This window comes from Chiroxiphia lanceolata, chromosome 2 (genome assembly GCF_009829145.1).
Source record: "Chiroxiphia lanceolata isolate bChiLan1 chromosome 2, bChiLan1.pri, whole genome shotgun sequence".
NCBI lineage: Eukaryota > Metazoa > Chordata > Aves > Passeriformes > Pipridae > Chiroxiphia > Chiroxiphia lanceolata.
The window spans coordinates 49,765,238-49,909,416 of record NC_045638.1 but is presented as its reverse complement, the minus strand read 5'-3'; the positions used below and the strand labels follow the sequence as shown (position 1 = coordinate 49,909,416).

The 144,179-nt window shown below is 37.1% G+C and overlaps 1 protein-coding gene across 3 annotated transcripts; it reads right to left on the bottom strand.

Annotated features, from left to right (window-relative positions):
• Positions 1–87,667: 87,667 nt before the first annotated feature.
• RBM26 (RNA binding motif protein 26) lies at positions 87,668–143,782 on the bottom strand. 3 transcript variants are annotated; one of them, XM_032678059.1, is made up of 22 exons: positions 143,350–143,782; positions 130,802–130,920; positions 129,959–130,095; positions 129,011–129,099; positions 128,225–128,436; positions 126,672–126,932; positions 124,254–124,493; positions 122,670–122,837; positions 122,182–122,322; positions 121,041–121,152; positions 120,093–120,252; positions 118,588–118,752; positions 115,159–115,290; positions 114,067–114,138; positions 110,783–110,911; positions 108,549–108,623; positions 107,738–107,908; positions 101,095–101,199; positions 98,361–98,570; positions 95,945–96,031; positions 92,722–92,835; positions 87,668–88,443 (listed from the first exon to the last, which is right to left on the bottom strand). In XM_032678059.1, exons 1-22 carry the CDS (start codon positions 143,418–143,420, stop codon positions 88,354–88,356), a joined length of 3,060 nt encoding a protein of 1,019 aa, XP_032533950.1. In that variant the 5' UTR covers positions 143,421–143,782; the 3' UTR covers positions 87,668–88,353. The 3 variants fall into 3 exon arrangements, with proteins under 3 accessions (XP_032533950.1, XP_032533951.1, XP_032533952.1); XM_032678060.1 differs by having other exon boundaries at positions 122,697–122,837; XM_032678061.1 differs by lacking the exon at positions 110,783–110,911 and having other exon boundaries at positions 143,350–143,781.
• Positions 143,783–144,179: the final 397 nt, after the last annotated feature.

Genomic DNA, 144,179 nt, shown 5'->3' with positions numbered 1-144,179 from the left:
CCTGCTTTGCAGACGCTGCTGAGCTCTTTGGGCTGGAAGTCAGCTTAAAGAAGACAGAAGTTCTCTATCAACCAGCACCTCAGGAAGTCTTCCATCATCCCCATATCACCATTGGCAAATCAGAGCTCAAATCAGTTCAGCAGCTTAATTACCTAGGTAGCCTCATCTCCTCAGATGGTAAGATTGACAGAGAGAGAGACAACAGGTTAGCAAAGGCATATAGTGCCTTTGGAAAGCTTCATAAAAGAGTTTGGTGAAACAAATACCTGAAGAAAAGTACAAAGATCAGTGTTTACAGAGCCATAGTGCTGTCTACTCTCTTGTGTGGATCTGAATCATGGGTCATCTACCGCCACCACCTGCGTCTCCTAGAACGCTTCCATCAACACTGTCTCCGCACAATCCTAAACATCCACTGGTCAGATTATGTGACCAATACATCTGTTCTAGAACAAGCAGCAATCATAAGTATTGAGACCATGTTGCTGAGAACACAGCTGCATTGGGCAGGGCACGTCTCAAGGATGAAAGATCACCGCCTCCCTAAGATCTTGCTTTATGGCAAACTTGCCACTGGCTGCCGCAAGAGAGAAGCCCCAAAAAGAAGATACAAGGACTCCCTGAAACAACATCTCAGCCTTGGCCATATTGATCAACATAACTGGTCTAGTCTGGCCTCCAACCAGGAGGTCTGGAGACACACTATCTTCAACGCTGTTGATGCTTTCGAGAAAGCACACAGGATCACTCTTGAGGAGAAAAGACAACACAGAAAGAATCCTAAGGAGTCTTTCTGTTGTGCCTTTTGCAAACGGACATGTCTATCTTGTATTGGCCTTTTTAGCCACCAGTGCGCTTGTAACAAACATGGGTAGTGCCCTTCCCAAATCTTCGTTCATGAAGCCTAGTCATGATCTGATGATGATGATGATACCTCTAGTAAAGACAATTATGTAAGGTGCTGCACCTAGATTGGGACAATTCCAAGCAAAAATATGGACTGGACAGAGAATGGATCAAGACTAGTTTTGAGGGGGAAGACTTATAGGTGTCTGGGGATGAAAAGCTCAGTGTGACTTGGTGATGCACGTTTGCAGCCCAGAAGGCCAACCACATCCTGGGCTGCATGAGAAATGTGGCCAGTAGGTCAAGGGAGGTGATTCTGCCCCTTTACTCTGCTCTTGTGAGACTCCAGTTGGAGCATTGTATCCAGCTGTGGGGCCTCCACCATAAGAAGGAAACGGACCTGTTGGTGCAGGTCCAGAGGAAGGTGACAAAGGTGATCAGAGGGCTGGAGTGCCTCTGCTGAGAAAACAGGCTGAGGGTGTTGCGTTTGTTCAGTCTGGAGAAGAGAAGGCTCCAGGTAGATCTTAGAGCAGCCTTCAGTATCTAAAGGGAGCCTACAGAGAACCTGGAGAGGGACTTTTTACAAGGGCATTTAGTGATAGGACAAGGGGGAATGGCTTTAAAATAAAATAGAGTAAGTTTAGATTGGATATTAGGGAGAAATTCTTTACTGTGAGGCTGATGAGGCACTGAAACAGGTTGCCCAGAGAAGATGTGGATGCCCCATCCCTAGTGTTCAAGGCCAGGTTGGATGCAACTCTGAGCAGCCTGGTCTATGGAAAGTGTCCCTGCCCATGACAGGGAGGCTGAAACTACATGATCTTTAAGGTCCCTTCCAATCCAAACCATTCTATGATTCTATGATCGTGAAGTATGGCAACTCAAGTAAATAATAAACTGAAATAACAGAGCATGAGGCTTTTAGCTCAAAAAAACCCCCAACCTCACAACACATTTGCATTCAGTGTGTTTCTCAAATGTGTCATGTGTCTCAAATGTGTCATGTCCTATTATATCTTCTCAGAGTAATCTAATGTGACCAACAGACTCTAAACAGAATGGAGAAAAAGCCTGATCTTAAGTCAGATGCAAAATAAAATGATGATACATGAAGAAGGTGGCATGCCACACTGTTAACTGCTGGAGTTCTAGAAAAGAAATAATTTTCACTCACAGAAATAAGATACATACTGCACAAAAATAAGTGTTCATAGTAAACCCAAGGATTTTGCCTAACACATATGTAAACCCATATATCGGAGCACCTTGGAATTGTGCAAATCTGATTTACATAGAAATATTACATCTTAAAAAATTAGTACTCTTCAAAATAAATTCCATTTCTAAAAAGCATGAAGAAACAAGAACATGTGTGTGCTCAAAAGCAGATGTGCACAAAGATTACTGAGGTAATGCACTGGAGGTAGGAATAACTACACCTATTGTGAAGGTTTTTCTACTTCCCTGTAGTATAGGATTCATCTCACTATTTAAAATCTATTTATTGACTTCTAAGCCAATCATATAAGATCCTGTCCACGAAGGAAAGTTAGCAGCTCTGGGGTTTAGCTCATACTACACATGTTGGAAACCTTAAGTTATCTGCTGTTAATTTCACCTTACAGATTAGTCCTATGCCATTACATCTAATATCTTTTTTTACTAAATGTAGATTCAGCTCTATTTGAGCTGACAGCAAAACTCAAAACTGGGATGTATGTCCACCGCTGTACCTCATAATACTCTTTTCTTTTTGCCATTTCCCACAGAAAAGTGAAAGTTAAAAATCCTGTGAATATGGAGAACCCTTACTCTTATTCTAAGAACTTGGTCTTCAGTTTGGTAATAAATAAATGGATAAAATACCACTTTTAAAACATTATTCAGACATTGGTTTTTCTGTGAAAATATTACCAAGTTGTAAAACAACTAACACCTTTGTTCTTTAAAAAGATTACATGGTATGTGGTTAATAATATTTTCATTCAAAGTTTTGAATTTGAAGAATTTCATGGTAATATTTAGCAAAAGCATCTATTAACAGGTTTCATTGGCTGTGTTACTGCTTTAGTTTAGATCAGGAATGTACTGTTGAAGTGAACTCCCTGGTCATCCTCACCTGCTGTCTTGATTCACACTGTGGTGTGGCCACAGGGAGCCACGTCATTTTCAGAAGGAGTAAACCCTAAGCTGTTCTTCAGGAACCATCTAACATCTTTGGACAGCTGCAGTAGGCCACCCTCAGGATGAGAACAGAACCAGAAAGTCAACTCCAATGCCAAAATGGTCAGTGTGGATGTCATTGCAGGTTGGCCACTTGCAACTGTTTTCCCCATGGGTCTGCTCCTATTGCTCCATCTTCTAATGCAGATATAGTCCCAAAGAACCCAAAAAGACAAAGTACTGTTCTTATAAATGTAAATTAAGATGACTGATTTATAGAGGAATGCAGAAACTTGCAAGTATGATTCTGTGATTCTAGGTTTTCAGCAGACTTGATCAGTGTTTCTCCACAACAGAAATTAGAATGACATGTTGCCCATTTTCACTGTTTTGGCTATGGATTAGGGCAAATTTTAGTTGCTTTCTTCCATTTGACTAGGGGGTTCATTATAAACCCCTAAAGGAGAGAAGATTCAATGCCCACAACAGCAGAATTGTGTATGTCTGCTCTGGTGAACATGCTCTGTATGTCTGAGCTCCTGACAGCTGTAAGTAAATGGGATCATTTAAAAGATCACACGTACTCTGTGCATCTCTGCTCTTTGTCATTCGTATCTCACCATGAACAAAGATAGTTCATGGTGAGATACCATGACACCACCATGGTGAGATACCACCATGGTTGGTGGCACAGTACCACAGACTGACATCTCACAGAAGTAAAAACAAATCAATAATCCTTCTGTAGGAACTAAAGACTACTGCCCACAATAAAATTTACTCCAAGTTTACAGATAGCTTATTAACTACCCAAATCAAGTGCATATTTTAAATAATGCATAGCAATGTGATCAAGATGAGAAGGTTGGTGAAATGATGCCATTTGTTTGCTTCATACAAAAATTGGGTTCCATCAACTTAATGCCTTTTTTCCTCCATCTAAATTTAATATGTTTAATTTTAGAGTGAGTTTTGATCAATGTGTCCAAATGACTTTTAAATGCTTAGATAAGGTTTTATCAGACTTCACTTTTCTCATTGGAGCCTGGGTAATGTGTTCAGTGATATATAAAATCTGTAGCTCATTCCTGCTTTTAAAAGAAAGAAAAAAAATAAGAGAGAATGAATAGAACAAAAAGAAAGGTTTTGTTTAAATTATCTACTCTTTAGAGATTTAAAAAGTGCCCAAAATGAAATACAGCATCAACATTCTTTTCTTATTTCACTTATGACTAGTTTCTAGATTAACCTTCTTACCATCAGTGTAGTGTTTTCTAGTTTATTATGCATTTTTCTTATTGAATAGTCCTTTGTTTCTCAACAGATTTTTTAGGTTTTTAATATTGTTAGTGTTGAGAGATAAACGTTTTGGTACATATTGGAGAATAATAAATTGTGTTGAACATTGATAAACTAACGCAATTACTAGCAAGGTCACCGAGTCAGCTAATTTAGAAATATCAGTACTCAGATTTTGAGTTGTCCCCTGGAGAACTGCAGTCACTTTATTAAAGCAGGAGGGTGAGGAGAAAATGGTACATTAGGATTGATCTTTTGATCTAATTGTGGACCTCTGCCATTCCTTGTTTGACCAAAAGTGCTTACCAAGCAAGAGGAAACACAGTTCAGCTAATTGAGGAACATCCCTTAAAAGCCAATGGGATTGTGGGAAAAAGAAACAAATTGCAATTTGAACAGTTTTATGGTTTTAGTTATCAATGAAAAGGTGTAAATACTATACAATTAATCTTTTCTTTTCACATGGGAATTTTTGAGGCTTGCAGATATACCACGATCATACTTCCGACACATTCAAGCAACTAAATGTCTTATACTGTTGAAGTCCCAATTAAGCGGTATTGAAAATTAGTAATATTTTTCATGTTGTGACTTATTTTTAAAGAAACAACATAAGACACTACAATAGCACTCAGTCACTAGACAAAAACCTCTACTGTTGGACCAGAAATACCATGGAATTCTCCCATTGCACAAGAAAAGCAGAAAAAGTCCATCTGCTTCAGAGAACTAAACTAAGGCACAAATTCAAACATAAATGCATTTTCCTAAATGAAAGATGCTTTCATTTGCCTTTTTTTTCTGTCTCTCTACCTGATGTGTATCTGTTTATTTTACATACTGAAATCACTGGTTTATACTGTAGTGGTGCATCTTCCCCTCCCCTCAGGCCACACTATGGTCTGAGAAGAGGCCTTAAAACACTCATTTGTGACAAATACAACTTTAAAAGGTATGTATTAATTAGTGGGCTGGCATGGTAGAACTGAGGATAATGATAATGGGAGATGTGCTGCTATCTCTATAGAACTGTTTCAATTTGATTCTAGGTAGTAACAACTGGGAATCATACCCTTCTGAAAGTTGGTTGCCTATCTCTAGTAAACTAAGAAAATTATTTATTAAAGGACACATAGCAACTACACCAAAACAGTATTTTCCTAATAGATTGTGCATAACCATCATAAAAATTTGAAAAAAATTGTTGGTATTGTCTCTCTCTTTGTTTCTTTTATTGTTTTCTTCCCTCTCTCACTCCTCATTCCCTCCCCCTCTCTTCCCCTTACATTTTTCCCTAAGCTGTTTCAGCATAAACAGATGTGGGAACAAAGCACTCAATGCTAAAAACTGCAGGAGGAAAAGATTTCAGATGTATTTCAGTTTGGAGATTTTGGGCTTTATATCTTTTTAATGTTGACATTATTTCATGGACAGTCAGAGACATTGGAACACAGCTGCAGATCTTGACATTCTACATTTAGACACATCTAGCTATCTACAACACATGTACTCAAGGAGAGATGGATATCTGAGCTCTTATTATGGTCAGTTGGGAACAAGTCATAGTCAGAGGACTCTGGAAAGCTATTCAACTGACCATATGTAGCAGATGAGCATAGACTGTTGACTAATCCATTGCCTGTATGTGGATGCCTAGTGTAGTCTGAAAGTAACTAACACCATGTCACATCATTTACCTTAATTCTCAGCCATGCAGTGTATACCTTGACAGCCTGCAGGTTCAATTCTCCTGTCTGTGCTGGAATGGTACGGGGTAACCACTGACACAGTATTTATGAAATACCATGAAAGTATTTAAATATAATTGAATAGAAAAAGAAATAAAATTATATTAAACTCCAAGTAGAATTTCAGGGTTCTGTCATGCACTAAGTACCAAAATCATTTCAGATTTGTTAGATTTTGTTCTTCGTATGAACCCAATGTGAAATGAAATCAGATTTTAAAAGTTTAAATTTCCTGAATATTTTTTTCTTTACTTCCATAATCAATCACTGGCTTCAGTAGAGAAGTGGTGGTCAGTCATAGTTTCTGATCAGAATTCAGTTTTTCATCTTTGACAAACATAACCCTTGGTTTAAAACATCCCTATTTAAAAAACAAGCATTTGTGTCACAGGTCTTGAGAAAATCTCGGTGACTTGGGTGTTATATGACCCTCTCACAGACAGTCCCTCTTAGCCACAGGTTTGTGCAGAGGTGTGAACCATCAGGGTTTAGTATGCATTCTCATGCAAACAGATCTCCCTTCAGCTCGCACTAGAAACACTTTTGTCCTTATGAAATCTACAAAAAATTCCCAATTTACATTTATTAATTAGAAATCTTTATTCTAACAGACTAATTAATGAGAGCCACATTTACATTTTAAATTTAAGTGATTATTTTAGAGGATTTTGTAGACTCCTAATTACAAGGGTTGCTATTCTCATTAGGATTTAAAGTGCTGTCCCAAATGAAAATGGCAATTGATCTACTAAGCCCCGCAGAGTCATCCAGTTTAACTAGTTTTGTGTACTGCCTACTGCAGACACTGTTCTGAGATCCAGCGTATGCCAGAGCCAAATAACTGTGGAAAAATACCTCTTCCTCATAGCATGCAAAATGATTACCCAAACTCCTGCAAAAATGTTGCCCAGGAGGAAATAAAATTTGATGGTCTTGTTGCTCATCTTGATCAGGAATAAAGAGATCACAATAAAAATAGGACTTTTGATGAGAGATCAGACATATGAAAAGTATATCAGGCTATTCAGAGACTTCTACAGAAATTATGCCTTAAGTAAGCAAGCTGCCAACAGGAGCACAGCAAATACTGATAGTTCTTCTTACGTAAAGAATTGGAAAAAGCAGGTCACAAAATAGGGAAAAATTATACAGAAGGATTAAAGTTCATTGGAAAGCTTTTGGCCTCACACTATTCTTCAGGTGCCTATTCTTGAAATGGAATTTAGTTATTCTGTTGGCATAAATATAAACAATAGTAATGATTATAACAGTAGTAGTAGTGTACAAATCATCATCATCATTATCTACAAAGGAAGTGAAATGGAATTTAAAATCACTTTTTATAATCTAAGGAATCTGTCACCCATGTACGAGTTGAGGAATGTAAAAATATCATTCATATCTTTTTAAAAGAATGAGTCAAAACTCAGCAAGAAAAGTTTTGCAGAGGGAGTATGTACTTTTCCTGTTATCCAACAGTTTGACTGAGGGATCTGAAAAAATAAGAATGAACCTGTCAGACTAATTCTTGGGGTGCCTGTGCAGAAGGTTGGGTGCCTCAGCTCCTTCCTGGTGAATGACTAATTAGCAATCAGAACAGAACTGCCTCTGAAGGAGAGACTCTGTTCCCTCTATCACAGTATTACAACTTGGCTAATGAGGCCAGGTCACCAGGAACCTGTTGGGAATCTCATCTCCTGCTGGCAGTACTGTTTCTGTCCAAGAAGCATTTGAGAGTGAAGATTTTCCTTAAAATTACCTAATCCCTTTATTTAGAGATGCATGGACTATTTCAGTTTGAGGAAAACAACACAGCAAAGGGCCACAAAAAATGCAGTATATATAAACTTGATACAATACAGAACCAAAATTATATTTTAAATTCCCCATTTTTTTCTGTCCAACTCAAGAAACAAAGTTTCATACAGCTCTAACAGCACTGCGACTGCTCCAGATACTGTGCTTTCCTGCAGCCTTCTGCCTGCTGCTGTGCCTTTGAACACTTTGGTTTGTAGCAAGGAGAGACATTCATAAAATAAAGCTGAAAATGCAGAAATATCTTACTTTCCTTGAGTCAGAGGGAGAGACAAAGAACAGATGAAGATATTTGACCCTGGATTCAAGGACGTGGGAATGCATAGTCTTTGCTTTCCTAAATCTTCATTGTGTGTCTGCCTGAAAAGGACACAACACTGGCCAGTTGTGGACGTGCTTTCACAGTAGAATTAATTCCAGTCTACCTTTCTCTTGGTGTCCATTCACAATTAACTTGTACAATTTGGCTATCAACTAATATTGCAACTGAACTCACATGGTTCTGGCCAGCTGAGGTGGAGTTTGAAATGTAGCTATAGCTAGAGGCTCTCCTCTTTGAATCCATACGTGTGAGGGAGCAGATTTCACTGTCCAGAATGGCTCCTTTTGTTCCACGTTGGCTGGAGCTTTGTACATAGCATTGCATTGGAGATGAATTTTTACATAGGACCTATGTGTGTGGAGAACACAAAAGACATCTTGTGTACATAGTATGTCATTGAACATTTATATTTAGGCAACCAAAACACATTTTTATAGTCATAAATCCCTGTCATGATCAGGACTTTATTTGTATTGTGCATAAAGACACACTGTGAATGTGTTGCAAAGGTGCAGTAGCAAAAACAAACAAAAAACCCCAACAACACCACAATATTATTATTTGAAATACTGTCCAAAGATGCAGAATAGAAGTTCTAATAACCTCAAACACCATCAGCATTCACATCCAGAAAAATATTAGAGAGAAAGCGGAGGAAAAATACCCAACCCAAAACATAACCATTAAACCATTCCTTCAAAACATTAATTTGTAACAAGAAACTAATTATCAGCATCCATGCTAGATATTTTGTCTTCATTCTGAGTTTTATTTATTGTTTAATGAAGTCGGATTTCTGTTTTCTTTCATCGGGCAAATGATGAGATACAGCAAATGACACCAGAAAATTACAAAATAATCCCTGCAAGTTATACAAGGAGACAGAGAATCCATTCTGCATGATCTGAAAGTAAAAAGTTATAATAATAGCAGGTTTGGTGGAGGTTATGTTTTACAGCTCTTTAGGTCAGATAATAATGTGCTATGTTATTAAGCTGCAGTATCACCTTCCTGACTATTGTAATTGATGGTTCATGATATGGATATACTATAAAGCAAGTAGTATATTTTGCAATCCTCATCTATAAAATTGAGATGTGTTTTCCGTAAGCTCTGCATTTCTCTTTGCTCTTCCTTAGGCTATTTCTTTGCCCTTCCGAGTCATAAATAATAAACACAAGCACCTTTATTTGACAGTTCAAAGTAATCTAGCAAATTACACACATATGCATGCATATACATCAACAGATACACACATAATAGCATGCACATATATGATGTTACTTACAAATAGCATTCAAAATAATTATATATATGTACACTCTACCATGTCTGTATATTCAAAGAGAATAAGAAAGTGAAAGAAAGTGAGGAGAATTGTTTAAATTGTTTTGGAAATCTTGACTACTGTGCTGATAAGCTTTGCAAATAAAAGAGGTCCCAGGAACAGAGGGACAGGGACAATCTGCTCTAGCTGCTCACACTGTTTAAGTGTCACCTCCCGGTAATCATCTAGTCTAATTATCTGCCTCCCAGATACATTTTTAACTACTCAAACTACTTCTCTTACAACCACAATTTGGGAAATAGTTTATCTAGAAATCAAGACACACAAAAAATTCTGGTTTATGTCCCAAGGGGCATCATGTGAAGCTGAGGGAAAACACAAGAAGATATAATGTGGACATGGCCAGTCTGCTCTAGAAGGTGCTATCTCTGAGCCCTATTAGCGACATTCAGTTCTGACATCTGACTCTCAGCACTGAGTGATACCCAGTGATACACTTTGCTCTAGGGCCACAAGGTGGTCCTCTTTTTTTTTTTTTTTAGCAGCACAGACAAAGTACAGAAAGAGCTTTATCTATTCATGACACTGCACAAGCAGTATACTCAGCGAAAATGTAATAGATTTGACATATTCAGATCTGACTTTCTGTAAATTTGTTGTGTATGCATAAGAACCATTTTTGCTAGCTTCCACCTCCCTGAGGAGACAGGCATCGCAAAAGTATGTCTACCACAAGTGTGGGAAGAGGTGAGTGCCATACATTTTCACACAAGGCCACAGGATTTCACCCTAGATGGACCATACAGCTTTAGGAGTGGATACATGTTTTGGATCCTTTTCGTATCTTAGCTCTGGATACATCTTTTGCAATGGCTCTATCTATGACCTGTTTGACCTCAGAAATACAGAATAAGTGGAGAGTTTCTGTGGTGGATTTCAGTAACAGATGGCTTGATGTATTACTTAGTTTGGTACCTTAGGCCGAATCTGCATTATGAGCCCTTTAGCAGCGTGCAATACCAGGATACCTGGGCTGTGAATATTATTTATGCTAGTGAAACCAGCTTAACAGCACTTTACAGACTTGCATTAAGTGAAGTACATTAAACTGGAATAAGTGTGATTGTGCTCCTACTACTATTTTAGAGGTCTTTGCAGCAGAGCTGTGCCAGTCATAGAGCACAATACCCCAAGGCTGCATCATTCATGTGTTCTGGAAAGATATTCCTCCACTTCTTCAAGAGTAACGAATTTTCCACTTCTCAGCCATTCCTTGGTTTACCAGTTAAAGACTATTGTGAGTGTATTAGGAAGGGAAGGTTAAAAAGAAAAACACCTGTTTTTTCAAGTAAAGTTGGAACTTCAACCTATAGACTATCCTGATCAACATACCTGAATTATTTTCTTAAGTATTTTGAAGGTATTTCTCAACTCACAGGATCTCAAGCTAGGATTCTTACCTGGATGGAGAAGCTGGAACTTTCAAATTTTCACAGAGTGTTACTAAAATTCACAAAAGGCCAACACCTCTTCTGTATATTTATGCACAACTTCAAAAAAACTAACCTTTTAATAATGACTGATCTAGATAAATGTTATAGACTGTCATATATTCACAAATATGTGTGTTTACGTATATGTTAAGTATTATTTAGTCAGTGTTAAGTATTACGTTTCTAATGGTATTTATAAGCCAGTTATCAAACATTTAAAAGTAAAAATCCAACTTTCAAAATTATTCACTTTAATAATTAGGGTGACTATAAGAGGCTACAGCAATTGCATAGAACTCTTGCATTTCAAAGAGAAGAAATTATAAGTGACAGTAACCCTTTATCAATTCATTCCAAGTCAGTTAATTAAACCTGGAATTATTTAAATAAGGTGACAGTCAAAGGAAAAGGTCAATGTTCCCAACATTTCAATAGGTCTTCCTCATCTCTGGAGTTTAATTAACTCATTTTGAACAGAATGGTCAAAAGTATGCTAAAACTTGTAATTCCTTCCCTGTTTTTCAAATGCAAAATGCCTATTCTCCTTAGGCCTGCACAGTGGCTTATCAAACCACCAGGAAGTGAAGGAAATTTTGTCCTCCCTCACTAATCCACAGACTTACACACCTGTAATCCAAAATAGCTGAAGTGGTGCCTCACTAGTGCATGGTTAATACATAGCACGGCTAAAGAGACCCCATGGTAGTGGATGTGTCTGCCTGTAAGTCAGGAAAACATTTGCATAGCATTTTAGTCAAGCACTGGGGCTAAAACAGCTGCTGGCCTCTACTGAACTGCTCTCACTACAGCATTCCGGGGTCATGAAGGCCCATCTTCCTTAAAAATAGCTGCTAGAGAAAAATTCATGTCACTGATTATTTCCCTCTCTCTCTCACCTGCCCACACTCCATTTCATCAGGTCTGCTCAAGAATTCAATCTCTCGATGTGTGAAATTGCGCTGGGATACACACATTGAAACATACATGAAGGGGTTGATTCAGACTCTGGAAGTAGCATATTGCAACAGGGCATGGGTCCAGAGAGAGTGGGGGGAAACTCTAGGAGAAAAAGTCTACACAGAAGAATTTTTGGAGGTTGTTAACCAAATTAAGTTTAAAGACAGCTGTGGTTTGCTGTTTCTTTCCACTTAAAAGATCAAATGAATAGAATTGCACTGAAGAAAAGCAAGACTCTTAAGATTAATCACCTTCTTACAAGAACAACCTGAAAGATAAAGATCCTGCAGTGACATAAACACTCCTAGTATATGTCTGTACATGTAACAAACCAATGAGAAATGGTAGGATGAAAATGCTTGTCAATGCACCAGTTACTTCATTGTAACACTTTGTGGTTGTACCTTTTCTCAAGAGTATGCACAACTTAGTGAGCTAAAGGTATAACACCTCACCACGTATTTATACAAGTGAAAGAATGTACATAACCTATGCACCATGGAAAAGTGCAGGTGCCATAATCACTGTGATAATTTGCTACAGTCTCAAAACTGTAGCAAGGGTAAAGTAAGAACATTAAATGTAAAAAAAAGAGTCCCTGAATCCTTCTGTATACTGCTGCTTTCTCCGAGGAAAATCTGTTGGTCTAGAAAAACAGGACTTGGAGAGTTCAGGTAAGACACAAAGGGTATTCAGGAGGACATGATGAAGAATCAGTATTCGAGGTACCTCATTCTCTCATAATTGCTGTGATTTTCAGAGAATATTTTATACCAATATTTTTTCCCAATTTCCATTACAAGGACAATTAATAACAACAGATCTTAAGCATTTAATATAAAATTGAAAGGAGCTGCAAAATTAAAAACCAAAAATCAAAAAAAATCAGACTGACTCTTTTAATCATTCTGTTGTGAAATACAGTGCAAAATTGTACAATTGTAGTGACCACAGAATTTGGAGTAATTTTTTTAACTGAAAAGCAAATTTATAGATGGGAGGCTTATTTAATTATATTTGTGTAGCTTTGCATAAAATCCTCTTCCTGTTGTACCCTGGGATCCAATAGCATCATGAGAGGTAACCACGATATGGAACACTCTCTCTTTTGGTTTAAGGAAATATATCCTCTGTTCTGAGAAAAATTTTGTGTGGTGAAAGCTGATTCTGCTGTATAAAGGGTTTATATGTTTGAAAAAGTGACCTTGAGCCCTTTCTTTGCTTTCGTCTGATAACTTACACTTTACTTTTGCTTTGAATTTTTATGCTTTTTTCTTTGTTTTCTCTTTAAAACATGCTCTTACTCTTTTATTACTCTTTCAATTAACCCAGGCACAGAGCTTGTCTTCAGAAAACTTTGCATTTCCCTGTGTTTCCTGCTCTTTATGTCTTAGCAGACTGTGAGCAGTTTCATTAGTAAGCCAAACCTTATGCCTCACTGCAGTTTACAATAAAAATTGCAGCTGCAGTTTTCTATAGCCTCTCAGAAAAATGCAGCCACATGTATGAAGCAATGAAGCACTATCTGCCAGAGAGTACTTTAAGTGAAAAAATAGAAGCTAAAAATAAGGCTGGTGGAAATAAACCACTTTTAATTTCTAGAAACACGGAAGAAATTACTCAGTTGCTTATTCATTGCCATTTTCATATTGTGACCCGTACAACACTTAACCATGACCTGAGGGAAACAAAACCAGTTGGCTGATTCTTTTTCATCACAGAGTTAAACAACAAAAACTGTTTATGATTTCTAGTAAACGTGTTAAAATTCGTTATGTCCTTCTGTGTTCACTGTTGTTGCAAATGTAATTTGAAAAACCAAATTGCCTTCAGAGGATATATGAAGAAAAATATAAATAAACTTCTCAGTTTATTATCTCTTACCTTGTCTTATCTGGAAAATTTCAAAAACCTTGGTAACTACTAAACACCCAATCCAGAATTATGATCAGAGTGATCTGGACACACACACTGGTAAGACACTGTGCCATCCTGGTGATAAGGACAATGTAAACGATTACATGGAAAGCATGAACAGTTGTAAGATTTAAGAGCACCTGATACACTTTCAGCTTATTTGGGAATCAAGCAGCATTCAAATTTCCTACATTGCGCAGGACCAGCAGAAATGAAATATTAGAAGCACAGTTCTACAAAATGTATTCACTAACGAAATCCTAATCACCATAAATTCCTATACAGAGAATATAAACTCATGCTGTAATGTGTCAAGTTTACTTATAGAAATGTTATAGTAGTACAGATACCAAAGGGCTAAAGGGCGTGAGAAACAGAGGTGTCCTTGTAGACTGACAATATGTGCCCACAGAAAAAGCACAGCTCAGTGAAGAGCTCTGAGCAAACAGACTCTCAGCTGGTAACTTGGCTATTGCATGCTAATTCATCTGTCCCCAACAGCCCAAAGAGAGCTGAAACAGGAAAACTGAAAACTTTACTCTTTATTCCTTTTCTTAAAAAAACCAGAGCCCATGACTTCACATTGATCTAGTTATGCTACAGAAAACAAAGTTAACAATCATGGCTTTATCCTAGCTTTTCTCTGCCCATAAGAGTGCCAAGAACCCAGGTGTGCATTACATAGCCTTGGTTAAGACACTTATTAATGTGGGTTAGAGATAAGTTTGGGAACACATCTGAGTCTGGATCCAAGCTCAAAATATAAATTTTTGGCCTCATTGTCTGCTTCTCCTCAAAACAACTTTCTGCTGTATTTTCTAGTAAATGGGGATTACACTGTGAAAATACAGATATGAGAAAAGACAGCATGGGAGAAATGTAACATTTACTGTATACCAGCTACCTTCCTTCAAATCCAAAAGCCTCATAAAAAGAAAAGAGAGTTTCTCCTGCTAGGTTTTGTATGAGCTGGCATGTCCTTGTCTTACTGTGTATTTTATCTCATAGGAGACAACGCTTAGATCTGAGCAGAAATAAAAAGCCTGGATAGAGCTGAGCTCTGGGTTACTTTGATATGTATTATTCTAGTTTAATACACTTATATTTGCAAGTAACAGAAAAAAAAACTAGTTGCAACAATAATCTGTATGCAATCATTTGATCATTTCCTTCATGTTACTCTTCTTTCCACCCATTGTTTGAGAAGGACTTAAAATTGCTAAACCAGAATCAATTGTTTTAAGAAAAAATATTAGATTTACATTAGGGAAGAATTTCTTCAAATCATTTATTACATTGAAAATGCAAGGTCTACCATTTCATAAAGGTTAAAAGGTAAACAGATTAAATGTTCAAATTCTATTACATTTGTTGTATTTTTTCATTTGTATAAAATTAATGGTAAACTAGATCCTCCTGAGACTCTTGCAAGAGTTGTCTCTGAGTACTTCTGCTGAAATCAATCTAAAAATATTTAGCATTGTATAAATCCTTTAATAGGAGCATGCATCTTTGTTAGATCTTGCCAATATGAAAGAGATTTATAAAAATCTAATGTGTTTGGTATAGCATATTCCTCCCATTATTATGATCATTATTAAATTATGTGCAGCTCAGAAAATTAATCTATTCAACAAATGAGATAGTTTTTAGCAAATTTCTCTGATTGCAGGTAGATTTCTACAGATGCATTAAAAATATCAGTGTTTAGAAGGCTGTGCATTTGTTCGTGTGTGTTTATATTTATATTTAAATGTATATAAATATATTTAAAAACTGAAACTAAATTGCTGCCTTCCCCTCAAAAAAGCTCTCTTTTTAGATATTTCAGAAATGGTTGCTTTAACACATTTCCAATGCATTTTCATTAATATTTTATTCCACCATCTTATGAACCCACTTCAAGTCACAAACAATAACAAGCACAGTTAGAATGCCTACAAATGTAGCCTCTTTTCAGTGACTTCCAAATACATGGGGATTTAGTTCAATAAGGCAATGCACCTGAATGACAAAGGAACTCAAGTGAACCAAACTGAAAAGCACAACAGCTGTAGGCTTCTGAGCAGACAACGTGCCTATGTATTCTGGCACCAGGCTGTACTAAACCAAAAGCAACACTTTGCATTCAACTTTTCTTTTGCAAAAGTAGGACGCTGAACTTTTCTTGATTGCATATTTTATTTGAGATTTAACAAGGATTAGTTCTAACTGGCCTAACTGTCTCTCTGACTCATTTTCACTCCTTACTATTTTATGGTGCATGCACCTTTTCATCTCTTGCAACTTTTTCTCCTACCAGTGCTACTCCCCAGCTAATTTGGACTCCACATATGAGGATATTTCCAGGTCTTATTCAGGAATGTCAGGTATCTTTGGCTTCTAACAGAATATCCTATCATTTTTCAAAGAGATAGTTTTTACTACAACACATTACATACTTGACTTTGGCTCGTGAATTGGTGAAAAGGGCATCAAGCACCCTGAGTTGCAATAAAAGAAAACTTAGGGATTCTTTTGCAAACAAGTAGTCTTTTAATTTTGGTCTATAGTTTTAGTCAAAGTTGTGTGATGCTTATCAGATTTAAGACAGTCATAAAAAAGAAACAGGATAACATGAAAAAAACCGTATCAGATGATTTTCCACACTCTTCTTGCTGTTTGTTGTGTTATCTAGTATCACACTAAATAACAATATAATGTAGGATGTGACAGTGAGACAAGTGAAATTCTAAAAGATGAATCAGTTCAGACGAGAGTTATAGACCACTCCCCAGTTGATAATCTCTTTATTCCCTTTGCTGATAGAGCTATTACTTAGACTGGTAAGTCCTTACATTACTATTGATACATTGCACCTACATGCCTATAGCAATCAATGTTTTCTAGCCAAACCAGATAAAGGAATAAACTGTCAGGACAACCAGTGTTGAGTAGTAAAGATTTAGTATTAGGAATAATTTTGCTTATATATAGTTCATCACATGGACTTTTTCAGTACTTCCAGTAACAATTTGTTTTTATGTGTGAAAATATATAATTTTGTTACAACAAATATTTTCCCCAACATTTAGAGAAGTCTCCCCTCTCACCAATTGCTCAACACATTTCCCCCTGAATTATTTTTAATTGAAATATGGCTCTTTACAGCTACATATATTAATAAAACCATAACCGGTCTAAAAAGATTCTAATCAGTTGCCTGCTTTTAAATCTCACTGTAAATTAGTCTGCATTAGAAACCTAACTGTAAAAATAACAAAGCATCTCTGCACCTCGTGGTGTATATGAAAGGTAGAAGGTTATTTTCATTTCTTTATTCCATTGTGCTTACCTTTATCCTGTTTAGAACTGCATGGTAACGAAAATGCCATAGGTGGATGTTGTTGCTGTTTGCTATAAGCTAGAAACACTTTTCCAGGAATGCTGGTGCTCTTGAGTTTTACAGCTATTGTACCCACAATTGCAAGGTGACATGAGGATTGGAAAGATTTGTAGGAAGGAAGTAACTGCAGCCTGTGGAGAGCCCAAGATGGAATAGAAGTGTTGGAAGGAAGAATTGGTAGAGAGAAGCTACTATATACTTACCACAACCTCTTTGCACTTCCCAGGCTGCTAGACCATGCATGGAGGTGGTCAGAAGAGTCAGGAGTGAAGGAGTGAAGTTGAGTCTGGGAAAGGGGAAGGGTGGGTGTTTTAGTATTTGTCTCATTTCCCACTACTCGAGCACTTTATTTTGCAATACCTAATTATCGCCTGGTTGAGTCTCTTTTGCCCACAACAGTACCCGGGAAGCAATCTCCCATTTTTCAACTCAACCCACAAGGTTTCTCATCCTCTGTCCCACAAAAGAGGCAGAGTGAGAAAGCAGCTGGGTGGCTCTTACCCAAGGTTAACTCGCAACAATCATCTCTAAAAATAAAGGCAGGTGGTTTCTGTAGAGCAAATGGGATGCTAAGAAGGAAGAAAAGAGCCATCTCTTTTGTTCACAGGTGGTATTGAGCACTGAAGTCTTTCAGACCTGATGGAGAGCTTCTGTGATGAAGTTTGTAATTTTGTTCCTGCTGCTGCAGACAAAACAGTAGTATTTGAGTTATTTTGACTGTTATCTCAGTTTACCTTTTCCAATTTGCCACAGCATAAACAAACTCTAAGGCAAAGTATATTTCAAAGTGTACGTGCATAACTATGTAAGTGTATATCAATGTATATTAGCAAGTACATATATATATGTATGTATATATATATATGTATGCCAAGAGGATATTTTTCTTTCTTTAGCAATGTTAAAACTTAAGTTTACACAGATAGCCATGAATCCTTGTGTATTAATGTGTCTCTGGACACACTGCCTAGAATGGGGTTCAGAGCAGCAGGGCTCATGATGACTGGTATGCCAAGGGAAGCCAATTTGACACCAGAGAAAAATATTACATTTCAAAATCTGCGTAGGTGATAGCTATGTTGCAGATTTGGTGAGGGTTTTTTGGTTGTGAAGCTGAGCTCCAAACTCCAATATCCTCCACACTGACAACTAGATAGTCTTTTCTTGTAACAGCCCAAAGTTTAAGCAGCCACGCAGAGCAGGGTGACCAAAGTCCTTCCACTTCTGAGGTCTTTAGTCCCATAAATCACCGCACTTCCAGAAATATACTCTAGTCACAAGCCTAGAGAGGAGGAGAAGAGAAGGTAAAATGCAGTTGTTTTTCAGGAATGTAATATTCATAGACCCAGAATGGAAGTGAGCAAGAAACTACGATGCAATACTTTTTGATTACAGCACCAATTGTTTGAGAATCTATGAAGGAGTGCAAACCTAAAAGAGAATGAAGATGCTTCATTTGTAAGAAATAGGGAAACACCAATGCTTTTTTTCTATAATATTGCACAGCAACTTGAAAAGTGAACATCAATGAAATTAAAAGGTCACCAAACTCTTGGCAATTGTTTTACTTCAGGTTCCAGCCAGTTCCAAGGTACTCTACACGAGTCACTTCAATTTTCCAGATCTTTTTTCTTGGTATGAAGATCAAGAATGGTTATTCTTTTACTTAATTAGAAATACAGTTTGCATTACTAAAGTAGAAGTTGGTATGGCAGAGCAGTACTGAGAAGCTCCAGACTTATCCCCAGACTGAGGAATTCATTAAAGAGGGTATCTACTAATTTCTTCAAGAGTCACCTACTTCCCTCTAATCAAAGGCTTAACAAATGCAGTCTAGTATTTAGAAATAAAGATGGAAAAGGTAGATAGCAGATATACTGTCTTATGGCCAAGGTAATTAACTTTTACTTTCCACAACCTAGCAGGTGCAGTCTGAAAGAGTCTGGGGATCTAACCTGAAGTCAGCAGTTTTCAATATGGGTAGGAGCTGGACTCAACCAATAGCCTAGAACAAGTTAAAAGGAAACTCCATCAGTCTGTTTATGCACTTCAAAGTTAGGACACATTTATTTCTTGATTTATGTAAAATGAGACAAGGCAATGTGAGAGACTTTGGGAGGGGATCTAATGAGAAAAACCTTTCCAGTCTGTAGGACTGCAAATAAATAGCAATAAAAAGCACCAACTTTATGAATTGAAAATTTTTTGAAGGTAGGAGGGATTTGCATTCATGCTGACAGCTTCTGTATCAAGTTTAGCCCAGTGGGAATTGAAACCGCTGAGATATTAAACCTTGAAAAGAGGGATTTATAATGGAAAGGCTGACAGAACTTTAATTATAGCCAGTAGCACTTTAAGCATACTTAAATGTACTATGTTTTTATAAGGACATTATAAAAACCAAAGGGATAGAGGTCACAGATTAGATTGTGCTGGAGTAACCACTGGAACATCTAAGCCTCTAGGCCACTTTTGGCTCATGTTGACTGACTGAGAGATAAAAAGTCAAGTACCTAAGAACCTAGGCGATATTAAACAACAAGATCTCTTGTTTTTAAAATTATTTCACTAACAATATTCACATATATTTTTTTTCCTCGGAAATGTATAATTGATAGTCTTTTGCCTTATACAAATAGATAAAAAAAATCAAAATAAGGATAAAGAATCCTTTCCTTATACAGACAGTTTTATGCCCAACCTGCCTACTACATTATAACAATAGAAGGAATATACGATGTCACTAAGAATTTGCTATACTGTGCCTTTGTGATTTGTTCATTCTTATAGCTCACATATTTTGAGGATCTCAGTGTTAAATAACATACTTTATTAAAAACCCCCCCACATATAAATATCTGATTTTTAAAGCAAAAATCCAACACTAGAGAAATGAGTGAGACTGACATGCTGGCAAATGAACTTGACTGGTTTTGTACAGAGCAACATTGTGGCAAACATCTCAATCATGGCAGTGAGTTTAGGACATAGACTTAAAATTTGAAGCCAGCAAATTTTTCTCCTGAAGAAATCACAGTGATCAAAGTCTCATTGGAAATTATTAGTTTCAAATATCAAATAGACTGATCATGGTTGTGAAGGAACTAAAGGACTGTAAAAATTAGTTTGAATTAATCAGTATATGTCAACAGTTCCAAATTCCCCAAGTAAGCATCAACAAGAGGTCTTATAATTACACATTTATATTATGTAAGTTTAAAATAATGTAAAGCAAGCAGTGAGTGTTGATAGGTTCAGCTCCTCCACTTTAGCAAAGAATACCACTGGACAGCTGTCATCTGTGCTCATATAGCCTTTAAGCAATTAGTTTATGGGAAGCTACTGTGAGACAGAAGAATATATGCAGGCTTCACTTCTGGGCTTTCTGAAGTCCAATGGTTAAAGAAATGGCTAACAATAGTATCAAGATTTAACATGCCCATTTTAAGGCAACATAGCTCACTATGAAACACTGGTCAACTCTTTCACAGTCTCAGCTTTGTTTTATGAAAGAGAGGATGTTCAAGCTGTCTGATACTCTAATATCCAGTTATAAATATCTTCAATAAGTCAAAAGGCATATGAGGGAGAATGAGAATATACTACATTTATTTAGAGTCTATAATGACTCTTTATTGAGACACTTTACAGATAAAGCTAACAGAAAAACATAGGCTGAATTTTGTGAAGTATTTCTAGAATTAATTGTTTAAAAAATTTATACAGAAGGAAAACTAGATCTGTTCACAAACATTTGTGAAAGGCACACGAGACAGAGTCCTCTGTAATCCAAAGACCTTACACCAATACATGTAAAACCACCATGTATGTATGTACTTGTTTAGACAAATGCAGATTGAGGATCTCCTGTGATCTAGATAAACAATTTACCACTGTCATGAATAGTGATTGATAGTTAGTAGTGACTTATAGCTCATATCACTAATATTAGCTAGCCTACAAGTGCTTAGCTACCTTGCAGTCTCAAACTCCATCTTGGTACTTTTCCAACCAAAGTCATGTAACAATCACTGTTCCTAAAAATAGTTTTGATTTCAGAAAAAAAATCATATAAAATCCATACTTGTAAATAGAAAATATTCCACGCTAAACAGTTTTATTGTCTCAGCTTCAAAAGGTAGGAATGTTAATTAACAACACCAAGGTAGTCATCATTTCAGTTTGTACTTAGATTGTGTCTAATGTTACTAACTATTTAAAGATGCCAACTAGATAACATAAAAAGCATAGAAATAGAGTCCAGAGGTGAGGGATCTAATCAATGATGCATCAGAGACAAACTTATTTCTTTATTCATTTGCTTATCCATTATTATTACCTTGGGATGGTTAAAAGACTTTATCAACTTTTCCTTATTGTCAGTCAAATTTGAGGTCTTCACAGTTTATTCACTGTTAGAAGCATGGAGAATAGGAAACAGATCTTTGCTTTTGACTGCAATAACATTTCCAATACTTCCTAACCTCTCTCTTTTTCTGAGCACTGTGATTCTGGCTGATACACACTCCTGCTGTCTCTAGACCATACCAGGAAAATGCATGCCTAAATTTATTGCATTTTGGAAAAGGCGTGAGCTGAAACATGTAGGATTTGATCCAGGACTGTGTTGCAAGGCTAGGGGAAATGCAAGCATGCTAATCATTTGTGAAAGATTGCAAAGTGGAAGAGGTGGAGTACAGTCAAGGACCAGCTCTATCAGTGGGACAAGAGATCAGTAGGAGCATACCACGCACAAAAAGCTTCAAAGGAAAATGTAGATGTGTCCTTTCAAGTGTACCTAAAGGAATCACACAGTTTAACCTTCACCGAGAGGTGAAGTCGGCCCTGTCCCTTAGGATAGCAGCCAGTAACTGACCATATCTATATGACCATGATAGTGCAGAGATTTACTCCGTGCTCCACCTGCACTAGTACAGCCAGTTCATGTTCTCCACCCAAACATCCTCTGAAAACAGTAGTGCATTTAAAATAGCAAAAATAGTCTCTCTCTTATCTTTTTTTCCTTTGGAAAATACCCATTGACTCACTTTGCATATATCAAATAACTATGGCACAGTGTTGTACTGATGTAGATACAGGAAAAGCAGCAAGCATAATGTATAGACCATGCAGAGTGATTTATTGAACTGGCTGTTCGTTGAAAAACTAAGCAAAGGGCTAATCTGATTTATGGTTCTAATTTTGTTTGGTCACAGTATTACTTGCCTTTTTTGTAGCATGAAAAGATTACTATGAATGATAAACTTCAAAGAATCATTACCTCTGGCATTTGTAAGTGTGCTCAGATTGAGTACTTAATTACGAAATCTCAACTGCACGTTTTCTACAACTTTTACCTTATTAGGGAAGAGCTGTTATAATATCTGCCCCATAGAAATGAGCACAATATTCTAAAGTAGCAAGCAAAAATGCAAAATCCACTTGTCCTTTAAAAAATAATTAAAATTATTTGTTAAGTACTTTTCAGCCTTGTAAAATATGATGATTCTAGAATACAAACAAATGTGTATTCTGATCACTACAGATATAACTCATTGAGAGCTCACTTAAATGAAGTAAAAATTAATTTATTTTTCTGCAAAATTCAATTATATCTATGGACGCCATTAAATATTTTTTAAGATTTTCTCGTTTCAAAACATTTATAGTACCGGTACTCTGACAGAGGGACTGAGAGAAAAAACACAATACTATTCCAAACATAGATATTGGAATTAGATTATATGAGTCACTGAACTTGCAAGGAAGAAGCAAGGGTTTTCATATTTCAACTGGTAGTCATTTTGTATTTAAAATATATTGGGTATATCTATGTTTGCATGTGTAATTCTCAGTAAATAGGATTAGACCTGCTATACTTAGCTTCCTGCAGCAAATAGTTCCTAAGAAAACTTCTCTCTCTAAGTAACTCATTATTGCAGAATAAAAATCAACTTAATTTTTCATTTCTTTTAAATTTTCATAATTTCGTACCACAATAAACAGCATTACCTGCTATGAGATTAATATTTTTCACCCACAGATTTAAAATACCTGTGTTTGCAATGAGCAATCAAACACTGTAGGGCTACTCTACTGCATCTGAAACTGTATTTATACATAGAGCAGATAGAGCAAGTGGATCAAGGTTTTGTCCTCTGCCATAATTGATCTTACACCTATTAAAAGATTCCACCTTCTTCCAGTGGACTTAGAGCTAGGCACAAAGTGATCTTCATAGAAACCTCGTGTTCCTGCCCACAGACCTCTGTGGAGGTCTGTCTGTCTTAAACCAATGGGATATTTCACTAATTTATATCCTTATAAATTGCTCTACATATAACAATAAATGCCACTATTAAAAAATTGTGCCATATGCAAGATATGAGGAGCGCTGTCAGCTATCAAGGATCCATATCCTGATGGAAGAAGTAGTTTCAGACTCCTTTGCAAGTTCAGCCTTGCCTACAGGAAAACATTTTGCTTGCTTTTTCCTTGTACCAGCTTTGCATAATTGGCTAGAGAGAAGATCAGGGCCCAAAAAGTTCCTGTCGCTCCCCCTAGAAAGTGGAGGACCTGAAATTCAAGAAGAAGGAGAGGCAGTATGTGTGTTAAAAGCAGATGAGAGGATAAGGGGAAGGGCAGATAAGGGAGGAAGCTGAAGGATCAAATATCAAGCTAATATGCTAGTCACCACTGCTGAGAAATCAGCTTTGGCATTTTCTCACTTGCTTTTGAAAAGCTTGTAAAATGTGGCATCATACAGTGACCAATTTTAGGTCATGACTGAACAAGCAGCTGAACAACGACTGCTTCGTAGTCAATAACTCATGGCAAGTGGGGAAGAAGAGCAAGTAGATTGGCTCTGGAAACCCTATGCCTACCAGAGAAATCAGGAAGCAAAACTGCACCTTCAGTGATTTCCTGGTGAGAGGCTGAGATTTTTAGGAAATGTATTGACTGAGAACAAGAATTATCAATCTTATCTGCAAGTCATCACATGGATTACACTGAAAATGAGGGAGAAGCCCTAGTGCTATTTCTAGAGAGAAAAAGAGGTGAAGTTGCCCTCTAGACGTTACATTTCTAGTTCCCCAGGTTGATGCACTTCAAAACAACCTTTAGTAGTTGCTGCACTACAAGGATGGCAGCTTGCCTTCAGATACAGCCTATATGACTTTTGATGCAATATTCTACTTGTTGCTGGTCACCCTGGAGAGAGCTAGTGTGGGAGGCTTACAGGGCCATCTGCTTTTGGAAAGGAATTGGATCTTGCAGACATCATCAAGTCCCCCTCCAACACAGAACTCATCAATGAGTAATCCCATGTCTCAGGAATCACAGAGAGTTCTCCATTCTCAGTGTTGATGGGAAGCAAGCCAGTTTAATATGTTGCAGGCCTACCCCACAGCATTTGTGTTGTTTCAGATGTGTCGATGAGGAACTGACTTATCACAGAACCACAGAATGGTTCAGGTTGAAAGGGAACACAGTGGGTCATCTGGTCCAACCTCCTGTTCAAGCAGAGTCATCCTAGAGCACATTGAACAGGATTGTGTCCAGGTGGTTCTTGAATATCTCCAATGAGGGAAACTCCACAACCTCTCTGGGTAATCTGTTCCGGTATGTAGTCACTCACACAGTAAAGTTCTTCCTTATATTCAAGTGGAACTCCCTGTTCATCAGTTTCTACCCATTGCCTCTAGTCCAATTGTTGCCACCACTGAGAAGGGCCTGGCTCCATCTTCTTGACACCCTCCCTTCAGATATTTATGGACATTGATGAAGTTCTCTCCTAGTCATCTCTTCTCGAGGCTGCACAAGCCCAGTTTCCTCAGCCTTTCCTCACAAGTTAGTTTTAAAGACTAACTACAAGTCTTGCAATAAATAATAAGTGAGTTGTAGGTTTGCATGACCACGCAGCAGATAAATTCAAACACAGCTTTTCATGTGCTATTGATCATTCTTCCTCAGTATTTTGAGGAAGATGAAAGCAGTCTATACAGTGGACTGAAACAGTTGGGCTACTTTTTTTGTTTTCATAGAATCATAGACTCATTAAATTTAGAAAAGACCTTTAAGATCATAGAGTCCAACCATTAATCTAACACTGCCAGGTCCACCGCTGAACCATGTCTCTAAGTGGCACATCCACACACCTTTTGAACAGGTGACTCCACTGCTTCTCTGTGCAGTCTGTTCCAATGCCTGATCACCCTTTCAGTGAAGAATTTCTTCTTAATATCCAATTTGAACATCCTCTGGTGCAATTCGAGGCCATTTCCTCTCACTTGTTACGTGGGAGAAAAGATTGATTCTCACCTCACTACAGCCTCCTTTCAGGTAGTTCTAGAGGTCCCCCCCTGCGCTTCCTTTTCTCCAGGCTAAACAACCTCAGCTGCTCCTCATAGAACTTGTGCTCCATCACAAGACCTGTGATCTGTTTTTACAAGAAAAACCTAGGAAAGATGGTCACAAACTCCATTTTGTTAAAATTTATGGCGTCTGGGCTGCCCTTGGAAAAGATGTCTCCCATTTTAGCCAGCAAGAGAGAAAGCAATGAGTGGGAAGACAAGCAGTGAAAAGACAAAGGTTGAAGGGAATCAAAAAGCCAGAGGAACAGAATGGTATATAGGATCAACAGTGGCAAAGTAGATCGAGGACATCAAGAGAGATGCCAGAATCTTTTCTGAAAAGAGGGTGCACAGAGACTGAAAAGGAAACTGAAGGATGCAGCAAACTTTGCCATTAAAAACCAAACTCCTTATAATTCTTGCTCATACCATCAGCAATCCTCTCCTGATGCTGTATGAACTAACATCCTCCTTTACAACTGCTCATTAAAATGGAAAGTACTTTCTCATTCTTCAAGGCAGGGCACTACAATAAATGATAAGTATCTCAACTGATATTTTACTCATGTGCTGTGAGTCACCTGGGCAAAAAAACCCTTACCTAATAAATTGTGCCTTTTTTCCCCTGAAGAGTAGCCTATTGTTTGACTTGGTAGATTGCTCTCTGGAAACTTGTGAGCAAGTAGGCTATATTCAGAGCCAGTGTCCTTCCTCTTTAGAAGTCCTCTATGGAGCTCAAATGCTAAAGGTTTCTTTAACATGATGTACATTTTCTCATTTTTTAAAATTTAAATACGCAATTTAAAATTCTGTTTTTATGTTCCAATATATATCATAAAATTAATTATTCCACAATCCTTTTTGAATTCTTCTAGTTTGCATATCAAGTGTTTCTCCTATTGAAAAAAAAAATCCTTGAATTTTGTTCCAATAAAAACAAAGGAATCCTTAATATTGACTGCTCATACCTTTGCACATTTCAAAGTTCCACCTTCCTTTGCAGTGCCTGAACAGCCTTCCTTCAGGATTTTGTTTTTTAAAATGTTAATGACTTCCTTCTCCTAGGAAATGACTGTTTCTGGGTGAGTTTGTCAATCAGCATTATATTTGTATAGATACAGTATTAAACATTATACATTTACATGACAAATATAAACCATATCAATCAGTCAGTCTAGAGACTTCTCAGTAATCTATGTCTGTACTTTTCATGGCCCAAGGGAATAATATGAAAAAGATCTGCGAATATTCATTCAAATGCAAATCTGAATTCCATATCACCCTTACTCATGACCCATTTGTTTTTGCTTTCCTTGAACGTTAAAGCACTCAAGCAAATACATGAGAAATTGCATCTGCCAAAAAACTAGGCAGAGTAATGTCTGACCCATTGCCCACAGTCCCGTTTCAAGCAGGAATTTGGCCTAGATGATCTTCCAACCAACATTTTTATGATTTCATGATTCTGTGGTTCAGGAGCTGATTTCCACACAAACGGGCATACAATTTCACATCCACAAAACCCAGCACTGATCTCTGTGTTACATTCTAGTCAATGATCAAAGCCAACAGCAAGGCAACGTGCATAACTAAGCTAGAGTTTCTCAGAACTACACACTCAGTTTGACCACTAGCAAGTCACACTGAGCTGACAAGCTACCCAAATAAGCTGTGCCATCAAAACAATTTTTTTCATTAATTTGTCAACAGACAAAGTTACCATGCTTGAGAGAAGAGCAAAATAAATTCTTGCATCTTAAGAGGGGAATATATTGTTGGGTAGCTATTGATTTTTGTACTAGGTCCATTACTGGGGAAAAAATTGATGAAAGAGTAAGTTTTCGCAGACAACAAAAAAATATGTATTTGATAAAATACAGACAACTCAAGTGTTTTGTTACAAGGACTTTTATTAGAATAGAAGGAGGTTCTTACTAAGCTTTCGCAAAAGTCTGAGACTGAACTTATTTAACATTTTAATGTCTGAGTTAGGCAAGAAATACAGCTGTGTTGAAAAGACATTTGTTGGTGATATGAAGTTGCATTACACATCAATAAAAAGAAATGTTGCAATATTTTATACGAACAGGTAAATTACGCTGGAGATTGTAATAAAGAAAATAGCTTAAAAATTAATTTCACAAAGTGCAAAGTGATGCCCTGAGAGATGAATACCTAGAACTGCTCTAACATCTATAAGTTTGCTAGTTAGAAATGGCAGAAGAGAGAGACCTCTGAGTAGCAGTAGCACACATTGTGACTATGTCACTCTGCTACGTGCAAATATCTAATTAATCTCAGTTTGGGTTTTCTTTTAATGAAGTTTTAGAGCTTCAGTTCACCTGACAAAGTAATGACTGCATGAGATTAGGTAAGCAGCCAAGAGTATAATTTAGAAACAACAGATATTCATAATAATACAGTTTCTTCTGACAATAAGTGTATTTATCATAAACTGCAATATCCCACCATGAAAAATGAATAAAATAAAAATTGAAATTAAATAAATAGATGAATATACACTGTATTGGACATGTTCTAACATAAATCTCTGGTTTAATCTTCCTCAAGAAGTTGATCTCATCTCCCTGAAGAAACAATGTGCCTGATCTATGGACAAAATACAACCAGGAGATGATATTCATATTCTAGGCTAGGGAGTATGTGATGTGCCTAGCTTTCCCTTGCACAGAAAAGTTCTGAAGCTACACAATACTGAGCAGCATACTTTTTCTTAACATGCATTTGGGTCTTGATGGAAATACATCTGTTGGAAAAGACACAGAGAGAAGGACCTCAAGGCAGAAGTTTGATATTATTTGTGAATACTTTCTCCAAAATATTTCACTTTCACACTTTTTCCATCTGGCAATGCATATGCACTACCTTTCCCAAAGATAAGGAAAAGATTGGATGATATGGAGGAGGGAAGTGACAGAAAAAATAACAAAATATATTATCCTTGCTTCCACCTTGTGTTGCTCTATCTGAGGCCATTCCTAAACACAGGCATCTTGCCTCATTTCAGGCCCTTTAGGGTATCTCACCTTGGTGTACAGCTACCAGCCCTGTGCAGGTGTTTTTACACCTTGAGATGTCTCCTACAGTACCACATACCTATGTCTAGACAACCAAACTCTGTTCATATATCTACTTTCAGGCGAACTGAATGGCCCTCTAAGCTCCACTGACTCCACTGACTGTATTGACTCAAGGTGGGATTCAGCATCAGCTATGTGTGATATTTACACCATAATAGCTGATAGGACAGGTGGTGCAGAGGCCAGGTAAGTGCCCAAGACATCAAAAAAATGGCACTGTATTTAGGTCATCTATTTCCATTGACTTTAATGGGATATAAACAACAAGTTTATTTACAGATGTCTATTTTTATATCTGAAGATTGGGTGCCTACGGTCTGGAGATGAACTCCTATATAGTGAGCAGGACTACAGCAACTAAACACAAGCACTTACTATCCTTTCAGGCACTCTGAAGTATCTCACTTAGCCTTCCCCATACCACACAGAGTAGATTTTCTTTAAGATCTAGGTCCAAGGAGTGAGTACAGTGCTGGCATTCCTCCAAATCCGTAGGGAAAGTCAAACTGCAGTATTGTCTGTGTGGTTATGAATCACACCAGAAGTTCTCTGTAAAGTGACACATGCTGTATATGCATCAGCAAGCAGTGAAGCCCAAAAAGAAGAGATAGATAGAGCAAAACAGTGATGAAATCCCAGCATTATTATTAAAGCTTTTTATTTTGGACTAGCTCTAGACCGATCTAGGACCTGCATGTTCACTAGCAACTGGAGCAGAGAAGGTTCATGCCTGGAGTACATCTTTCACATATGTTTCAGTCTGAAAAGAAATCTAATTCATGTGCATTCATTTCTGTCATCACATTTACATTTTTGGTTTGGAAATGAAAGTATGGAAAATGGGAGACAGCAGCAAGCTTTGTTTCGGTAGGATGCTGCTGCTACCAACTAAAATGCTATTGTAGACACTCGTATGATCTAGCTCAAGCTCCAAAAAAAATATAGGTGCTGTAGCCAAAGCCTTTCTGTCTGCTAATTTGTCCCTTCCTTCCAGAAGGTGAAAATTAAGAGAAAGAACTTGTCCTTACTGTGTTGAATTAATAAAAAGTAGAGTTTTCATTAAAAGAATGCATTGTCAGTGCAACCTTATTTTTCTAGGGGGAAAAACGTTATCTTCAACCAGTTTTAGCTATTTGCTATATTGCCCTTCTCTGCAGCATTGGAACCGAATCATTCCTGGTAGCACAGCACTGAACTTCCATAGGGCAATAGTCCAATACTCCCTGATAAATGCTGTTCTCCACCGTGGTATATAGCTAAATTCTCCCTGCTCTTAATTAGCTGCACATATCTCATTAATGAGCTTTAAATCAAAGCCAGTCAGAAAGTGGCTACTATCTCCACTTGCAGGAGGGAATATTTCCTCCCTGTTACCCTTAGAGAATCACTAAACAATCAGCAAAGGAGATTTCAGAATAATGTGTCTCCTTGTCCCCTAAAGCTATGCAAATGATCTTTTTTATAACACTTTTCAATCTAATTGACACTTGTAATAAAATTCTGCCTGTACTGATCAATCTTACCTTAGAGTCATCCCACACCATTCCTTTAAGTAGTGCCCTTCAATTAAAACTTCCATAAGGCTGTGAAGACTGTAATAATCCACTTGTAGGGAGTATGAGTTACTTGTTGCTCTCAGGATTTCATTAAAGATGTTTAAGACTACACATTTTAGAGCAATGGCTTCATGAAGGGAGCTTTGTGAGCTTATGAATTCCACATATTGTCTAATTATGTCCAGGAGTCCATTGCATGAACTCAGTGAAAACCATTCCATGGTTTCAAATAGAATATAGCTCTTTTTGCTGTTGTCTGTAACAGGCAGCTTCAGCTATATTTTTTTGCAGCATTCTGCCACTACAAATCAAAATAATGACAGAAACCACACACTGCCAATAAGTGAAATACTGTTTTAAGCAAATAATTTCAATCACATCATTTGAGATTGATCATCACTTGAAAATGCCAATTAATTATTCTGTGCAAGATAAATCACCACCAGTCATATATGTTTTCAAGAAAACTGATGAAGTACTTGATGGAGCATTAGAAAGTCCTTCAGATTGCCAAAATAAACTTCGCAAGAGAGATAAATCATTTGTTTTTAGCAAAAACCTATAGTGGTTCTCCAGAATAGTGGTACAGTTGTCTATATCAGAAAATATTTTATATATCAAATGAACAGTCCTGCACACTGCCAGCCTTGACCTATGTGGTCTCTTGCTACAGGGAAACTAGGGGAGTTTAAAACTGTTGCCATTTTTACCAGTACTGATGGTAGAACTGAAAGAAAAATGAACAATGTTGTTTACCTTCTATTTAAGATAATTTTAAAACTATTTACATGTTGTTGAAAAAGTTTGTTTTGCATGCTCAGTAATTTCTGCAGTTGGGAACAGAGGAACTTCACCTTACAGAAGGGTTTGATTTATTCAGTGTAATCAGATTCTGTGTAAATTAGTGAAATAGCACTGTGTTGATTTCAAAAAGCATAATCAATGTTATTGTCCAATTTTTATTCCTATCCAGGGTATTTTTTTCAGATCTGTTTTTAAACCTTGTCTCTTCATACCGGGAACATACCTCACTCACCAGCTTGCATACAACTGCAGGACAAGAAGAATATCACCTTATATGGATATGTCTTTATTGTTCCCCCTGATTCTGATGTGTAGAAAGGCATATAGGATTTACAAAGGTAGATGAGGAGACCAAAAACAGAGAGACTGTAACTTGACAAGTGACTTCTCCAAAGAGCACTGAGTTGGTAATTTCTTCTATAATCAACAACTGAAGCAGGAGACATAAGTCTATTTTCTGGGAATAAACTTTGTGTGGAGAAAGGAACCTCTTCTTTCCACACTGAGAGGCATCTTCCCTCAGCTTTCTGCATCCAAGAAGGTGAGAATGCCTTTATGAGATGTGTTCAGGCTGTCCTTGGATCTGCTCATGCCTGAAAATTACCTCCAGCTTGTTCCAGACAGAATCTTCTGATTCTCTGAGTCCCCCTACAGAGATGCTTTACATCCCTTTGCAGTCAATGCAGAGGAGTTTTGCAGTCCCTTAGCTGGTTTTCAGATGCAGTAGCGCCCTCTTTTAACCAACTTCCTAGACTTTCACTTGTGAAGATCTTAATCACTACAAAGACCAGAAATCCACTTGCTTGAGTTGCTTAACTTCTTTTAAAACCCAGTTGACATGAGTAGTCAACAAATTAGAATGATCACAGCTTGTTGCTATTTACAGATAACATAAGACAGCAGAAAATGAAGCTCCAAATTTTTACATTTCTATAGACATCAACTTTGGTGAGCCTCTGTATTTTAAAACAAAAGTTGCCTATGGAAGTAAACTGCCCCCCTAGAAGTTCCTATTCTTCAATTCCTAATGAGCAGACAGCAGAGTCAGGAAATTTCAATGGCTGAATATCCCAGAGAAGACACTTAATATTGTACTCATTTATTTCAGCCTAAGTTCGGCTCAGAACTAGCTGAGATGTTGCAGTCCTGAACAGTTCTTTGCCATTTTCGCCACTTACATTAGTGACATTTCCTAAAAGGATCTCCTTGCTAGATAACACCAATTCAGGTCCCCTGAGGCTAGCAATAATTTAAAATATATTTATCTGCTTAGGAAGAGACAGATCAAAGAGCAGCTGGGTTGGGGGGGAGGGGAGAAGCAACAGCCAAGACTTGAGGGGATTCTTATGCTTCAAAATAGAAAAGGTTACTTTTATACCTTTTTTGGTTTTATATTATACATTTTTCTAGCATCTCTACAAATATGCTGATAGAACAAATGAATGCATTCTGTATGAAAAAAAATAAATCTGTGACAGTTTGAAGGGCACAGGATTCTTCTGTTTCAAGATCTCTCTGTGGACACTGCCCAGAAGTGATGGGAATTCCTAGACTCCAAGTGCATACCACTTACATTAATTATTGAAATAAACTTCATATCAGGTTCAGCATTTTAAAATATATTTATTTGCACAGAAGAAGAAAGAAGTAGAATGCCTCCGATGCTTCTGCCATCTGCTCCTTTGCAAAGAAGAGTTGTCTTCCTGTCTCTTGGCATAGATAATTTCTTATTTACAGAGCTTAAAAGGCAAGTCCAAAAGCCTGTGTTAAGCTGAGGACTTTGGTATTTTAAACAATGTCTCTCAGCTTTATTTTCCTTTTTACAGTTCAGAAGTCCTCATCATGTATGTTCATTCTTGAAGATCAGGGTCGCAAACAAGTTAATGTAAAGCTGACATTAAAAACATACCCTCCTGGTTTGCCTTCTATGCTCACCTAACATTCTGTCTAAGGCAGCTGATATCCCGAAGTGTTGTATTTAAAGCATAGTTATTAAATTAAAATCAAGCTAAGAGTTTAAAACCCACTTATTCTGGTGTTCCAGCTCCTCCCCATCTCTCACACAAAGCTTTCAAATTCCTTATTTTTTCACAGTGTTCTTTAGTAGGTAGCTGTTATACTAGTTCAATTCTAAAGACAGTTCTTATGTATATCTGGGATTCTGGTATCATTCCCACAAGTAGGAAATTGATTCATTCTCCACCTACAGATTTTTCTACCATGTTTAAATCACAGGCTGACATCTTGAAAACCAAAAGGAATCAAGGTTCAAAAATAGTCTTCCCATATGCTTGTGCTCAAAATCAATTTGAAAGAAAGTATTGGGAATTTCATTCAGTATTCAGCAGGAAATCATTGTCAGTGAGCTACCCACCCATGCAGCCCTCAAAATCAGAACACAGTAGCAGCTGGCCTTTCTCTCAGTAGCTAACTGATTTTCCTTTAAAAACTCTCATTTATGAGAGATATCACATCACCAGGGATATTTTCACAGTGGAGCTCCTAGCAACCTCCCCAGAACCCAAAAGGAAGAATGGAATTTGCACAATGGGGGTTTGGAGGAGGTGCCAGGAACTCTGTGAGGACCCTCACATTGACTGCAAATGCCTACAAGCTAGTCACTTTGTATGCCCTTTGTATACAGACAGGCTCTTTTTGTTTGTCCTTTGATTGCCAAGGTTCAATCTTTCCAGGGTCTTCCACAACACTGCCTGTCCTTTCAAAGCAGATTCGGGACGTACATACTACAGCCTATGATCATATCCATCCTTGATTTCAAAATTCCTTTCAATTTCCTTGCTTCTCACAGACCATTCAAACTAATTTCCTCTCTCAGCTAAAATGTCCACACTATATCAGAGAGGTATCAATGAAGCAGGATGTTCCCCTCACTGCAATTTAATCAGTGTCATTTGTTCCACCTGTTCTTGCTCTCTTTAGTCATTATGTGATTAGTATTTTGCCTCAACATTTACAGCATCCTGGTAATAACTTAGTCAGTTCAAAATACTATAGTTTCTTTATTTGTTGTGTACTACTCACCTAAAAACATCAGCAATGTTTGTGAAGAACGTGAATTGATTGTGAATCAACTGTGAACTAATTAGCACAGGGTATTTTAACATAAATTGGATGGATGAAAAAACCTATTCAATTAAACACCTGTTTGTTGAATGAGGTTTGTCCTACTTGATTAATGAGCCTGCAAAGTTAAATAACCATCCAGGTAAATGCTCTTTTATCTACTGAACTCTTCATCTCTGTCTATTGAGACTTAAACCTGACGTAGAAATTCAGAGTTTTTAAGAAGTGGTTTTGCATTAAACAGAGGAAATAGCCATATGCTAAGTGTTTGGCAACATCTTTCTGTGGTCACTTTTATTTCTGACTGAGTAATGGACAGAGAGCTAAAGAGAAAAAGATATGGTCTGGACCCACCTCCTGAAATAGAGTGCATTGCAGGAGTTATTTTGGTGAAACTGGGGCAAAATCAGCTTGAGAGTAAAGACTAAAGATCTTTCTTTGCTACTGAAAATTAAACTGCACACCTTTAAAACTGAAAAAGATTATTACAATCATGTAATGGAATCTGGATTCATACAGGCTTAAGTGCGTTACTCATTAAACTCTGCATATTATCTATGTCTTGTAGGAGATAGCACATCCTTTATGAAGACATCCAGCTCTGAATTTTAAGAGGCAGAATGATGCTGGAAGAAAATTCTGTTTTGCTACTGACCTCTGCTTGGAAAGTAACCTTTTAAAATCTAGAGTAATAGTACGTTTAATCAGAAGACAGATAAAAAAAGGACCTTGGGAGTTCCTCGTGACAGGTATTCATGAACCAAAATAAGTGAAAAGACAACTGAAATCAAGTACTTATTGTCAATGCAAGAGCAATATTGATAAAAGCAAACTGAACATTTAATTTGAAATCAATTCTGCTGAACCAGAACTAACAATGGCTCCAAAGCTAGGATTCTCTAGAACAATGAGTTTTAAGACTTGTATATATTATATTTGTTGAATTGACTTCTGAGGAATCCAAAAGTTATCTTCGAAAGCCACCTGGTCGTTGGTGATATTTTCTTCCCCAAAAATAGCCTAAGGCGGTGTAATTCTCTTCCCCTGCAAAGCAGTATACTCTTCCCCTGCAAAACAGTATTCTGAAAGATACTTGATCAATAAAATATTTCTAGGATATAGTAAAAACATTTTTTGAAATAATTCTGCCTTGGTTATTGCAGTGGGATCTCACATGCTAGGGTAAAATTATGACCACTGGTAACACACTTCACAGATAGCAAAAATGGAGGAAAGGCTGTAAAACTGTGAAGAATTTCTTTAAGAATTTAAAGATAAATAGACAAGAAGTCTGTGGGGGATCACTCTGAAGTAAAAATTATAGCAGACTTAATCTGCTCGCTAAGCAGCTATTTCTGACACTATATAACATGGTTATAAAGTAGTTTGGCAGGTTTTTACTTTTAAAATCATAATTTGCTTAGCTCTCTTTTGTTTTCAGCCCTGAGTATTGTAAATTGAGGACAGATTTTTTTTAAAGACTAAAATTATTGCCATATATAGAAGGCTATATCTTAATCTTATTCATACCTAAAGTAAATTTAGTCATACAGATAAAAATGCACAAAAAATTACAAGATATTTCCTGTAACATCCAGAGTTTTCTAAATGTTTCCAGAAATTAGGATCTAGTCTAAAAATGTGCTAGCAAGAGTACAAACATTAGCTTTCAGGAAAAGAATTGAGAATGATCAGTATCTCTTCTGAATGAAGCCACACAAAAGTCCTCTCCAGTACTGCAACAGCAGCAAAGCAAATTACTCTGTCCTCCGTTTAATCTAACTAAGAAGTATCATGAGAAATGACCAATGAAACTGTGCTGGCAATCCAAGTATTTCAAGCGAGTAAATAAAACTGTAACACAGTCATACAGATCATGAAGGTTTTCTTACCAAAAAAAAAAAAAAGTCTTTTTTAAATCTCTTTCTAAGAAAAAAATTATGTCTTCTCTTGGGACTTCTTAAAAAGAAAGCAAGGCTTACTACAAAATGAGGTAATGTGTTTGAATTATTTTGTTAAATATAACCCCATTGAAGGTCTTCATACTGTTAGGTGTTCAGGACATCTCTCCTGTGGAGGGGGCTGTGGGTATTCAATAAGTCATAGGGTTAAGCTTGACTCTCCCTCTCAGGGTTACTTTGGTTTGGGGAACTTTTGCTATGCACAAAGCAAAATTGAGTTTGTCCTTGTGGAATAAGGCTGTAAAGCCAATAGTTGCTCAGTGTACATGATACAGTTAAGCAGCACAAGTGATGGAAAAGTGGGTATAAAGGTGCTAAACATTGGCAGCTGTGGTGTTGGAAGAGGTACGGTCTAATCAAAGTTGTGTCACTCTTTTGGTGAGATGTGTTAGACAACTGATCCATCCAACTGAATCACCTGACTCAAGGAATGATGATTAGCTACCTCAAAAGTTTAACATGGTGCTTAAGTGGTGTTTGAATAGTGTTTTAATTGGCTTGTAAAGGTAAGAAAGGAAAAAAAAATTAATTTAGCTAGAGTGCTAGACTGGAATTTCTACTTAACTGGAGAAACAAACCTTGGAAGGATGTCCTCAAATCAGAAGGAGAATCAGCAGGTTGCCAGCACAGGTTGCCACATTTGGGTTGAGTGAGGTGGGACAGTCAGTCATGGTAATATCCCCTGCTTTTTACTGTACCTGGCAATGAGAGGTCCCAAACAGTTGCACACATGCTGCAAGAGGCAAAGAATGAAATCTGGTCTCCCTGGATGAACTGGGATGCTGATTTGCATCTCAGTTGTCCATACTCAGAGAAGCAGGACTTCAGACATGCAGAAACTCCCTGTCTATTTCATGCAAAAATGCAGGTGAAAGTTCCACAAGGAGAACTCACCTTTAGTGCCCAAGTTAAATGTGCATTTATCTAGAAGGCCCCAAATCACCTGCTTTTCTCTAATGACTGTATTAGACTTGAGGTACTGTCTTTTGGAGGACAGCATCTATCAACACCTCATGTACAAATCATAGAATCATAGAATAATATAATGGTTTGTGTTGGAAGGAATCTTAAAGATCTTCTAGTTCCAACCCCCTACCATGGGCAGGGACACCTTCCATTAGGCCAGGTTTCTCAGAGCTCCATCCAGCCTGGCCTTGAATACCTCCAGGGATGGGGCATCCACAACTTCTCTGAGCAACCTGTTCCAGTGCCTCACCATATTCACAGCAAAGAACTTCCTCCTAATATCTAATCGAAACCTACTCTCTTTTAGTTTGAATCCATTCTCTCTTGTCTTGTTGCTACACACTACTGCAAAAAGTTCCTCTCTGTCATTCTTGTAGGTTCCCTTCAGGTACTGGAAGGCTGCAATTAGGTCATCCCAAAACCTTCTCTTTTCCAGACTGAACAAATCCAGTTCTCTCAGCCTTACAAGAGGTGCTCCATCCCTCTAATCATCTTGCTAGCCTTCTTCTGGACTTGCTCTAAAAGGTCCATGTCTTTCTTGTGCTGGAGACTCCAGAGCTGGAAGCAGTAGGTGCAGTTTAAGGGGCCACTACTTCACTATAGTAATGAGGAAAATCTTTCTACATCTGTCCCCTCAGTCTAACAGTACTTGCTATTTCTTCCTGTGGAGAGATTGACTTTAAACAATCTTATCAAATTCCTGTACAGTTAAAGCTTAGAGCTTTCATGTTTAGAACATGAGTTTTTGAGAACCCAGAGCCAGCTAAAACAAGATGATTTGAACTTCTCAGGCTGAAAGAAGGCATCAACTGTATAAGAGTTCATAAATTATTTCCTTTTGTGATTGCATTTATAATACAAATATGCTGTCATGTTTTCATTCTGTTCAAAGTTTGGGGGAGAAATGCATTTCTGAATAATTCCTTATTTTAAGAGGCCAAACTTATTTTGGGAATTCACAATTTCAGTTTTAATGAAACCAGTAGCTTTTAATCTGTTCACGCTATGGGCAAGGTGGGATTAGATGGTGGTGCAACATGCTTCCTTTTGCTGCACAGCCTTTAGGAAGTGATACAAAGCAGATTCTGTTTGGCCAGACCTTGTCAGAGGAGAACAACTTTGCAAAGCTGGTTGCTCACAGACAAGTCTACTTTTTTCTCTGCATAAATCAATCATCTTGTCACAGACCATTTCAAACAAATAATAAAATCCCTTTGTATTATCACATCAGTCACTACACAGCACCTTCAACTGCAAAAACTTTTATTAAGCAAATTAAATGCTGCATATTAACTTTCACTGCAATAACCCCCCCCATGTGCCACACGCAGTTTTACATCTGATCATATCTGTATTGAAAGTACCATTCAAAGTCTGCTCTTACTGAAATGGCTTTCTTTGCATCATAGTGAGACAGGTTTCTTTTTCTCTTAAAAAGACTTATAACTATGCAAAATTAAATATTATGCTTCATCAAACATTAACTCTTATAGAAAGTACCTTGTAGTGTCAGTTTTAAATGATGAGGATATACTTATTTCTCTTGATTTCTTTCCTAAAACTTTTTCAGGATATGCTCATATAAAAACTGTCAAGTTTAATATAGTGTGGTTTTATTGGCCATCACTACAACTTCATAGGGAGCACTACTGAATGCTCATCCTGTGCTGCCAACTGACCTAAATATCACATATGTATTTCTGTACTTTTCTTGCACATTGAAAAAATTCCATCAGCATTTTCAGTTACATCACCTCAAGCTTCTGGAGTTTCTTTCTGGGTTGCCTACAGAGAAATGCCTGTTTGCTGCTGTGGGTTTGTGACAAGCTCTAGTTTTGTCATCATTACAAATTGTAGCTTTCTGTCTCACACATCTGTTGCATTGTCATTAGCCTGAACAGTAAACTTTTTATAGCACCAATTATTTTTGTGAGATTTTGCATAGGATTTGTTAGATATTGCCATCACAACAGGTCCTGTAACAGAGCTGAAGACTTCTGAGCCGTAGAATGTCAAGTAGCTGGTGACTTATGAGAGGAGTTCACCTGGGAACAAGATGGTTGCTACTCTAGCACATGCTTCTCACAAGGACCCTCAGCCAAAATCCTGAAACTCTCACCCACAACCTCTGCGAGAGGATGACAAGGCACAGGCTATTTCTGCAGCACAAGATAGTGTGAAGAAGTCCTTAAAGCCAATCCATACTTAGTGTTTTGCTGCTTGGAGTAAAACCAGCTTTCAGAGCCTGCTGCAAAGATAATGGACCCGTGCTGAGAGAGAGGAAACCCTCTCTGGCACAGCGCCTACAGTTTGTGGTTTTAGTTTCTTCTGTCTATTTAGCAAGAGACCCTGCATTTTCTCCAGCAGCAAGTTGAGAGCTATTACACACAGGCTCATTTTTAAAATATGAGCCGAGCAAAATCATCTCTGTGTAGTATATTCCTGTTGCTCAGACTGCGTAATGGTGCCTTGTGTGAGAGTTGCAGTCCCTATGATTGAAATTCAACCAACAAAGTCTTCCTCTGACACTTTGTCATGCTAGACACACGCTGAGACCTGATGTGGCTCTGCTTTAATACTTCTGCTGCCTACTCTGAGCCTGAAAATGCTGGATGCTTTTGCTGCTGCGAGAATGGGGAAAGAGGCCAAAATCTGTGGACCCTTTCATCCCCCATTGCAAGCAAAAGATGTGCTGACAGAAAGAACTCGGGAAATAACACACACTTGAGCTTGGGAAACAACTCACGCCTTGCTGCACTAGTTATGTGAACCACCCCTGAAGGAAAAACCTTAGGAAAGTATATGATTCCATGAGGCGAAAAGCTAAAAGGTGTCACGGTCTTCCCAAGTGATCCTCTGCTCTGTGCAGAATATTACACTTAACCAAGTGTAATAACGCCTCTCCACACACCCTGTAGTGGTAAGACTTCCTTCAAACCATGTGTTTGTGTTGTCCTTTTGTCTGTGCCTGTATCACCCAAAAAAACCCCACGATTCTGGAAATTTAGAAAGTTCCAACAGTTTTCACTGAGCTACAGGACATTATGTTGCAACAGCCCTATGTAGGAAAAGATTAGAACTGTGAAAGCAGTGGCACCCTACTTTTTTGCAGACAGTGAAGAATTTCTTCACAGATTTAAGTGAAGGGTGGGGAAGTGGCACAGGCCTTTCTCTTTCAAGCAATCCATTTGGTGCCCAATAATTTAAATTATAGGCTTTGGGTGCAAACTCCAAGAGCCTGAAAGCATCACTTAGCATGAAACAGTCATTTAATCTTGGGACAAAGATGATTCTTTGGTTGCCTCCAGCCATTAATCTGAAGTTTGGAAATTTTGCTTCTTACGCATCTCTATCCCAAGAGCAAAATTAACTGACACCTCTTTCTCACAGAGATAAAACAGCAGAAAATGTAAAATGCTAGTGATGTCGTACTAGGGGAATAAGGCAATGGATATGTTAAAAAACTGATAGCTTATTCCCAAAGAAATAATATGAGCTCAGCCAAGCACAAAAATGTGCAAATACTACTCTTAATTCACTCTAGACAATTTGCAATTTATAATATTTTCTTTAGAGTTTGTGAAATCACAAACTCAGTGGGTAAACTGCTGCTATTTCTCTTGTTTAGTTGTTTACCTGGGAAGAAGAATGGGAACATGGGCAGGGGGTTGTAGAGAGCTATTTAAAAATGATCTGGCACCCTAGAAGTTTACACTGAGGTGCTTGTGGTAGAAGTTTCCTCTCATTTGTGTATTTCATTCCTTTTGAAGCTCAGATATATGATAGGCAAGGTGCACAATTTCCTTTTCTTTTTTCTTTTTCATAATGCTGCTTTAATACCAATTCATTTATAAAAAATTCAGTATAGAGAAATCTGTACACACACATATGTATAGGAGTAGGAGGTTGGAGGGCAATTTACTAAAATGATGAAGTGACATAGACTCTTTAAGTCTTATTGACTTTCAGGGGAGCTATATTTAAAGCTACTTTTTCCAAGGAAATTGATGGATAAAGTTGGTTCTTTTGGGAGGTAGTGAAAGCTGTGCACATTAGTGTTAAAAAACATATGGCCAGAAATTCAAGAATAAGTTACCTTAATTTGTGGCTTTGCAAAACATGAGCAAAAAATGTAGTTCAATAGACAGCATAGCTCCTTGTGAATTTGACAAACAGCTGTGACGCAACTAAATAGAAAAATGAAGCAGTCTGTAAATAAATTAATGAGTGAGAAGGTTTTGTTTCAGTGTTTTTAGGATGAAATATTTTTTTTTCTTAATTTGAATCTTTTCAGTGAAAAATCTTTTCAAGTCTACCTGAAAGGAAATGTATTGGTTTTACTTTTTAACCTGAAGAAAAATAAAAGGGTTTGTTATTTCATTGAACATCTTTTTTCCCCCTCCCCACTTATTTAGCAGACTAAAAATTTGTCATTCACACTTATCCCATTAATTTTGTTATGATTATTTTTAAATCCCTTCTCTTTTTCCCCAAGAGTTACATATTCAGTGTTGAAACTATAGTCACTGCAGTAACATAGTTATTCTAAGTAATTATACATGTCTGTTTCCTCATGAAAAATGACCCCTCAGGCATGTAAAAGTTAACTGTGGGCCCTTTAAGTTTCATTATGTACTTCTTGTCTTACTGCCAATATGGAGGTAAAATTAAGAACTGAAACAGATCTCCTATATCCTAACTACAATACCAAATTTCTTTCCATAGGCAAAACACTTGATCACCCTTCTGAGTCTTAATCAAGCAGATATAAAGTATGGCCTGATAAGCTAATAAGAAGCTGAGACTATTTTTTTAAATTATTGCTTCACTGCATTTGAAGATGAGATTTTGGCTCCTAAATCATGTTGGCATCTTGGCAAAATGGTCCAATTATTAAAAAAACAATCCCATATATTTTTGTGGATAATTTTTAATAGAAGAAAAAAGTCCATTAAAAAAAGCTAGAGTTCCCAATCACACTTTTAATGAAATTACTTCAATGAAAGCTCTGATGTTCTGTTTCTTTCAGTGGTTTCAGTCTTCTACCATGATATTATCTGCCAAAAAGGAATTGTCTTTTAGGGAATTCCCAAAGGTTAATAGTTAAAATTTTAGATTTTTTCAAAATGTTCTCCTGTCATATATTTTGATTCCTGTGTATTCCCAATATACTGAAGTTGTCACAGAGATCAACATGAGTTGTACATCTCTTGTTCATACCTACTCAATGCAAGGTTTTAGCCCTAGTAATTCTGGATAGAGTTGTCTTTCCTTTATGTCTAGGTCTGGAAGATATCCACGCTTGGACTTCAGCAGAAGCCAAGTGGCAGTGCAGGGATGGGCATCTTCCAGAAGAACACCTTACCAGAACAGGGTTTTTAGTCTCTTTGTTGCCTCAAGCTACCTGCATGTTTTGTTCAAAGCTTTCTTTATTTTTCTGAAAAAATGGGGGCCTTTGTTACTGGTCTGTACTCCTTTGCATGTGTTACCTAATGTCTAACAGTTCTAATACACGGGAAAAAACTTCTTTTCTTGGGGAAGTTGTTTTTTTTTTTTTTTGGATAATGGTTTTATCCACTAGAGACCAGGACATAATCTGATGTGCATTTTAGAACAGAGTGCAAAAGAATCTCATCCAAAATACCATTATAAGCTTTCTGTCAGCAGACTTTTCCCAGTCACTTTGATCTGTTCATGCACCCATTGGAAGAGGCATTATATAATATTAGAACTTAAAATCTAATTTTCACATGGACTCATTGACTGGTGTTATGATAATAAAAAGTAGATAGGAAAAGGTCCTGGAGGCTTTATCTTGTCCATTGCACTGTTGCATTACAGTATCAGTTCTGTTCACATCACTCCTGATCACTTTTTCTCTAATACACTCTGCAATGGGAAATAATCCATAACTGATGCACACAGACTATCCCAGTGCTTCAAAATCCCTTACCATTAAAACATTCTCCTGTTATGAATGAATTTATTTTTTCCTGATTTCAGTGCATTCCTTCTTTTCCCAGTCATGTGAATACAAAAAAAGAGTTTTTTCATTTCCTCTTTGAAAATAAATTTATGAGAATAAAATACGTACTTGTAAATTCATACCATGTTTCCACTTGATTCTTTAGACTAAACAATCCCAATTATAAAATTCAAAAAAGCTCTCTAAATCTCTTATCATTCTTGTAACTCACCAGATTTCTTGCTTCAGCTCATATCTGCCTTAAAATACGGTGCCCAGAAGTGGACAGTCCTTGTCAAGGCTGTCAAGACCAGAAGCATGCATTGATCTGTCTTGAAAGTTGTGCTCCTATTGATATATCACATTATGAAATTTGTCTCTCTAAAAGAGTAATATTTTCAGTCATGTTTAGTTTATGATTTATTACAAATCCTAGTTTACAACTGGTTTTCTAGATCTTATATGGAGTGTTGCTCTTATTCATCAATATACTTCTGACTCCTTACTCTTTCCTGAATGACCTTTTCTGCAATAGAGTCACACACAGAGTCTCATATGATAGGATACAATTTTTAATGTCCCTTGACAAGTGCAATTGCAGCGTGGGGAGTCCACGCAGTTATGTTAAGCCTTCACAACACTGTCTTCTTGCTGTTCTAACAGCTCCCTTTGATGCATGTATTGTGAGGAGCTCAGCTTGATGGCACATGTTTTCAAACATGTTTTCAAAGGGCCTGTTTTTGCTGTATCTGTCCTGGAAGAGACACACTTCAGAGCTGTTGTGAAGGTTTCTTGTGAGTATGGTCACTGTGAGAAAAGTCAGACTATTGCCTAATGTTAGTTGCATTGAAATGGAATGCTGGATGAGCGAGGCTGCTGCTGAGCTCATCCCTGTTCTCTCTGTCTTTGATCTGATTAAGAAGCATCAACTAAGCCTCACTGGTAGTCGGGAAAACAGTGAACATATAGTTCACCCCACTTCAGAGAGCAATAAACAAGGAATGGCAGAACCTGCCTGTGCTGCACTTTATACCAGCTGGAACAGTCATCATAGGTTTGGGAAGCAGCTTCAGCACAGAAAACATATTAATTTCCCCATTTCTCTCTTCCAGTTTCATCTCTGCAGAGAGGTGAAAAGTGGTTTCTGGAAATACCAGGGAGAGAAAAAGAAAATAAATCAGAATAAATGCAGATTTGGGGTTTGCTATAGTTTAAAAAACTACAACACAGAACTTGCTTTAGATCAAGATAAGAGAGAATTACTGTATTCCCAGACAGTCAAAAAGTTGGGAAAAATGTAAAGTTTAGTTAAAAAACCAATGTTTCAATTCTGAACATTTTACAAGTTTTAATGTTAAGATAAAAGTCAAAATTGTTTCAAGTGCATGGAACTGAACAATTTTAAACTTTTAGAAACCAAGGAGGATTCCTCTCAATTAAATAATTTGTTGAAAATGAGACACATTGCAAGCAATGTTAGTGTCTTCAAATTGTCCTTCATTTCCCTCACCCAAATTGCCCATCATAGAACTTCACTCAACTTTACTCACATCTTACAAAGAAGATAGCAAGTAAAAGGAGTTAAACACAATAAGAAACAAAAATCTTTAGCAAATGGAAAGGAGACTGATGTTTCAACTTTTACTCCCCAAATAAGGAAGAATGTAGAGTCCTTTGGGAAAATGACTAATGTAGAAGGAGCAAAAGACTCTCTATCCTGGAATAACAAAAATACACATATATTTTAATCTCTGTTCTGGCTTTCATAATGCAACTACATGCTTTTGACTCTGCGGTGCTGTCAGCAAAAATTAATTTTAAAAGTAGTACACATGAGTGACTTCAGCCTTTGCCTTAATTTAGTTTTTCACTAAGAGCCGAGATAAGACATAGCCAGCTGAAGCAGGATGGATGTCTGTACACTATATTGTAGGAGAGGACAGTGCTAAATTAATCATGTTCTATCTGGAATTTGCAATTCTTTCTGAGATGCTCAAGACAATATAAAAAATTTAGTGGTAACAGTGAAAGTAGGCAGGAGGTTGTGAGGCAGAAAGCTTCAGAGGGCACTTTAAATGTGAAAGATGCATTACAGTTTCTCACACATGAACAAGATAGCATGCCTTACTAAAAATATAATAAATACGGAGTGTATTCTGCCAGATGCAGCTGTGAAGGGAGTGCTCTCCCAGTTAGATGTACCGAGTGTGATTGACACCCCCTTAGCTTTGCTGTGATATGACTAAATATGAAAATGAACAGCCTCAGAATGATGTTTGCATTAGGAACAACATACCATTCTGTTACTTTCAGAAGCCCAGAAAATATATTAGAAGTTTTGGTACACATACTAGAGGAGTCAGTCTGTTCCTCAGTCAGGATTCAACTTTTCATTTGCTTTCCTGTTTATCCTCTGCTTTTCTTCTTTTCTTTTCATTTTCACTGCATTGTCTAACCCTAGCTCCTGCTACAAACATCAGGGGAATGAAGGGACATGTAAATTACCCCATTAGTGGCTCACTGATTGCCTGCTGTAATTTGAATAAATCAATGCATGCCTGGCTGTAGCAGCAACAGGCGGCAGAGACAGATGTGCAGGTTCCCTCTATTCCATCCTTGCAAGACGCACTCCATCTTTGCAAGACTTTTCAACTCAAACACAAACCTGCAAAGGTCACTACTAGAGCAAGGACCCTCTCCCTCTCCCTCCATAAAGTAAAATGTAAAGGAAAAACTCTCCTTTAAGTTTGGAAATAAATAACTAGTGAATTTTCTTTTCCTTATAAACCCACCAGTGGATCATAATCAGGTGTTGAAAGTTGCTCTGGGCAGACAAAGACTCTTCATGGCAGCCCCAAAGTCACTCCATTTCTGAGGGAAGAAAAGATTGTTACTGATTTGATCAAGATTAGTGAACAAAAGGCTAAAATCCTCCTTTCCCATCTGAACACACTACTGATATTTTGAGCTAGGGCCTCTGTTGAGGGTCTTTATGGCCTTCTGACTGCAAGGAAGGACCTTTCTCTCGCCACACTGGTGTCTTCGCATTTGGGGATGCAGGGAAGTGGGGAAAATGACAAACTTTCACCAGACAGACCTTGCACGTAACTTCTGATCTTGACAATAGACTGTGGTTATATAGGTGAATGTAAGGCTGTGAGAACTGTGGGAAAGGCAGCCAAAAATACACATGAGGAAAACTTCTAGAGCACTTTACTCAAATAGAGAGAATGAGTATACAGTTAACACAGAGGAACACAGTGAGATAGTGATAGTGACGGTGCCAGTGAGAGAAACCTTGCAGTGTAAGAAAGCAGTTTCTGAAATCATTGCCTCAAGATTTCAGTTATTCTTACATGTCCAACTTCAACTTCCTATTTCTGGTTGCAAGACCTTTTTCACAAATAAATTTTTCCCAGAGATCAATCAAAAATTACACCTCACACTTTAGCTTGGTAGTCAGTGGTCTTGGGAAAAAGCAGTGCCTTAAAGGATTCTTTTGGATCTCAGAATATCATCAATGAGGATCTGGAGTATATTAGCCAGTCAAAAAATGCCTATGACACTGCATTGGTGCAAATCAGCCAAAATGTACTACCTCTAGGCTTCATTTTTCAGTGTACTATTTGTTCTGGGAGAAAATGTTGCAAAACTAGTACCATTAGAAATGAGTAGTCTGAAAAAACTCTAATTTTTTCATATTAACCCTTTTTGGCTCTTTTTCCTTTCGCCTACCTGTGCTGTTTCCTGGAAAAGAACAACCTGAGACACTACAGGGGAGTCTTAATATGCCAGTAGCACTGTAAGCAGATCATTTTAAGAGCAGAAATAGGGAGGCAAATGAAACTACTGGGCAAACAAGTTGAGTCTGTGCTGACTGAGTCTAGTAAAATACTTCCATCCAGGTTAGTTACAGGTGAAGACAATATTTTATTGTGTTATTGTTAATGTCTCAAAAAATTCACTTTTGAGTTACCTGAATCTGGTGATTGTAACCACTAAATACACTGGTTATTATTGACTGTTTCAATACAATTGAATCCCAATTTCTCAAATTCAATTTGTGTACAAAATTTCGTTTAACTAATGGAATTCATTTAATTAGACTATTTGAGGCATACATGTTATTCTAAAAAAATCTATTCATTTGTAACAAATATTGATAAAACTTACAAAACATCTCACTGGATACATTTTCAATACAGTGTTCACTAATAAATATAAAAATTCTTTAAAATTCTTTCTTTTCTCAGAATATGCACACTGTTAAGTGTTGTATAGACAATCTTACCTATAAGCTTCTTACCTATTTCAGAAGGGACCAATTTCTGTGCAAAATCAGGCATATTCTCAGCTTCCAAGCTGTTATTTGTGTCTCAGTAACTTTGAAATCCTTTCAATGTTTAAAAGTATTAATCTAGGTTGGAGTATAAGTTTTTGGTTTGTAATAGACACAGTGGATCCCAACCTAGTCAATTTATGATGTAGAACAGATGGTGGCAGAGTGTTTAAGCAAGTTTTATTTCCTGTTTTAGCCTTATTTTAAATGCTCTACACATTATTATTTGCTAATTTCATACTATTATTACTAATTATATAGTATTGTGGATTTTTTTTTCTTAGTAGATCATTCACCTTGACACATGAACTAATCACTTTGGCTACTGTGAACTGCAGAAGCATTTTTTAAGCTAGATTCCTTAGGTCTCTCCTGGTGCAGTAAGTGAAGATGTGATTGCAGCATGACTAAACTGTTGCTGTTTATGCTGGCTTTAGTCTGGTCAGTAGGAATAGCAGGAGTAGAGATGCCATGAGTGATTCTACTTAGCATGACCTGTACAAACACACTTGAGACTGTGGGTTGCTTCTTCTGCAATGAGGTCTCTGCTATCCCCATGTTATTATGGTTCTTAAAGTAGGTGCTAGAACACTATAAGATCACTGTGAATGCTAATTAAACCAATGATAATTGGACTTGCCATATCACCAAACCTCTCTTTTCTGTGTGAACATGTTAAAAGGAGGAAAAAAGGTTCTGGGCAACTTGTCTTGTTATAAAATGACATAAAAAGGTAAGGCTAACTCCAAAGTCAAGCAGTTATGACAGATTGTTCTTGAAAATGCTCCTTTCTAAAATAACTTTGCAATATTGCCAATGTTTATAAAGAATGGAGGAAAAGTTATCTACTGGGATGGCTGGAAAGGAAGAAGTATTAGATCATACCAAGTAGTCAGAAATTCAGTGGTTTAGTGCTGATTTGTGTGTTTGTATACAAGATAGAGATATTTCATGTTAAAATAATTTTAGAGCAAAAATATTCTGGTGCAGTGTTAAATCTTTTAGAGAACCATTTTAAAATAAAACTGTCCCGACTCATCGATATTTCAATACTTCTTTGTAAGTTGCCAAAATTTGTTTTCACATAGGTAAATATCATTTTAGAGGTGGTTTAATTATTTTTCTAAGCAATATTTTTATGTTACTTCTATATCAATCAGTAGTTGAACGTTTTCTTTAACTGAACAATGAAGCACCTCCTGGACTTTAGCACTGAAAGAGGTCCTTCTATAAATTAAGGACTTCTTCCCACTATTAGAGAAAGAATATTTTAAATTAAATACTGCAAAGCATGTACAAATCATCTGGGCTACAAATATGTATCAGGTGAGCATATATACCATAAAACAGGGTTTATTGCGGATGGAAATATGTACAATTTCAAAAATGCAGAGTAATTATTCCCAGCAATTGCTGTTAATACAAATTTGCTTACTAGGTGGTACTAGCTCTCTTCTGTGACTAGGAAAGAAAATGTTCAAAGTGGGGAAACAAATTATTAACACTTTTTTCTTCTGTGGGAAGCTGTGCAAATCCATGATGGGTTAACACAAGTTAAATTCTTTTTGCCTCTAGGAGAATATATATTTTTGTTTTGTGTTATATAAAATATGATTTGTTTTGGATAATATATTAGCTTCTCTGGTCTTTGAGAACATTGAAATAGTCACATTTACAAGAAGTTTTATCTTCTAGTCTGTGAAATGGTAAGCTCTCTTTCTTGTCTTTACTAGGATTTTACATAGTTCTAATTAAAATATGGTTGCTAAGTGAAAGTAAAAACCATGTTTTTGTGTTGATGCACATTAAAACTGAGATTCTTCCTCCTTCTTTGCATGAGAGAAGCTTATAAAGGCTCATACAGACCCATTACATTTTTCCTCTTCCCAGTGAAACACCTTTCTGAGTAAACAGCCCATATATGTGTCCTTAAAAAACAGTATTGAGCAAAAATGATGTTAACTTTTCGGTTTGGCTGTTGTTCATGTATTATATCAACTCACACTGAAAATTAAATTTTATTTTATTTAGAAGAGTTCACCAGTAGCCAAAATGTCTTCAGTCAAGGGCAAAAAAATTTTAAGCCTTCAAAACCTGGGCTAGGGCAGAAAAAAGCCCCAAACACCTTTTTTGCTGATTTCTCTATTGGAGAATCAATACAGGATTTCTACTACTGTATTGGACTACAGGTGGAGCAGCAAATAAAGAAATGACCCAGAGAGGATCACTAATATAACAGTTATACATGCATATACAAAATCTAACATGATAATGGCAAAGGTAGTTTGGTGGCAGTTCTGTTGCCCAGGACTCTATTCACCAGTTTCACTTCTGGTAGATATTATTTGTGCTTAATTTTGGCCTAAAGAGTAAATGAGTCTTTTTTGAAAGTTAGAGTAAAAGTGGAACAGTCATGTTGACATAGGGATATATTCCAGCCTGTTTCACCTGGGAACAGAGTTTACTTAAGAAGAATATTCAACTGAGGCTGTTTGTAGAGCTCATCAAAGGATGCCTCACTCTTGTGATGGTAACAGCAACCCCTTGTCCTGTCAGTTCCCATTAAGTCAGTGACAGTGTAACACTTCTCTTACTATGAGTGGCACAGATGATAGCAACTGTACTTTTAAATTAGGAAATATCATACATGCAGGCATAAGTCTGGGCAGGAGCTCTGTTCAAGGCTGCTTCATTTATGCTTCTGCCCCTCATTTCCCATTCTGTTTGTCTACTCTCCAGTCTTGAGTTGGCCATGATTTGAGGTATGGGAGAAGGTGAGTTTCTTTGTGGTGACAGGAATAAAAGTTTGGATTAAAATAAATTTGAAGTTTAATTTAGGTTTTCCATTAAAGTGTACTAGCTCATTTTTTGCTGAATAGAATAAAATACCTTGATTTTAGGACCATAGGAGGAAAACAAGGATATGAAAAGGTAGATTTGCAGAGAAAGTCTTTGTCCTTTTTTTGTGGTAACCTATTGATTGGGGCATGCATCCAGAGTGTGAGAGATCTGGACACCAGATCCTTTTCACATTAATATTTAATAATTATACGAAAGGAAAAATCATCTAAAGAGAAACTAAGAACCTGGGATGAGTGGACTGGCAAGACAGACTCCAGGGCAATGGGAGACTGACAGTCAAATATCGCCAAACAGAAGAGTGAGTTGAACTTAGGGCTCTTATATCCTGGCATGTCCTAAATGGCAGGTTACTAAGTAAAGAAAGAACATCCTTTCTGCTGATACATCCTACCAAAGTTTACCAGCTCTCCTGTCTTTCTTCAGCCTTGTCAGCTGGAAAGTAACAGGTCAGGAAAATGCTTGAAGAATGAGGTCTGTATGTCTGAAAAGTAATTAACGACAAACAATATCCAAGGGTTTGTAACATTGCCTCTGCCCCTTGCTCAATACTGCTGGGGAGTAGTTTCAGAGATGCGTGGACATATTATAGCAAAAATAACATCATTGTGATTCAAATTAGTACAGTATGTTTCATGGAAAATGAAATCAGGAAACTCAGTTGAAAAGTTCTCTCCTAAACTTAAATAAATCTCTTTCAAAAAACAACTAAAGAAAACACATGCAAAATAACTAAAGGCAGCATTAATTAAGAGTTTAGGAATAATAAGCATTCACCCATTCTTTTCTTTTATATAAATACGTGTACCTATATATAGATATATTTCTATTTATAGGTATTTTATGACATATTTATATGCTTTCAGCTATGCTTATTTTCCTTTTTCTGTTAAGTATTTCACCAGTAGAAAACATTTTTAGAGCAGATGTGATAATCAGTTTTGAGTGTATCCATAGCAATCCTTTTCCTGCTTTCTACCTCCCTAAACAAAATTTGACTCCTTGGTCAGCACCAGGCACAGATACTTCAAAAACAAACAGGAGCTCAGCACCTAACTCAGGTCTTGAGGCAGAGTTAACCTAGACTTGACTTAATTATAAGTTGCAGAGAAAGCAGTTGTCTTAAGTTAAGTAGCTGTTGCCAGTCTGCTGGAGCAGTTAGGTCAACTGTTTTCTCAGTGGAAAGCAGCAGATGTCTTTCAAGGTCATGCCCAAATTTAGATAAATTTAAGGTTCTTCCCCTTGGGATTCTTTGAAAGCATCTCCACCCTTCCATTGACGTTACTAGGAAATGAAGCCTCTATGGTTATAGGATTCAGTCACTCACTTAAGGCAACCTTAAGCGGTTCTGTTAAGCAGACTGTTCTATAGTACTTTGTTTCTACAAATTCTGCAGGTTGAGCCTGGGATTCAAATATACACAATTTGACTCCATAATTACTTTTGATTTTGTGGGGTGATAGCTGGAGTCAAAGCTACACCATTTGCTAACAAAATACTCTTTCAGAGGAAACTCTAAATATGTCTGAAGATGGAAATGAAAATAATCTTAGGACAAATGTTCACCTGAATTACTTCATTTTTGAAAAGTTTTTTAAGAAATCCCCCATGAAAATTCACTTGTTATGTATACATCTGTCCTAGTTAGAACAGTTGGGACCGATTTATCACTGGATGGGTGTAGCCCAAAACTGTGTATTCTATTGCCTTCCATGCCATTTTCCCAGAAACTGTTGTCAGTAGAGGTCTACGAGGTGGGGGGGGGGGGATGTTCCTGAGCACCCTCATACCCTTTTAAGGAATTCCCCGCTCTGAGGGAAGGACTAAACACCCTTTTATGGAATTCCCCGCCCTGAGGGGAGGACTGAACATTCCTGCCTGAACTGGAGAGTATATAAACCTGGAGTTTCAGAACCTTTTTACCACTCATGGGATCCAGAGGAAGACTGCAGCTCACCGCTCTCAACCAGACTGCAGCTCACCGCTCTCAACCAGACTAAGACCACCACCCTCAACTGGACTGCAATCACCACTGTTGGTCGGACTGCAGCAGCTCTCCCACCAGCAGGCTTTTCCCCTCTCCCTTTCCTTTGGACTCAAGGGGGGGGCCCAGGGAGCACTGCTTTGTTTGTGCCCCGGGGTGCTGGGTTGTACTTTTGAGCTTTGTGGGTTAGTGCCTGTTGCTTGTTTGTGTGGTTGTACTTATTGTATTATTTTATTAAATTGTTATTCTGACTTGTAATCTCTCTTTTGAGTTGGGTTGGTTTCCCCTGTTGGTTAACTTTTAAACCAGCACAACACCTAAGGATGTCTACGCAAAGGAAAATATATATTCTATGTATTAAAATTGTAGGATTGATCTGAATTTTTTTATGGGACTTTACAACAAGGTATTCACAAATTGGCAGCCTCTCCTACCTCTTTGATGATGAGCTGACATTTAAAGAGAGCTCAAACAGCAATATAAGTGAAATTTTTCAGAAAGTACTGCTTTACCTGCAAGTACTGCTTTAACTGCAGCAAACCAATATACACAGAGAACTTTCTCATATCTGTAGTTTGCATTTTGCTCAAACATGGGCCAAGAGGAAGTGGACTGGAAAGCATCCCAAAAATTGGGAGCATCAAGGATGTCACTCTTTCAGAAATATGTTCTTTACCTGGAACAACAACTCAGAGTAGTGAACTCCTCTCTTATGCTGGTTGAACTCCTAATTTACGAATCTACGGAAATTTGGATCCTGCAAATACTCCATTTTCTCAAATCCTCAAAATGCTCATGTCTGCTTGATTTCAAACACTAGCCGTACAGTTGAAATCAGACTAACCAACACTCCTGGAGCTCAAGGGACAGAACCTCTTTGCAGGGCTCTGAACACTTGCTCACTGCACTTTTTAAGTGAGCCAGTATATAACAGTGGTGTCAACGGGGAGGACATGGGGCACTGTCAGCAGCTAATCAGAGGAGCAGCTCAAGCTTAGTCTTACAGATGTCTATTGCTGAATTGGGTTCTGGAGCAGTGTAGAAACCAAACAACCTTTAGGAAAATATTTATAGGATCCAGGTGGGGTGTGATAAGCCCAATTTCAAGTGAAAGTGATTGCATGCTTCCTTGTTCTTAATATTATCCCCTTATATTACAGGTATAACTGTCAAAGTTTATTTTTTAAATGTGTTAACAATTGCATTCTGCAGAAGTGAAAATGTGCTCTGTCAAGAGAAATACACTCACAATTAATTCATTTTTTAATTAAGAGATTTTATACTATTTGGTACCTTAAGCCATGCAGCTGCTAGTGTTTACTGCATCTCCCCATGTATGTGTTTGGCCCTTACTTCCGTCAAACTGTTCTGCTCTGAGTATTTGGTTTTTTTCCTGTTCTGTGCTGGGATGCATGAGGGAACAAGATGAAACCTGACTAATATTGTTTGGTAATATGGCTGTTTCCAGTTTATTTGTTCTCTGGTGGATTTTGTTATAGCTGCTGAATTTTTACTCATTAGTTTAATGGTGGTTATTTTGCAGATTTCTTTTATCCCGTATTTTTTTATTGAAACGTTATTCACAATACCGCAGTGATTTGAATATGCTCTTCATGATGCAAAATTTAATTAGATACTAACTAAGTAAGTGGTCCATTAAAATATTATTCAGATTGTTCAGGGAAATGTTTTGGTAAACATTTTCCTTGGAAGTTGACTTTTTGGTAAGGGAAATGGAAACAGACAAATGAATGCTGCTGTTTATTTTGTCTCTCAGCATGCAAAGGGTGAGATAGTGTGCATCTGAATTGCATCTCCATTTGCAGTGGGAGAAAGGACCTTGCCATTAGAGGAATCATAGCATCCATTTATTATGCAGTTCAGGTCTAGACTGCCTGTACTGTAGTCCATCAAAAAGTATTTTAGGGGAAAGACGCTCGTAATGAAGCTGGGAGCTCCACTGTTTGAATGATGATGATGACAATGCACGGCAGTTGCCAAAGCCACATAATACACATTGCTGGAATATGTCTCGTAAAAAAATTTGAGCTGGAAATAAAGATATACATTGTGTGTATTTAAGTATGGCTCCATTCACTAACAAGAGAGGCTTTAATTATACATGGATTTTCACAAACAAGTTAGTTCAGAGAGTGTTCAATTCACAAAGGTCTCTTTCTCTATACTCTGGGCTCTCTGTTCTAAGCAGTTTTGCAGCTATTGAAACAGCTGCACAATTTTTGATTTGGTCATGGATACTTTTAATGTCTGCATAAAATGAAGAGGAGAGGGAGGGAACATTTCTTTGCCAGCTCCATGTAGAAGAGTGAGCCAGCTTGGTATCTGAAGAATATTGAACCAGCCTGTGCTGACCTAATGGAGCTGGAAATCAAACCTCCCTAAGTCACATGCACAGTTTGATGTCAAGCAGTTCACCAAGTGGTAGTACATCCTTTGATGGCAAAAGGGAGGTAGAGACACTTGTTAAGTAGAGAAGTGAATTGGAAGAGAAAAGGTCAACAGTCAGAAGGCAAGAACAGTACGTGAAATAAAGGGATTTGCAGAAATGTCAGAAATACAAGAGAAGAAAATTTCTCTCTCAAGATAGTGTGCTGAAACCTTTAGACAGAGCACTGTCCTTCATTCCCCAAATAAACTATTTCAGTACCACAAGGCTCCTTTCTGCACTCAAGGACTCCCTGGTATGAAGCATCAGCTGCTTTCTGCTGACGCGTGGCCACAGGGAAGTACAGTCAAAGTTTTAGTTGTGTTCATGCACATACAGAGCATGGAAACACTGCTATTGAAGAAGCATGTTTAAAGCAATGCTAAGGATAAAGGGGAAATTGAAGTAGGAGGTAGAGCTCCAAACAAAAAGAACTCAACAGGAACTATTATTCTTTGATGCAGACTAGTAACCCTACTGTGGGAGAAGTTCATCCAGGAGTTGAACTGGAATATCTTAGGGGGATATGGAAGAAGTGAGCCCTTCAGCATTGCTAAAGAGATTTAATTGTTTTTCTGTGTAAAAGGACATCTTAATAGCTCAGAAAGGAAGCCAAACCCAAGTGATATTCAAGGTGTTCTGGGTGGGACAGATGGCTGCATCCAGGAAAGACAAAATAGTCTCAGGATACCTTATAGTAGAGACTGGTTTCTCAAAGAACTAACCAATTGGTTTTCTGGCAGTTGTGAAACCTGGTAGATTCTCCACCAGCAGAGTAGATGACACCTCATTTGTTAAGAATTTCTATCTTCAGGCTTACCTCCAGCTGTAGCGTCAGTGCTTGCATTGCAGCCTTTCCTCTAGGGCAGGAATAGGAACTCTTGCCTATCTCTACAATTGCTTATTTCTACAACACTTGCAAAAATGTAGCAACTTATCAAAGCAAGTAATGTATTTGCAATTATTATGGTGAGGAGGACAGATACATATGCATACATGAGTGACAACATATACATACACAGATGATCACAGAGCACTATCATACGAGTTTCATACCTTTGGAAACTAGATAAATTATAAAATTTAATTCCAAATAAAATAATTATGTTTGTCTCTTGGTGATCTGAAAGGTTGAAAATTTGAGCTGTTTGAAAAGTATCAATAAGACTGTCATAAATGAAGACTTTTGGAAATTATTTAGACATTTTTAATATTTTAGGCTTTTTTTTGCCCCAAAGTATTTGCAAGACTATCTTAGTATTGCCAACTTTGTGTTTCTCAGCCCATTCTAAAACTTCAATGAAAAAATTAAATGTAAATCTGAAAAAACCACAAGGCATACCTCTCCCCCCACCAAAAAAAAAAAAAAAAAAAAAAAAAAAAAAAAAAAAAAAAGAACCTCAACTATGGATACAGGTTTCTAGACAGTTTTTCCTCTCTCCTTTTCCAAGCTGTTGCAGTTGGAGTCTGGGGGATCAGGATGCCTTTCTGCCATAAAGATGGAATGCATGCTGCTGTCTCTCCATGTCCTCTTAGGTGGACAAGACATCATCATTTCTGGAAAAAGAATTTCCCTCCTTTACCTTCCCTGAAGTGAGTATGGAGACAAACAAAATCTGTGGGAATTTGTGGCAGTTGTGGGAGCCATTGAAACTGTTAGATCCTAGAATGCATTCTTCCTATGAGAGCCAAATTGGACAGGGAAAAACAAAACAGCATTGCAGGAGATGAGGGTGGAAGAGGTTACTATTAGCCCTTGCTGTCCATCTCAGGGTCAGTCCCTCCATCCCTCCCTTTGTCCTCCATGCAAATATGTTTAGCCAACAGGCACTTTCACTTGAAAAGAGAGAGCAACAGTTTTTTCCTGTGTGCACTGTTTCAGGTTTCAGCAGTGCTAGAGTTGTGCTGCTTTTAAATGTTTATATTTTATTCAGAAAGCTTAATTGGGAGTTTTTCCTATCCTACTGAAACTATGCATAGGCAAAGTTAAAAATATGTTAGCATTCTACCACTAGCAATTTTTAAGGCATGAGGCATCACAAATTCTCTTTTGAGGACCAGCAGTTGAGGACCATGATGAATGGACAGTGAAATTGTGCTTTCATTGCACTCATTGATGTCAGAGACGGGGGATTCCTGACCTTATCTCACTTTCTTTCTATGGAGTTTAATTCGGTAATATCAACCTTTTATGGTTTTTTAAGAGTAATGAAGTAATTGATGACACTAGAAACAATGCCTATTGTAATGTGTTTTGGACAGTTCTACCCCAAAAACAATCTTTGTAAAGCATGTGTGATGCTGCTGCTGACATGCCTGAGATTCCTGCTCATGATTCATCAATGGCTCAGATATAACTGTCTGAGATCCCACTTCCTTCCTTCTCCTTTCTTCTTCCCTCTTCCTCCCTGCCTGGCAAAAGTCCTCCCTGAAGGCACTGTATCACCTCTTTCTGGTACCTAGTGCTGCAGATGGGTATTACTCTGTAAAACTTGTTTCCACTGAACTATATAGTAAAAATGCCTCTTACTTTGAGCTACGGCTGTAGTGGTTTTAGTCTAGGCCTTCCTAGTAACCAGGTTGAAACTAGGGAAGTGGTCATGTCCCAGTATTCCCTCCTATTTTTTACATAAGCAAAAGTATAAATAAGAAGGAGAGAGAGGGTTCTGCCCTCTTCTCTTCTGTTGGACTTGAAGACAGCAGGTCCCTGCGTCCAGTCTCGCTTATCTAGGAGTGAGGCCTCCTATAGTCTGTTGTTTTCCTGATCCGAGTGGAGAGATCTGGTGAAGTGGCTTTCGTCTTCTTGAAGAAAGTATTAAAATTTTGGTCTGTTAGTTCTTTATTGGTTGGATATATCTGTTTTTTTTGTTTTGGGGGTTCGGGTTCTCTTTTCTTATATGTATATAGTGTTTTTACAACTGTAAATAAGTGTAAATAAATATATACTGCTTTGATTCTGTTGTTCTCAGTTCTCTGGTTTTTTTTTTCCTTCTCTTTCTCCTTTGCCCAGAAAGGGGGGCGGGGAGGAGGAAGGACGTTCAGTGTGGTTTGGGGACTTGGTGGGGAGCCAGGTCCAAAACTGCAACAATGGTTTAAACCAAAGGGGTTTCAAGAAAGGAGGTAGAGATATGATCAAATGAGAAGCTGCAGAGAACTCAAGGATAACTCAATTACAACCTCATTAAGTGATCTGGTCACGTGCCTTTCTGGAAAAAAAAAACCTGTGTGCCACTCAGCTTGTACCTACCCCTATACACTTCATCAGCAAAATGGTGGCTGTGTGCCAAAGGCATGTTTTCATCAGAGTCTAGAGGACACAGTTTCTACTGTAGGTTGGCACAAGACTCTTCCACAGAAACCACTGCTACACAGATTATGTAGGTACTTTTTGGGTCTGCCTGGCTCATTGTACCTGAGTAGCTTGGGATCCTATCATAAAACACTCTCACACTGAGGTCAATAGATGTTACAATTACTTCCAAGAAGCTATTTCAGTGCCTCTACTCTTTCAGTTCTTTCTGTTAACACCTCTTCCAGAATTTCTTGTGAGAGATCAAGCTATAATAGGAATGTGGAAATCAAGGTGTTGATCTGGATACTATTTCAAAACACAGGTCTTTGTATTAAAACTTAGGCTAAGTTATAAGGAAGGTCTTAGAGAAAAAAGAAAGAAGCATGAATCCATTTGCAAAGTCACTGTGCTTCATGGTCAGTTTCTTCTAACTACTTTTGATCTCAAAGATTGAGATGTGAGAAACTTTTCCTTACATCTCAGAATTTTTCTGGGGAGTTAGGGAAAGACACAATGTTGGCATGCAGCCATGTTAGGTAACGAGAAAGACGAAGGGCTTTGCAAGCCCTTACTTGTGGTGCTGCCTGTGTAACTACTTTAACATACTGCCACTCAGTGACAGGAATGCAGCATGGCAAGGGGAGGCGAACTTGGCTTCCATGAAGGGGTAGACATCTGCCATTAATCAGTTCATTTATTTTCACCCTACTGGGGGTGGGGGCACAGGGATTTGATCTGGTTTCAACTGGATTTGGTTTGTTTTTTACACAAATAGTTTGGGAATAATCTTTTTCTTCCTGTCATCAGAGTTTATAAGGCTAAATAATACTGGCTGAAGTCAATGTGCTTCTTAGGTTAAAGCCTTTTACTTGTATATTTACACACCCTCTTCAGGCATCTCTCCCTCATGTTTTGCCTGCAGCCTATTTTGTATTGAAAGTTGACTTTGGACCTGATATGTAGCTTGTCTGAATCTTATTGAATACAATGAAAATTAGCCTCAGAACTAGGGCACAAGAACTGAGCTCCTAAATTTTGTTTTGATTGTGTCTTGAGTCCTAAGCTATGTTCTCTGGATTTTACACTTTGTGAGCTTTCCAAGAGCTTGAATATCCCTTATATTTGGCACTGCCAGTGACGTGAGGTTTCCTGTTTGTTGTTGTTGTCCTGAGCACGAGGCAAATTACTTATCTCAGTTTAGTCACCAAAAAAAAAAAAGACATTTCACTTACTTTAGGTTTTATTTTCATCACAAAAATTTTGGACTAATAGGGTCTTCCTGATCTTTCAATCCAATTCAATATTACTAAGGATGACTGGGTAGAACACATTGTCTCTGTCATGAATTTGTCAAACTCTACATTAAAACTGTTCCTTCAGGACTTTACCCTCATTTTTCTTGTGGGAAAGCTTTCTTCTCATTGCTGTAATCAAAAGAAGAAACTATTATCATCTCTCATGTACATTTATTATGAGCAAAGCTTATTTTTTTTCGTGGTTGAAGCTCTTCTATTTCCCCCAGAAGCTATGCTGATAGGCTTCTAAAAGGCAGTCTTATTCTGTTTTGTTCCTTGCTTTAGTCTCTTGATTTCCTTTCTAAATGTAGGCTTAGACCCTGTCTTATTGTCTCTTATGGTAGAAAAATTATATTATCACTTAGAACAAGATTTATTTGGAAAGAGAGATTGTTACTACTACAATGTTGTCTCACTGATGAATAAAATGAGATCAGGTATCAAGTTTTGGGCTAAGTTCTATCTCTTTTAATAGTTTTAGAAATGATAGTAGTTAAAAGATCTCTTTTACTGGTGAGTGCTTTGTACTTTCCCACCATTTGCAGTAATAATTACAAAAGCAAGGGGTGGAATGTGAGGTTTTAACCCATATTTTATGGGTCACAAATGGGCTCTAAAAACACTGCAGTCTTGCAATTTCATCTAGAGATAATTATTAGATAATGCCAGTAGTAAATTATTTGCTGCTCATATACTTCCTAATATTCACTACCCACAGGTAATTATTCCACCATTTTAAAAAGAAAGTACATTTGGAACTATTAGCTATCACTTTTCAGAGTTGTACACACAATGAGCAAGCCATCGTCCCAGCACTGCAACCCAGAATAAGAGTCCTTATCTGTATGCTGTTGTTTCTTCATCCCTGATGCACCTCAGTAGAACTGTTCTGGGCTCACACTGATTTAGCAGAAGCCAGAACTTGTCTTTTTTTATTTTTGTGTCCTAAATGCACCTACATGTCTCCATCAAACACCTGGGCAGTTTTTGGTTCATAAAACCTGTTTTAGTGCCGCTGACTTGTTCAGACAAGTCCTACCAAGTATGCTAAAAACTCATACAAGACACATTTTTCTGTCTTAAAGTAGAACTCAAAGGCTGAAAGACAGGTCATGAAACCATTTTGACAGCATGAGCATAAAGGGTTTAAACTTCCTATTTCTTGGAAAATATTTTAAAAATAAGGAGGATTATCAACTTGCCTTTTTTACAAAACCTAACTCACTTGGTGACCACCGCATTAACCATTTTATTGCAGAGTAATCAACCACATCACTGCCTATAACTACATGCAGAGTAGCTTGTGCACTTTCTTTCTAATGAAAAGTATATTCTCTTTGCTTGTCCATTCCAGAGACCTCAAACCCACCTCTTCTATCAGGAACAGTGTGGCTAGCAGGACCAGGGAAGTGATTCTTGCCCTGTACTCAGCGCTGGTGAGGCCTCACCTGGTGTACTGTGTCCAGGTCTGGGCCCCTCAGTTCAGGAAGGATATTGAGGTGCTGGAGCAGGTCCAGAGAAGAGCAACAAGGCTGGTGAAGGGACTCAAACTCAAATCCTATGAGGAGAGGCTGAGGGAGCTGGGGTTGTTTAGCCTGGAGAAGAGGAGTCTCAGGGGACACCTCGCGACTCTCTACAACTCCCTGAAAGGAGGTTGTAGCCAGGTGGGGGTCGATCTCTTCTCTCAGGCAATCAGTAGCAGGACAAGAGGGCATGGTCTTAAGCTCTGCCAGGGGAAGTTTAGGTTGGATATTAGGAAGAAATTTGTTATAGAGAGAGTAATCAGACATTGGAATGGGCTGCCCAGGGAAGTGGTGGATTCTCCATCCCTGGAGGTTTCTAAGATGAGACTGGATGTGGCACTTAGTGCCATGGTCTAGTAAACATGGCAGTGTTGGATCAAGGCTTGGAATTGATGATCTCAGAGGTCTTTTCAAACCTGATTGATTCTATGATTCTATTTTAAATTATAATCAATTCAAACAAATTATTTCTACACTACCACATACCTGTCTGCCTCCCACAGAGCAGTTATCTTATGGCCAAGTAATTTAAATGACAAATTTAATGGTAAATTAAATTAATCCAAAACACACTCTTTACCTCCATGAAAGCAAGATTGGAAAGAAAAATACCTTGACAGTAGTTTCACTGCTAATGTATTGTGTTGAAAGCTCTGCATGAAGTTGGTTGTGTCACTGACAAAATCACTTAGAAGTAAACAGAAGTGCCAGGATAGCCTTGACTGAAGCATTCAATATCTCTGTTAGCAAAGGTTTTCTGCAGAACTTTTTAAAATATCTTATCATTTTTAGGGATGGCATCCAAAGGAAGATGGTGAAGGGCCTTGAGGGGAAGCCATATGATGTGTGGCTGAGGTCACTTGGTCTGTTCATCCTGGAGAAGAGGAGACTGAGGGGAGACCTCATTACAGTTACAACTTCCTCTTGAGGGAAAGAGGAGGGGCAGGCACTGATCTCTTCTCTATGGTGACCAGTGACATGACCTGAGGGAATGTGTGGTGGTTTGAAAAACCTTTTCTCTGGGATAGTAATAGTCTGTCCCACTGATAGTGTGTTTGATACTGGACCAATCAAAAGTTCACATGTGCCCTACGGAAATTACATACCCACAGAAATGGAAGAAAAGGTAGTGGAGATAGTTTAGAAGGTAGGTAGCCATGATCTGAGCCTGGAGGAAGCAGGGGGCCAGTGAGCACCTCTGGGGGCCAAGGGGCCCCAGCTGAGGCTACGGGAGACCTGGTATAGTGTCAAAGCTGGACTGGGTCCCATAATCAAGAGTTGGAAGAGTTTCCTTACTGTCAACAGCAGCAGAAGACATTGAAAGCGGCAGCGGAGCAGTCCTGAACAGAGACGACGGTGGCTGAAAGTCAAAAAGATAGCCAGTAGCAGTGAGATAATGTGAAGCACCGGCTGAAAGACGCAGAGATGTTCCTGCAGGAGGGAGAGCTGACAACAAAACAGAGGAAAACTCAACAGAGCTGGTTTGGGGGAAGACTGTATCACTTTTCCAAAACCCAGAGACCTCCTGAAGAGGAAGGGTGAACTTCCAAACCCTTAGGGAGTCCCAAAATGCAGCAGCAGCTAGAGAGAGAGAGAGAAAGGAGTTAAAAAACTCAGAGTCGTCCTGAGAGCTGAACCAGAATGGAATGCGGAGGAGATAGCCTTGCCCTCCACTGCTGCTGCTGCTGCTACCATACTGGCAAGCTGAGATAGAGCAGAGGAGCTCTGGTAAGATTGAACTGAAAGCTGCCTTAAATGTTCTAACCCAAGAGGAGTGAAGGTCTCCAAGGAAATTCCTCGAACGCTCGGGCTCGGGGTTGGAATTTCCACATAGTAAGAACAAAAATCCTGACTGCCATACTTAAATCTGCTGCCTTGGAAAAAATTAAAGACACTATCCAGGGCCACGAAAAAACTGAAATGAAGGAACTGTGGCCTGAGGAGTGACAGAAAGACTTTTCTCTTTTCTTCTTGGACTTTTATTGAAGAAAAGGAGAAATTCAGTTTAATGTAAATATATATATATGTATGTAAATAAACCTTTGTAAATATTTTCCCCTTCCCCCAATACCGAATGGTTGTGTTTTGTCTGAAAACTCTCACACCTGGAGTCTGTGTCAACACCAATGGTGCTAAATCTCTTCCAACTCTCCACATGAGGTGAGGAAGATATCAAGTCCATGCCATCACTAAACCCTCTCACAGGGGCAAATTGTGGGAGGGGGGCTTGAACTTAGAAATTTGATTCTTGGGAGTTTCAAACCACCACAGAATGGTCTGAAGTTGTGTTAGGGAATGTTTAGGTCAGATATTAGAAAAAGGGTTCTTCACCCAGAGAGTGGTTGGGCATTGGAACTGGATCTCTAGGGAAGTTGCCACTGCACCAAGTCTGATAGAGTTCAAGAAGTGTCTGGACAATGCTCTCAGGCAAATGGGTGTGATTCTTGGGGTGGTCATTTGCAGGGTCAGGAGTTGGACTTGATGCTCCTTGTAGGTCACTTTCAACTCAGGATATCCTACGTTCTGTGATCCAGACTTCTTTTCTAGGCAAAGTTTTTTTCAGTAGATACATCTACAGTATGATACCGCTTATGTTTTTATATTGGGATCTAGAGGCCCTCAAAAATAAAATAAAAATCCTTTAAACATATATTACATTGTGTAAAGCCTCAAAAGAAAAGAAAACACAAAACAGGTGCTTCAGTTCTGACTACCAGTAGCAATGGCTGAGTCACATTAATGAAACTATACTTATTCCTCAAAACTGAGACTTAAGGAGTTCCCCTCTACCGAAACCACCAAAACCAGTTCCTTATTAAGTGTCTTGAGAGTGCACTTTCCATTACTGAAGACTTGAAGAAAGTAAAGTAAGTCCCAAATCACGGGGAACTTGGTATTCATATAATCCTTTTTGAATTCCTCCTTTTTCAACAAGATTCATTGCTCAGGCACATACCCCTTACTGAAACTCCTGCTGGCAGATGGAGGGGACTTGTCAGAGCTCTGCCTGGAAGCTCACAAGGTATGCTGGCATGGTATCTGTGTTAGCATCTCTTTAACAACTACTTAAGTCATCCCAAATATTTTAAAGACTTGTCATTGTTTCTAAAGTAGATAAAAGCATCATTACATTTCAGGCTACCAAGGCTGCCTTCTTCATGAGTCAGGTGATGTTAAACACTGCTAAAAATTGATAAAGAATCAAATCGCTGCCTAATTTACAAAATAACAGTCAACTGACACCACATTAAAAGGCTGATCAGCCTTCAAAGTTATTGCAGTGTGTTTATTTTTTAGATCACTTTTAGCCTTTGAAATGTCAGGTGCAGTGATCCATCTGAGCTGCAAATGTGGATGAACACACAGAGCATTGTCATCCGTTTGGAGAAGAATTGAAAGCAATTCCACATGGATTCATTACAGAATTTATACCTGTTCTGCATAAAATTCATGAAGAACAATGTAAACAGCCAACCTCAGTTCTATAAGTTCTACTAACTTTTGAGAGGATACCTACCTTTTGGCTAACATTTATTCAGGCATGCAGTGAAGTCCCCTCCTGGCCCTTTTGTTGCTGAAACTCTTGAGCATACAGCCCTCAATACACTTTTAGAATCCTAGAATCATAAAAAGATTGGGGTTAGAAGGGACCCAAAAGATCATCTAGTTCCAACCCTCCTGACATGGGCAGGGACACGTTCCACTATACCATATTGCTCAAAGCCCCATCCAACCTGGCCTTGAATAATTCCCAGGATGGGACAGCCACAGCTCCTCTGGGCAACCCATTCCTGTGCCTCATCACACTCACAGTAAAGAATTTTTTCCCAGTTTGTAATCTAAATCTACTCTCTTTCAGTTTAAAGCCATTCCCTCTTGTCCTATCACTACATACCCTGGAAAAAAGTCCCTCTGCAGCCTTTTTGTAAGCAACCTTCATGTACTGGAAGGCTGCTCTAAGGTCTCACTGGAGCTTCTTTTCTCCAAGCTGAACAGCCCAACTCTCTCAGCCTGTCTTCATAGGAGAGGTGCCCCAGCCCTCTGGTCAACTCTGGCCCTCCTTTGGACTCATTCCAACAGGTTAGTCTTGTGTTGCATTTCTGATGCAACTCTGAAGCCATGTATGGTAATAAACTTTTAAAGGAAGAGGCTAAGCCGAGTTCCCTAGAGCCACGTTTGAGTTCCACAAAAGAGCTGGGCTTCTGCAGCCAGAGGTCTCTACCAATAAGGCATTCATGCTCACCAATTCTGAGTACAAAAGTAGCTGGGAAATTGATGGATTCTGGGAATATGCAGCCAGTATATGGTTTCTGTAGAAACCGATACTACTTGGGACTTGTGATGGCATTACATGAGCGTTTCCACTGATTATGCAATGTCTTAAATGGAATTTCTTGGAAGATTCTGGTTGTTACTGTTTTTTCTTGCACAGGCTCATGCTGTACAGTAGTAAACAGCTGAATTTCTTGACTCCAAGTGAGTGCTGAACACTGCATGGGAGAAAGCAAAATTATACTGAAGTAAAAAAGTGGAAGAGTGGAGAATCTGAAAGTCCTGTCAAAGCTGAAACTCTCAGTATGGATGGCAACTGAAGAAGGCTTTAAAAACATTTCACTCTGTCACTGCAAAAAGTGGGTGTCAAAAAAAAAAGAAGAAAACAAGGCATAGTGCGATTTCATTTCTGAATAATTTGACTTTTTAATAGTTTTCTGCTGACTGGGGAAACAATGATTAACTATAAAGACATACACCAGACGTAGTCTGGTGTGTGGTGAATTTTAGAGAATCATCAAGATTGGCAAAGACCTCCAAGATCAAGTTCAACCTTCTGCAATCATGTCAACTAGACCATACCCTTGCAGTGAAGGAATTTTCTCAAATACCCAATTTGAACCTCCCCTGGTGCAACTTGAAGCCATTTCCCCTTGCCCTGTTGCTAGTTGCCTGGGAGAAGAGGCTACACCCATCACATATATGACTTCATCTCAATTGTAAGGATAGGCTGGAAATTGTTTTCCACAGTTGAATGGTGCACTGTAGTTTCACTGAATAAAGCAGAGTAGAAATAATTCAAAAGAGTGTCAACTATTTTATTTTATGGAAAACCATATTTTTTTAAAAATCTGGTATACCATTTAAACATCCTGTTATAGATGGGTTAGGAAATTTTAAAATTATGTAATACAAAATACAATTTTTTTCTTTCAAACTAATTCAAAGAACCATATTTTTGATCAGTCACACAGAGAACAGGTAGAGAATTCATGTAGTCATTTTAATAAACATTTCCTAAAAACTACACTAGCAAGACTAGAATGATGTATACAGAATGAGGGATACAAAATTCTGCCTTGACAGATCTGAAAACATCACAAAAACTTGTTATTAAACGTGGTTAATAGATTGAAGATACAACATTTGTGACATTGTCAGTGCTAGACAGAAAGCTTATGTTTAGGCTCTTACCAGCAAAGTACTCAAGAATCTGCTTAAATCTTGGTGAAAACAACAGAGGTTAAAATCCATGTTTAATGTTAAAGATATGCCTACCTTCTTTGTTCAATATATATGGACTTGAATATATGACTTTCTTAATGAGGGTATCAATGTGAATGTAATTTCAATTATTTTTTCTGGAGCTGTGATTATATTACAAAACAACAGACTCAGTGGATGTGTAGTTTTAATCCCTATGTGCTATCATCAATAAAAGTTTACCAGAAGCAATTGTCTAAAGAGACTATAAAAATAAATATTTTTGGAGGCATCTCCAAATAAAACTCTGTAATTAGTAACCATTAACTCAAGTGTCTAGAATAAAAGGTTCATTATCACTAGATTTAAATTGAACAAAAAAGCACCAAGTGTTTTCCTTCTAAAGTGAAGGATTAAATTGATGACAATTTTACACTTAATTTCAAGATGTTGTCACTTCTCATGTTTCTAATCTTAAGCATTTGTGCTTCATCCCACTAGCAAATATTCACGTTGTTTTGTTCTGGGAACACTTGATACCAGCAGTTTCTCCATCATGGATTGGATGGCCAGTTTTCAGTAAGACAGAAAGAAGACACATGTTGAGCTACCTCATTTTTTCTCACACCCTTCAGGGGTGGAGGCACTGCAACTGAACACACTTTACCAGCTGCCACATCACATCCTATAAAGGTATGGTGCCCTTGGTTTGAACATATGTGCCATGTGCATGTGGCAGATTTGTATGTTTCGATGTGGCTGAAACATTGCACTGAAAACTTGCATTCGGTACATTTTGTAACTTAACTCTTAGAAGTCTTAGTTTCCCCTTTGTCATATTTAACGGATACATTCTCTCATGTAAGAGAGAATGCAAGCTCCACGCATTCTCTCCCTGCAGATCCACAGTTCAGAGTTGCAAGAAGGAAGCCAGTTTGGCTGGGGCAGCCGTGACAAGTGTACTGCACAAGTACACTTGAAGCAGTGGTTGTTGGGGTTTTGGGTGCCCAGTTCTTTTTGAGGAGCGTTTTCTTACTATGGCTGCCCCAACCAAACTTTCTTCCTTCTTGCAACTCTGAGCTATGTCATGAACAATAGAGATACAAAATGTTTAATGTTGTTGAACTAGAAATTGAGTATTTTCTGGAATTATAGAAACAGAGGAGGGACTTCACAGAAGCTTCCTCGTAGCTCAGTTAAAAGTCAATCAACCATGTGAACACAGTTCTATCGGAAACTAAGCTTCATTAGTTCTGGTGCTCATGGTACTACTTGTTTTTAATTAAATTACTAAATGAGAGATTACATCCAGAGACTGCACTGATACTGTAATTGCTTCCAGTGATGAAATTCAAATTTCAAGCCGTGAGCTTCTGTAATACAAATGGATCCTTTATCTAGCCAGAATGTAAAGCTGCAGTCAGTTAAAAATAAGGCAATAACTTTATTCACAGCAAAAGGGCTGTTCTAGCATTAGTGTCGTGACCTTTTCACATGAATGTGCATTTAATCATGCACTCATATCAACGCATGAGTCATACAGAAATTAGAGCTAAACTTGTATAATAATAACAGCCATTGGTTTCCTTCTGTTTTAACAGATTCAGAGTTTGCAAAGGTAGTAAGAAGTGGCATGAGCACATCTATTCTGACCTCCATATTAAAACCAGCTCTAGAACTTTAGTCAGTAGTTTCTGCATCATGTACAGTAATTTACTGTTGAATTACAGCACAGCACTTAGGAAAGAGGTGCAGGAAGAAGATACATCCTGTCCTTTTTTGTCCTCAATGCAAAACAGGCAGTGAGGCAAATTATTCCAAAGCTTCAGGCTCAGAAGCTGAAAATGCAGTATGGTGGTAACACTGCACAGGCACTGCATGTGGAAGGAAAGCTGGTGAAATCAACTGTGCACAGCATATGCATATCCCACCTATTTTATTATTCATATTAACCTCTGCTCATTTTCATTTTGTATGAGCATTTTGATTCAGGTGTAAGGCAGGTTTTTATTATATAGTATGCTTTATTATTATTCTTCCACCTTATACCCCAAAAGGCCCCAGAGGTCTCCATTTCTACCGTTTGATTATTTGCAGTGTTTCAAAGTAACCATGGGGTGCCTGTCCTTTTTAGCGTCTAATTACACTTTGTAAGGGCTTGATTACCAAAATGCATTAAACAATAATTAGATAAGGATAATTTACATCCAAACAATAAAGTTGAAAAGAACAATATAACTGGTAATTGGCCTTGACCAAGGTAAATAATGTCCTCTTTTTTATTTACATTTGGTTTTCCCCATAAACTGCCTACTGGGTTGTACAGAAGTAAGAGGCTAGCAAAAATCTGAATCCCCATCCATCAGTATTAATCTTACACTTTACTGAGGCCCCATCCATTTATCTTTCTGACACAAATTAGAAATTCAAGAGTTTTAACAAATGAGCCTGCAAATGTAAACTTATTAGGCCATATATTTTTTACTACACACTGTGTAGTGCCCTCCACAAAGCTGTCCCTTCAGAGAGTGTTTTCCTATTTTGTGTTATTGATGGCAGCTAACTAATCACATTTTTAATGTTGTCTTTGGGGAGGGCTGTTTGAGTGAATGTGCAAACTAAACTACCCAGAATAAATCTACCTTATTAAATGCTTGAAATTATGTGTCTTTTACGATAAAGAAACTCTCGAGCATTGTTACATTTGCTAACCTTCTTTTTCGTAGAAATCAAAAGACTGGGATTAATTAAAATAATACATCAAAACAGGGGTTTGTGCAGAATGTGTCTGTGCGTGAGAGAAAGGCCAAGAAAAATTGGTTAATTGGCCTCTTCATTCCTCCTCTCTTTCCCTCTATTGAAATACCTTTAAAAATTGCTTTTAAACTAACCTTTGTTAGCTAAATGTTCTAATTACCTATGCTTTTGGAGAATTTACCAGTGAACAGATCAAAATGAAAACCTTGAGACACAGCCCTCCTCCTGTACTTGTCACAAGAGTTTTTCAAAGCTCCTGCATAGCAAGGAGACTCTCTGAACAAAGCATTTCAGATTTTACAAAATCTGGTTATTTTACTGATATTTTACTGATTGTTTTACTGAATTCCTGAAGGTTTCTCTTACATGATACATAAGTGATACATCCTCTTTTTAAGGCATCCTCGTTAATATGTCTTTGATTTTGTATAATTTTAGAGAAGACTGGGGGACTGAACTGAATGGCATAGGCTTTTCTATAAACTCATGTTTTAAACCTTTTAATACACACAGACAAACATCTTTGACCAATGCCATCCATGCTGTTTTATCTCATCATTCTTAGCATTTAACAAAATGATGAAATTACTTCGAAGACCTTTATTACTTTGCTAAAAGACGAGTTAAATCATTTTAACCAATGATCAGTAGAAATCCTAACTGACCTTTTATTGCTCCCTTCCCAGCAGCAAATACAAACATGGGTCGTATCTGGATTCCTATCTTTAAAAATCAGGTATATTATGTGTTTCCAAGATTTGAGCAGTGAAGGTGGTTTGGTTTGATGGGGACATCTAGGACTGCTCAATGTAGTACATTTCATTAGTGGCTCCTACAGAAAAGGCAGAGGACTTTTTCTGCTGTTTCAGATAGATGGGAAATGAAACTTGAGGGCTAATAGTGATAGTTTTACAAAGCAAGGCAGGGGATGAGGTTGTTTGCTTTACATGTATAACAGTGCAGATGCCTACTTCTGCCCTAATCACTATTTAAAATCAATTTCCATTTGTAGCAGACATTTTAGAGGAATGGTACCATGAAAATTAGGTACCATAGTTCTTGATATCAGTCTAAACATAAAAGAGCTTCAGTAGAGGAAAAGAATAAGCCTTGTGAAAAGTATACAGATTTTGGTTTAGTTTTCTCTGTTCTTGCTAAAATACTCCAGTTGTTGCAATGGACCAGCTGGTCCATTTCTTTTCTTAATTAGACTTCAGATTCTACAGTACTTGATAATTAATAGATTATTTGGATTCTTTTATATCAACATTAAATATATGTTTTTGCAGCTGTTGTCCCAAGCAATCTGCTTATTAGATGGTCACATTTTTAGCAAATTACTTGAAATTTTGATTATTTTTTTTTGTTATTAATGTGTACCGAGAACCCTGTAGATAACACTACAGTAGTAAAATTATCCAGCAGAATTTCAGAGCAATGAATATTCTGCCATTTCAATACAATATATATCCTATAAATAGCACTCTAATGGATATGAAATTATAAATACTGTTATGTTGTCGAAACCCTATGGTTTGTGCTATAGAGGAGGTCAGGCAAGATGATCATAATGGTCCCATTTGGCCTTACGATCTATGAATTTCCAAGAGTTATAGATATAGTTTAAGTGCACCCTCAGCATGAGTTGCCTTATTATTTAGCAGAAAGGGGGGAAGAGTAACCTTGTTCATGCTTATACTGTAATGCAGTAGGTCAACTCACATTTTACCCATAGGGTAAATAAGTTTTCTTTTTTATATAAAAAGAACAGGCAATTTAACATGTCTTTCTTTGTATATACTTGCAGACCATGGCGATGTGTATGTGCAAGCTGCTAATCATTTCTCTGTGTGTTTATTCTTTTGCAGTTATCTACAGTCAGGAGCTAAGCTCATGGGAAGGGGTCATCTTTGTATAAAAAAATATATAGGGAAAGATGGAGCAGTTGTCTCTCTTAAATGCTGATGAATTACTTGCAATCCAAAGCAGAACAAAAAGCAAGTTAATGGAAGTTTGTTTATTTCAACATCCAACCTAAGAAACTGAGCTGAGAAGAAACCTTTATTTACCCAAGTAGACCTGGGAAAATGAGAAAATCCCATGAATTACATGAAGGTACTTACAGAAGCAGGGGAGATTGTTTTTAATCAAACATCAATAGATATCTAGTTGAAGAATAAATGGAAAGGGTACATTTTATTAGAGTTGAGGGAATATGGCAAAACATTTTTCACTAGTACTTAATCAAAATTTTAAACACATTTCTTGCCCTTGCTTCGTCATTTTTATCTGGCTTTCCTAGCAAAACATTTTATGGAAAAGGATATTGAACAATATAGAACTTAAAGAAATTCTGCAAAGCAGTTTCTGAAATTATAAATCAGACATTTACATCAAGTAAATGATCTCAGTTTGGAGATCTGCATATTCACATTTACTTAGGAGACAGATTAACTTAATGAAGAAAGTTTAGAACAAAGTCTCTTTTCAGAAACTCCCTTTAAGTTCTAACTGTCACAGGTATTTTGACTCCAAAACTTACCTTGAGAGCTGATATTTTGTTTTGTGGCTGTTGTATTTGCTCCCTTCCATTCTCCTTTTGTCGCACTACTTCAGAATAAATCTAATAATACACATAACTAAGTTCAGAGAGAGGTAAAGGAGAAAAAAACAAGAGATGATTATTATTTTTTTAATGAATGCAAAAATTCCAGTATTTAACAATAAAATTCCCATGTTTCAATAAGTTAAATTACAAAGCAAGACATTATTTTGTATTGCTTTCTTGTTAAAATCTGAGAAAATAATCTTATCTGTAAGCATAGTTTTTTCTAAGACCAATACAGCATACAAGCCCAAATACTTAATTCAGTTCTATCAGCTTTAACATATCTGTGAGATTTCCAGATCAAATCACTGCATGGTAAGCTGAGGTAACAGTTTATCAATAAACATTAGCCCTACTGTTGAAGAACAGGGTAACTAAAAATTTTTATTCTTCTCTTCATATGAAGAAAATGGATTTTGAAAACAGTGTGATTTTCTTGAGTAGATAAATCTTCTTCTGCCTCTTTGGTCACAAAGATATCTCCAGACGTTTCAGCTATTGGGATGTATTTTGCAAATGGAAGAAGCTGGGAGGGAATATTAGAGTCACTCTGGAGCATCTTGTTGAAGGTTACTCAGAGTAACCTAAAAGATAAAACAACCTTCTGGAAATCTGCAAGTGATCTTTTTGATCTGGACCAAGAGCTGCTATTTCATTGATTTTCAGAACCAAACCTGTTGGCAGTATAGTTACAGTTTGCCAGGTACAAAATGAAGTTTTTCGTTAAATAACTAATTTCTTGAATTTTTGATGATCCTTAATTTGATGCTGTGGGCCTGATATATTAATGAATAGTCTCTTCGAAATGTGTCTGTATCCTACTTTTCCAAACATTTTATTTTGAAAATATGATCTGTGTATTTAGTGTAACTCATTGGCAAACTTAAGACAGAGGGCAGGAGAGGAGGTCGACTTTGGAAAGCTGTTAATGAGGAAGGAGATGAAGTAGTGTGAAGGACGTGGAAAAGGAAACCGATAGTATTCTAGTGATCACAAGGCAAATGCAGAATAGAGTATGGCGCAAGTTACTTGTCCACGTGCATTTTAATAACAGTAGAATTCAGTCTTTAAAATTAGGAAAAGAGTAAAATTTAATGGAGAAGGACAGTGGTCTCCAGCATACTAATCTGTGAATGTTATGATCTGATATTGCTGCAATTAAATACATCAGGCTTTGTCAAAGGCCTTTAAGAGTTTAACCCATTTAGCCTAGTGAAGTGAAGGCTGCAACAACATGACAGCTGTTAATGAACATCTCAAGGAAGTAAAACGTCATGAAGGGACAAAAGACATTTAAAACAAAGGACAGCTAACCACAATAACCTGGATGTAAGTCAGTTTAGGCTACAAATCATATAATTCTTAATAATCAGAAGAAGATATGTCTTCTTTTTTTTTCTGGTACAACTTTACCAGAGAAACAGTTTTAAGATACATTATGATCAGTTTGTGAAAGAGATTATGCCCTACTACTACAGCTGTTTTCAGTAAACTCTACTTGACATAAAAGTCACTTTAGGGACTTTTCCCCCTTCAAACATAATAAAATAAAATTTAAAAGTATTTTAAGTGAAGATTTTATTTTTTTCAACAATATTTCATATCCGTAGCTGTTGAGAAATTATTTTTTTATTTGACAACAATTATTTTGATATTTTAGAACTGCTAGAAAACTCTAAATTGTTGGTACACATCTACATACCAGCTTTTCTTATCAGGTTGTTTTTAGAAGCCTTCAATGGTCTGTATAGATTTATATCCACTATGCCCATCTTATCATGCATCTTCTTAAATGATGACAGTTATGGGTATTCAGAGTATAACCAAATAATGCCGATACCAAAGGGATGAATGATTTGGATATGTAGATGATCTTATTTTTTTATAGATAATTGTTTGTCTGAACCTCCTTTACAATCACAAAAAAGCAACATGACATCCAACTGTTTTAATTGGTGATTTTTTGGTATAAATCGTAAGAGGTGATGTGTAAATTATACAGCTAGGTTAAGAGAAGGTGTCCTGAAATAGAAATAGGTCAGCAGTTGTAAGCACATTTGGAAAGCAAAGTCAAACTGCAGAATTTAGAAAATCACAATCATTTGAACAATACTTCATCCATGACCTTCCAATGCCAGTTCAAAAATGGGTCTTAATTTCAAAAGAATACAGCATCTCTGTAATAAGGTGCCACAAAATACTCAGAATTAAGATTTTTTTTTTTATTTACTGTTCCTATTTCAGAAGAAAATATTAGTCTTCATTGTGAAATAATATATATCCCTCCTATATACAACCAAAAACAAAGGCATTTTCAGGGTTTACAGGAGGACAAGATAAAAATGGCAAAATGCAAAGGCATATACCAGTAATAGACTGCAAAATCAATTTAAGAAGTGCAACTGCAGTTGTCTTTCCCAGGTTTTTAATTATGTGTTTGTTTGCCATGGTGGCCTAATTTAGTCAAGTAGATGAGCCAACATTAAAAGCTGGTAGGAGAGGTAAGTAATCCCCAGGGTGGGCTGCTTGTGTAGAGAGTTTAAAAGCTACATGTACAGAAGCAGAAGCCAAGGCAAATTTGAGAAGGGGGTCCACATGATAAACAGTGAAAAGCCAGCAAATCAAATTTTTCACAATTAGTTGAACAACAACTGTGACAGGTTCAACGCTTAGCATTTTCATTTGTGTGCTCAAATTTGGTTATCTGTCCTCTTTTATGCAAATGTGATGTGACAGGAGAAGCTGGGAGCACTCAAGCAGGCCGATCACTCACAACAGGAGCTAGGTCTGTACAGCTGAGAGGTCTGGATTAAATGGACTGAGTGCTGATGGATAAATGACATAACCTAGGCTGAAAGCCTCATGAAGTGATTTAGAACTTCCACAAGATGATGCCCAGAACATAAATTGTACTTTATCCTGAAATATAAAAATAGAGGGGACAAAAACATCAGCTTCTGCTAGTAAATAATCATGCTTATAATCTAACTAAATCCAACACGCTTCTTGCTTAGAATACAAAACTTGAAAAAACTCCCTCTGATAATTGCTTATGCACCACCATGTAACTATACAACTCACTGTGGTGTTCTTGTGCCTGCATGGGAGACCCAGAAAGCTGATTAGGCAATTAAAGCATTCACTCTACTTGACAGACGGGAGCATGGCTGATGAAATACAGGTACAGACACAGAAAATATTTTCACAATGTACTTACAAGTAATTTGGCAACAAAAATGATTAGGTCAGAGAATTCTATCTTGCTGCAGAAGGTATAATAATTAAGGTGATGCATTGTGCTAAAAACATACTTACACATGAAGGGCTAAAGGATGAATTATCTGTGTAGAGCTCCCACTTTGTTACTTTATAGGAAACTGAAATTCTATAGGTAGGCGAGCTAGAAGAGTTGTTACTTCAACTAAACCATTGCATCACTACTGGGTTAACTTTTAAGAGGGCTGGTAACAATTAGGAATAGTTCAAGAGACCTCCAAATCTTACTGATGATAGAAAAGTTTGAATAAAATTGCCTACATGCATTTCAACTTGAAGATAGTTATTAATTTTCTTTAATAAGGTTTTTCTAACTGTGTCTCTCAAGATCATCGTGTATTTTACACTTCTCATTGAATCCAATAGTTACTATGGTCTATAAATTTTTGATTGCTAATTGTAATTTATTTATCCATTAGTAAAAGCACTAGGGTTTCTTTTTAGGTACTTGTTCATACTTTTATCTAGTGACTTTTATCGCTAGAGAGGAATGGATTCCTTGCAGACCACTGTTGTCAATTGTCACTGCTTTTCCAAAGAACAGATTTTCCTCAAAACCCCTCTGTCTACCAACAGAAACAGACCATATAACCTGCTGCTGTTAGACAAAGCTTGGCAACTCAGACACATCTGAATTAGTGAAATGAACAGGTCCAGCATATATCATAGGCACTGAGCCCTATTGTGGGCCCTCTTACATTGTTAGGCCTTAGCATCACAGAGACTCAGATCAGCTATCCCAAGACAGACCATTTCCAGCAGAGAATGTGGATGTGGTTGTCCTGTTTTGAAGTGTAATAGTGTGTATGAGAGTTATTCCATGCCAGTTGGCCTCAGCATCGAGAACGGTCCCAGCCATGTTCAATTTACTAGTATTTATGTGGACGAGGAGGCTGAGTACCAACATTCCAACAGGGAACAAGACACTGAAATAACCTATGTCTCCAGTGAGTTCTGCTAAAAGCAAAAGCTACAAAGACATGCTGAAATGTGATAGTGCTGGATAGGCAGCAGACTAAACCACAGCATGACAGCATGACATGAAGGCATTTAGAAGCCACCACAGCCTACCACTTTGCAAAATCTTTAGGCAAGTTGCTACAGGCAGGAGCAGCTGGTGTTGCAAGAACATTCATGGGCTTTTCTCACCATTCATTTGGTTGTTGGGGTAGAAGAAAAATTCAGAAGGGCCTGAGATGTCCACATCAACTCAAAATTTCATTCAATGTCTTTGTAAACAGGATTATGGAATTCATGCTAAGGGTTCCTAACACATTGTCCCCATAACCACTAAACAATACTAAAAACAGAGTGGCTAGACAAGATTACTCATTCTTTGTTCAGACGTTTGGAAGAAAACAAACTGTTGAGTTCTTCAAAAGCCAATGTGTATTTTTGCAAATAACAGTATGTATGGTATTTGGGGATATTTTAGAGTTTTGCATATGTGCTACTAACAGCTTTGAGAACTCTTTAAATTGAGCAGTGGATACATGGAGATAAATGTAGAAAATTACTTCTCATTGTGATTTTTGGACTTAAGGTTACAAAGATTTAAGGTTACAGTTTACCTTTCCTTTCACATAAATATTTTATTGGTGAATGATTTTGCTTACCTGACTTTAGGAAGCAGTCATCAAAGCATACACAAGCTCTCTCAGATAAGACAATACTAGGGATGGCTCCTAACACTTTAAATGTTCAGAACAGTCTCAAATCAGTCAGAGAAGGAAGGACAAGACAGGACCATTGATTCTTCGTACAGCTAGAGAGATGTCTGAAAGGAGTTAGGCACTAAAATGCTTTGCACTGCAAAAGAGTCCATTTCTAAAGGTTCAATTGACACAAGCTCCAGTTAATGTAACCATTAAGAGTTTAGACCAGTACCTTTCATCTTATTCTGCACCCACAATGCCAAAGAGGATCCTCTACTCCTGTATCACAACTCATCATCATGCAATTTCCCACCTGAAATTATGATCTGCCCATTAAGTGGCTCATGTAACTGCTTCCTAACTTGTTCACTCAGGAAACAGGTTAAATAGCTTAAAAACAGGAAAGATCCATTACTTGAGTTGTTGAAACTAATCTACCTAACTTGGACAAACTGGTTTGAACACACAAACACTGCTTGCATGGAAAGAGTCTTTCAAAACAGCAACAGATTGTTGACACAACATACTCCATAGGGATTCATAGCAAGGAACACTGAATTCTGTGATCACTAAGCCATCTAGAAGCAATCACTTAAAGTGAGGTTTCTCTAAACTTTTGGGTATCTTTGATGCTACTTTAAAGTTCTAGATGGAAGCCTCTGTGAAAGCACTAGGCAGAGAACCAGTTCTCTATTCTGGCCCTATTCTGTGAATTTAGCAAATTTTTTATAGCACGTCTTGCCTGCAACAAATTAAGCTACCCACAGGTGTGGCAGAGAGTGGGTAGATTGCAGGAAATGAAACATGCACATCACCAATTGTTTGGCCAAGAACTTGAAATCTCAGCTTCCATCTGCCTCAGCACCTCCTTCTAGAATTTTGATATTGGTTTATTTCACCAACACCCAACAAAATTAAATAAGACCAGCCTTTCTGCTGTCTGACCTAATCACAAGTCCTATAGGGCATGGTACATCCCTACACTTACTCTGCTTTCTTCCCACCTGCTAGGTTCTGTGGCTGGCTAAGGTCCCAAAATGCTGTCAGAATTGTCTGTGTTCCCTGACAGTGGTTTAGCTTGTCTACACAGATCCATCAGAGAAAATTCTCTCTTCCTGCTCCAGCCTAGCCTCAGGGCTGCTTTACCCAACTGGCAAACCTGAGTTCTCCTAGGAAGTGAAAGTGCAAGCAGTGGCTCTGCTACACAACGGTGAGTAGAGGAGGAAGCATCTCCTCAATAACCCGCTGCTAGTGCATTAGCACTGTACTAACATGAATCACACAGCCTTTGACACAAAGCTACTGTACTCATAATAAGCTAAACGAAGATCCAAAAGGTCTGACAAAATTCTTTCAAGGTTTCTCACACCTCCTTTGGAGGTGATCTTTTACTGATCTGAGACTGCCTTCCCCCCCATCAGAACTACCGAGGGATTTGCCAAAAGAGCTCCCACAGCAAAGTCTCTGTTTGTAAGGCTGTTAAGAATACAAATGGGTACAGAGAGTCAGCTCAAAAATGCAGGGCCATGCAGCTTTCAATTTAGTGGGTCACTGCTGAACTGCAGCATACCTTGTGTTTCTGAGTAGCAAGTGCAATGCTTCTGATCTCAACTGCTCACCTGACATTCTGCAGAAGCACTTCAGCTTCCACATTATGCTCACTACGCATGTTGTTAAATGTTTTGTCCCTCCTCCTGTAAATGAGGGGGAAGAGAGTGCCAGCTTTTCCAATGACAGTAGCATGGGTTGAACCAGAATTATGGGATGAAGAGATCTACTGATTCCCAGCTCCTCGTTCCTGCCCCAGTATTCCCCACCAGTAATGTCTTTTCAGCCATCCGGTGAAGTAGATTAGGAAGGTTATTCAGTTGCACTATCTCAGTTTTAAAAGCATAGCCAGCTCCCCAATCACTACATTATCACACAAATACCTGCTGTGCCAAGCACAGAGAATAGGCAGGAGTGACCAGTCAGGATCTCTTCTGATGCTGGCATGGAACAAGATTATTTATGAGAACATTTTTCACAACTTAGTCCTAGACATCAAAGAGTTAATACTGCCTTATCTAGAAAATGAGTTCTTGAAACACACTCTAAATTTCAATAGTGGCCAGAAATTATTTCACAGAAAGATTCAAAAGCTAAAAGATAGCTCAGTATTTGTTAATTCAGTATAACTCCAGAGAGTAATTCATAAGCTTCTAAATTAATATTTTTAAGGAGGTCATAAAATGTGAACTTTAGTAACTGCTACAGACAATCAAGCTGTCATCAATCTACAATCTAGTTAGACTACTAACACACTAGTAATTACCTACTCAAATTACTTTAAAAGTTTAAAAAAGCTTATCTACAGATAGTATTATAGCAGGATATACTGCCATCTTAAAAATGAGTAGTGAATGCTGCTGGGTAATCTTTTTATTATTTCAGATTCCAATTTCTCTAATTTATTCTCTATTTCTTCTGTGTTTTCCTGGCAAGCTGTCTTCAAAAAATTCAATACATAGTAGATTTGCAGAGAACAGCCCATAAAGACATCAGTATTTTTAGTAGAGGAAGGATTAGTGCAAATGAGGATGGAAAAGAAAAAGTACTTACTTTAAACTCACTTGCAAGGATATTTAGAGATAGTTCAACACAGAAACTGAAGAAACAAATATATTTTAAATTATTTTAATTTTAAAGTTATTGGTACATAAATTTAGTGAAGACATGCAAATAATATCAGGAAGTTCTCCAATACAAAATTGCAAATACAGACAGAAGTAACCTGTTAAAAGTTAACAAGGTCTAATGATGCCTTACATTCCTTAATTTTTCACTATATATCAACAGTAAAAACTGCTCCATTTCATTCTGCTATACTGTCAATATCCTTACATAACTTCTAATAGAAAACTTATTTTGTAATTCAGGTCATGCAGTACATCTGCTGACCAGCACTTTGCTTCTTCCACCAAAAGGGCTAGCACTACTGCTCTTTGCTCTTTAATCTTCCATTTTTCAGTAACAGAATACTCTCACAGATAAATTTGACTACATCACATTAACAAATCTAATTACACAATTGTAGTGGTTTGGACTTTGTTTTCCCCCAGAGGATAAGAAAAGTGGTAGACCCCAAGGGGTGGAAACCCCTGGAAGTTTTGAATTTCTGTCCAATGAGCGCTCCTGCAAAAAATGTAAACATATCACAACCAGACCGGAAGAGAAGACTTGTAGTTGGAGGTTAGAAGAAGGTGGCCATGTTGTGAGCCACGAGGAAGGGGCTCTGAGCCCCACAGGGGGGGGCTTTGGCCCCCAGCCCAGCTGGAGCCTGTGGGGACCTGGAACAGCATAATGCTGGGCTAGGTGCCTGTAGTTATGCCGGGAGATGTTTTTCTCCATGGGCGCAGAGCAGCAGCCAGCACTGACCGGAGAAACGGTGGCAGAGAGCCAGGACAGATAAGAACTGAACCGAAGAAGCAACAAAGACATGCAGCACCGGAGAAGGGACTCCTGGAAGGAGACCTGAGGGAAGGAGAGTCAGCAGCTGAGTTCTACAGAGTTCTTGGGGGTAAGAACTGATACCAGACCCCCCAAAACTCCTTTGAGACCTCCTGGAAGGAGGAAGTTGATAGACTCTTACTTGAAAGAGCCTTGAAGTGCAACATGCACTGCAGAGAGGAGCTGAGAAGCTCGGACGTCCTGAGAGCTCAGCCAGGACGGTGTGGGAGGTTGGCCTTGAGGGCCCTCCCTTGCTGCAAGCTACAAAGAAGCTCGCAGCCTGAGACAGGGCACAGAGGCCCTGCAAGGAGCTTGAATCTCCTGAAGATACCAGACCGTCACGAAGACCCCCTGTGCTTCGTGATATGACGTGGTGATACGACCTTGTCTGGGGTGACGAAGCCCACGGAAGACCACTCGTTTGGAGAGACGAGTGGCCGAGGGGGATACCCCCCTCGTGTGTGCTGGCAGAGATCCAGCTATCAGCTGCTACAAGAAACAGAAGAGACAGAGAGAGCCTGCTGCCTTAGAAGATGCTGCTGCTTAGTGACTGCTACTCTGAAGAAGCTGCTGCCCTAAGAGACTGGAAGGGATCTGTCCTTCTTTCCCTCCTGGACTTTTATTTGGAGGGGAGAAGAGATCTGATCCATTGTAAATACTTATGTCATGGTAGAGATAGTTGTAGTCGTGTGTATAATGTATTGTAGTATTTATTTGTATAGTCATTGTAATATATTCCCTTTCCCCATTCTGAGTCTGGTTGTGTTTTGTCTGGAAAAAAACCCATCTCACATTGGGTTGAGATGTGGGAGGGGGGATGGAGCTAGGGAATTGGAATTTGGGCTATCTCAAACCATGACAACAATACACAGGATGTTGCTTCTGGGAACAAAGAATTCTGAATTATAAAATCACAAAATGCCTTTTTCATATTTCAAAAGGTAGTTTTGCAAACTTCTGAATAGAAATACTAGAAACAAATAAATATTCACCAATTATTGACTTCGTACTTTAAAAGTAGACAGATTCCTCTCCCCCAAAGATACTGAATACCTCAGAACCCAAAGTACTCTTGGGTATAGAAGCAGAAGCAGATTTCTATTCTCTTTGTAGAAGGATCAACACATTTAAAATATGTTCCAGTAGATAAGCAGTTATGCTTCCACATCCAGGCCCATTCAATTACTAGAACAATGCATAGAAGTTTTCAAGTGTGGGCAGGTAATATTTCCCTTTCATGTAAGAACTTGTTTGAAAAATGGTCAAGATTTCAATTAGTCAGGTATACAAAGTCCACCTTTCTGAACATCTATACTACAAAATTCTATGCTGCAGCAAAGTTTTCTAAACCTGCTCACTTGCTGGTTACTGGATATTTCTATTTTTGTGTTCTTGATAAAACTTTTAATTCTACTTAACCTTACACAACTTTTTTTTGCCTAATACAAAAAGGATGGTACAACCTATAGAGGCATTTTGAAGACAGTAGCAATGAGAAAGGTTAAGATTGTGCAAATAAATAAATAGTATCCTAATGCTCTTCTCTGTTTTCTAAGGTAAAGTATTACAACAAAAACAACAGAATGAGTCACATACACATCCTGCATGTTCTTGGCCTAAATGTGACTTGTGTGCATGGGCGTTGCACACTCAGAGTTCTAAGTGCAGGGGCTACTAGGAGCTTCCTGATGCACTCAGGATAGACAGACAGGATATTGAGTGTACAAGGATGCGCAAGTATTTCACATCATAGATGAAAAATTATTTGGTATAATTACACTGCACCAATTGGTGGAGCTACAGTAGTAATTAGTTGAGGTATTTAGGATGAGCCGACCATAAATCGAAGATAACTGGCTACAGTGGTGAAATTTGTTTACCCCATGTTAGGCCAGTGATTTCTTTTGTAGTTTGTATAAAAACACAATGTTGTGGGCCATTTCTGCCCCCCTCCACTTCCCAGCCATAAATTTTAGCTTTCCATTCACTGCATATGCTCTATTCCAGAGCACAAACATTTTTAAAAGATGAGTTTTTACAAAAGCTTTGACAAACAAAATGTAGCTACCCAAAGTTTTCTATAAATTCAACTGTAACCTATCAAACACTAATTCAACTCCCAGAGCAGAAAAGGAGATGGATACATGCCTCTTGCAACGCAGAAACATTCTTCTGGTTTTTATTCAGATTTAAACACCTGGAGTCATGTTTTATTATTGGTACCTAAATCCAAAGAGAGATACTTTCAGTTCACAGAAACAGAATTTCTGCTGACATAGTAGAGATGCATACAGGTTTTTGCAAGAAATGCAAATATTAACATGAGAACTGAAACAGGAAAAATATCACAGAAGTGTTGAAATGGGAACAAATTCTTTCCAGTTTTTGTTTCACTTGTGTAGCCATAGTGCCCTCCAGCAGCCGAAAGAGAAAATACAAGGCTTTATCTCATGGAAAAAGAAATTACACAAAATCAGAACTAGGTTGTTTAGGTTTTTTTTAAACAGAAAAAGGACAGTTTGCAAATGTGAGGAAGAACAGTCCTTCATTTTAAAACAAGGTACTTTAATGGAAAGGACACTTCTTTCGGCTTTTATGCAGCAGAGCTCTGCAGAACTCGGAAGCTGTATAAAAATGAGAGGTTTTGTACCCTAAAGGCATTTCTGTGATTCTGTACATCTCAACTACACCATACATGCATTAGCAACATGCACATGATTTTGGCAAAAGGATATAGCATACATTTTTGTGAAGTCTTTGTTTTCTCTCTGGTTCAAGCACCTTTATTGCACCAAATTTTGGGCAAGAAGAATATATTATGACCTTTAAAACCTAAGAAACTTTTCTCATTTCCCTAGAGAGCAAATCATTGGTTAGAGAGAAGAGTTCATATGCCTTAGAGCTTGGAAATATTCTGTCTAGCTGCAGATCATTACAAAAACATTTTTGAGAAGTTAGTGTTTCTTTTCCCTTCACATTTAAAAGAACACTAAGCTTAAGAAGTCATTCTTCAGCAACCGGGAAATGGACTCTGCACTGTTGAAGTTTTGAGGCCTGTAAAAAACATTTTTGATTTCAAATAATCTCCAGAGCTTGTCAGGAGGAACTGTAAATACATTTGCTTTTTTTCCTTTCTTTTAAAATAAAAGTATGTGCTGGATGATACAAAATAATCTGGTTTTTAAAGAAAATTTTTACCTACCAAATTACTATAAAAAAATTTATGTGAATCTGCAACACAGGAGAGTAAAATAGTGTAAAAGAGTAAAAAGATGATTTTACCCTCTCTGTATCTAAAAGGTCAAAATAAAATAAGTCTATACTACAGATATTTTTCAGAAAAATGAATTTTGAAGAGTACATGCCTCAAAATATTTTCTCGCATTTGCTGATAAATATTAAAATCCAGTTCATCAACTAGTGCAGACACATTTGCTGAATGTGGTGTCCCAGTCTTTGGAAGAGAAAGGTGAGAAACTGAATTAGTCTGTTCTGCTAACAAAGCAGGAAAGACCTTGGAATTCAAGAATTCAAACTGTAACATCAAAATTACTACAAAATACCAGAGGGTCAGATGAGATGATTTTCAAAGACATCAACGGGTCTCAGGATTATGAGTTTACTGCAAGAAGAAGAAAAAAAGTTAATCTTCACTCACACGGGCCAAGAACAAAGTACCGTCATTCAGATAAGTTTTAGCATTAACACATATAGAAGGATTTTACAAATAACAATCTATTAGGAAAAAAAGAAATTTCTTGTGCAGCACGTTCTTGAAATCCCTCTCATTAGCGCTACACTTAGATCCCCAAAGGATTAAAATAAAAGACTGAAATCACCAAAGTCTGGTTTTGTTGCAAGTATTTTTGATGTCTACAGATTTAAAACATGGTGCAAGATAAAACATGCAAAGGTATATTTAAATAAAAAATAATTATTATATAAAACTACAGTATTTAGGCAACTGTGTGACAAGAATACTCATGTTTAGAAAGGTCTACATTTTATGAGTCCACAAAAACTAAGGGTTCATTTTCCCCAAGGATCAGTTTACAGCTCTATTTACTCAGTTGAAAAAGATAACTTTTGTCTTTAATCTTGATCAAGAACTTTTACTTTGCCTTAACAGGTTCATTTGAAAGTAATTCAGTGCTATGATATCAATACAACAGGAAACAGTTTCACTCAGAAAAGTATGATGAAGAACAATAAAATTGTTTAAATTCTCACACTTATTTTTCCAGAAATCTCTCAAAATTCTGCTATTTGTTCCAACTGTTCTAATCTTGATTTGTTAATTGTAACTTACTTTTCTAATGGCAATAAAAGACAAGTAATACAGGATTATATTTGACTATGCCTTCTTTAGTTGCAACATAAAACAATAATGTTGAATTAGAGTAAATGAGGCGCTTCATTGAAGGTCTCTGCCCCTTTATGTTACTTTGTGTGTTTGTACAACCGTAGTCTGTGATTGCTGGGAAAAAAAAATATTCCTTCCTCCCTCCCCATCTATTTTTGGTGAGACCTACTAGTTCACAGTTTAGTTAAAAAAATACAGGGAACATCCAAAGTCACTTCTTTGAGTCAAACCCAAATTTTACACATCTTTTTGTTTTCTTTTATGGTCATGCAAAAACTGACAAAAATTCTCTGTTCTGCATACAAAACCCTCAAATAAATGTACAGTTTTTTAAAGTTCCCCAAGGGCTGACAAGAACAGTAAAGCTTAGGTAGTTTGGGGTCCTCTTCAGAGTTAGGTCAGCAATGAAGTGAGACGTTTTAATTAAGTACAATTATGTTACGCTGTTCTCAGATACTTAAGTTATCTGGATAGTATTTTTTTACTTCTTTTCTAGTTAAGGAATAGACTGTTTTCAGTGTAGTTTAGAACACAAATTAAGTGTCTGAAGTTACAAGATTACTTTTCAACATGTGCTTTTTCTATTTAAGAAACAGACCTGTCCAGTTTGCTTGTAAAATAAGTCCAACACCTTTGTGTTTTACTAATAAATATATTTGATTTCTTTTACGAATATTCTGAGTGGAAATAAATGAGTTTTAACAGAAGAAAAAACATAAATAGTACTGGTCCTAAGTGATGCTTCACAAAAGTATTCTTGTTACTTTACTGTTTTGTAGAGATTAAAATATATTCTGAATTAATGACTCCCATTACTTCAAATTTTTTGTAGTTCAACCAAATGTGGTTTAAAATCATATTGCTGTTGAACTGCATGTCAGCTTGTATCTTATTCAAGCCCTTTAGTATCCAAGTGGAAAAGAAAATACCTTCTAAAATGTTTACCTTTTTTTCCATGGAAATTTTGAAAAGCTGTCTGAAGAAAACCAAGCCAGCAGGATGTTTAGTTTGTTGATTCAAACAAGGAAGGATGCTGCTCCAGTTGACAACAGATTTCACTGAAGGCTATGTTAATAAGGATCTGACTGAACTGAAATTACAATAGTTGGGAAAAAAAATGGAGGGGAGAGCAAGCTAGACAAGGAATATGAAGACAGAGAAAGCCAAAAGCAAATCAAACAAAGAAAGTAATTTGATAATGACAGAAATATGTACAGTCCATTCAGATTGCAACAGGGACACTGTTTCCTTATGCTGAATGACACACAACCACAGATGGGTTTTGACTGAAAGAAACATTTGGGCTTGTTTTTAAAGTGAGAATAAACAAAGCCATTCTGATCCAGGTGTTCTTCAACCATTCAGTGTCACAAGGTTAACAGCAGGGGACGAAATACACACCAGTAGGAAGTTTGTGGAAGGAAGATGACAAAAAGAATTTTTAAAGGTTTCATCCCCTTACAAGTAGATCAAGGTGCAAAGTTATTATGATATGAATCTCGCATGGATGCATTACCAGGCCGAATTCAAAACAGGCATGCAAACTTGGAATACTGGTTTTAAAATGATGTGACACAGCAATTTCAGATGATTTGTAAGAAGCACCCATGCAAAAACCACACTGATAGTTGTCATTAGCTTGTGTTTTGACTGACTGTAGTGAAAAGGTAAGTTTGAGGAGTAGATAAAGCGTGCCATGCTTAAGGCAGCATGGACAGTCTTTTCCTGTGCTGTACCTGTTCTCTAAGACAACACACAAAAAACTTCCACTTCCTGGACTGTTGATTTGGCACTTTTCAAATGTACTAAATCATTAAAAAAACAAAGTAGAAAAGCTTGTATTTAATTCAGTGAACTAGAACAGCTCATTGAGAGCATTGGATAAAAAGGTTCTTAAAATATTTTATTTTGCCTGAAATTCAGTGTAAAAGGAAATCAATTTCCCAAATTCAATTCCTTCTGGCAAAATTTGGAACTTACTGTAACAAGCATGGCTGTCAATTGTGACATTTCAATGTGAAACTAAGACTATACAAAAACTTTAAGTGCATATTTTTTGCCACAAGATATGTATACACACAGGGACAGAGGAAAAAAAACAAACCAAATCAAACAAAAACCCCCTCAACAAAAAAACCCCAAACCAAGACCCAGGTCTCAAAATCCCTTCAAGTAATTCAATGGCACAAACAAAAATTCTACAGCTGGAGATCTTTCTGAAATGCTACTACTTCTACTTTCCTACATTCCTACTTTGGAATTAAAAAAAAAGGGCAGGGACATGACTTAGACTAGTTCTCCTGTCTCCCCAGCAAAAGACAAAACCATGGACTAAAGAAAATACCCTGTTAACTGAAGTACTATCACAGAATCAGAGAATATTCTGCATTGGAATGGACCCACAAGGAACATCGGGTCCAACTCTTAAGTTAATGGTCATACGGGTTCATGTCCATCTATTTGATGGTTTTATGATACACTCACTAATGAATTGATGGGGGGGAAGAAAATATTGAAAACAAAATAACCCCCTCGTCCTCTCCGAAACAAAAATAAAACCCATTACTCTAATAGTTAATAAAGGGATTTTCTTTTGAAAATGGTGCAGCAAAATGACACTTAATGGGAATAAAAACAAGTCTTTCTGAGATGTCCTTTACTGCAAAGGACTAGGCAGTTTCCCCTTCCTAAGAAGCAGAGAAACTTCAGACCTCACATAACAGAATGACCTGTTAGAAAGAGCCAGCGAAGCAGTTCTGTGGAGCACACTAAAATTTTGCGTACGTGTATTTTTGAATGATGAATATACGTGATTGTGTGAACTTACTATCTGCTGAGTGTTACTTTTGAAATGGAAAAATGTTATCACAGAAACACACGAATATAAAAGATGCATTAGTGTGCACAGTAAAATTTTTTAGAATATTATCTACCAAATATTCCACTTCTCACGTATTCTTCTAAATTATATTTCAGTACTGCATATTATTTTTGTGGGATCAAATTTTCTTCTACTGTTGCACAGTGCAGGGTTATAGAAAAAATTCCTTATTGTTGGAATATTATTCCATTTACTGTTTGACTTGCATCACTTTCAAATTCAGAAGACTCAAAAGTTTTTTTGTAGAGTATACCTGTGTTAATGTACATGAAACGTGATTTAGATTTTTTACATATATATATATTCAGTATTATTTTAGTATGAGTGATAGTGATTCAAGCTCCTTTTGTGAACATGGGGGTGGGGGTTGCCATTTGGAATGGTCTTTTCTCTTTTTTTTCTTTTTTTTTTTTCATCATGAAGGACCATTGCCTTAGCTTTTTTTGGTTATTGCTTTTTTTTTCTTTTTTTCTTTTTTTTTTTTTTTTAAGACCATTCCATTTCTTTATTTTTTAACATCTTAAAGTCATAAGGACTTATATGCAAAGCAGTCATACACTTTATCATTAAAACCCATAGGTAAAATACGTACACAAATCCAACAAAAGGCTAGTACATAGTAAAGCCTAAGCATACTACTATGCAATATTATGAATACATAACTTTAGAGACTTCGGTTTAGTACTGTTATCTATTCATTTCTGAAAACATTCACAAAGATTTTAAATGCAAATTTTCATTCCGTATCTGGAATAGAACAAAAATTATCTATGTTATAACAACTTTTGGTCATGTGTGTTTGACCAATTCAGTAAATTACAAAGAACCCAAAGAATTCTGTAACTTTCTGTAGAACTATGTAATAAAAACATTGCATATGTTCCTAGTATGATGTCTTTAGCAATCATTTACTGAAATGTAACTCAAACATCAATCTCTCAAAACGTATAATTGACCAGCTGCTTTTTAATCTATATCTGAATCCAACTTCATCACAAAACCCCTTTTAATACAAAGATGCAGAAGTACATTAGGTAATACTAATGCAACACAGGTGCAGTTCTAGCACTGTCATTGATCAGTTGAATCATCTTCTCCATGAACGAGATTCATTCTCCTCCTCCTCTTCATCATCATCTTGAAGCAACGAGTCATCCACCAAAGATTCCTCCTGAAACTTCAAGAGATAAAGGTGACAATGTTACACCAGAAAATGCTAAAAATCAAAAGGCAAAATACAAATCTCTGATACTTGCAATTTTATAAAGAAAGTATTTTGAGGTTTAAAAAGTAAACAGTAATGCTTTCAAAGAAGTATACGGTATATATATGTCATATATATATATATATTATCAAATGGCAAAGGAAAGTTTTTTCCTCTTCAACAGACTTTAAAATTACCAAGACATATGCACCTCATCCTTAAATAGCTCTTCTGATTCTTCAGCATATAATTCATGCCCAAGCTGCTACATTTCCACGGAACTTAGGATGCTATACTGAAAACTAAGGGTTTTTTTCATGCTCACAGTAACTATGCTGGTTTTCATCCAAGAGCTTAATCCACCTGTGCCACAGTATCAAAAAGGTTGAATCTGAGACTTTTTGATTTTGACAGCTTAATCAAACTTAAAATCAATATAAAAATTTAAAAGTTTGAGGCAGAGAGACAGACAAGATATATTACTGTATTTCTATTCCTTTCAGTAACAACACAGTAACTTGACAGACTTCAAAGCCCTAAATATTTCAGGTCAACAGCAGCACGCTGTAGAAAGGCAAAGTTAAACAAACAGTAAGGTGTTTCAATTTTTATCTACATATAGACACAGGGGTGTATATAAACTACTATTATATTTTGGGACTTTTTTGACAGTGGCACCTAACCCAGCAAACTCTGTGCTAGCTAAAGCAAGGACTAAAACACAAGGATGTCTTTCCCTAGCAAAATCTCCCAGCTGTGAAATAACAGCAATGGTCTTCCTTGCTTACTCTTCTTGACCCAGTGATTGTGGGGTTTTTGCTACAGAACTTCCAAATTCAGCAAGTGGTGTGCAGGCTGATTTGCAAAATTAGGAACTCTTCTGGAGAGATAAGAGGCTCTAGGCTGAAGTAAGCCTCAAACCAAGTCTTCTCTCTTTCCAGTAGGTTCTTTTACAAGAGGGAGAAACTACTATCTCCAAAAAGATCAAAAAGACTGGAACAACTTCCATATAGGGGAACAACTACAGGGAGAGAAAATAACTGAGGGAAAGTAAGACATTATCGTTCTATATTAAGTATCTGAGAGAAAGTGAAGAGAGAATGAGGGTTGTCTTTTCAATGCAAGAGCAGGAGAACAAAATTAAACATGCAGGTGGCGGATTCAATAGGAAGATACTTATTCTGGGTAGACATAGGTGAACAGTAGTATTCTCTTTTACAGGACATTACAGATGCTATTCAGATTCCAAAGAACCAGATAAATTCACATAATAAACACATATCAAGGGCTTTCAACTACATCTGACTCAACAGGTCTCTGAACTGCAAATCACTGCTGATTAAAAGCTTGTATCTATTTACATGTTTTGTACTCTTCCTAAGCATCAGTTGTTGACTCAGTAGAGTCAGCTCTTTTGTTAGGCACCCAGGTGTAGAACATAAGGCATCTAGGAAGAGTCGGTGCTTTCATAATTAGCTGGTTATTCACCAGGGATTTTTTAAAGCACTCATGTCCAAAAGGCTTTCCTCTTACTTTCAGAAATAGATTAGGAACCCTGTTTTGTTATTAAGAATCTCACTCTGCTGAATGATCTAGCTCCTTTTTTTCTTTTTTTTTTTTTTGAAACATCAAGTTTCACCTCAGTCCTATGCCTGCTATCCCTCTTTAGCATTAATACTCCTCAGCTGAACTAAAATGGTAGTTTAGACATGGAAAACTGAAGGAAGCCTTTTTCATGTGTTTACAATAGCTGCTATAAAATCAAGTTAAATAAGTAGGCATGCAGAAACTCAAGATATTTTACATGTATAAAGAATGTATGACTGAAATTCAGGCCACAAGCCCAACCCCAAACTAAGCCTGCCTAAGTATAAATTTTAAACAGTAACACTGCGTAAAATTTCTTTTTGCAACTGGTTGAACTTCAGCACATGAAGTTCTTGACCTCATTCATTTGGGACATAGGGATCATAACATTACACTTCAAATACTAACTTAATCAAACGTTAGAAGCAATACAGAGCTCACAGAATGAAAGAATGGCATTTAAAAGCAAATTTTCCCAAGGATTATCTAGTAGAAATACCTGATGTAAAGAAATTTGGTGAGGGTTAGGAGGATTAATTCAGTTGCAGAAAATCCAAATAAACTCCAATCTCATTACAGAAAGAACATAGGAGAGCTACATATATTTGGTTTGTTTTGAAAAAGGGAAAGGGTCAGACGTAAGCATATCAATCATGTTACATAAAATATCTGTAAACGCCGGGCCTAATACGAATCCAGCAATGTCACTAACAAAAATATAGGCAAACTAATATTTTTATATTACAGATTTGTTATTGCAAAGATTTCAGCAAGCAGACAAAAACAATGAACAGCTAGGGTTTTAACCCAAGATCAGCTCCTAGATATTTTCCACAAGAATAATTAGCTGAGGAATGACTGCAAAAACAGTCCCGAAACAAATAAAAGCAGTTAAAGAACAAAATCGGATCTCAAGAAAAGTGTCAGAAAAATAAAAGGTCAGGGAAAAAACAATCTATAATAAAGCTAAACATTCCAATAATTAAATTATTTATTTAAAAACAAGTTACTTCCCCTTTTTACTTTAATTTTGAAAACCTGGAAAGTTTTAGATGAGTCCATCAATTTATGAACTGCAGAAAACAGTCCTATGCAGTCTTTTCCCTGAGTTTTCTTTCCATACCTGATGACTCCTGTTAAGGAGAAGAACCATCACCTAAAATAGATATATCCCACTAGCACAAGCACTTCTCAGCTGACAAGTTGTCATCACACATCTAGGTCTGAGTTTGTAAATCTGTTCTTTCTCTTTGCCAGGGCAGCCAGGGCATGTCACTTTTACTATCTTCTTTCCCTTTTTCCCCCACTATCTATATCCCAGAGGTTCCCCCCTACACTCAAGCGTCTTGGGAAGGGGAAGGCAGTTAGAAGGCAAATCTCTCTGTAGTTCACCTACCAACAAATATGTACTTTCCTTCCTCTACTCTGCTGAAGTTTTTGCATATCCCTAAATGCCCTTCCTTCATCACCCAAATCTAAGTGAAGTGGTTACTCAATGAGACCTCTCAATAACGCGCACCCCTTGCAGCAACAGGCACTGCTGTTGATGTTCCCAGGTAATACATCCCTGAAGGAGATGTGACAAAATTTCTAAGATCCTCTCAAGATTCCATGATGTAGTCTCTCGTTCACTCACAGCTCACGACTACCTAACAATGCTTGAGGTTTGTGCACACAAGGAAAGTAGCATTTAGTAAGTCACAATGCACAAATGCCTAATATGAATACACAGAGGTGGAGGTAGACTATGCTGTCTTTGACTGGCACGCTAAAAACAAATTAGCATTTTTGGAGACAGGAAGCAAACAGATAAACTGGTGTCTTCAGGAAATAAAACAGAAAGTGAACATTACCAAATGTAAAAGAACTAACCAAATTTATATCAAAGCAAACTTGTGAAGCTGCTTCTATGGCTGATGTGCCAAAATACCACAGGAAAAAAGATACATACAAATAGTATCATCGAGTAAGTCAAAGTGCACTTCTACTTCAGCCATTCTATGGCAATTATGTGTGTACACTTAATTTACAGTAAATAAATGAGGAAAAAGGCTGCTTGAATTCATCCCCAAGTGGCATTTATTTTTCTAAATTCACAAATATCTGTATTTTGAATGTAATGAGTTAGACTGGATCATGACTTGTTGCCCCACTACTTCTACATTAACCAATTAAGTTATTTGGACATGGCTTTAGTATTTTTCATGCACAATGATGAAGACTAACACTCAGTAGAGCTACTTCAGATGTCTGAATGAAGTCAGTAAATGGTCTGAATTACTCCTTCACCTGTATCCTCCAAGCAATATCTCTATAAAGGAAAAAAAGAGTCTGAAATTTGATCCTCTAAGAAATTAGCGCCAAATGTAAATGGCACAAACTCATGTTTTGGACAAAATCCTCAATCTCTCTCATGAAAGTTAAAACCCACCACTTCCATTTTCTAGATATATCCTCTAGAGTTTTTTGTTGTGTAAGAAATGAAACATTTCTCCAAGGAAAAGTAAAGTATCTAGACTTTCAAAACCTAAACCCCCAAAATACACTTTCTGATATCAAAATATGAGTTAGATTAAAAAAATAGGAGCATGAATCAACTCTTCTTGAAAAAGCTATTTTACCTTAAAGAGGAAAAAATGAAAATTAAAGAAAAAGCAAGCTTACTTCTTCTTCATCGGGTTCAGCTTCTTCTGTTTCAACAGCTGACATACTAGCAACAGGCTTGTTCCATGCCAACTTCAGCTCTTGTCCTTTAAAACGAGATCCATGAATTGCAGCCTAAAACAAGTTTAAACATCTTAGTTATACGTGATTTTACAAAAGAAGTCCAAGCTGTAATATATTCATCACTGAATTACTGTTAATAGGCTAAACAAAACAACTTCATTCACTGCACATGGAATTCATACATCCTTAGAAGAAAATGATCAAAATATATTCAAAAGAAAATAAGCTTGGAAAACCATCAATCATTAGGTGATGTAGGCAACATACTGAACTAACACCTTGTTTTTTAATATTATCTTGATGGGTTCCTCACCTTTCAAAGATGGACACAAAACTGTTAATGTATAACTTAGTGGAAGAAGTAAGATATCCCACAAATGATTTAGTGTATTTTAAAAAACCCAACAACCGAACAACTGAAAAAAAAGCCCCTTTGTGATTACAATTTAATCTACTGGAAAACGTTCCACTTCCTGTAAAGCCATTGTAATTGAAATGTAAAAATTTTTAACTTATGGGATATTCATGCCCTTCTAAGTACCAGCTGCATTAAGTGGCTGCTTTGGAAAGAGTATGTTCAAATTAAAGTAACATGAATGAGCATAAATCAGTGTTAGCAACATTCCGAAATAACCGTCATGGTCACAAAAGATTTATAGTACAATCTGAAAGCACAGCATAATGTGAAATGTAGAAACAATTACATGTTCAATGACATCTGAACATGAATTGTGTGATATTAAAGTCCCCAGGTATAAATTTTAAATCTGTACATATAAATTTATGATAAATTTAAAAGATTCTATGCTTATTAAAATGCAGCTCAGGAGCTTTTTGTCCATGGTCTCATCACAATGTCACACAACCAGAATTTGTAAAAGTACTTACACGTGACATTTAGGTCCAGAAACAACTTGTAATCTTTGGAAGAAATTACTACTACATAAAAATGCAACATTTTACAACAGGGAATCTTCCTCTTCCTTCCAGGCTACAACATATATGCACATAAAGCTTAGGCCTATTTTAATTTAAGAAGGTAAAATACTAGCTGCATTTACCTCACAATTGGCCTCAACAGAGGTTTTTAATGATTACCTTCTATAACTAATTCTGCTTTAGCCATAAACACAGAAATTCCTGTGGAAATATATTTAGTAAATAAGAATATCTTAAGGAAAATACATATTTTACTAGATTTGATTGAACCCAGTTTTCATAACACTTTCACTTAAAAATGAAGGTGCAATATCCCTATTTTCAGAAGGGCACTCTGAACTTCACCTTTAATACAGCTTGAAAACTCCACCTATTCTATTTGAGAGTGATTGAGGAAAATTATACTGCTTTTTAAATGCACTGAAATGCATCACAAAAAAAAAGAGAGAGAAGTACATAACGTTGACTTGAACCTTTCCACCAAACATACGTCCCTTCTCCCCCTGCCCAAATTTTTTTTTATTCTGTGTTACCTTCCTTTTCAGGTGCTTCTTGTCTCTACACTTCTGTGTTTGATTCCAAAATACTACCATTCCCTGCTTTTTACATGTAGAAATTTAGGTAAGGCAGAGAAGACGTTCCCTGCCAATTTTTAGGCAAAGCATGTTCCAAACATGTTCTAATATATTTATATATAAACAAATATCTTTAGCAAGATACTGACAAGATCCTTGTAGTGAATCATACTCCATCTGGAAGAAGTAAAGCCTTTATTTGGATAGTCCACAAAACAGATTATTGCTCTAGGTAACCTATTTTTCTTTTCAGGGAAGCAGACGTTCCTCTCAATACCTAGGAGTATTTCTTGTAAACTAGTGTCAAAGAATATGAAGTTGTAAAACGAAGTATCCCGTGCCAGGAAGCCCTAAACCTGAAATCCCAATCTTACTTCAGTTCACTTGTGAATATATTAATTACAACTGCTTTTATCTGCAGTATCTCTCATCCTCCACAAAACTATGATTCACTGTTGAACTGTGTTCCTTCGATACAGCTGTACAATACTGTTTTTCCCCATGAGTCAGTATACATGACCTACCATTAATTACTCTTCCTTTTTTACAGAATAATTACAATCTTCATACAGTTACTGCTCATCACTGCTATACCTTAGAGTTTCACAAACAAAACTTTATGTTTCTGTAAAACATCTTTGGTACATGGATCAAACATTCCTCAAAATATGTAATCATAAATGATATTCTAAGTGTTCAAAACTATTGCCCCCATTGGCTTAATCTGCATTGTAAATACCAGTATTTCTGTCAATCAGGTCACTGGTGACTCAAGACGAGAAAGAGAATAGCCTGGCCAGGTATGAAAATCATGTTCAGGTAAACTGCACAAGATAAACTTTGTGCAAAATATAAAATGAAATCTTTCCATACAACCATACCATAAATATGAATCCATTCTTTCTGGAGTCCCTGTTATTTTCAGGATACTCCCTCCCAACAGTGATGGAAGCATTTTAAAGGAAACAAAATAATTTGCAGAACAATTATGTTCATTATTTTGTGCAGGTTCACATAATGCCTACGCTATGGACCGGTTAAGGCAGGAGTGCCACTGAGCTAAATGTATAAAGTCCTAATGATCCACATGTAAGGATGCTGAATTACAACATAAGTCAACTCTGGATTTTAGTGTCTAAAAGTTACTTCAACAATTCTGTGCTTCTGCAATTACATAACTTTCTAAAAAAAAGGGGGGAAAAAAGAAAACAAAAAGAAAATCCCATGAGATCAAATATCATTTACACTACCACAGGTTTTCAGGCAAAGGTAGATCCAATCAAAGACAAAATACACAGGCTCACTCTGCAGGATGTCAGTGACATTTCAGGAAGACTGTGAGGGTAGCAAGCCTTCAGGTAAAAAACCATCGCAATTAAATGAAGATGAGCCAAGACATCAAACTATTCATTCCCAAGTGTTTCCCTTAATTCCTCTCTTACATCCTCCACTTGCTATAAACATCCTCATTTCCTAAATATTTCAGTAATATGCTGTTCTGACAATTTTATTTTATTTAGAATTCAAATTTTGTGTCAATAGTTTTAAAATAACTAGTAGCATTATATTTAATCAAATACAGAAGTGTAACATAACCAGAAAGTACTTGAATGCTGCAGAATATTTTTAAGAAAGTCTATACTCACAGCTTCAGCTTCTGCTCTTGTTTTGAAAGTAATCACTGCATGGAGAGAAGAGTCATCTATCTGGCAATCTTCAATTTCACCATATTGCTTTTGACAAACAATAAAAAAAAGTTTAGTAAAATAGTTCTCCACCTCTAAAAATGCAGTCCTAAACCAAACGCCCTCAAAAAACCACAGAAAATTAGAATAGTGTATTCAGTCTAAATGCCAGAGTACTTGTCTTAGCCAGGAATACTCTTCCTTGTACTTGCATTTCTAAAACACCAAAGTGCTCGTCTCTGAATTTCCTAATTCCTTCAGATATGAAGTAAAATTATGACAGAAAGAGGTTGCCCTGCTTCAATATTTCTCTTTTTACTAGAAAGAAGGAATCTTGAGATTATTTCATTAGCCTATTGCAAAACTCTTCCACCAAAAGCTTTGTTAGTGGTAGGGACTGTAGAAAATGTTTCAAAACTTAACTGTACTTCAGCATCTTAATATTCCCATCTATTCCAGTAATGGCTGCTATGGTATCACTACCTTTAATGCTGCCATCACTGTGAGCTGCAAAGCCCAACAAACATGTCTGTGCAAGTGGACTGCACTGCTGATGTGCACAGTTGCGGTATCATATCACAGAGACAGAAATACAGTTCAGAATATTTCCATGGAATTTGCAGCAAGTTTAAAACTTGAAGCAAACCCACAACCTGCAAAATTAAGAAATTCATTTTTTTTTCTCAGTCTTACCCTACTAACATGGTGAATGGAATGGTCTTGTTGATGTTACTAAGTTTATGATTAATATTTCTGCTTGTTAATGATTGTAAGTTTTCTATTTTCTCCAAAAAAACAATGTATAGGAAAGCATGAAGTTTGCAGTAAGAAAAGTACATAATGAAATGAAAACTATGAAAGGTGACCAGCAATATTTCATTTAGCAATATTCGCAAGACAGACTACATCTCAGTGCTGTATATTACAAATAATTTTTTTTCTTACATGCATCATCAAAACCGGATTCAGAAACCTCCAAGCAGAACGTATCACTTCATTTTAAAGTTACACGTTCTTACTTTTACAAAAAGATTTGTTAAGTCATGGTCAAATGTTCAATCCCTCATACATCTCTATAGAAAGTACTTTTATTCCCCTTAATTACACACACATATATCTCTATAGATATGTATAAATGTTTGGTCTGTTATTTATCTCCATAGGAAGTAATTTTGTTCTTACAGGTATGATGGTTCCTTTTTTGTTCCCCTATATAGGATTGATGCAGTGTACTTAAGGGGAACAAAATATATATATATACCTTTATGTATGTGTGCACACATATAGTTTCTGGAAACAAGACACCTTAAAAAACCCAGTATAACAGTGGAAGGGTTTTTTGGTTGTAATTTTTGTTGCTGTTGTTTTTGTTGTTTTGTTTTGAATTTTTTATTTATTTTAAAAAGCAGAGACAGATTCTTATTGGTTCTTGTTCTTTTGAAAAGCTGCTTGCATGACTGCCAGACAGGAAATATTAAGTACACTGACTGGAGTAAAATTTACTGAACTTACTGGCTTCTTGACTTCTCCCTTCAGAGAGGACCACTACAATTAAATGTTGGGGAAAAAAATCCCAAACAAACAAGGGGGAAGGGGGTACAGTCAGCAATTCACATGATTTATGCCACTAGATATTCTTAGCATTCATTCCACAAAATAAACAAATTTGCTTTTATCATCCTCTTTATTTAAAGGAGGAAAAGTGTTTTTATAAATTTATGTTCATTTTTCACTTTATTATATTTTCAAAGAAAAATGTACTAAAAATGATGTATGTCAAGTTATCATTTCTTAGACTGAAAACAGAAAAAAAGTACAAAAAGTTCTGACTTCTTAAGTTTAAACACATGAACAGACAGAAATGTCTGGATGCTCTTCCAAGATCTGCATATATTTGCATAATTTTCATCTTGATTCTTAAATTCAGAAAGTCAGGCAAAAGCACTGAAAATGTTTAATGAAAATTTTCATTAAGCACTTGTCAAGATAATTCAACAAAGATAAACACACTTCAGGTACTGAAAGTTTGGTACTGACAGTCCGTATTCTCACCATCCCTTCAGTTATTTTATTTCAGTAACTAAAAATTTGTAAACAATTTAGATATATCCTGAAAAAATAAATATTATGAGCCATTTTCCTTTCCTTTCAAGAAAAAAAAATCCAGAAGCCTTGTAAATGCCATGAGATTACACTTGTAACTAGTCGAATCAATCGTGTAATTTTCCTGTTACACCTTTTTCTGACGCATCCTCTGCATATCATGTTAAAGACTTATTCCTAAATAATATTTCCAGATGAACTGAATCAAGAGGAAACAAGTCATTCAATAGAAGAACATCATCCAAAAACCAAAAAAGGTGAAACTGCAACATACCGCAAAATGAGGAAGAAGATCTTCTCTATCACTTTCTGTAAAGGCAGAGATTTCTAACGCCCTAGGTCGATGATCCACAACTGCATGCACAGGAACTCCTCTGCCTCTTCCCCGGCCTCGTATTCCTCTACCTCTGCTACGTGATGCGCCCCGACCTCTTGCATGAACCCCTCTACCACGAACTGAAGAAAGAATCCCTCGTTTGGCAGCCTAAGATGTTTATACATAACGTATTGATAAATTAAAATTCACAATCTACATATTTATACAAAATTAGCAAACACATATTCTGATTCTTCCTAAAAACACATCCCCAAAACAGCCCCAGAAAGAGCAGCTTGCAGGTCTTAAAATAACGAAAGGTGAACATTTTAATACCATTCAAAAGCTAATACTGTTAATTATTAACAGACAAAAAATAGGATGGAAATAGGAAAAAAGAACCAGGTATTAAACATAGATATCAACAGAGCCCTTATCTGTGAGTTTTAACTTCTCAAAAAAAGGAACTGCAGTACAACTGAAATTTCATTAGCAAAATTTCTTGATACGGTGTCTATCTACTTGATTTGTCTCTTTACTTTTGCTTCTTTGTCTCTGAAAGTTCAGGCAAGACTTTTATTCTGACCGAAATTGATGCAGCATAAGAGCTTTTGGCCACAGAACTGCAAGGTGTGAAACAAAGGCTTTTAACGGGCACTACCAAGAACAAAATATTCACTAACACTTGGCTCTACGTACTCAATAATTTCCATTCCCACAATACCTGTGTATCCTTTCTAAAGAACTGGCATGCACTCTCCAAGAACAGTCAAAAGGCCAATAACAGTGACAGACAAGTCATTTAAAAAATAATCTGCAAAAGTTACTTTAAGTTTCAAAAGAGCCCTTTCAGGTATTTAATTTCCATGTTTTTAACTAGAAAAAACCCAACTTTTTAAACTCAAGTAAATCTGCCATAAGAATCAAAAGTTAAATGAAATCACCGTAACTGTTTACAACTCAAGCGGTGACGGCACTACTTTAATGCATGCCAGTGACAGCACCCATGAGGAGATCAATCTGTTACAGCTTTATTAATGAAATTATTCAGATAATTTTACAATAGTATCTAATTCACTTTTAATTTTTTATAAAGAGAATCCTAAGGGGTTTGGGGTTTTTAGTTTTGTTCTTTGGTAGGTTTTTTTTAAACACTTTAAAATATTTAAATGAATAATTCAAGGTATGCTGACTCAACAAACAAGCTGTAAACTATTTGGGTTTTCTTACAGTAAAATCAGGGTTACCTGGAAAGGAACAGCAGGTTATAAGTCAAAGAAGAAACGTGAAATATTGTGGGAGTCAGAGTCACAAACACAATGTGTGAATATTAGAATTTTTTTTAAGAATTTGTAAGAATACTGAAGAATCAAACAAATGTGAATGGGAAAAAAAAACAACACCCTTTTGTACACTGTACATGGGATACATTTCATGCTGTTCCTTGAAACATATCAATGTGCATCACTAATAACCCTGTTTTTCTCCATCTACTTTGCTTGGTATTTGCTAAAGGCTTCAGAAAATTCATTTTACTAGTAAATATTACTTTCCTGAAAGAGCTACCCTTTTTTGCCCTCTACTCAAAATACAAACAGACTTAATGAGAGATGGAGTAGGATTAGCGCACTCAATCGTGGTGTAACTTTATCTTGAACAAGCACCTGCTTTCTGCTGCTATTTTACAAGTCATTTAATTCACATATTTTCTGGAATGTACAATTTATGAATAAGCTTTCAGTCCATATGAGTATGAAATATTACTCACCATCAGAACATATATTGTTAACATAAGCTTTTGTGCCATCTCTATTCAATTGGCTTGGTTTATTAACAAAACTATGTTCACAACTACCAAAGCTGTATAACAACTTAGTTTTGAAGCAAGATTTTAATGCAACTTCACCGCACGTATTTGCACTGTATTCATATGTAGTTATACATAAGACATGACCAAACTTCATTAAGACAAGAGGGATTTAAGCGACACAGCAGCCTGCTTAACAGTAAAAAGAGATAAGATTATCATGCGATTTAAGACAGTGCAATATAACACAGAATAGCACCCACAGCATCCATAATTTCTCAAAATTAGACACAGATATGAAGAATCTTGCACAGCCATCTCAATTTTTTTTTTAAAGTAAGTACTTGAAGAGAAAGTGTATTTCTATACATTGAATACTCCTTGAAACATTGTATTTGCTTTTCTTAAGTCCTTCTTGAAACCAATGCCACAACAATATTACTTTTGGCACCTCTGGTTTTTTGATTAATCTCATTAGGAGGATGCTAACAACTCATTAAGAGTTAACACTTAAGAATAAAAGATCAGGCACTGTTTTTTAACTCTTCTGTATTAAACACAAAATGACCTACAGGAAACAATTAAAAAACACTGCATGTTCTCAAGGAACTATTATTACCACAAATCTATAAAACACCATGTCATCCAAATAGTTATAGAATTTAAATAGATTAGCAATCAAAATTAAAGACAATACTATTTCTGGATGCCACTGAAGAAGAGAAACTAGTTTTTCTTAAATATTATTGCTAAATGTCTCCATCTACATGCGACTTAATACTGCGCTCTAGGAAAAAAAGTTTATGATACAATACACAGGTTAATAAAAATAGGGGAAAATATTTGATTAGAAGTTAATTGCTAAAAAAGAAGAGGTAAACATACTTCCAGCTGTAGTTCTGTATATTTTCGTCTTAATTCAGTAACTTCCTCCCCAGCTTGCATCTTCTTGTATAAATCCAGTTCAGTATCTAGTAATTCTTTCTGCATCTAAGAAACCGTTATAGTAAATTATTAGTTCCACAGTTCACATTCGCTACTGAGGAAATAATTTTTCAATAAAAAGCTCTTGGCTGGTACACTGAGTTTCCACCTTCAAAAAGAAACCAAGCACAAGCTTAGGAGCCTTTGTGGCAAGATAAAACTTCCACGTGCAATAGCATACTCTGAGCTTTGTGATGTCAAACCTTAGACTACTACGGAAAGCCAAAGCCAAGAGACTTTTTTCTAAACTGAAGATACAATAAGTAGAAAATGCAAGACATTATACGGTAATGATAATGAGAGAACAGGAATTCTACAAAAAAAAGAAAGGCAGTAAAAGTATTAATGAATACAAAATCTATAATCAGTACTGAGAAAATGTATCTAAATTTATTGCAATTCCATAATGCAAAAGCACAAATGGTAGTTCTGTTCAGACCACAGCAATAAAAACACAGTAAGTAATAAGACATCTGCTAACAAAAAAAAATGGACTCTGATGCAGTTGCCTTCCAGAATCTTACAAAAATTATTAGAAAGTTCATAAAATATATATGAAAATGAAAGGTGTCTCTGAACCCTAATTTAGATATGTTCTTTGCAACCACTGAGGTGCAGGAAAAGACTTGAGGCAACCACGAAAATTTTACTAGAAGTTCTGTTCCAAACCGAAACATCACAAATAAAGGATAAAATTATAGATGACTGTGAAACAGTTTACATTTACACCCATTGTTTCAAAATCACAGCACGTAATATATTCAAAGGCTGGATGTCAAGAGATGAAGGTTTTGCAGTTGCGACAACTGGAAACCAAGTATCACCACTGATAAAGAATGGTGGTTTTGTTTCTTTGTTTTTTCCTGGAAGCTTTAAAAGAAAAAAAGCTGGATTATTCAACTGGCAACTTCAACCTCAAGCCCATTCAGCCCCATTTTCTGATTATCTACAGCAACCACAGAAAAAATCTTTTATCTCCTGTATAATAGTTTTCCAAGTTTTCAAAATTGGAATCAGTGCCTCTCTCAAATCCCACTGTGTTACAATACATCAATGACATGGCAAAACAAGCACTTCTGAAGTTCAATAATGACCAGCAGTTAGCACTCACAGAGCAGTCAGAGACACTGGTGTAATAAAGACTTTTCAGGGGTTTTTTTATTGCTCTTAATGAAGACTTCTTTTACAGAGCTGTACCAGGTGTCAAGAAGAAAATACCTTCTTCAAGATACACCAAGAGGCAGCAAAGGTTTCCCACTCAAGGGGGAAGAGCATTTTGTAATCTGAATGAACTGGAAGAAGACAAAAATAGGTAAAGATAATGGCACAGTCACATGAGTCTCATCTTCCAAGCCTGCAGGGTCTTCTTCAGAGCTGCCCAGCTTTTAAACACAAAGAAAATGAAAGAGAATCTACAGTAAAGTCTTTTAGAAAACTGTCGAAGTTGTAGACTTTAACTGAAGGCTCTGTAAAATCTTCACTTTCATAGAAGTCAGATGGGACTCATTGCTTTTTCTCTTTAAAATGTTAACAAAACAATGCTCACAGTTAATGCACAATATCCCTAAAAGGAAAGGTGTCAATAAAATCAACTTTTTCTACAATTTGGATACTTTGTATACTATGAAGTGGGTTTGCTTAAAATGCTTCTTCATTTTCCATATTACAAAGAAAATAGAAAAGCAGTTCAAAAACTTCATTAAAACTGCAATTCAAAATTAGCATATTGCCTCACTTTCGCTTAGTAGGAACAAGAATCATGTAAGCAAAGGGTGATGTGGGGAGAAGAGATCTCCAGATCAACAAAACTGTGCTGAAGGGGGACCACCTCAAACATACACATACCAATCCATATAAATGAGGGAGGGCCTACAGAACAGTATCACAGGGGGAAGATCTCCTTTCTTTTCTGGTAAACCAGTGCCTCTCTGAAGAGCTTAGACATTATAATACACAAAACAGGTGAAACAAAGAGAAGGCACACAGAGAAGGTCTGTGTGCAGTTATGGGCTACAATCTCCTTGGGACTACTGAAACATCGTAGAAAAACTGACACAACTGGAGTGGTACAGCGGATAGATAGAGTCTCTTAAAAAGGATGAGTCAGGACGGCAAGGAGCAGGAGTTGCCCTTTATTAGAGAGTGCAGTATGAGTGCACAGAGCTCTGCCTAGGGACAGACAATGAGCCAGCTGGAAGTTTATGAGTCAGGATTACGATGGCAGACCCATGTGGGTCACGCTGCAGTGGGTGTGTACTACACACTGTCTAATCAGGTAAAAGATGTAGATGAGGCCTTCTTCAGACAACTGGAAGAGGCCTCCTGTTTGAATACCCTGGGTCTGGGCATCTGCTGGAAAGGCAGGATGATTTTCAAGAATTGCATCCTCCAAGTTTCAGAGCATGTAGGAAATAAAGGCAGCAAGATGCCTGCCTGGATGAACAGTGAGATCGTAGCAAAACTTAAATCCAAAAACAAGCTTGTACAAGAGTTGGAAGCAGGGAGAGTACAAAGGGAACATAAGAGAAATTGTCTGAGCGTGCAGGCATTGGTTTGGAAAGCCAAAGCCCACCTAGAGCTGTTTCTCACCCCCCTTGCCAGATTCAAGAAGGGTTTCAGTACATCTCTCAGCAGCAAGATGAACACTGTGCTGTGAAAAATGTGGTCTGAGTGCTGAATGTTAAAGAGCAACAAAGGACACTAGAACAGAGGAGGTACTCGATACTTCCTACTCCTCAGTCTTTACTGGAATGATTTGATTCATCAATCCCATATCCTGAGACTGGAAAAGCCTGGCGCAAGATTCATAGAATTATCAAGGTTGGAAAAGACCTTTAAGATCATCAAGTCCAACTGTCAACCCTCTGTAACCCCTAAACCACGTCACCCAGAGCCAGATCCAGACAACGCTTAAACACTTCCAGGGATGGTGACTCCACCACCTCCCTGGGCAAACCTATTCCAAATGCCTGACCACCCTAACAGCGAAAATTTTTTTTCTAATATCTAATCTGAATCTCCCTTGTCTCAGCTTAAGGCCACTTCCTCTTGTCCTCTCATTGCAGCAATGGTAGAAGAGACTGGCCCCCACCTCACCATGACCTCCTTTCAGGTAGTCGTAGAGAGCAATGAGGTCCTTCCCGAGCCTCCTCTTCTCAAAAATAAACAAAACTAGCTCCCTCAGCCATTCCTCATAAGACATGTTTTCTAGACCTTTCATGAGCCTTGCTGCCCTTTGCTGGACATGCTCCAGCATCTCCATGTCCTCTTTAAAGTGAGGGGCCCAGAACTGGACATAGCACTCGAGGTGTGGCCTCACCAGTGCCAAGTACAGGGGGATGATCACTGCCCTAGTCCTGCTGGTCACACTATTCTTGATAAAAGCCACAATGCCATTGGCCTTCTTGGCCACCTGGGCACACTGCTGACTCGTGTTCAGCTGACAGTTGACCAGCATCCCCAAGTCCTTCTCCATTGTTCAGCTTTCTCTGCCCCCAGCCTGTAGTGCTGTACAGGGTTGTTGTGGCCAAAGTGACCTGTCAAGGTCAAGTCAAGAAGACTTGCTGAAAGAAAACCAAGTTAGGAAACAAACTGTATATAAACAAAAACCTGGGACCCAGTACTGAGGGAGCTTGGTGACAACCCTGCAAAGTCAGTCTCAGCTATCTCTGACACGTGATGACATTTGTGGGAGGTTCCTGGGTACTGAGAAAAAGTAAATATTATTTAGATCTTCAAGAAAGGCAAGAAGATCTGAGGAACTACGTGCTTGCCAACCTCACCACAATACCTGGGTGGATGAAGGAGTAAATAATCCTGGACACTATTTCCAAGCATATTAAGAACAAGAAGATGACTGGGGAAAGGGAAGGAGAATCATACTTAACAACCACCTACAGTGAGATGACTGGTTTGGTGGACAAAAAGCAGAGAGTAGTCCAAGCTGTTATCCTGACTTCAGTAAAGATTCAGCTGAGTTTCAAACCAACATCCTCACATCCAAAAGGATGAAGTGCTGACTAGACAGGTAAACAGTGAGATGAACTGAAAACTGGCTGAACTGCTGGCTTCAAAGGGTTCTAACCAGTGACAAAGTCCAGCTGAAGACCAGTTGCTAGTGGTGTACCCCAACATTAACATCTTCATTAGTTACCTGGATGGTAAGACAGAGTGTGCTCTCAGCAAGTTTGTGGAAAATACAAAATTTGGATAAGTGGTTGGTACATCAGCTGGTTGTGTTTCCATTTAGAAGGATCTTGACCTGATGGAGAAATGAGACAGGGGGAACCTCTTGCACTTCAACACAGAGAAACGTCAAGTCCTCCACCTGCTGAGGAATAATCCCAGCTACCAGTAGATTGGGAGCTGCCCAGATCAAGAGAATCTGAGGGGTCCTGGTAGCAGAAAAGAAGCTGAATGTGAGCCAGCAATGTGTCCATGTGGCAAAGAAGGCTGACAGCCTCCTGGGCTGCATTAGGAAGAGCACCACCAGCAGGTTAAGGGAGGTGATCCTTCTCCTCTGCTCTGCAGTGGTGAGGCCACATACGGAGTGTGATGCCCAACTCTAGGCTCCTGAGCATGAAAAAGACATACTGGAGAGAGTGCAGAGTAAGTCCACAAAGATGATTAAGGGATTGGAGCATCCACTGTATGAGCTAACAGAGGCTAACAGAGTTGCAATTGTTTAACTTCAGGAAGAGAAGGTGGGAGGGGGGAATCTTACCCATGTATATAAATACTTAGTATGGATGAGCAAAGACACCATCTAGACTCTTCATAGTGACACGTGGTGATGGAATAAAGTAACCCCCAGAGATCCCTTTCAATCATAACCATTTTGAACAATTTCGTGTTACCAAACTATTTTCTTGTACATTTCAGCTACTGGACCACTCTCAGAGTAAAATGATTGTGATGGGTTAAAATGTTGCATCGAAGTAAAGAATTTACCAAGATTTCATGATTCAACTTGCTTTTTCATTTCTATGGGCCTGGATTAATTTCCCTGCATGTAACTGTTATTCTTGGATCAAATGTATGAAGCACTGTTCACCACCAGTAGAAGAACATTTGTCAAAAACATGACGCTTTTAACAATCAAATGTAGCTTTAAAAATATTGCCAATTTCTAGGACTTTTGTAGTTCAAATTCACTCTACGGACAGGTAACATCCTTCAGGCCTCCTAGAAATATCTTCTCACCTGACAATGTCCACACTCTCAGAGACATAAAAAAGTTCTCTCATTTCCAAAAAATTGAATAGTTTAATCTCATTATGGCAGTGCCTGAATTCTGGGATTATTACCTTCAGTTCCCTCTCTAAAACACAGTAGAATATTCCACTGCAGCTGAAGTTGTTTTAAGAGGCATAAACTGATTTCCATAAACTACAATCTATGCCCATTTTCAGGACAAATATATGCTACTTCAACTTCTTCCTGACAAATTATATAAGAAGGTACAGTGATCATATACACGTAATTTCAGTATTTCTTGTTGGTATTTCTTTTCAAAACTGTACATCATTGTAATTGATACTGCAGTTACTTTTAATGCCTATATTTCTACAAAAAATAAAGTAGTAGAAATGTTGTTTCAAAGTGAAAACTAATAACTCATTTAAACTACATCTGGGCTGTAACATTACACCAGTTTTGTAAAACAGTATCTCAAACATCCCAAAAGAAGACTAAGCATTCTAAACATTTAAAAACTGAATGAAAAGGGCTAGAAAAGACAAAAATTTGCTATTTTATTAGTATGCACTTCTTCACTTGAAAAAGCAAGAAAGCTTGTAATATATTTAAAAGAACACTTCCTTAAAATGTTATTTCTCCAAGACTTGCTTAATTCTTAATCACGTTGTGATTTGTTCAGGAACAAATACTTCTACAAAAAGCAAAATACTGCATTTTTAATATAATTGCATCTTTAAGCAGTTGGGAAACTGGTTACAAGTCATATACCGACAAGAACGATAATAGAGGAAAAACTCTTTTCACATGTAAACCCCAAATATGGGCAGCTCTGTCAAAGGGAAACTGAGCAGTATAATCCTCCGTCTAAAAAGGTTAATATATAGACAAATTTCACTGACATAAAAAGTCCCAGAAAATGATATATCAGTCCAGTACATTTTGTGTATTAAACCTGAGGAGAAGATATTTGTGTAGCCTAACTACAATCCTTTTACATTAGAAATACTATTTTCATAATTTCTATTCAAAATTTAAGAAAACAACTGACCATACACAAAGAATTCAATAAGGCAAAACAAAAATATCATAAGACTTTTGATTTGTTTTTTTGATTTTCCAAATGATGCAGTATCTGTGTAACAAAAGATAAATCTTTTAGAAACAGCATGGTTTTAAAATTAACTATGTTCCTTTAAACAGAAGGCAAACCCAATCTCACTTCAAAGAGGACTTGAAAATTAAACTGGTAATGGTTCTAAATACTGCTGATGTGACTGCATATTTTTATTCTGCTGACACAAACAAGTCAACTCATCTTATTAAAAGCTGATCAAAACTTGAGTACCTGAGTCTTAGTTTTCATGCTTTTTAAAGGAGTCCCTCCTCCTGGTGATACACCTTTTAATTCATCCTTTAACTTGGTAATGCTATTAGTCAAAATTTCCAGTGTTTTCATGATTTCTGCTTTGTCTTCTGACTTCATGGCTTTATTCTTCTCCAGCTTTGAAATCAGCATCTGTCCAATTTAAAAAAAATATCTTTTACTCAGCAACTATTATTACAGATCTGTTTTCCAGTACTCATTACAACTAATAGGAAAACTGAATATTGCATTTCTTTTGCTGTGACCTACGAACTCAACATACAGGGTTTTGAGCAGCTTGCATTAAATTAAAATCTTTGTCTGAATTTCTTATTTGTTTCCTAATGAACATCTGATATTTCCATTTCAATGAGACACGTTTGAATTATTTCAAAATTTGTATTCAACTAACTGACATTTTGGTCTTTTTCTTCTTCCTAAGCATTAAGTGCAGTCATACATACTTTTTTACATCACCCTCTCCTGCTCTTGTCAAACAGAACTGAGGCTTTCCCTTCTCCCAACAAATATATGCACGTTGCACCCAAATTAGGCAATTTCAACTAAAATTGCACCTAAATTGCATAAGCTCGTAGGGTTTTTTTAAAGTGAACTAACAAGACAAGTTAGATTAAAACTCTAAACTTAAAATAATGTGCTAATGCCATTCTAAGAGAATGCTTATTTTATAGGCCTTTTTTAAGTTTGTGTTTACAAAATCTGAAATATTTTGAAGTGAACTGAGATTATACAACTGAATTTCTGACTGTCTTTAATGCTAACAACACTTTACCTTCTGTGTTTCAATGTGCTTCTCTAAGATTTCTTGCTTCTTTTTTCTCATCTCTTGTTGAAGTCGTAATGCCTCCTAGAAGCATAAAAAGATTACAGAACATTTCTAGACTTTGAAACATAATGCCAGAAGAATAATGTCTTATACTTGGCAACTATACAGTAGTAACTTACAATAACAGGGAAAAAATAGTAACAGAAACTCAAGATACTAATAGGTAGTACTTTCAATTATGTTTTGGAAAACAACATGTCACCAACTTACTGAAAGCTCTAATTATCCTTCTCAGTATGCTGGGGATATTTCATTATTGCTTACATACAAAGTAACACCTTACACAACTCCAATGGAAGATGAAAGGAAATGTATTACACTACCTCAAGACATACAGCATGCAAGAGTTTAAAGTGCAAAGACAATTATCTTGAAAGCAAATGTAAATCAAGTCCATCAATTAAAACACATTCTCCAAAACTCTTACAAGCAAAAAGAAAACACATTCTATTTTCTAAACACTTTTCTATAGTGTTACCCAAAGAAAACCACCTCTTTTGCATCTGACTGCTTTAACTGGGAAGTGACAAACACTCAATCTGCCAACAACAGAACCTTGGCATTGCAATGGGCAACTCACAATGAACTGAAACCGATCAGGATGTGACATATTGCACTTGGAATGAGAAGCAGGAGGAGATGCCACCACTGCTGTGCTCAGCACCTACTAACGTTGCTTGTGAGAAAGCAATTGCTTCTTGCTCTCAAATACACAATGAAGAAGTCTTAAACAGCAGGATACTTGCAGAAAACCATTAAGAGCTTTGATATCAACATATTTAATGGAATGAAAGAGGAGAGGCAGAAGATGATGAACTGGAATCACTGCAAGTGGAATATCTTACACAAAGAGTGTAAACGCACAAAAGACGTAGAAAAAGAAATAGTAAAGTTTCTGTATGTCTACTTAAATACTGACAAATTCTGCTGCATGAAACGTTAGTTTTGCAAAACAGTGTGCAAATAATTTTTCTGAAGGGAAAGGGAAGATATGACAAGGGGATGAATGCTAAGAAAAACTAGGGAGACAGAAGGAAAAGAAGGGAGTGAGTCCCACAAATCATGTTTTTCCACAAGTACTAGTATATTGTACCAGAAATTTGTGAAGGCAGGTAGGAGCACAAGACCAAGTGAAAAATGAGCCAATCACTTAGCACATCTTCAGTGTCTTCTCTCAAAAAACCTGTACAGCTGTTATGACAAGTCAATAATTTTATTAATTTTTTTCTGCCATTTTACAGGCATTTAGCATTTTAACTTGAAAGGTGAAGGCTCTAATTCTGAAAAACATGTGTTAGGGGACAAATATGAAATGAATTCCCAAAATTAGAACTGATTTTCTTTTAAATCTGGACCAAGGCCATAACTGACATGCAGCTAACAAACTGCTGGTTCAAATTATGTTAGATATGAATTATAGAACTTTAGCAATAGACCAAAACCTTTAACAACTGTATTGCTTTTAATACTTAAGTTTGTATCTAACTTAGTATTGAACTTTCAATTTGTGGTTTAAAAACAGAAAGATAAACATTGTCCTATATTTAGTTTTTCTAAATGATAAGAATAAACCTGAAAAAGAAGATTTGCTGAGCTCTTTTGAAAATTCTAAGCAAGCTAAACTACAACTGAATGACCTATTCAAGGCCAAATATTTTTTTGTTGCATTTCCTCTCTAACACAAATAAAAAAGAGGAAGCCTAGTATCTAAAAATAAAAATGGGTGCAGGAGAATTATAGCTTGGAAACAACAAAATGCAAAGTCATACAATTCTCAGTTCTCTCAAGTGAAGAAGCAATTTTGGTCACAAATACAGAATACACTGAGAAGAGAGGCCAGTTCCAAAAAGGCTTAAGAGAGAAGAACAGTGACTACACTACACTCCCTTTCACTTAAAACAGACAATTCATACCTCAACATGGAGACTCAGATTCCAGGAAAAAGTGTTTCACATTTTGAATTTCTACAGTTTTAAACCTGTTTATGCTGCCTGAACATACACTGAAAAATAACAAAACAATGCTGAATTTTCTTGTCCTTTGCAGGAAAAAAAACATAGTGAATTTAAGCTTACAACTAGTTTCATCTATGCTCTTGAGATGAATATACATAGTGCTCTATCTCTAAGTCACCAGTTCCCAACCTAGGTCCATTTTATAAAGAAGCATATTTAATTTACCTGTTTTTTCTTCTGTGCTTCATTAGAGTCTAGCACGGAAGTGGAAACAACAGGCAAAGATTTCTGTGCTGCCTTCAAAGCAGCAGGGTTGTACACAGTTTTTGTCAAGCCAGTAGAAGTGGATAAAACCTATAGGAGGAAATCATTTTATTTTTTTGCCAGTGAATTTCAATCTTTTAAAAAACCCACATGAGTGCTTAAAAATATGTAAGCGTCTTTTCTTTTGCCTGTTTTGATGATATGGAATATAAAAATCTGGTGTAACTATTTGGAGTTGCTGAAGTTACACAATTTTTGAAGAGGAAGCAAAACATCAGATACGTAAGTTATAAACATCAGATTATAAATCCTCTCCATTGAGATTTCATATGTACTTCAAGCTTCAAATACATAAAAATTTACGTATTTGACCATAATATAGGAAAGAGAAGATTGAGATTGTCACAAGAATAACTTGTTTTTCTTTTCTGTTTCTAAGTCTAAAATACAGTATTTCATGGTTGCATGAATTCTCCAAGCAAGAAGTTAACAAAATTTTAGACGATAAGGTCCAAAGTAAATACAACACTTTTCATATGCAGTTTGTGGAAAGTAGAGCTTGCACAATTTGCAAGAAGTAACTCAAGTACAGGGAAGTCTTCAACATCATACAGCAAAGGAAGAGACTCCTATGTCTCTCTGTTCTCATTCCTACATTTGTAGTGAGGTATGAAATTTCTCCATGACTTACTGAGAACACAGTTGCCTGCTTTACAATCTCTGTAAAGTATACTATGTACATCGCAACACCACCTGAAGATTTGGACTATTTTGTTTTCTTAGCACATTCCTTAAAGAACATTTTGGCCATGCTAGTATTGAAAAATCCACAGCTAAGTCCTAGAGATAATATAGGCATGATCTTGTCCACCTTTTAGCAAAACACAGAAATTATGCAATTGGTATCACTTTCACAAGTTTAAAAATATTTTATATATATGTGGAAAATTAAAAGATGCATGCAGATTCTACTGGTCACCATGCACTCCATAAAATAGATACAATGCCCACCAACAGAAGAAAAAAAAGAGACAGCTGAGAAACAGAAAGACAGAGAAGACTAAGAGATCAGAAGAATTTACAACAAGAATGCTTCATATAAACCCTTTTCACTTCAGCGTGCTATTTATACTATTTCTTCCCACATTCAAGTGTTTTCTAGAGTAGGCATTGCAGAGAAAACAAAAGAAAAAAAAAATCAATGCATGTTAAGGGGTATTATATAAGGTGGCATAAAATGCTCTAAGAAGGCCATTACAAAGAAGAGGGATTTTTTCTAAACTTCCTAAAGCACAGTAAAGTATGCATGTCCCAGTCATACAGTTTCTATTAGGAAGTAGCTTTAGGACAGGCTACATCACAAACAAACAAAAGGAAGCAAAGATTTTTGACGCACTCCTTTTGCCCTGAACTGTCTTCATGGCAGAGTGAACCATACTTCTCCATCTCTTTTAATATAAGGAGAGATGCCACAGCAGATGTACTTGAATCAACTAAAACAGACAAGTAAAAAGCAAGACTAATGTCTTCTAAATCTCTTAATACTATTCAAGAGAAAGAATAGTGTGAATCTCTTCACAAGTTCACGAATTTAAAGTCCCTATACAGATCCTAAAGGGCATCACATTATCTCCTTTTCCTCCTGTTCTTTGGGAAGCATAGCTACCTCCTTTCTTACTAGAAAGTTCTTGTTAAACCCTGCACTCCATCAGAAACAAAAAACGATCTAGGACATGACATCTATGTTTTCTGACAGCTATAAATAATTTAATTTCTAATGGTTGTAGAATGTAATCACTGCAAACTAACCAAGTTATTTCCTTGTAAAGGGACAGCAGTAGGTAAACCCAGGTCAATTCAAGCTTCAGAACCCTACTAAAAATGTCAAAGGAAACTTGTTTTACAACCAATCCAGTTACAGCCCAGCAGTTCATCAAAATCTATGAGCTCATCAAAATATTATAAGACAACAAAATACTGCAAGACAACAAAGCATAAAACCATTCTAGCATGAATTTACTCTTTGAAGAAAAGTGTTTCAGGATAACTAAACTCTTACAGAATGTGAAAAAAAAAAAAGAAGCATTTCCACTCAAACTGCAAAGAGAAGCAGACCTCCTATTTCTTAAGTCAGCATAAAGTATGTATGTAAAATGTAGTTCAGGAATACACAGCAAGTTATTTATCTGCAACTAATTTTGGGCGACAGGAATGGAATTAATCAAACCAACAACAAAATACAGGCAAGAAGCCTAGATCACTGTATTTAGGCAGACTGCTCGGCTTGAAATGAATCAAAGAGACCTCCTCTAACATTACAACTCAACTTTTAAGCATTGCTACCTTAGTAGCTAGGTACAGCATAGTATCTCTGGAGTGAATTTTACTTGTTAGCTTACACTTAATCTATCAACTAGCATTCTGAAAAGGGGTGGGGGATGTGTGTAGGGGGAAATGCAGCAGATGCTTCATTTATTTCAGATCAAGGCAACTCCCAATAGAAAAGATATGTACCTAGGCAGAGGAATCCTTTTACAGAGTAAGACTTGCTGTCTTTCTATTACAACTCTTCTCAAATGCATGTTATGAACACTGTGGAAGCCTTTCCACTAAAGTGCTAAACAGATCTGGAAATATGCATTACAAACTTTGCTACTAAATAAATGTGTCCACAACTTCATATTCTGAAAATTGGAACCACTGGGCAAAATAAATAACTCATAAGCACAACTCAGGCACACACCTTTCCCACTTTATCTCTCTTTGTCCTTTCTATACTGATAAATTTCCACTTTTATCTTTTCACAAGTACTGTAAATTGTAAAATCAAATCAGAGGATAAATGTTTACAGCGTCACCTTTTAAAGGGCACAGAAGTCCAGAAACATTTTTATAGAACTGCTTTCTATAGTTTCATATATAGTGTTAAAATTTCTTTATTTTTAAAATTTATTTCTGTATACTTCTAAACAACTCAGGATTATGGAACATATCTAGTTATTTTCATGACTGAATAAAAGGAACCCACTCTATTAAAAGAAAACCCACAGAATAGCTGTTTCTGTCCTAGCATGTTTTCTTATTATCATTCAGCTATCCACTAAGCTCTGATATATTATACTTCCTAAAACTAATCTTGAACAAATGAACTTATTCATAGTTATGAAACAAACTTAATATTGACACAATAAAAAAAATTAATTCTACTGAGATTAAATATGAGAGAATATGAGACATTCTCTTACCTTTTCAGTTGCTGGAGTAACTGGCTTTGACACAAAACCCAGTCTATCCTTCACAGATAATTTAGTCACATTCTAAGAAAACAAAGCAAAATTATAGTTCAAATGTACTTTACTTTATGAATATTTTACTGTTTCCTTTGTAACTACAAATATTAGTAATTTAGAAAAAAAAATTAACTAATAAAACCACAGACTTAAGCAACAATACAAGAAAAATATTTAAGCAGTTGATAAAATTTACTTTAGATATTTGATTTTGCAGTTAACAGAAGTCTACAGATTGGATAAGACAAAGATAAAGCCAAATTTGGAATCAAAGATTATACTACATATTGTTTGCAAGAAGTCAAAAACATGCCAGCTAGAAGAGGATTATCTGTATGGACTCTTTTAAATACACTACAGTTCTTGTGTTTTATAACCTGCTATTTGCAGGCATCAACTACAGAAACCTGTTGTTTGAATTTAAACTACAAATGTGTTCTGAAATGTGGTGGTCTTACTTTCCAGAAGTAAAACTACAGCAGTGGCACAATGCTAATAATGAAATATTTCTAACAGAAGAAAAAATTAAAGGTTATTTCTAATGGGAGTGACATGTCAGAGTCTGTCATTATTCACAGTGGTATTGCAGCTACATTCTTCCTTGTATTAGGGTTGATGTACAAATTCTGAAAACATTTCTAGATGGTGACTATCGGTCTCTAATGGTTTTAGCCGCTTAACAGATAAAATATATTAAAAAAAAGACAGTTTTTAGTTCTTTGGATAGAAGCCCACTTTATTTTGAAATCTGAAACGAGTAATTAAACACAACAATACTGAAATATATTCAGAGCCTTTCGGTTTTTCAACAAAGCAAAAAGCTAGGATACTTAAAAATTAAGTACCGTGCTCAAGGAAAAAAGCCAAGTATCATGCACTGAGGAAAACTTTAATATGAAAGCACCATTCATAATACAATTAGATGCACTTGGAAGCAGTAAATGTGTACTTGCACTATGTGAGTAACTGTAACTGATACATTCATACACCATGAAACCTATCACAGAAAGAAAAACAGGCAACTGAATTTCTTACTATAATACGCACCTGAGTGACTTCTGTATTGGCACTCTGTGCTTCTGCAGGTTCAATATTACTTGCAGGTACCGGACCCAGTCGCTCCTTCACCGATTGCTTCACTACTGGTAAACTAGGCTGCTGAACTAAGGGTTGTATTACCTGTAACACCACCCCCATCCCCAAGAAAGCACATCACCATATTAACAACAGAAGACTGCTACATTTATCATTCAATAAGTACACAATGAAATTAATGCAATGCCATTTACATTTATACGTCTTCCTTTCTATCATTCAATGGCTTTTTCACCTCACAGGAAAAATAAAAGCTTCATGAGATTTATTCTGTTATACTGAATATTTGTGTAGCACAAACAGCCATAACACCTATTTTGCACTTGCAGCTCACAAAGGTGATGAAACAACTCTGATTTATCACACCTACTAGGACTTAGATCCTACCTGTTAGAACCGAATAAAAAGTAAGAAGGAGTCTTCTAATTCCTCTTACAACTCTTTTATCATCAACCATTTAGTTATGAAAAGGCAGAATACAAACTTGTATTACAAAGCCTCCCACTTTTTACAGTGATATATCACTTTTCATCTCCTATGTGTTTAACGTGGACAAAATAGAAAAAAAAAAGATATAGAAACATGCAGTCACAGGAAAAAGAAAAGCAGCTAATCTTTGAACCTTCCATGGATATACTCTGACAGCTAACACTTTTCCTTTTTTTTGTCTTTGACAAAAACATTAAACACTTAAGACTGAAAAAATATGCTTCCAAGCAAACTTATTGTCATATTTATGACCCTCAGGAGGTCACCTAATCCATTTCTCCACTGTAGGGCAAAGTCAGTTATGCCACTACTGACAGTATCTATCTATCTAGTTCTTACAGATTTGTGATGAAAGAGGTCCTGTCACCTCTTTAGGCAAAAGTGTTTCAGTATCCTTTGGCATTAGAAAATGTTTTTTTAATATCTAACCTAAATCTCTTTGTGCTGCCTTTTAAGCCCAGAACTTCCTGTTTTATCTACTTCAAATGAGGAGTACAATAATGTACTCACATTATTTCAGCTTCTTGGCAGAAGCCTTTTATTTGATGATTTATTATGGTTGACTCCCATCATCTTTATCTAAGTACTTCCACTCTTTCAGAAATTCTACAATAAATATTTTCCAAAGTACTCCTGCTGATGAAATAGCAGTGCTCAAGCAATTGTGCTGGACCATATACTACTGAAGGGACAACTTAAAAGCCAACTGACTTTACAATGAAAAAAATTCAAAAACCTGTCTTTGGTACCTGACAGACAAAATCTGGCTGAAACCATTACAAATACAGGTGAAATTAATTAAAAAATAGAAATCTTGACAAAAATTCAAATACTTATAGTATGTGAAGAATTGTAAGAAGAGTTTTCATACTACTTGTAGATATGACACCAGATATTAATTTCAATGTAAAGAGAAGTAAATATTCATGCTCCTGAAAGGTTTATGAAGTAAAAATAGCTCTTTACTGATTCAACAATTCGATAACTGTTACATTTTGGGGTAGAAGCATTGCACTTAGAACTTTAATTTCCTGTTACAAGTTTTTCTTGTCACTGTGTGCCTTCTATTGCCGATAACAGACTTCAAATTGTAGTCTGTTGACACACGCTGAATGTTTGTGCTTTGTGAGGAAGGGAACACTTCATACTGTTCCCTGCTACTAAGGAGAAATTAATTTTCAAACCATCAAGGTTAACTGGCTAAAGGTGGTGTGCTGGGAAGCTAGTACCACCACTAAAAGTGATGGCACTATTTAAAATAACAAATATATAAATCAGATATTTGTTTGGAAATACATAGTTAATAGTTCAAGCTGGATAGCATAATCAGCAAATAAGATGACAGCATAGTCCAAGCTATCCTTCGAGCAAGAGAGAATATCTGTAGGAATGCAAACGACGTACTCCACTGCCCTCTTCTGGTTGAGGAGATGGAAATCAAGCTTAGAAAATACTATTTTGAGCAGCAAGCAGCTTTTTTGACCAAGCATCAAGGATATTTATAAAATCTAAACAATGATAACTAAGAAGACAGCGAGACAGGTGTCATTAAAACTGCTTTTTTTTTAGGTAAACATCAGGGCATTTATTACAAAAGGAGAGAAAGGAAAGTTAAAATGCTGTGCAGCAGGAGTGCTATGGAAAATTGGGTCACTGATTCTGAATGATGACATACACCAACAAGAGAAAGAGGGAATTCTCAACTTAGAGCAGCAACTGAAAGAATCCTCTAACAACTCATTCACACATTATATCAGCATACATAAATAAGTGAACATTTCTTCTACAGAGCCTGCCTCATATTTTAAAAATGCAGAATGTGTTGTTCCACACTGACAGCAAATCCAATAAAGCAGGATACACAAGTATTTTCAAAGACTTGCTACACCGGATGCTGACAAGACTCTCTATGCAACAACCTACACATCCTGGGAGAACCCGAGGTTCCTCTTCTGTTTGAGTAGACCCACAATCCCTGCTGACAAATCTGATTTGGCTTGCTACAGGTTACGAATCTACACAACAGTAACTGCTGTTTTATTTTTTAAAGTGTTCCCAACACTACTACAAACATGACAACTACCAATAAGTGTTTCACTGTGATTCAACCAAAAAATGTAGAATAGAGTATTTCAGTTGGAAGGAACCTGCAATGATCATCTAGTCCAACTGTCTGGTCACTTCACAGCTGACCAAAAGTTAAAGCAGCTTGATATCCGGCACTGTCCAAATACCTCTTCAAACTGCTGGCAGGCTTAGGGCTATCAGCCACCTCTCTGGGAAGCCTGTTCCCCTGGCTGATCACTCTCTCAGTAAAGACGTGCTTCCTCATGTCCAGTGTGGACCTCCTCTGATAGATCTTCGATCCATTCCCACACATTCTGTCACTGTATACCAGGGAGATCAGCAACTCCCTCCCTACTTAAAAATGTCCCTGGTCCACTCCCACAAAATTAAGTCTCTTTATGAAAAAGAGTAAAAAATAGCACCTTTTGGAAGAAAAAGGAGATCATCTTCCAAGAGAAGATACGTAACTTTCTTACGCTCACCAAAAGAAATAAAAGAGCCTATACTAATTAAAGCAAAATAGATGCTATTCAGCAGAAAGATGCATCAAATCTTGCTTCACATGAGACAACGACAAAGTGAAATTCTCCATAAGTCACCAAAGGCTTTCTTTAAATGCTTTTGATCCTATCTTGCTAATCAACTCTGAAACCTTGCATTTGAGGTCAAAGAATCTACAATTTAAGAATAACATTTGGAAATGAATTACATGAAGTAGTCATTATTTCAAAAGTACTCAGTTTACTTGATATAAATATTTTTTTAAAAGTTTAGAATATTCTTTTTTACATAATATTCTACATAGAACAGACTTAGATCCTCCACCTTCTGTGTGGTAGTTTGGATTTGCGGTACACTGCCTTCTCGATGCCAATAAACTTTTATAAAACGATTATTTAATACTGCTTCTGTACTTGATATTGCTTTCTTTGCTTCCTCATGTGTGGCAAACTGAATAAGGGCACCTTCTGGATCACCTTGATATGCAACCTAAGATTTAAAACAGAAGAACAAAACTTACCACATGTAGGATTTTCATTTGTGTCTAGATTATCATAAAATCATTAGTTTCTAAGCTTAGAAGCTTACAATTTAAGCCCAATACAGGTCATTAGATAAATACTTCCCATTCATGATTCTGTTTCAAAAGTCTGGTGTCAAAAGTCACCTTGACATTATGTTAATAAACTTTAGGAACAGTTAAAAAAACCAAATAAAGTAAAGCCAACCCAAACAGTCAACCAGTATTTCTAACTGAAAATATAAGTAGTTTTTTGAAAGACAAAAGGAAGCATCCCTGAAGTAAAGAAAATTGCTACAAAAAAATATAGGAGTCAGTTAGTAAAAATGTCCTACCTACTGTCAGAGCTAGACAGCAAAGTTCATTTTGGTCCTTTGACCATGAGCACATTATTTCAGCTTCTAAGGCCAAGATTATATCCTTTGCAGAAGAGCAGAGCTTGTGATATCTTCATGCATATCTTGGCTCTCTGTACACATCCACAACACTATTTTACCTGCCTTACTGAATAATACTCCTGCTAATACACCCACATATTTAGATAAATCTACAGAAAGGCTTAAGAAATATTTAGCAGCAATTAAGTGAGATTTAATATCCCTCAGTGTTCGGACAGGCATAGAAGGTTTACTCTGTACTGTATCAGTACACACGAAACCATTCTTCATTCCAGCTCTCACTGCAAACAGGAAAGTGCACAGAAAAACACAAGCTATCATCTGAAACTTGAAGCACAGTAGAAGATCAGACTGAGTAGTTTAGAGACTGGGTATGAAATACTGGTATTACACATGCAGCCAGCAACATGTAACATCAGCCTAAGTTAGGCCCCAGTTTTTTCATCTCTTTTCTATCTTTCTTTAATTGTTTGCTTATTTCTGTGGGTGACTCCAATAAACCACAAAGTATTTATAAAGGAAAAACCATCATTACTATGGAACTAGAAAGCAATTGTATCACAGGGACTGCTTTCTGGAGGAGAAATACAGGTTTTCCATATTTACAGAGGGTTTACAATATCAGAGTCAAACTTGAGAAAATGGGTCAAGAAAAAACAATGTGATCAATTTTCAATGTTTTAAACAATGCATCTTAAAAGTCTTATCTGTGAGAAACACAGCTGTTCAAAACCATTTCTGCTTCTTCAACGGCAATTTCATTAAAAACAATGAGATCATCTTTAAGAAACGAGTTAGGAAAATAATGAAGACTTTTAGGGAACCAGGAAAAAAACAAATGGCATTCTCCTTTTAGCAGCTACTGCTATCTTTAAATCAAAACATACTGCTTTCTCTTTGTTGACTCTTACCTGCAGGTTGACTAAGTTTCCAAACTTACTGAAGTGCTCGTTAAGTTTGCTGATATTGTTAAGTTCTGGGGGAACTTTTCTCAATTCAAGCTTTGTATTTTCATTTCCAAACTGTACTTTCTTCTGAAAACCTGGACTATTTGTTCTGTTAAAATTTTGCCTGCAACAAATAAAAATCAAGCCAGAAATCCATAGCAAGCTAGCAAACACATGTTAAATTGTATACACTTACACAGGAGTACATGTGTATGAACCACAAAAATCTGCAGACTTAAAAAATATGCAATTTTAGAAAAGTGTAGAAGAGTACAGCACATAGGCCCATACACCTACTGTCTTCCCCACCGATATTCTCAGCATACCTCAGCACATAAAATCTGAGAGATAATTCACATTTATTTGCCTGTGTCAGTAATTCCTGACTTCCACATTGCTTCTCTCCAAAAACTATTTCTTAACTATTCCATGAAATCTCCCCACTACCATTTCAAATAACTATTACTTCAAGGCTCTCCTCAGTCCCAACAATCTCTTAAAAACTCTTCCAAACTTTTGCCATGTCAGGTGACATCTGGTCACTGAGCACTGCACCTTGTGTTTTTTCTCAGTAACATACCTGGCAATTCAAACCAAAATAGCAATGATAAAATTCACATTTCACAACTAAAATCAGTCATGTCTAACAACCATCACATTGCAGCTTTCCTGTTTCTTAGATCATTACAGCTTTCAAGGAGAGATCTTAGTATAACCCAAAGCAACTTCATCTATCTGTATACTGCCTTTGAGAGAAGACAGTCAAATACAGATCACACTACAGTGTGATTTTATTTTAGTACTATCAGCATACTCACATAACTTGTCATTTATAGAGATACACATATGTTTCAGATTACAGTAAAGAGGTTCACAAAATTCTAAGCCAACCTTGTGTTAATGATCACTCACTTGTCAAACCAAGTCTTCTTTGCAGGAATTCCACCATCCCCTGCACCAATTGTTCTTTTCCTGGATTCAGCATCTACCACTATTCTCATACTACTTTTATTAGGAGGTTTTTCTGTAAATAGATGAGAAGATTTTACTCTTTTTTTGTATTTTCTGTGTATTTGATTGCAAAAAAGTATTCTGCTCACATTGAATTTGCACTGAAAAGCACAACTGTTCATTTTGAAATTACTATGATCCTTGTTCTAACTGAATCAAATCTTGGTCACAGACTTTTTTTCTTAACTATCATCAGATCCTGTGACAGATCCAAATAGCTAATAGCACTCATTTTGTCACAGTAACATCCCACATAAGGAAAACAAAAGAGGTGTGACAGAAGGCATCTGCCTCAAGATGACTGCACTCTGATTCACAATGATTCACAATGTCCCATGCAATACTCTGAGGCTCACACCACTTCTGCTAACACCTCCATTCCACTATTAGATGGCACACACAAAAACAGTCATGATAGGAAATGCACAGTACTCTGGGGCATAAGACCTAGGAGCAAGATTTATGGATGGAGTGGGAAAGGAGTCACTTTTGCTGAAGAACAGGAATCACACTGGGGGACTCCTCACTGAAAATACACCAACAGAAACATAGTAAGATTAAACAGAAATACATACAAATGCAAATAAAAACCACATTAAAAATGGTTTTATCCCTCTTCCTTTCCCATTCTGCATGCTGCTTCTTCTTCACAGGGCCACAGGAACTGTGAGGTTAAGATTATTCATGCATAAAACTGTCTGCTACCACATAAAAAACTCCTTCCTCTCTGCAGCAAAAATCACCCTAAGATTCTGGTACAGAAACCTTAACATTTTTCTGTACAAAAGATATACAAAGTGACTAGTTATTATAGCTCAGTGTAAACTGTGTAATACTCTAGCAAGAGATTTAATTTTACCTGTAAAAATGCACACACATAGCAACTATAAACATACTTCCCTATTCAATTAAATGTCTCAACTCCAGAAGATTTTTTAAAAAATGCAATGTTTTCCAGTATTACATTCTCTGAAAACTCCCTCGATCTTCTTTAATATAAGGAAACCAGCCAAACTAAGTAAGTATAGCTTTGAGAGCATACCTCTGGGTGGTAGATCCATATCACCTGATGTGAGTCCTATCAAATTTGGTCTTTGGGCATGTACTCTATGTCTATACATAGGTCTTGAAGTATTTGTTATACTTGGAGCCTCTGGATTATAGCCATCTGTGTCATACGTTTCTGGTAACAAAGAAATTGTCTAATTAAAATAAATTGCAGTTAAAACCCCTAAGGTTTCAAATATAATATTTCATTTAATTACAAGATACAGTTACAATAAAAAGCTGTATAACTACTATCATAAAAAACTGTCGTGCCAAGTTTTCTGCTTAAACACAATGAAAATACTACTCTACAGTCAAGATTCACATTTTATATGTAAATTTTACTTTCATCCTTAACTAAGTCTGAAAAAAAGAACGTTAAGTTACTGTCACAGTTTAAACAATACAAACTTATTCTCCCAAACTATATAATCTCTATAAAGTACAGTATAATATGAATCAATGTTATTCTATTTAGCAAACCTTGTGGGCAAAGCCTCAGTACTACACCTGCTGTAAAAAGAGAGGGTGGAGCAGGAGGCGGCTGGTGATGAATACCCGTTGTAACAACAGTAGGAACTGAGCTAGTTGCTGAGTTTGGGGGGGCATCCATGCCAGCAGGCTGTAAGGGTGGAAGTGGAGGGGGTGGTCCTGTGAAAAACAAAGGAAAACACTGCATTCATTTACTATCCACTACATTCAAGTGAAATGTTTTTAAGGCTATTTAAGAAAAAAGGGCACAAGTGCAGGCATGATGCTGTACCAGAAATTCACACGAAACCACTCCCAACAGCAAATGACTCAGAACTTGGATTACAGAGAAAAGCATTTGAATTGTTTAACATTTCTCCAAACACCTTCTTTCTACAAGCAAAATTGAATTGCTAACCCAGTATTTAGCTTTTCCAACACAAGAATTTCAAAGCTCTATAAAACTTATCAAAGAAACAATTCTTATTTTTAATATAAAATCAATATTTTTAATATAACAAAAATAATTAATAACTGACTTGATTGAAATTATTCTTCCAAACACCCAAAAAAGAAACCTTCAGCTCTGGTGGAACTCTTCTTAAAATGGAGGGGGTTTTTTTGTTTGGTTGGTTTGACTTTTTTGACAACAGGGAATGCAACACTTTCAGAGCTAAATAGTCAAGCCTGACCTTCAGTTTATTCATTGGCAAAATCAGGTTTTGGAAAAAGATATACGGTCATATATTTGGACTTCCCAAGCAGACCTGAAAATAGCATGCAAGGTAGAACGGATCACCCCCAAAAAGTTACACTAAGTGAAATAAATACATTCAGAGCTTACTTAAATATACTATCAGCAGGAAATTTTTTAAAGAGTTTAAGAAACCTCCAAGCAATATCAAATATCAATTATTCCTGAATAATTTTACCAAGTGGGACATCTAAGTTAATAAAAAAAGAGAGAAAGGAATAATCACATAAAAGTAACATAGCAGCTTTTAAACCACCCAAGAAAACTGAATACTAAACTGCTATTTTATAAATGAGAGTCAGGCACATAAGTCTTCACATAATTTTTAGTGCTCCAGCTAAAGTACTTTCCAATGAAAGAGTAAACAAGCTGGAGAATTTTTCTTAGTTACTTTACAAGTTTAGTTTCAAAATTAATCCCAAATGACATTTTCAGGTGTAAATTTGATGTGGTCACGAATTATCTTTAAATTTATTAGTACGAATGAAACAATATCTGTTGTTTCCAGGATTTTCCCTCCTGTAGCAGTAGTAAATTTCAGACAACTTCTCCTATAACACTCAAGGAATTGAGTTTTGCCATGCCATGGTTTTGCTTAAATACAATTAAAATATTACTCCATATTCAGGATTCACATTTAGCATGCAAATTTTACAACAACCAACTCTGCAACAACTATCATCAAAAAGAATCATTTTGAGGTAAGCTGTACTACAATAGAGCATAGTACAATTTTCTAAAGTACAGTTTCCATTCTTGAAAACAGCGTTTTGCACTGTGTACAACTCAAGTAACATCCAGGCTTTTCTTCTAAAAAATGAGGTTTAATCTTTTTAAATTACCTGTTACAGGTGGAAGGCTGGGTGGTAAGGGGCCTGGTGGTGGTACTGGAGGTCTAAGGTTAACAGGAGGAGGACTCAGAATTGGTGGAGGGGGAGGAAGTCCAGGAGGAGGTGGTCCTTCGACAACAGGGGGTTGTGCTGGAAAAGGCAGAATGCCAGGAAGATTCACATCTTCTACCACTACGGGATCGCTTCCATGATCAAAAGGGCACATGTCTCCTCTCATACAGAAACCCTTCTCTGAAACATCAAAAATAATTGCTGTTAGCATTCAACAGCTGTAGCTTGATTCAGAGTTGATACGAGACATTCCATGTAAAATCCTGCAGTTTGTAAATTAAGAGCTTCACATACCAGCAGAAACTTATATTAGAAAATGAAATTGACCATTTAACTTTATTGTTAAGAGTCAGCACTCGGGGAGATTGCAGCAACATTCTAGCAGGATAAATACAGCAGTTCAATTTTTCTTGAAGAAATAATTTTGCACTGAATTGTAACAAATGGTAAAAGCAAAGAATGAAATCTAAATGTCATCACATTAACAAAATCACATTGTTTTTAAGTAACAAGTGCAGACACTGGAATTGAGAAACCTCTGTAAAGTTAATGTTATAAAATTCCAACATGACAAAATTAATTTTTTTTTCTCTTTTTCAATTAGAATTAGAATATTTTGCTATAGTTTAATACGATTATGTAAGAGGAAAAAAATTGTTATTTACATATGTATGTATTACGTGAATATATGCATACATATGTAAATATTAAACATATATATGATTAAAATTAATATACATTGACTTCTTTTCTTTTACACACGAGTAAAACACTGAAGCAAGTCCAGAGAAGGACCACAAAAATGATCAGAGGGGCTGAAGCACCTCTCCCTACAAAGAAAGGCTAAAAGAGTTGGGGTTGTTCAGTCTGTAAAAGAAAAGGCTCAGGAGAGACCTCATTGCAGCCTTCCAATACTTAAAAGGGGACTACAAGAAATTTTTTAGTAGGGCCTGTAGTGATAGGACAAGAGTAGTCGTTTTAAATTAAAGGAGGGTAGATTCAGACTTGATATAAGAAAAAAATAATGATTATGAGGGTGAAGAAACACCAGAATAGCTTGCCCAGAGAAGTGGTAGATGGAAACACTCAAGGTCAGGTTGGACAGAGCTCTTAGGAACAGGAACTAGCTAAAGACACCATGCTCACTGCAGGAGTGCTAGACTAGATGACCTTTAAAGGGTCCTTCTAACCCAAACTGGTCTAGATACCTGATTAGTAACACCCCCCCCCAAAAACAAACTAACAAACACCACAATACAAGTCAATGCAATACAGGGGAAAAGGTCAAAACACTTTCTGGTAAAATAGGAAGAAAGCTGAGTGTCCACTTCCTCAAAATATGATGTGGAAAAGCAGCTTCAGTAAGAGTTATAGAACACATAAATTGAAATGTTAAAGAAAAACAGAAGTTCTGCAAAGGGTCAAGTTCAAAATGTGAAAGTGCAGGTAGGAAGAGCAGTATGATGGAACCAGTTAGCTACTGAAGAGAGAAAACTTCAAAACAAAACTACACTTTTACAACTCGACTTGTTCCACAGCATTGCTGTACTGTACACTGGCAAAGCTACTCTACACAAGTACAACTCTGCCAACACTTGAGACTTCAGCCTCCCCTTTTCTTTACTTAAAAAAAAATTCTGATCAGAGTTCTGAATGTAAACTGGTCCAGATCTTAAACTTCTCACTGTGGTACAACAACAACAACAACAACAACAAAACCTTCAGAAAAAACTTTATGGGGAAATTTAAACTCTCCTAAGCTAACAGGTTGACTGGCTGAATTTAGCTAAAGCACTGCCAGCTGCAGCAGCCTTTAGTGTGGAGTTTGGCACAAGACATTCAAAATGAAAGCGTAAGGCACTGATAAGCAAAAAAAAAAAAAAAAATCCCAAGCCAGTCTTAAGAAACACCTACACAGAAAAAAATAGTGGGCTAACATGAGCCTAGGAAGTTTCAGCTCTAGAACTTCCTGGTTGAAAATTGTCTCTTAGATAAGATGGAATAAAAGACAATGAGATCAGTAAGGTCAAAACTATCAAATACAGTATTTGGCTGGAACATGACATAAGACGGAAAACCTATGTAAAACCAGATTTTTTTAATAACTTTTCAATATTAATATAGTATTTTTCATCTCTATAAAATAATTCTAGCAACTAAAAAAAAATATTCAAACACCAACAAAGCAAGCTGTCTAAATTTAATAAGGAGTGGGACAAAATTTGCATTCAAAAATTGTGTAATAGAAAAAAACCACTACAACAGAGAGGATAAGGAAAAGAAAGGCAAATTACCTCAATCTTTTCAGAAAGGGGCTAATCATAGCTATAGGAAACAATTAAGAAACTACAGACATACCGTCATAATCTCTACAGCGTTTCTTTGGCAGCGGAGCTCTTCCGTAGGAATTGTGGTCCAGCTGCTCTTCATGGAACTCCGACCAGCTTTCAGTAGTGTTGTTTCCATGATGAGCAGGAGCAATAACAGTAATAGTACTGCTCAGTGTAGGGACAGGGTAGTGGCCAGATGAAATATTTGTCACAGAAGAAACTGGAGTATAATTGTTCTCTAATGGATCTGTTCTATCCATGTCATATTTTGGCTTTCCCAAATCTCTTTCTGTAACAAAAAAATAAAAATAAAAATTATATTGGACGATTCCTTCTGCATTTTCAGCAGAAGTAGCTACTAACCTTTGTAAGTATCTTTACTCCATATCAACTCAAAACACATGATAATTGAAATGTTTTACAGGTTGCCCAAAGTACCTGTGGAGTCTCCATCCTTGGAGTTATTTATAACCCAACTGGTCCTAAGCAACCTGTTCCAGTTTATATGCTTTGAGATAGGGTGTTGAACTGCATGACTTTCAGAGGTCTCCTCTAACCTCGAGTATTCCATGATTCTACATTCCAAAGGTTTAATCAGAAAAATAATAACCTGAGAAGTACCTAGTCAGATACGGGGGGTATTTTAAAAACAGTTATATCCACAGTAGAGCAGATACCCTATTTAACTTCAGGCAGAGTACATCTTCTTTAGTGATGCACATATTCTACGAACTTCAGACAAAGTTTTTCTGAATAAAGGGAAGCAATGACCAGGAAAGGGTAACCATCACTCGAAAACACTATAAAAGTTAGAAATCATTAATGTTTCAAGACACTGTTATTGTTGTATCTTAATTTTATCTTCATTTTATGTTGCACTCAAATGCATATATTTATTGCATGCAAAGCTTTGTCGCAACAGGGGAAATAATGGTGCTTGACAGGTGTGGAACACTCCTGGGTATATACAGCAAGGAAAATGATCTTTTATTCTGAATACATACAAACTATTCTCTTAATTTCATAATATTACCACCGAATAAACAGTAATCGTCCTGTTTAAAACAGAACAGTTATGTCTAAGACAGGACAAAGATAAAAAATTACTCTCAATGCTCTTTTCCAATTTATCATTAAAAACTATTGAGGGGAAAAAGCATCCTTTTCAGTTGAAAAAATGGCTCTGTTTTTAACTAAGTTTAATTCTAAAAACTACTGCATTGAAGCCTTAAGTCCTACAGATATATGTGCAAATGCAACTATTTACTGTAATGATTTCAGCCCCTCCCTAACATTAAATGAAATGAAATTACATGGGATTTTTCTGCCTCTCTTATGACAATGCTTAAAAATGTCCAGCATAGTCATCTCAATACAAAGGTATTAAAGAAGAATGGAGAGAAAGAGAGGAAAACAAGCCCTGAGAACACTATCTCATAAGCCTCATTTCTTCAGTTAAATTTGAATAAAGAAACAAGAACGATAGAGGAAATTCTAGTACATCTTCAACACAGTTTTTAAGTTTAGTGTCTAAATTTTGTAGGAAACATTCACCGTATTTTAGAGACCAACTGTTGGTACCTCTGCTTCGTGTTCTGCTCCGGCTTCTGCTCCGGTCTCGATCACGGTCCCGCAATCTCTCTTTGCTCCAACTTCTGCTTCTACTCCTGCTGTAGCTCCGACTCCTCCCTCTTCGTCTGTTATATCGATCCCTATAGGAATCTCTTCTGGGAGGATTTCTGTCATAATCTCTCTTCCGAGAACGTTCATCTTTTTTCCTTTCATCCCGGCTTCTAAACATGAAATTAATTATGAGAATTATGAAGCTGTAATTTTAAATCTTAACTACCATTAAAAGCTTCAAGAAATGGCAATGCAAAATTAGAGAAAAGCTACAAATTGTATCTAACTATGGCTATTCCCTTCGTCTCAGAAGAATTTTAAAATTAATTTGGTTTATTCATTTTACCACCCATAAGATTTTTAAAACACATATAAATTTCTGTTTCTGCCCAATACTGCATCTTCCCCAAACTGAAAACACCAAGAGTTATCGAAGGGAAGGCTTCTAAATTAAAATTCAAGCTCAGTACCAAGCAGAGTAAGTACTGTAACATAAACCACAAATGTAATATCAAAATGAATTATAAAACTCAAACGTGACAGCTGTGCACAACTCAAGAGACAGGTTACACTGTCACTTATATACTCGCCATTTAACTACATATGCATAAGAGCAATAAAAGTCTTCTTTTTGGGCTTATCAGGTGACAATAGAGAAAGAAAACATTTAATTTAGTAACATCATAAAAATCCAAACTCATCTGACTACTAATATCATACAAAGGATTAAGCAAAATTTATTACCTGGTATCTCTGTAACGAGAACTTGACTGAGGAGGACTGTGATTTAATCTTCTAGAGAACTTCTTCTCTCGCTCTTCCTCTTTAACTATCTGAATTCAAAGCATATACATTAGATCAAAACACAAGTATACTAAAACCCAGAGTTCTGCACAGCCTACTAAACCCAAAAACTCAAAATGTTGAGCAAATTCAACAGTAACACTAAAATGAAACATTTACCATTTAATATAATTAAAGAATCTTCATAATGTATTAGATTTCAATTTCTAGGAATATTCAAAGTACTGCTTGGGAGAAAATAAAGTAGAATAATTCATCCTTATAGTGTTGCAATGAAAATACACCTGCTTTTGCTACAGGTGGACAAAAAACCTTATTAATGTTTTGGGATGGGATATCCAAAAATTGACAGCAAAGTCTTTTCTTCACCATCAGGTTATCTGGTTCAGTTCACACTTACACAGTTCCATGTAGGCAAACCTAGGCTGCTGTTGAAAAGCACAAACCTACTCTTCTGGCTCAGTGAACAACATACACAACTGTGACGGAAGGATGCTACCTGGATCAAGCAGCTGAAGGAATGAGGATTGCCATTTAGAACGGCAGCCTGGATTTATAGTGAATTAAAGGGCACCATAACTACAACAGCAATCTTGAGCAGAGAACTAATCTAGGTTGTACTGCAACTCCTACACTACTCAGTACCTTCATTCACCTTTGCTAGTCGAAACCACTTGGTTTACCTTTGAAGCACCCACTTCTGTTGAGAAAAACTATGTAGCAGTGTTCAATGTGCCAAGCACAAATCTTCTGACATATTTTAATGCTGTCATGTAATTTGTGGAACTATTAGTAATAAATAAGTACACATTATGAAGCTGAAACACATAAGCAAATTACATGAATGAGAAAAAAATTATGTACATTTAAATTAAAATCAGTGCCCACCTCTTCTTTTTTTGTCTCTTTTTCTTGGTGCTGAAAAAATTCTACTTTCAGGCTTCCTGACGATGGCTGTTCTGGTGGAGGTAGGTAGCTTTTTGTATTCACAGCATCAAACAGTTTTTCCACAAATATCTGAGTTTCTACAAGTAAGGAGCATACAAATATCCATTATCCAAAACCACGAATAACACTTGCTCTAACAATACATAAATAAATGAATAATGAAAGAAAAAAACAAAAAACCCAACCAACCAAAACCAGCATTCAGTAAAAAGTTAAAACAATGAAGAGTATTTTCCTTAAATACTCTGTTCCTAATGTTATATTTAAAAAGGACATTTATCAAGTCAAGAAACATGTCAACAATGACAATGTTTCACAAAAGTTTTCAATTCTTGACTTATTTAATGTTTCTTAAAAAAACATCTGGAAGAATATTTCTGGAATATATATACAGAAATTCAACACTTGCCCAAAGAAGTTGTGAATACCCCATTCCTGGAAGCATTCAAAGCCTGGTTAGACAAGGCCCTGAGCAACCTGGTCTAGTGGGTGGCACCTCTGCCCATGGCAGGAGGGTTGGAATTGGATGATCTTTATGGTCCCTTTCAACCCAAACCATTCTATGCCTCTATGATTACTAACAGACACAAAACATACACCTAATCTATGCATAATGAGCCATACACCTGAGTTTTTTTTGTAATTGCTTCATGAAAACTGAATTACATTCTTCGATGGAACAAAGCTAATAAAGAGGTCAATGCACAATTTCATGGTAAAAGATTGTTTGAATGAATTGAACAAGACAGAATTTTAACTTAATTCTTAAGACAAAGCCCATACCTTTCTGAAGAAATACATCCAGCTGATCAACACATAATGCCTTCAGTTCCTTTTCACTTTTATCCTTCTTTACCAAAGCCAGGACATATTTGGCCAGGGCAGATGGATCGGCATCACATCTGCAAATAGATTAATTAGAAGAAAAAAAGGCAATTAATTACAGAAATAATATCTGAAACTGGTATGACCAATACATACACAGGGCAAAACCACTTCCTAACAAAGTAATTGAAAAATACTCAGGGGTGTTTTTCAAAACAGAATCCAGATACATAAGATTGCTAAGTATCACTTTTCAAGAGAACAACTGCCTAGAATATTTCCTGACAATACTGCACAGAGAACACGAGAGCAAACTAGAATGAACTATTTAGAATGAAACAGTATCAACTGCCTAACAGTATTAAAAACAATTACAAAGACAAAAAACACTTCCATAATTTCCCAAAGATGGAATCACTAATCCCAAATGTAATACTGAGTGACCGTTAATGGGGGGGGAATCAGTCTCTCAAGAGAGACTCAAATATACCTCTGGAGAATCTTATTATTACTTACATATGAACACCATAAAGAGCAGATTAACTGAAAAAACTCAGTTTCAAAATCCCAAATTCATATATTATCACAGAAACCTCCCTAAGAGGTTTCTGAAAATAAAGGGAAATTAAGGGATCATTATCCATTTGGCATCTGAATTCAATCTAAAATTAAGTACAGAGTACTTCAGTGCTGAAGCTGATGGACTCGTGCACATGAACAAAGAACTTACAACAGAGTAAGCCATACATCCACATTCAGTAGAGCATCATTTAATATAACTGGCGTATTTTTTATATTGTTTCACAAATAGTAATCTACAATGAACTTCGTAGTGGTGCTTTAGAGTAAAACCTGCCAAAGCAAGTGAGACTACTGCAGAAAACCATTTCATGTTTCATAATTCAAAGACAGTAAATAATGAAATGGTGAGACACTGGTCTGAAACCACCGAATGTCTTTATTTAGCATAAACCAAAGGAAGATTTCAGGCCCCACAATACCAGGCAGGATTTAATGGATGCACATCAGTTGTGTGAGACAGACAGCTAGCTTATCTGGGTGGTAATCAAAGTTAGTACTAATATTTTAAAGAACTACTAGAGGAAAAAAAATACAATGATGCATCCTAACTGTACATTCTCTCTAGCAAAAATAACCAAGAAATAGGCAAAATTAATCTGTGGTCAGGGAGTTGCACTGAATATGAATATTACACAAATACTGTTCTAGCATAGAAGTCCAACAGTCACAATGAAGGCATAACACAGAAGTTCCAAATCCCTTCCACAGTAAACAAAATTTAAATGCTGGATCTTAATTATCAATCCAAATGTTGATCATTGAAATTACATGTATTTTGGACACTGGAAGAAATCAGATCCATCACCATACCGCACCACTTAACGCCCCTCCCCAAAGAAACTTGTCTCCTGCACAGCAAGCAACATCCCCCCGCAAACATATCCACTAAGCAAAGGAAGCTGATCTGTCAGCATCCATTCTCAGGAGATCTTATGGATAGCCTGGGCCCAGCACAGTGCCCTGAAGTTAAAGGTCACAGCTTAAAACGTAATTCAGCATCCTCTAGAAAGCAGGCAGTAGTAGAATTTCATGCTGTAAAAGATACTTGAGATGCTAGGGGATGTACCACAGTATTCTGTATTAGTCTGCATTATTTATAGATACAGGACATGGGAGTTCACAGTCTACATTCCAAAAGAACCCACGCACACTGAACGAACAAAATGAAAATATATACTGTTAATAAAAAACCAGACTGCACACTGACTGAAAATTCGTCAGAAATTTTTTACATCTGGTTTGCCCCATTCAGATTTAACAATTCTTTATCCAGAAGAAAATGCTGTCCAAGCTCTCACAAGTCATCTCAGAAGCAGGCACATAACCTTCCACAGTGAGAGCAGAACGACTGCAGGGACTCTTTAATGCTACAAGCACCTGAGCACACCAGACAAGCAGATTATCCAAAAGCCCAGTGCTGAACAGTTTTCACCACAGGCCACAATGAGGGTTCTCATTCAGTACAGCCCCCAGTAGGCCCTAAGACCAACATTTCAAAACTTTTCAACCCTTGAATTTGCAAAATTATTAACTTTTTTTACTGCTCTTTCATGCAACTTCAATGGCACTTCAGGAGATTTTCAGTACTCTCCCAGTTTCAAGCTGAATCATGCCTTGGAAAATTAGTGTGCCGTTTTCATCATAACAGGAAAACAATTTTTTGAAAGGCAACTATTTTCATGTGATTATCCTCAGTTTTTCTTCACCTTTCTATTCTCCACAAAAATCAGATAAAACATTATAAGCTGAATTTTTTTTTATTTCAATTTTCACGAATTTAGTTCTCATCTGATAATACAGTCAGCTGTCACTGTAAAAAATGTGTTACAACTTATTTAAATGACACGTGCACTCAAAATTTAGTGTGGGGGGGAAACGGAAAAAAAAACAAACAAGAAAAAACCCAAGAGTCAGTCCAGAAAGTAAAAACACCTGCTTTTAGTTACTGCAATAAGCTCCTACAGTATTGACTATATGACAACCTCATATTCAGTTGAAAGCAATTCCTCTCTCATGAGCAGGATAGAAAATGGAAAATCTTCTCTGGAAAGCCACCTAGACTCCAAAACATGTAACAAAAAAACCCAAACCACAAATCACCACCCCCACCCCCAAAGACAGACAACCAAAACCTGCTATACCCCCAGTCCTCCAAAAAAACCCCAAACCCCAACAAAACCAACAAACAAAACTCCAAACCACAAACAAACAAAAACTGTTTAAAAATAATGAACAATTAGTGCTTTCGACCCTCCCTGCCATGACGACTTTGAAAACCTCAGCAATACTGTCCATCCCAGGACCTGAATTCCATCCACCCAACTCCAAGATAGTCTCAAGAAAATATCCTCACTAAAAATGTACTTTTCATTACCAAAATACATGATCACCTTCTCCCTTGGCAGTGTCTTAGCATTTGTCACTCTGTATGCAAGACAACCACATATGAACAGTTAAAAACAATTGTCCTGAATTCTACTATTACTCTTCAATGTATAGAGGGAAATTTCTACAACAGGAAGAACTTACATGCTTTCAAGTTAAAATTGTATATTTATTTTGGCTATTCAACAAATACCTTTTTTTTAAATACTAACTTCAAATTGATACTAATTAAGCAATAATGAATACAATGCATTTTGTGGTAGGCTGACATGGAGAAGATGCTTTTGTAGATCAACAGTATGATTTAACATGCTTTCTTTTTACTTTTTAAAATTAAACTGAAAATGATCTTTACACAGACATAGGCTGACTTCCTTTTTTAAGTACTAACTTGAAACAGAAGTCTCCTCTTCCATATATGTTGTTCAAAGCTTGAAAAAACCCACAAACAATTGATCTGTCTTCTCCACACTTCTGTGAAGGCCATGCCTGTTTCTGGAAATAGTATTTTAGATAGACCTAGCAAAGGTATAATCTGACCTTCACTCCTTTTCAAACTCTCATAAAATGCCCTTTTTCCAGATGATGCTAAAATTAAATTGCTAGAAACTTCAAGCTGTGGAAAAGAGGAGTAACTGGTCTCACGAAGTAAAAAAGAAATTTAAACTGTGAATACAGGAGGTCTGCCTGAAAATTTCTGGTTTTTATAGCTATTAGAGTTCTGGATCTTTGATGATTTTGTTTGGGGGAGAGTTGCTTTTTTTAAATGCAATTCCTTTCTATTTTTTCATTCAAACTGAACTCTTAAGTATGGTGTATAAATTCTCCATCCACTGGTTTAGTGAAAAATCTGCTGGTTGGATTACAGAGGCTTTGAGTTTTTCTGATAAACAAGTTCTTATGTTCTCTAGCTGACAGTATTTTCTTACAGAATAGCAGCCTTTGTATGTGAATAATATGCAATATACTTGCTTTATCTGTGTTGTGCATATGTGGATTTTTCACTCCTTTTGAGCTAGCTATATCAGTTATTCTAAACCTTTTTGTCTTGCCTTTTATGTTCTTATAGTCCACATTGTTTTGTAACAAGTAATGTGACATTAAAGAAAATAGGAAAGGCACCCATGCTGATGGCAGCAAAATATACTGTTTAGCACAAGGATTTATCATACAGTATATATCTTACTATATTTTTGCATATTATAAGATTAATAAAGTCCTTAATTGACAACTCAGAAAAATGAGAATACCACCAACGCATTTCAAATACTTTTAAGTTGCATTCAAAACTAAAAGTAAATTTATATTTTGATTCTAGTGCTCACTGAATGATACATATTTTCAATTGTTAAATACAGGTTTGAATCCATAGCTCAACTTGAACATGGTGTGGTACAACACAGTCCTGAGCAGAAATGCAATCTGTGCATATAAAGTGTGACAGAAGTTGATACATAAAATTCATTCTTATGCTAAAATCTGGCTACTAGGAAAACATTCACATGCACTGAAATGACAGTATTTCCCAACCTTGACTCCCAATTCTCCATCCCCTCAACATTTTGTAGCCATGTGCTGCAAGCACTAATAAGCATCTGTAATCATATTTCTCCTCCTGTTTTCACTTTCATGTTTTCTTTAACAAACAAACAAACACCAGCTGGCACAAGTAATCTGAATTAATTTCCACTGCAGCAAGTACATCCCAGTGTGTGCTACAATTAAACACCATAACATGTTTTCTTGCATGTTTTCTTCTAAATATATACGATTGTAACTAGTACATTAGAGTTAAATGTTTTTATCTCTGGTAATGCTTTTTCGCAAAGTCTCTACTCTCTCAGAGAATACATAGTGTCTATTAAACAAGGGAGATTGCTCATGCAATCCTGCTTTAATAAACAATATTTAAGACAGAAGAATTCTCCTGCTAGATCTCTACATGCTCTTCAGAGAATTATATGAATACCTCAAACTGCTATGCAGTAGATAAAAGCTTCAAAATGGAAAGTAATACCCAACTAAATATCTTGCTCAATCACAGGACAAAGAGTTCACAACTGCAACAAAGCTCACAGAAAAGTTCAAAATCCTTTTTTTCTGATCTCATCCAGTTTTGCAGTCATTATATGAAATTACCATTTCAAATAAAGAAGATAAACCAGAAGAGAAAAGCTGTAACTGTTAAAGTAACTTTAAGCCTTAAATATTTTAATAATGAATATTTGAGAAGGGGAAAGTAATTTGGCTGAAGAGAACTCACCTCTATACAGTCTCTTCTTCTCACTTATATGCTTCACAATTCATTAAACACTTCTCAATCTATCCATTTCCAATACTCAGATTTACATATTTTAAAATATAAAATATTTTCTGACAACGCACTTTGACTTTTATAATCACCACGCAATTACAGACATCAGTCTTAACTTAGAAATGTAGTGTATGTGGAATACAAACTAAAGGTGTTTGCAAAAACATGTGACTGGTGTAGCTGTACATACAAAAGCCCTTTTTAGCACAGAGCTTATACTGAAAGACTTTCCTAAAAGTAATTTTAAAAGGCAGATAAGCTAAACTAAAAAAATACCTTTGCACATAAATATTGCAGAAGAGCAATTTTAAAGGACAGTGAATAGAAGCATCTCTCACTCCTTAAGAGAGAATAAAGACAAACTTTTAATACAGTATGCTGAGGACATATTTTGCCAGGTTAGCGCCCAAGAATGTTTCACCATCAGTACAAAAACATATTGAAATGAAAGACAAAGCATGCTGTCCAAGTAATTTTAATGTAAAAGGTACGAAAAGGGAAGAGCGATCTGAAAGCCTGGTGGATTAAATATTCCACTATCAAGTGAGACATTTGGGCATGCCTCCCCAACAGGGCTCTGAACTCTCCACCAAGCAAATATTGAATATAAGGTCCTTATAACTCCTGTTTGAATGCTCAGATCCACAGCAAAAAAACCACAAACAAACAAAAAAAACCCCAACACCAAACAAAAAACCCCAACCCCCCCCCCAAACCAAAACACCCCACCACGTGATGAATTCTTAAACCAAGAGAAAGAAGAAGAAATACAAGGAACTATAAAACATCAAGTAGACTCAAGAATGATAGCTGTGAAGTTTATAATATACCTGAAAAATTCACATATAAATAGCTTACTAATATTGCCTATCCTGCTCCTTTACCTTCCTCAAATGTTTGTTAACATGACAAAGCACAGAATGAGTAAACAGACATACTCTAGGCTTCCTACATATATACAAAGCTGAAGTGTTATAATGTATTAAATAATTAGTTTGAGGAAACATCGGATATATCTAAGCCCAGATATTTTCCTCTCAGAAAAAACACACTTCCAGTGCTATAAAGTTTCTCATGCTGCAATTTAACCTTTAAGTCTGCTCTTAATAAGTGAACTGGCCACTTTGAATTGGGGCCTTACAGGAGTAATTACTTCTGGTCATTTTTTAAAAAGTAGTATCTACAGTATTTGGTACAGGTCTGGTACTATGGAGCTGTAGCAAACACTAGAGAAGCCAGTTTAACAGTAGGATAATCCTTTATTTTGCTAAAAATTTCAGTGGCATAACAAAACAAACTGCTGATTAAATTTTACAGTTATTAGACAACAACTCAACCATTACACAGAAAATGAATTTGATATTTTTAAGCTTTTGGGCAATATATAACCTAATTCCCAATTTTCTACATGTCTCTTCTACGAAAAAAATCTAGTATTCTAAAGTCTACCCTCTGGTGAAAATATCTGGAAAATGTATGCAAATTCCCCAAGGGAAATACACAAAAGCAGTATTTATCTATACATTATGTAACCTTTTTACAATTTGGGGGGGGAGCTAGGGGAGGCAAAGGGAAGCACTATGGAAAAAAAATTCCCATGCTGTAGTTGTTAAATTGTAAACCTGATAGTTTCCACAAAATGAACACAGTTATTCACTTAGGTGATAAAAGCTACTTGGAAGAAGGAGAAGACTGAAGACAGAAAAGAAACTTTCAAAAAGTTTCCTTGTAGTGAAAACACTACTTGTCCATTTCGGATATATTTCATCCTCTTTATTTCAAGTTAATGCAAAGACTCTCAATTGAGACTTCATTCTGGACACAGCTAGTATGCACACACAACTTTAAGATAGTAAAAACTACGGGGATTTTTTTTCTTCAGTTTTAAAATTAATGTACAAACCAAAGAGGTGCTGCAAGTCCTGAAACTAGTTCCTTGACAAATTTAAACTACCACAATACACTGAAACCTCAAGACCATGTCTGAAGTCCTCCAGGCAGTGAATGGTTTTGCTGTAAAAGAAATTACATGTAGAAGCATGTTATTTATCATACTCTGACCCAGAGAATTAATAACCTAAATTTAGAGTCTGGTTTTGTTGCCTGAAGATTAGTTACTAAAATACTGCTCAGTTCTTGATATCAGTCAAAGTGGACACGGCCGTGTTTAAAGGCTGAGAGAAATGCCTTGTACTTTCAGGGCTGAGTGGGTGCAGAAAGATGCACATTGCGTATTGGGCAGTGCAGCTTGTCTAATTTAGGCAGTTGTACCACTCTGTTGTGTTGCTACTAAAAAAAAATCTATAAAAAGCTACAGCGTTCAGTAAATAAAATGAATGACAGACTCATTCAGCAAGATCCATCTTTTATCTTGAAGCACTACTGCAGCTGAGAAGGACCACTCTTAGGATGCTCACTGTCATTAACCCTCTAATGGTACTTAATGTAATAGAAATACATCAAGGAATGCAACAGCCTCCAATGCTGCTACGTAAATTACAGATGTCGTTGAAACAGCTCTAAATTACATGACAATCAGATCTGACACTTTCATACAGCTGCAGCCTAAAATGCCACCCCCAGATTCAAGACAGCTCTTGAGAGGCAGAACAGCTGTCAGCTTGCTGGCTGCCCAACACGCATTCAATGCAGAACACAAAACTCATCACAGTATCTCATGACTTGCAATGCAGTCAAGGGGTTCCACCTCACTGCTGATGTTCACTGTAAGAACAAGAAGGAGTTCCTGTAACAGGAATAATTTTCTCCATTGTATTTTCTGCTTTCAACTATACCTTGAAATACCAATATTTTATTTCTGACATAGTATTTTTACACAGAAGTTTAGCAGCACCAGCACTTTAATCTAGGAATCTCGATTTCTCAAACACAGCAGCTCTACATAAATGAGGTGAACAGACTATCAAGTTTCATATAACACATGTAGAAAAATAACTAGTGTTAAAAGTGACATACCAGTGACGGGTATTTATGCTTTATTTATCTTAGTTATAAATAGCTTCATGCAAAGTGTTAACAAAGGAAGTGAAATGAAGAGAAACATCTACTGCTTTTGAATTTCTTGGGAAGTTTCACGGGAAATAAGAGAAACTTCCTGATGGGTCAATAAGTGTTACTGGGAGGATGGTGTGCCACATGTTGGTGGAAAGGAATGACAGGGTTTTCGTTTTAACTTTTTTCTATTCTTTCGATGTCTTGGATTATTAGCATATTCCTTACACCACTATTAAACCTTTTTTATTTGCTACCTTTCTTCAGCACCTGCGTGAAGCCAAAAAATAAGGGTTGAAAAGTATGACAAACAAAAATAGAATAGTGAAGCCATAACTGAACACCAGAGAACACTGATTGTTTACCATAAAATATTCCAATGATAAATATATTCAAAATAGTCTTTAAACAATTTTGATTTTATTTCATCTGACATAAGTAGTTACAACACCATGTTCGCCTCCAGAATTAACCAATGCACAAAACCTTTCCATTTCAATAAGGTATGCCTAAATACTGCATAAGAGTTGTTGTAGATATTATTTCATCTTCCTTGCAAGTTTGATTTAGCAGAGGAACAAGCCTGTAAATACAGTGAAGTGAAAAAAATTAGATATGGGAGCCTTAATCAAATTGAAAATAAAATTCAGTGGGCCACAGAAAGATTTTCATTAAATTTATTTTACACAAAGTAATTAAAACCAAGAAAATTTTCCATTGTAGAGAATTAGGGCAAGGGGGAGAACATTGCAATGTCTTAAAAGCAAAATGGGTGAGTGCAGCATTAGTACAAGAGGTAGGTTTTTCACAAGTAGAGATTCAAACAAATTCAAGAAAAAAAAAACTGACAAGACCTCTACTTGGAACTTTGCCAAACCAGAACCTGATATTCCAGCAAGGACTATGTACACTGTTTATATAGTATCTGGAATGGACTTGCAAAAAAGAAACCCATCACAGTAGATAGGGCTCAGTGAGTGCCTTGTTAGTACAGAAATAAGAGGTGACAGGCATATGGTTATATTCCAAGTCTAACATTATTTTCCAACGCTTGACAGAAACCATGCCATGGACAAGAAAGTGTGTAACACTAAAAACTAAGCATGCTGCTGTCTGCAAGCAACGAGGACAACTGGTGACAAATGCCTTCTTTACGGAGCTGACTGGAGTCAAACACGAAAGATAGTTCTAGTAAAACACAGAGTAGCCACAGCACAAAAAAAGCCTCTTCCTGCTTTGTTTACGCTGGTACTGCATTTACATAGCTGGATCTGCAATGGTTCTGTATGTATATTTAGTAATTCTCTGGGCACTCAGTGGAGCTGCTCAAAGACTTATTTCCAAAACTAAAAAAGAAGCCTCTCCTTGGAGAGCTGTAGTAAGTTACTAGAGACCCATCACCCCTCAAGCAGAGCTGGACTGCAAATGCTCCAGCATGGTAGCTTTTGCAGTTTCTGCCTCACTGCAACAAGACAAAACTCAGATAAGGCCTCTTTGTATGGATGATCACCAAGGCTTTGCCACAGGCATTAGAGCAGTCCAAAACAAACAAACAAACCCAACAACCCACCATTAACAAAAAATTCCAAATCTTAAACCCTCCATCACCCTTCTCCTCCCTTCTTGTCTATGGACAGTTTCCCAGAGGCTCCACATGCAAGTAATCCAACAATCAAATGACGTCCAGTCCACACAATTATGTAACACACTTGTTTCATTACACTAAAAAGCCAGCATTTTTAAGACAGTTTAAATAATAAAATGAAACAATTTTTATGGTTACTTCTATATTCTAATCTGAAACATTATGTTTCAGAAGTACATATTTTATGGTCTTTGGAATAAGCTATATATCCTAATTAAAAAATGATAGCTGCTTGAAAAGGGCAACTTGGAAGGTATATCATGTTCTAACTACTCAGTTCTACATAAATGGCACATAGTTACAGGTCTATATCTGTGTGCAGAGAATTTAGTTACGTTTCTTCTTAAATGCACTTCTCCCTTAAAAGTACACAGACACCACCTCCATAATGATCTAATACAGTAGTGTCTTCCTTAATCTAGCTAGGAAATTAAGCAGCATATCTTGCAGCTAAAGGTTACAGAAAGCGCCACTAGACAAAAACAGCTGGCACCTGGTTTTGTTTCATTAACAGGAAAAGACAAGCCAAAAATCATTTTTAGGCTATGGCAATACCTCCAGAGGATGAGCACTTAGGGCCTCACTGTATCACTACTGCACTAACAGCAGTTGCTTCTTTAGAAGTAACTTTACATACAGGCAGAAGCTATGGCTGTAGGCACATTTCAGACAGCCGAGATCAGATAACCGAGATCAGAAACACCTCCAAGAGCGGCTGACTGCTAGGAAAGGACAGTACATCTCCACCAATTCCAACATTTATTCAGTAATGCAGTTACATAGGACACTGCAGAAAACTGAATGACAGTTGAATTTAATAGTCCCTGCTGGTTTGTTTCCTCCTAAAACCTAAAAATTCAGAGAACTCCAAATCCACCAGACCAGGAACCACATTTGATCTGCTTATAAACCACATTTAACTTAACAGAAACAAGTCGGTCCTTTTAGGACCAAAAAAAAAAAAAAGACAGAAAATTGCACTGATCACAAAAGCTGAAAATTCCAATCTCACCCTCTAACTGTTGACTATTGCTAGCAAATCTCATGGTTTCATATTCAAACAGACAATCATGGAACAGCCCAAGTCTGTTCCAAGCCTCTTAACCAGCACACCAAAAATACCGACATCAAACTGGTGATTGCCATTAACAGAATAATCATGCAAGAAAGTATCCGGAGACTAATAGTCAGTATAATGCAGCAGAGAACTAGATGGATCTACTATCCCAGAACACAACGTGCTCTGTTATTCGAATATTACATTACGCTGACCCGAGACGAAGAGTAATTCACCATCCTTTACTGGATAATGCTCTTTTATTCTCCCAAAATAAAAATCTTAACAGTTACACCTTTTATTACAAAGACGCTCAGTGCAATTTGTTGCAGGCCAGATTCAAAGTCCACTGAAATTAAGATTCATCTATTTCAGTGTGGTCTGGACGCGGCCTTATGGAAGAAAAGAACACCAGCACCCAAAAAAACCCCAAACAGACAAAAAAACCAACCCAACCCAACTCTCCTAAAAATATTTTATATTTTACAACTTTTTCAAGTTACTTCAGTATAAGCCATACAAACTATACCTGTACATACACACACTTAACTAACAGCTATGGCATAAAGTAGACTTCCCCCCTCCCCCCATTTAAACTTATGAGAGTAAAACCGATCGTGGGCAAACATTTCAGAGTAAAAGTTAACACCAGAATGAATTTAGAAGTTCTAATTCATTTGATTTAAACCAACTCCAGCAATTTAATTCAGACATGTTAAACTAGTAGTTAAAATGACAAAACAGTTGTATGCTTTAATCTGAAATGTCTATAGACACGATACTTGCAGAAGAAGAAACCTTTAAAACTAAGTTCACACCTCAGTTCCACTAAAATATCATCCAGACAAGGAAGACATAGACTATTTGCAGAGGAGCCCCACTTATTCACATGAATGTTATGCTTAGAGGCCACGGAGATATTCACAAACAGGCAAATTATTCTCTGGAGCTCCTACTCCCAAGCTTTCTTATGATGCAATTTTTATTTGAGGGCATGAAAACAAGAGAGCGCCAAATACTCAAAACGACCGAGAACGATGTGCGAGGAGGCTACATCAAATGGTACCGGGAATATCCCAGGATCTCGGAGGACGTCCCAGTGGCACCTGAGCTGTCTCGGTGCAGGTCCCCGGCCAAGGGGCGGGCCGTGGTTATTACCGTCGCCTCTGCGGGGGCTGAGGGGGCACAACGAGCTGCACACACACAGAGCGTCTCCCGCTTCCCCTGGGCTACAAAGGGAAACAAGAACGCGGTCGCTAGGGGGGGAAGCTGCATCCTCCGGAGGGAGACGGTCCTACCTCCCGGCCGAGGACGGCGACGGGAGAGCGGGAGAGCGGCGCAGCCCCTCACGGAAGGCGGCCGGGGGAGAAGGGCGCTGGGAGGGCACCTCCCGGGTGTCGTCACGGGCCTCTCTGGCACTGCGTTCCCCTTCCCTGCGGGTTCCCATCTTTTGCAAGGGGTAGGTTTATTTCGAGGGGGCGGGAGGGGGAGGAAGGGTCGCGGCTACTCACATGGGCTCCAAGGTTTTGCTGAGCCAGGATTTCAGCGCCTCGAAGTTTTCTATGATCATTTTAACCACCATCCAGAGCGGCCCGGGCCCCCCGCCTCCCCGCCAGCAGCAGCACCAGCACCGGCGGCGGGGTCCGCGCCGCCCCGCCGCCCGGCACCCTGGCTCCCGCCGCGCCTCCCCGCACCCCCCGCCGAGGCCGCGGTCGCCTCCCGGTTCGGCAGAGCCGCCTGGCAGGGGCCGGAGGCCCAGCGACAGGGAGGGGGCGGAACCAGCCCAGCAGCGGCTGCTCCCCGGGCCCCGCGCTCGCCGCTTCTCAGCCAGGGAGCGCGGCCCGGCCGCTGCGTGAGTGTCCCCCGCCGGAAGGCGGCGCGGCCGAGGGCGCGGGACGGGTGGGGAGCGGGACGGGACGGAGCGGGACGGGACAGAGCGGCCCCCGCGCTGCCGGAGCCGCAGCGCCCGACAGAGCGAGCGCCGAGCGAACGGGTAAGATGGCGGCGCCGCGCTGTCGCGAGAACCAGGAATCTCGCGAGGGCGGGCGGCGCGCGATGTCTGCCGGGAGGCGGGGCCGGGCCGAGGAGAGGGGCTGGGAAGGGGGACGGCCTCGGTCCCTTGCGAGGTGGTGAGCTGTCTGCGGGTCTGCGGTTGGATAGAACGGTGCTCCACTGGCAAAAGAACCGTAAAAATCCATTGTATTTTACCGGCTCGTGCCTGAAATGCGCATGTTCTTTTTTTGGTTTCCTGAAAACCCTGATTGTTAATGTGGTGACAGAATCACAGGATGGTTCAGGTTGGAAGGAACACAGTGGGTCATCTAGTCCAACCTTCTGCTCA

What these genes read in the sequence shown, in the direction of transcription:
- RBM26 (XM_032678059.1), bottom strand. Translation starts at nt 143,420, where the DNA reads ATGGTGGTTAAAATGATCATAGAAAACTTCGAGGCGCTGAAATCCTGG. An exon ending in ACTGAGGCTTTGCCCACAAG is followed by an intron (nt 122,323 to 122,669) that starts GTTTGCTAAATA and finishes CTTTGTTACCAG; the next exon opens with AAACGTATGACACAGATGGC. An exon ending in TATGGATCTACCACCCAGAG is followed by an intron (nt 121,153 to 122,181) that starts GTATGCTCTCAA and finishes ATCTATTTACAG; the next exon opens with AAAAACCTCCTAATAAAAGT.